The sequence below is a fragment of the Trichosurus vulpecula genome, chromosome 8 (assembly GCF_011100635.1).
Source record: "Trichosurus vulpecula isolate mTriVul1 chromosome 8, mTriVul1.pri, whole genome shotgun sequence".
Lineage (NCBI taxonomy): Eukaryota > Metazoa > Chordata > Mammalia > Diprotodontia > Phalangeridae > Trichosurus > Trichosurus vulpecula.
In genome coordinates this window covers 236,297,485-236,441,663 of record NC_050580.1, presented here as the reverse complement: position 1 = coordinate 236,441,663, position 144,179 = coordinate 236,297,485, and the positions used below count along the sequence as shown (strand labels likewise).

At 38.2% G+C, this 144,179-nt stretch overlaps 1 protein-coding gene across 1 annotated transcript; it reads right to left on the bottom strand.

Annotated features, from left to right (window-relative positions):
• Nucleotides 1-53,111: 53,111 nt before the first annotated feature.
• Nucleotides 53,112-98,105, bottom strand: LOC118829885 (neurexin-3-like). Its single transcript, XM_036736723.1, has 8 exons — nt 98,048-98,105; nt 97,785-97,904; nt 83,766-84,147; nt 81,528-81,718; nt 80,903-81,076; nt 76,796-76,822; nt 59,773-59,892; nt 53,112-53,272 (listed from the first exon to the last, which is right to left on the bottom strand). The coding sequence occupies exons 1-8, from the start codon at nt 98,103-98,105 to the stop codon at nt 53,112-53,114; spliced, it is 1,233 nt and encodes a 410-aa protein (XP_036592618.1).
• Between the last annotated feature and the right edge of the window lie 46,074 nt (nt 98,106-144,179).

Below are 144,179 nucleotides of genomic sequence, written 5' to 3'. Positions count from 1 at the left end.
TTTTTCAATAGATGTCTCCATAATGATCCTTTCTCTAGTATCTCTCTAAAATATATAAATGTGGATACATGTACGTAAACATACAGATACACACATAAATGGGTCCCTTTCCTACTAGCTTCAAACATCTCCAAGTCTAGCTTAAAAAAACCTTCATTAAGACCTACCACCTACTCAAGTTATCATCCTATGTGTCTCCTCCCTTTCTCAGCTGAACTTCTAGAAAAAGCTATCTACACTCATTGCTTCCCCTCCCCTCTCCTCTCCTTAACTCTTCAATCTTTTGCCATCTGGTTTTCAACCTCATCACTCAACTGAAAGTGGTCTATTTAAGGCAACAATCTCTCAGCTGCCAAATTTAACAGTCTTGATAGATAAGGGTGGAGCCAAGATGGTAGTTTAAAGGCTGAACTGCCCCAATGTTCCCCTCCAAACAACTTTAAAGTAACTCTTCAAATTGAATTTTGGAGTAGCAAAGCCAACAAAAGGTCAGAGAAAGACATTTTTCCAGCTTAAGACAACTTAGAAGGTTAGCAGGAGAGGTCTATGACATCAGAGTGGGAGCCAGCCCTGTGCAGAGCAGAAGCATCAGCAGTGGGCCTTGGAAGCAGCCATGATGGTGGCCACAGCAACAGCAGTAGCTTCAGGAGCTCTCAGCCCAGAGACGGTAGGGGGAATGTACAACTGGTCAGAAAGAGATTAAAGGGAACCTTTTGCTGGCATTGGGTTCAACTGGCACTGATTGGCAGCTCTATTGTCCATATGAAGTTCTGAATCATAGTTCCAGGCTGAAGAGGGGTGCTTCTGGTTGGTTGCAAAAGAGCAAAGGACCCTGGACACAGTTCCAAAGAGGAGAGAAGTGCTTGCACTTGTGGTTGCAAGAGAATAGGGCCAAGATTATGTTGGGATGTTTCTCCAAAGAAAATGAAGGGGTGAGAAAGAGGGATGCACTGGGAGAAGGGAGAAGGGGAAAGGAGTAGAATGGGGAAAATTTTCCACATAAAAGGGGCATACAAGGAAAATCTTTTATAGTGGAGGGGAAAATGAGGGGGGTTGACAGGAAATGCTTGAACCTTACTCTCATTGGAATTGACTCAGAAAAGGAAGATATATATATATATATATATATATATATATATATATATATATATATATATATATATATATATATATATGTCTGTATCCCAAAGAGATCAAAGAAAAGGAAAAGGACCTATATGAACATTTTTTTTCTTTTTTTGTGGTGGCAAATAATTAGAAATCAGGGGAATGCTCATCAGTTGGGGAATGGCTGAAGAAGTTGTGGTATATAATTGTGATGGAGTACCATTTATGGGGGGTGTTCAGGAAAAAAATGGTAAGACCTATATGAACTGATGCAAAGTTAAATGAGAAGGACTGGGAGATCATTGTGCATGTAACAGCAATGTCGTAATGATGATCAACTGTGAAAGACTGAACTACTCTGATCAATACAATGATCTGACATAATTACAAAGGACTCATGCTGAAAAAAAAATGCTATCTCCAGACAGGGAATTACTGATGAACTCCAAATGCAAATTAAAATATAGTTTTCTCTTTCTTTTTTTTGCCTTTTGGTGACATGACTAATTTAAAAATATGTTTTGCATAATTTCACCTGTATAATTAATTGATATCATTTTGTTTGCCTTCTCAGTGGGTAGGGGAGGGGCTTGAGGGAGAGAATTTGGAAATCAAAATTTAAAAAGAGAAGAATGCTAATAAATAAATAAATAATATTTTAAAATAAAACAAATTTAATGGTCTTTTTCCAGTTCTACCTTATGCCTTCTCTCTATTCTAACAAGGCAGACTAGCTAAAGCAGCAAGACACCCTGAGGGAGATACAGGGGAGACACTGCATATGCCTAGCAAGTCAAATTACCCACCACCATAATCATCATCTCCCCTCAGACCAGGATGGGAACAACCAAGAACCTTGAACTCGAGAGGCTTAATAATGATATGTTTTAACAATCCGGCTAGCAGCTTCTGTGGGGCCCAGAAAGCTGCCGGCATGCCGGGAAAGCACAGGTTCTTTTTATCTGCTTAACCAAGGAAAGCACAGTGAAGGGGTTGACCAGCTTACTTTAATCCAGCATTCAGTTAGTACAGGGGAGCCTACAGACAACATTCATTTAGTTCAGGGGAAAAAGCCAGCACCCTGAACTTCAGAACAAATACAAACAAATCACAAATATCAAAAGACAGACCCAATACAATTCATTGTTACCAACATCTAGGTTCAGCCCAAGGGATGGCCCTGAGTCACGCTCACCACTGCTCTCTCTGCTGCTCCAACCAAAAAGGGATCTTCAAGCTGTCATCTCCCCTCTTATAGAGTTTTTGACATCATCAAGCAATGCCTGAATGACCAGGGCCAATTGGTTCTTGAGTTGGCCCCTTCCCCTAGGACCCTGGGAGGTTCACATCCATGCAGACCAGGTCAACACCCAACAGAGGCGGACCCAAACCCACGTGGTCCAAAAGCCTCTGCTGTCCCAGACATGTAAACTAGGCCCTCCCTGGAGTTAGCCCTAACAGGGTCCCAGCACCCAGCAAGACTCAATGAGATAAACTGAGTCACTCAAAGAAAACAAAGGACATTCTGCTCACATAGTAATACCCCCACATCCCCACCCCCACCTCCCCAGTCACTAGACCTGCTTTCAGCCCAGCTCACAAAGCCATCATTAAGGGGGAAAAGCATCATGGAGAGGGTCCCACCTCATTACCACTAGCAACAACTGCTGGTCAACTGCCATAAAAAAGCAGATAGGCAAAAGAGTCCTGGGAATGGCAGTATTCCCCATCTCCTCAGGCTACCAATCCTGCTTCTAGTCCAGATACGATAGCTGTCATCTGGGGGAGCAACTTCTGTAGAAAATGGACCACATATTCCCAGCTGTCAACCAACTGTCATACACAGTGCAGGCAATTCACCCTAGCTAACCCTACAAGTCACCCTGAGGGCTAGAGACAGGAAGCAGTAGCACGTGCCAGGGGATTCAAACTAGCATCTTGACCACTATCTCCCCTTGGATCCCGATGGTGACAGCTCAGGACCATGAACCCAAAAGCTCTAGAAATAAAACTATTAAATAATGACCTTAAAGAACAGGTATTAATATCTGTTAGTCATTAAACCCTAAGGACCATGGGACATTTCTGACTTGCAGCTGAAACCTTCCATGTGTTTGTCTCTCTTATTAGAATGTGAGCTCCTTGAGAGCAGAGACTGTCTTATTTTTCTATTTGTAATCACTGGCACCTAGTGCAGTGCTTTGTACAAATGAAGCGTTGAACAAAAAGCTTTATTTATTCATTCATTATTCACATAGACATCATTCCAGTTCAGGTATCACCTATTGCTTAGACTTTATCAGTAGTCAAATTTGGTCTTCCTGAACCAAATATCTCCCTACTCTAATACATCCTATACCAGTTGTCAAGATTAATTTTCCTTAAGCACAGTTCTTATAATGTCATCCCCTAGCTCGATGAATTCCATTGGCTCCTGCATTAGGGATCCTTGAAGATCTTGGCCTTTGTTTCCTTTGATTAATTCAGTGTCTTTGATTGAGTCTTACTAGGGCCCGAAGCTCCCATGGTCCTAAGGGGAGGTGCTAACTCCAGAGCCAATAGTAAGAGTTTAAGTTCTGGTGACATTTGATGATGGCTAAAGAGTGCATAAAAATGGAAGACAGAGCTATTTGCTTAAGGCTTTCACTCCTAGAGATGCGGGACTCTGGGCAGCTGCTCTAAGGGCCTTCCGGCTGAACTCAGATGTTGATGGTTTTCTTGGTAACTATGAATTGTATTTGATCTGTTTGTAATTTGTTTGTATTTGCTCTGAAGTTCAGGGTGCTGGCTTTTTCCCCTGAACTAAGCAAATGATATTTGTATACTGGATTAACATAAGACTGTTAACCCCTTAACGTTGCTTTGCTTAGTAAAGCAGATCAAAAGAACCTGGGCTTGCAGCATTCTGTGAGCTGGTTGTTGTTGGTTTTACACCCCCACAGCAGCTGCTAGCCAGATTGTTACAACAGCTTCCTATTATCTTTAGGTTCAACTCCTCCATTTGGCTTCATAACCTGACCTCAAGTTAGATAAGTTCCAGCCTCATTATACAATACTCCCTTTCCTGTACTACATAGCACAACCTAATTGGTTTTCTCCTTGTTACTCACACATGGCACTCTGTCTCCCATATCTCTGCCTTTAAGTTAGCCAGTCCATGCCTAGAATACACTCCTTAACTCTACCTCATAAAATCCCTCTCTTCCTTCAAGACATCTCTCAGGCTCTACCTTCTAACATCATCAGAATCACCTGATACCTTAACTGTTAGTCCCCTCCCTCTCAAACTGCCTTGTATTTTTTTGCATTTATTACAAATATGCTTATACATGTACATTGTTTCTCCAAAAGAATATAAGCTCCTTGAGAGTAAGGATTGTTTCATATTTATTTTTAGTTTTATCTCCAAGGCTTAGCGCACAGTAGGTGCTTAATAAATGCTTGTTTTTTTTTTTCATTGATTCTATAATGAATACCTCTCAGAACTAAGGCATGCCAGCCAAGATCTGTCCTCAATTAATCCTCAGGTGCTGAATGAACACCACAGGCAAATCATTCCCTCATTTTGTCTATTATGACAAAAATAGGTTTCTTTGACATAGAAGAAAGGTATAAAATATAAGCAACCAGGGCTTACTAAAGCATTTGGACTTTCCTTGATGAAGGACACTCAGGGGACATAGAGAGCATGGGAACTATCCACAAATTCCAATCACCTGAATAGAAAGACAGTCAGGAAAATCTGCATACCATTCGAACCAAACACAGTATTTAAGAGGATGATATGGACGATGATGCAGAAATTGGCCCGTTAGCTTTGATCTGAAGGTAGCCAAATCTAAGATCTGTTCATCTTAAATGAATGCTAGGCCCCAAAAGAAAACAAGCACCACCACATTGAGGCAACTTAGATTTGTTTCTTGTAATTAAAATGAAATAATCCTTCTAATTTGTCTTTGGCTCAGTGACCTAAAAAACCAAGAGCTCTGCTTTAACACACAAATACAGAAATCTTGCTCTCTGCTATGTTATTAAGTTTTATGCCTCCTAAATATACCAGTAGAGGATAAACTGTTTATCTGTTCTCTGTCTTTTCATTACCCGTTTTTATGCCTCTAGGTCTCTGTTTGTTAGACTCTGGGGGTAGAGGGAGAAAGACTATTCTCCACAGTTTTTCCCAGATAAACACCCTATAAATTACAAGTAATATTTACCGGCCTCCGTGGAGTTTTGCTGCATCAGAAGTAGTGGGCACGTGCCTATACTTCCACATAACAGTATATGGTATTAATAATTCTATGGATTTACAAATGTGTATGCACACACTTCCATACACTGTTTTAATTAACTTGTCCAGCATTTAGAATTCTGGCCGTCTATGAAGTCGGAAGGATCATTAAACCCAATCATATTTTCAGCCTAGCCTGATATTTCACTAGAGCCATTCAAATCAATTTACCCAACAGAGACATTTGTCCCTGGCCTGTCACCACAGCCCATGCCCAGCGTCCTACACTTCTTTATCTTTTGGCAGGGCCATCATAAGCGAGCGACACAGAGGGTGATGTATGAGAACTCAAATAAGTTATAAATCCTGCAGCCCTTCATCTCCCGTCAGGCGGGCTGAATTTACGCCTACCGGCCTTGGCAACAGGCTCTCAGCTCAGCTCTGGGAAAGTCAACTTAAAATGACACTCTCTAAAGAGTGAGATTCTTTTCTTAAGTTGGCAGTAGGGAATGGGCAGGCAGAAAGGCACTAGGGAGAAAAGGCAGAAAGCAAGAAATGCCTGAAAAAAAAAAACCCTGCATTTTCTATTTCACCCCCTACAGACGATAGACCACCAAGCTGATTTGAATCAGGCAAAATATGCTCTATCTCCACTCTCCTCCCTTCACCAACTTCATCCATTTTTTTAGTGATTATGACCCAATGAGCTCTCAGGCTTCCTTTCCATCCTAAGACAGGGCAATGGGGTGAAAGAATTTATTTTTCTTCTATTGGATACTATGCAGAAAGCACCATGATTGGTTTAAGGAAAAGAGGTGAATAAGTAACTTAAATTCCCTCTAACAAAGTGAAAAATGGAAAAGCACTGAATTTGATATATAAAGGGTTATCGCCCCTTCTTCTCTGCACCCCCAGCAACTGTTTTTTAGTGAAAGGGGAGGAGGCAGCAGAGAAAAACAGTAAGAATCTATAAAATAGATGTTCACTGAAGTTCAGAAAGTTGACTTCAACTGAAACTTCTCTGCATTTTTTTCATATGAAAATCACTTGAGACCATGATTTTACATAAAATCTATGACTCCATGTTCATTTCCTGGCTACGGCTAGTTATAGAATGAGGTGGTGGATAGAAAGTCATTCTATCCCTAATTAATTTCTTGGCAGCAAGAAACTCTGAAATAAAATAATATCTCTACCAAGTCAATATAATCAAATCTAATCTCACTTTGATGATGAGAAATTAGGAGTTTGAAGTGAGTTTGTGTTGTTAGAAATTAGGAGGAGGACTGGCAGGTGTGAGGATGGAGGTAATACAGAGAAGTCTGAACTATTTAAAATTTAACCTCAAACCCAAGGTCTGCATCACAGTAGTGGTTATTCTGTGATATAGAGGATAGTACGTGGCTTCACAATTTCTATTGAAATCAACCCCGATGCCCCCACCTAGTGCTTTCTTTCCCTTCCACTTCCATTCATTTAGATCATCAACAATGCCATAAAAACAGCAATCTCTCCTTCTCCATACACATCTCATTATCCATCCTCCTTAGTATACATCTTGAGTAATGCAATTTACTTCAATGTCACCAAGAGAGACTCATTCCTTTGGGACCGCCATTACCATAAACCACAATCTGCTGCCAATTTATATGTCCTTAACCGCCCCTTGTTTTAACTTCTTTTAAAAAAATGATGACAATGTGAGTTTAGTCCCAGTCCAAATTAAATCCAAGCTTTTCCTTGCTTGTTTTCCTTCTCTTTCCCCACCTGAAGGCAAAGGGGTAAAGGGAAGGCCTGTTTTGATTACATGGTCCCTCTGACCTTCCCTCTGACCAACAAAGCCACTGAAAAGAAGGGGGGTTGGGGTGAGAGAAAGCTGTAAAGTATCTGGTGTCCCGCCTTCTTGTGCTTCGTTAACATATTTCCCAGGAAGTAACATGTTCTAAGTAAGATTCTGAGAAAGTTGAAGCTAACTCCTCACTATGTGGGAGATCTCTGTATACTTGAAGACTTTGCTACAATAATTAAAGGAGTTATTATACTGAATACTGTTTAACAAATGTACACCTTATCCTAACATCTGAGTATAACAACAATTGTCTTCCTTTTTTATTCTAAATCACCATGAAAGGAACCATTTCATAGTAGATAGGGAATGCACTTTGGAACTGAGAAAAATCCCAGTTTCAAATCTCATATCAGATACACACCGGCCTTCTGACTCTGGGTCAGTCACTTTAACCTCTTGGCGCTCTAGGCTGCCCAACAATGACACATGTGGCCCACAGAACTCCCACGAAATGAAAATGTAATTGGGACATATTTAACAAAATAAATTAATAAAAATAAATATATAAACATGTGCTTTTCTAAGTCAATATGCTGCTCCATATAGTTTGGTGACCTTGACACCACTGCTCCTGTAAGTTGCACCAACGATACCACTGCAGTGGTACCGCCTGTACTGATAAGCATTCCCTTATTCAGGAATACCATATATGAATTAAATCACAGGTACTATCCTTATCCTTATCAAAGCACCTTTACATTACAAAGTAAATGAAGTTGCATGTCAGCAACAAGTCAGAACTATGTTCACATTGTGAAAACAGTATAATACCTAAGGAAAAAATAAAAGGATGTATTGAAGATAATCGACATAGAGAATTACTTTTTACAAGCTTCCCAAATTTTGGTAACTAATGACATTATTTACTATTTGCTCAATTGTTTCATTCTTTATTCTTTTTTCTCTGCCACAGAGATTGACCCGTGCATTGAAAAGGACTCATTAAAAATGGCTACCGTGCAAGTGACCCCCAGTATAATTAAGAAGATAGCAAAAGAATGCCTTGTTCTCCTTGATGAATTCAACTTACCTGGCCCAGATATACTACATACTCAGGTACTGAAAGAACATGTTGAAGTACTACCATGTGGTGATACAGCAGATAGACTGCTGTATTTGAAGTCAGGAAGAAATCAGTAAAAACCTTTCTTTACATATTTGCTAGCTATGTGACCTTGAGTAAATTACTTGACCTCTCTTGGTCTCAGTTTTCTCACTTGTAAAATTCTGCTTCATTGGATTCTTATGAGGATCAAACAAAATCACATGTGTAAAGTATTTTGCAATCCACAAAGCATTATAGAAATGTCAGGGGTTATTATTATGTGATCGTGAAGCCTCCTATCAATGTTCATCTGACTTGCAGCTGATGCCTTGTTTTTATGTTGTCTCTCATGTTAGAATGTGAGTTCCTTGAGAGTAGGAACTGTCTTGCTTTTTCTAATTGTATCACCAGAGCTTAGCCCAGTGCTTTGCACATAGTAAATGTTTAATAAATGCTTTATTCGTTCATTTGATGAGAAGCAAATGTCCTGATTTTTCAAATAAAGAAGGAAAGAAGAGAAAAGGGAAGAGACTCTATAAACTATAGGCTACTTAGCTTGACATCAGTGCCTGGGAGAGAAGCAAATGTTCTCATTTTCCAAAAATGAAAAGAAAGGGAAAAAAAGAGAATCTGTAAACTATAGACTGCTTGGCTGGACTTCAATTCCCAGGAAAACTCTAGAATGAGTCACTAAAGATATGGTTAGTGAGCATTTAGAAAAGGAAGCAGTGACTACAAAGGATAGGTTAAGCTGGACTAATCTTACCTCTTTTTTGAACAATGTTACTAAACTTTTATATCAAAGAAGTATTACAAATAATAGTGCGCCTAGGTTTTAGCAAATCATTTGACAAAATATTTCATACTGTTCTTGTAGAAAATATGGAGATATGTGGGTGAGAGGATAATACAATTAAATGGATTCAGAACTGGTAGAATGGCTGGTAGTGGTTTAATGTCAACTTGGCAGGAAGCTCCATTGGAGTGCCCCAAACTGCTGAGCTTAGTCCTCTGTTGTCCAACATTTTATCAGTGATGTGAATATAGATGACAAGATGACATGACTGAAATTTGCAGATGATACAGAGCATGGAGGGGTATCTAACATGCTAAATGATAAGAATCTGGATCCAAAAAGAACTTGAATGGTCAGGACACAGGGGCTGAATCTAATGTAGCGACATTCAGTAGGGACAAATGTAAAGTATTACACTGGGGGTATAAAAAGTCAACTTCACAAGTATAAGATGGAGGGAGGGAGGCATCATTCCATAGCAATTTGCCTAAAATGGATATGAGAGTTTGAGTGGACTGCAACCTCAAAATAAGTCAGGAGCATGATGTGGTGAAAAAATAGAATGCAATCTTGGGCTACATTACGAGAGGCATATATACGTATATATGTGTGTATGAATATATGTATGTGTATATATGTGTGTATGCATGAAAAACATATACACGTGTATATATGTCACTATAAGGGAGTGATGGTATCTCTATATGCTACCCTGGTCAGACTTAATCTGAAGTACAGTATTAGGTTTTGGGTTCCACATTTTGAAGGTGTCAAGATATTTGGAGACACCCTGTTTTCCAGAGCAAAGGCCCAGCAAGCAAGCTGTGTCCCGAGCTTGGCATAATAACAAGCCTTTGTGATTACTCTCTGGATGATCCCAGCCCCAGCAAAATACCAGAATCATTTCACACCAGCATCAGGTGGTCTCTGAGCTTGGCCATCACATGTTCTGGTCATGAAGAATCAAGAATCAAACTTGTCTTAATGTTGCTGTTACCTCTCATTGTCAGGGCTACAGCTCACTGCACAGTCATTGGTATAAGTATTACGATCTCCCCACATTGCCTTGGCCCCCCATTAGGGGTGGGGATCCAGCACAAGGGTCTTTGTTTGCAAGCCATTTCCATGCTTTGAAATTAAACTGTTTGATTCCTGACTCTCCTGCCTGCTTTGTTCGACTCTTTCCACCCACGAATTAGAGACCGGTTCCAGTCTGGTTGACAAAGGAGATTGAGAAGTAGAAAGACTAGGCCCACCTGGAGTACCCTACACCTCTGCCTTCTCTTCATCCCATTTGGACCCTATCCAGAGCAGACTATGGGAAACCCCACCACCACTAGGGTACCACTTGAATGAAAAGGAAGTCATCAATTCTATTTCTTCTATGGAGATGGATGATTATAAGGCCACGGCATCTGCCCTGTAACTTCCTCCTAAGGTCCTCCATATCCTACCATCCACCTTACCTCTATATGCTCTCCAGACCCCCAAGCATCCCATCAGACCTACTCATAGACCTACTAGGAGCAAAGCTCCTGTGAACTTCTGGGACTTGACATGAGCCCTGTACCCTTAGGACTTCAGGGCTTTTCAGTCTATCCTGAAGCTAAGCTTTCTTTTATTTGCTGCTCCCTCAATTAGAATGTGAGCTCCTTGAGAGCAGGCACTGTCTTGATTTTCCTATTTATATCTCTACTAATTTGGACAATGTTTTTTTGGTATACCAACTTTTTTCCATTATTCATTCATAAGCTAGACAGTTATTCCAGGAAGGTAACCCAGGATGTGCTATGGGTCTCAGGACAGTGCCACGTGAAAACTGCTTGAAGCAAAAGAGAATGCTTATTTTTAGGGGGGGAGGGGGAAGAGGAGAAGAGGGGGAGGAAACTTAAGAGTGACAAGATAGTAATGTTCAAGTATCCAACGGGCTGTCATGTGAAAGAAAACTTGGATTTGGTCTTTTTGGTGCCAGAAAACAGAAGCAGGAACGAGTAAAAGTTGCACAAGCAAATATAAGGTTGATGTCAGGAAAAAATCTTCCTAATAGAGCTGGCCAGGAGGGTATGGGTCCCCCTTTATTCTAGGGCTACATTCAGGTGATAAATGGTGACTTGTCAGGTATGGTAAGTCTGAATTCCTTTTATGGATGGGTTACACTAGATGGCCACTGAGCTCCAAAATTCTGTGGTTCTGCAATTCATCCAATTACCTAAGGACTATACTGTGATCCAAATAGTGCCTGTATTGGTACTTTATGTTCATTTTGAACTACAAGAGAAGTCCTCCCTCCAGAGGAACAGACCCAAATGGCAAAGGAGCAAGGTGAACCAAATGTGATACAACGGATAAAAGGCAGTGAGAGCTAAGGCACTCATCACTAACCATCAGAGAGAGCGAAGCACAACTATTGTCTTATTCAGTAAAAGTGCACCTTGATGAACCATTTTCCTGCTTTATATTTCCTCTGTATATGAATATAATAAAAAACCTTTTAGAACATGAAAGGACTTTAAAAATCTAGTTTTCTAATTCACATATATGACTTGTTTCTCAAAAACGATGGGAACGTAGCACAATTACTGGTTTAAGTACACTGAGCTCCTCAGATGAAGGCTCCTATGGGCACAAAGTAACTTTTTTTGAGAAAAAAATCAGTTATTTCTATAAATAACCATGGGCAGGCAATGGACAGAAATAGGACCTGTTCTTTTCACATGAATAGTTGTCAAAGGAGAATACCAGATCCGTTTTCATGAAAAGGCCAAATATGGCATGTTTTATATCATGAAAAGAATATGTTAAAAGCCTCCTGAAAAAGAAAAACGCAATGAGACTAGAGAGAAAACTTATTTTAAAAAGAACAATGCTCATTCGTAATTATTTAATATTCTTGTTTGTCATTAACCACTACAGGCAAATCAAGCTATGACTTTAAACAATTTCCCATCTCAACTTTGTTAACTTTGTTGACATTTTTCACTTTTAACAAATCAAAACAAAAATAACTTATCTTTTCCAGTTTTCAGGTATGTTAATGATGACACATATGAATTTTTAGTGCTTTGAAGATGAATTAGATTTGTAAAAAGATAGGTCCCTTTTATTTAAAATAAATATAAAAACCAAAACAAAGGGCTTAAATTTAAGATCATAGAATTTAGAGCAAGAAGAGATCTTAGAAATCATCCAGTCCAAATCACATTCTTAGAATGAAGAAACCAATACTCAGAGAGATAAAGTGATTTACCTAAGGTCACACAGCTAATAAGTAGCAAAAATTCAATATTAAATTCAAATGTTAGTTCACATTTCTTTTTCAGCTTTACAATAAGCCAAACTGTTCTCCTTTTCTTGACAATCTTCCACCCTAGGTTGCTATGTTCAGAACATTCCTTGAATCCTTTCCACTTCTTTGGCCACAAGGTGATGTAGAGGGGAAGAGTAGAAGACTTGGAGTCAGGAAAACCTGAATTCAAATCCTTGCTTTATATACTTAATAGTAGTGGGCCATGAGTAAGTCACAACCTCTGTGACCTTTGGTTTCTTCGTCTGTAAAATTGAGATAATAATAGCATCTATCTCCCAGAGTTGTTTGTAAGAATTACATGAGATGATATGTGTAAATTGGTTTATATGTCATACATCTTAAGATGCTATAATGCTAGCTATTACTACTACTACTACTACTACTACTACTACTACTACTACTACAGCTGATATAGTATTTAAAAAGTTCCCCCCAAAAGGTAAGTACATACACAGAGCAGAAGTCATCATATAGATGCTACTTTACCTCAGCACTACAAAGGCACCTTCAGAGGTCTTTCAAATTCATCACTTAACTTGGCATCTAATTTTTAACCTTTCAAATATTTGATCATGTCTGATTTTGTTGTGTCCATTTCAGAAGATGCTCACTGTAGGACATTATCAGTAGCAAGAATATAGTTTTATAAGATCAATGGCTAATCAACCAATGAGCCAATACTTCAGATCATTTGTGTGTATGGGCCTGTCATTAACAAAACCTGTGCTATTTAGAAGACATAGTTTGACTAAATGGAATTCTTAACATAAGTTCCAAGAAGCTTCAAGTTCTCCTGGGCCTAAGTAAATTTAGGACAAAATAAATCTTTCAGCTCAAAACAGCAAGTAACAAAATCACTTAACCTAGAATTAACTCTTTTTTAATGAAGTGTTCTGGAGGTATTAACACGAGCCAGGGTATTAAAGAACTCCAACCTGGAGAGCAAATTAATCTTCACATAGCAAAGCTTTATAATGCCATTCTCCTGCCTTAAATTCCTTATTTGTTTCCTTACTGACTTTCAAATAAAGTTAGCACTCCTTTTCATGGCATTCAGGGCTTTCCATGATCTAGCCCCAAATTTATTTTGTGTAAGGTTATATAAGTCCCTATCTACCTACATCTTACCATTCCCTATCCCTATACTATGTGCTGGATAAAGGAACCTCATGGTCCCCAAGAAGCCTTTCCTGGTCCCCCTCAATGCCAGTACCTTCCCTCTGGCATTACCTTCTTTATGTGTTGTTGCCTGCATTAGATTTGGAATTTCTTGAGGGCAGGAACTATTTTTGTCTTTAAGAAAATCTTCAGCATTTAGCACAGTTCTTGGCATACAGTAGGCACTTAATAAATACACGACAACTTGATTTGACTCATGGACTTGGATATAATACATATTTACTCAACTTTGCCCACCTCTTCTTGCTATTCCACCTTTCCCATTTCTGGCCATCAAATATCCTAGCCATCCTTAAACACCTGGAATAAATGCCAATTTTTCCAAATTTTTTTTTACAAATCCCTTAAAACTAAAGAGATTTTCTTTTTCATTTTAATTTCTGTAGAACTATGTTGGCTCTCATTACTTTCCCAGTCTAATCTCTATTAGAACTGTCAGTCTATTTAATTTCACCTATTATTTTATAACATATTTATGCTAGTTTATAAAGTCCTTCAAGCGAGGGGTTATTTTTCATTTTTATGATGAACAAAATAGAATTTTTATTCTATAAACACGGTAACTAGCACATAGTAGGTCCTTAACATATGAGTTACTTGGTATCCCTGACCTTTATTTCAGTGTAGAAAAGAAGGTAAGGGATGAGTCCCTAATTCTGACTTCTACTTCTAAACTCCCAATTCATAAGATTTCCTAATAAATATTGTATAGATTCCAAATTCAGCATTGGAGCTATGACAAAACAAAAGTATTCAAAATATTTGTCAAAAACCAAAGTGGTTTTAAAAAAATTTAAAAAAGAAAATTAAAAAAAGAAAAAAAAATGTAAAAAACCAAAGTGGTCTTTAGATTGGATTTATGGGGGCATGAACTCTGTCAGCTTGTTGTAGGGGAAAAGCAGGGGACTAGGAATCAGGAGGCATTGGTTCTAACTCTGTCTAGTTCTGCTATGACTAGAGGCAGGTCTTTTTACCTTTCTAGATCTCAGTATACTTATTGATACTAATATGGCTACTGGAAATTATGTGGCAATCAGCTGTACTTTGCCTCTAATCAAGATCTCTACAACTCCTCAGACCAAAATTCTAAATAGACATCAATCCCCTAGAATGTGCTGTCTCCCCCAATTGTATGTAAGTTTCTTGAGGGCAGGGATGGTCCCGGGTTTGTATTTGTATCTCTAGTGCCCAATGCTAATAAAAAATAACAAATAATTAATAAATGCTTCACTCATCTGGTAAAATGATTGGGTTGTAGTAGATGACATTTAAGGACCCCTTGGGCTCTAAAATGCCTCCTTGTTGATATTTCACTATCCTTTGGCATAAAAAAGAACTATTCTTTTGAGCATGATTGGGCACATCTAATAGAACATGAGTGTCAAATATATGGCCTAAGGAACTTCCTTCATGGTAGAAGGTTGACTGAAAGAATTCTAACAAAGACAGACAATTGATTTCCAAAAGGAACAATAAACAGAGAAAGACTGTCACAACTAGAAGTGTCAAGACCATGTAATCTATAAAAAGGTAGAGGAGGTAAGGGGTAAATAGGTATTACTCAAAAAGAAGAGCCTGAAACTGAAATACCACCTTTAATAAGAAGATAATTAACAGAATAAAGTTAAGTAGTGATTCAAATGTGTTTAGATGAGACACTGGGAGGGGGAGGAAGAGAGAGGCAGAAGAAAGAAGGAAAGGGAGAAGAGGAGTAGAAAGAGAAGATTGAGAGAAACAGAAGGAAAAAAGGAAGAGGAAAAAAAGAGGAAAAAAGGAACAAGAGCAGCAAAAACAAGAAGAAAGAACAAGAATAAGATGGCGCTGTGGAGATGGCGCTGTGGAGAGCAAAAACAATGGTTAAAACATAAAGCAAAACATTAATAGAGACACTAATAAAAGTACTATCACAGATGCATAAAAAGAAAGTGATTTACACTCTAAAAGATGCTCAGAAGACACAGAAAGACAAAAAAAGCAAGACAAAAATGTAGGAAAAATTAAAGTGAGACACAAAGTGAAACACAGACAAGAGATAAATACCTATATGGTCAGAAAGATAGCGAGGTGATGCAGGGAATCAGGAAAACTTGAATTCAAACCCAACCTCAGACTGTATGACCCAGGGTAAGTCATTTAACTTCTGTCTGCCTCTGGTTCCTCAGATGTAAAGCACTTAGAGTGATGTTCTGGGGCCAAATCACTTAAATTCTCAGCCTCAGTTTCCTGGTCTATAAAATGGAGGTAACAGTACCCACTCAACAGGGATGTTGGAAAGGTCAAATATTATAGATCATGCCATCTCAAAGGACAAGTGTAAAGTGTTTTGCAAGTCTGAAAGTGCTCCCCTAGCTCCTCCCCTGCCTTCTTTCTAGAAGACTAAGAGGCTTCTATAAATTTCCCACCCTGGAGCAAATTTCCTGCTTGGCTTATCTGAAGCTTCAGCTTTGTCTTTGAAAACATCTTCTAAGCCATTTCCTTTTGTGTGTCTATGCACCAAAAGTCACATGTCACATGATCCAGACACAGAGTTGTAGGAGGTCTAAGGAAATGAGTAGAAATTATACATTTCCTTATGCTCTGACTCTGCTTATAAAAAATAGTAATCTGGTCTATTAATAATTATTCAAGGAGATAATCCTTCTGGCCTATCAGCAAATTGAAACTTTAAATTCCTTATAGTACAGAAAAACATGTTCACGTAGTAACACTCTTTTTTGGTTATCATAGTAAGGAAACCAAGAAAGATAAGCTTTATGGGTAGTGAGCAAGAGCTACATGGGAACAACATTAAGAATTGTACCATTATCATCTCCCCTCTGAAGTTTCCTCCCAGCAAAAAGTCCAAGTATGGAGTACTAGAATGTCTGGCTGAAGTCAATTAGGTTTGCATAACTTATGTGGTTATAGAGCTACAGAGAAAGAGACAGAGAGAGAGAGACAGAGATGGACAGAGAGAAACAGACAGACAGAGACAGACACAGAGAGAGAGAGAGACAGAGACAGAGACGGAGACACAGAGAGGAAATCAGTCAAGGCTCTGTGGGGCTAACGAATAGGGCTGCAATAATTTTTTGCTCCTATGTAACTTTCCATGTGTACTTTTAGATTTTCTGAAGTGTATCTGTACTTCTGGGAGTCTTTGGTACCAGATTCTGTTACTGAGTTGCCTGAAATCTTAGGCACAGAGAACATGGAAGAATTTGATGGTGATGAATCAGTGATAACTTAGTTCTTGAGAATACCATCACTTGTTCTCTCAGGCATACCTGTGTCAGGACACAGGGCCTTGATGGTCAGTGGTCACTAATTTTAGACTTCTCCTTTCTAGTTTCATTTTTTCTTGTTTTCAAGAGGAAGGAAGCTCTAACATTTGTAATAATCTCCCTGAGGGTAAGGATCTAGTCTTATTTCCTTTAGCACCTACATAAAAGTGAAAGTCTGACCATATCACTTTCCTCTCCAATGTCTCCCTGTTACCTCTAGGATCAAATATAAAATGCTTTCTTTAGCTACCTTTTCAGTCCTCTTATGGTTATTTCCCCTTCACAGCTTCTAGGATCCGCTGAGACTGGCCTTGCTGTTCCTCACAGAAAACTCCACCTCCCAACTCTGTGATATTGCACTGTCTGTCCACCATGCCCAAAATGCTCTTCTCTCTTCTTGCCTCCTACTTTTGGCTTCCTTGTTTCCTTCAAAAGTCTCAGTTCAAATTGTGCTTTCTGCACTCCTACCTCTCCTTGTCCCCCTCATTGTTAGTGTCTTCCCCCTGAGATTGCCTCCAATTTGTCCTATATGTATCTTGTATGTACTTGGTTATTTGCATGCTGTCTTCCCCATTAGAACATGTGTTCCTCAAGCACAGTGACAGATTTTGCCTTTCTTTGTAACTCTGGAGTAATCACTTAACAAATGCTTGTTGACTGGTGGACTGACAGATTATACATCCCAAAATGGAAACTCCCAGGAATATTAAAGCCAAATTCAAGAGTTCCCAGGTCAAGGAGAAAATATTGTAAGCAGACAGAAAGACACAATTCAAGTATCATGGAACCACAGTCAAGATGATGCAAGATTTAGCAGCTTCTACATTAAAGGATCGGAGCGCTTAGGATATGATATTCAGAAGAGCAAAGGAGTTAGGATAACAACCAAGAATCACCTAGCCAGCAAAACTGAATATAATCCTTTAGGGGGGAAATGGATATTCAATGAAATAGGAGACTTTTAAGTATTCTTGATGAAAAGACCAGAGCTGAATAGAAAATTTGGCCTTCAAATAAAAGACTTAAGGGAATTATATAAAGCATAAAAAGTAAACAAGAAACTGTTTACCTTCCTATATGGGAAAATGATACTTGTAACTCATAAGAACTTTCACATTATTAGTGCAGTTAGAATTAGTATATATAGACAGAAGGCACAGGTGTGAGTTGACTATGAAGGGGTGACATCTAAAAAAATAAAATTAAGGGGTGAGAGAGGAATGAACTGGTAGAAAGGGAAAGGGAAAAGTAAAATGGGGCAAATTATCTTATATAAAAGAGGCAAGAAAAAGCTTTTATAGCAGAGTGGAAGATGGGGGAGGTGGAGGGAGTGAGTAAACCTTACACTCATTGGAACTGGCTCAAAGAAGGAATAACTTACACACTCAATTGGGTATAAAAATTTATCTTACTCTACAGGAAAGTAGGAGGAGAAGGGGATAAGAGGAATGGGGTGATAGAAAGCAGGTAATATTGGGGGAGGCAAGAGTCAGAAGCAAAATACTTTTGAGGGGAGACAGGGTGAAAGGAGAAAGAGAATAAACAGAGGAGGAAGCAGGATGGAGAGAAAGACAGTTAACAATCACGGCTGTGAAAAAAATTTGAAGCAAATTTATCTGATAAAAGTCTCATTTCTCAAACAAAGAAAACTGAGTAAATTTATAAAAATAAGAGCCACTCCCCGACTGATAAATGATTAAAAGATAGAAACAGTTTCCAAATGAGTAATCAAAGCTATCTGTAGCCAAATGAAAAAATGCTCTAAATCACTACTGATTGGAGAAATGCAAATTGAAATAATTCTGAGGTACTACCTCATACCTATTAGATTGGCTAACAGGACAGAAAAGGAAAATGACAGATGTTGGAGGCAATTTGAGAAAAATGAAACATTAATGCATTGTTGGTGGAGTTGTGAACTAATTCAACCATTCTGTAGAGCAATTTGGAACTATGCTCAAAGGGCTATAAAACCATGCATACCTTTTGACCTAGCAGTATCACTACTAAGTCTGTATCCAAAAAGAGATAAAAAGCAAAAAAGGAAAAGGACCTATAAGTACAAAAATATTTTTAACAACTCTTTTCTGTTGGCAAAGAATCAGAAATTGAGGAGATACCCATCAACTGGTGAATGGCTGAACAAATTGTGGTATGTGATCCTAACGGAATATTATTGTGCTATAAAAATGATGAGCAGGATGCTCTCAGAAAAACCTGGAAAGACTCACAGATGCTGGTGCAAAGTGGCATGTACTGTGTACAAAGTAACAGTAACCGTGAATGACTTAGCTATTCTCAGCAATACAATGATCCAAGACAACTCTGATTGACTTATGAAAAATCCTATCCATCCCCAGAGAAAGAAATGATGGTGTTTAAACACAAATTGAAGCATACTTTTTTTACTTTCTTTATTTTTCTTGAGGTTTTCTTTTTTGGTTCATGTTTTCTTTCACAACATGACTAATATGGAAATATGTTTTGCATGACTACACATGTACACCTATATTGATTGTCTGCCTTCTCAATGAGGGGGTTTGGGGAAGGAGAAAGGGAGACAATTTGGAGTTCAAAGTTTTAAAAACTTACATTAAAATTGCTTTTACATGTAACTGGGGGAAAATAAAATACTAAATAAAAAATAATAATAATAATATTAGTAATAAATAGTATTATTCTCACACAATTCCTTATGTGGGGATGCCCTCCACAGACGTAGATTATGACCTGTGATTTTCGTAGAGACGTTTTAGGAAGTGCCTGAGAAGCATAGGTGGTAAATGATTTGCCCAGAGCCTAGAAACTAGTAGATGTCAGAAGTGGAATTTGAACTCAGATATTCTAGAGTCCATTCCCCACTCTGCAAAACATACTCCTCATGGTGATATCACTTATTATTTCCATCAGTGTTCTTGCTAAACCCTGAAAATGAATGCGAAGCGGCCAGTAAAGATACAAATGCTTTGTGACCTTTTGCCTGAAAATATATTTCTTTCTTGAACTGAAAAAAGGTTGGTGTCTGGGTTACCAATGTCTCCACAAATTACCTCCAAAAAAAGCACAGTTGGACTAATTGCTACTCTGAATTTCTATTGTTTCTAATGAGCCATTTTCATTCCTATATCATTTTCTCTTAGGAATATACCAGTTTTGCTAAGCATCGCTCCATGCATATTCCTTGCGCTTTTTCTCCTAGGGGGTGATTAGTGTATTACAAAATAAAAGCCGCCCTTGGGACAGCCTGGGGGAGCAGGAGGAAGGAGGGGAAGAAAAAAGGCTAAGGAGAAGAAAAGCTACAAAAGAGTTGATTTCAAACACCTACTAAATATGCTGTAAATGGATTCGTGAATACGGGTTGAACAGCCCTTCTTTCATTCTCTTCTCCCTATGACCATCCCCCCATAGTTTTTGGCACCCCTTCCCCAAACATCTCTGCCAAGCATGACTATCCTCCACTATCAAAACCTGGAAATCATTAAAGCCAGCAACATGTGCTCTCTCTCATCTGTCATTTCCCAAACACTAGTCATTTATACTGCAGTAAACAGTACATTAGCTACCCGACAGTTCCTAATCTGTCATCCTTTTTGTTAGATCCACTCTATCTACTCAACAGATGAGGCTGCTTGAATAGACTTCTCCTCTGCTAATGAAGTGCCACCCCAGTAACCTTGCTCCCAGTTTGTTGTCAGGCATGAGGGTGGGACCTGTTGCAAAAGCCCAAACCGGGTTACATCTAATCTTCCCAGCAGGATATACCCCCTTGGCAATCATCCATATTTGACTGTCAAAAATATTGACTGAAAGGCTTTAGCTCATTAGCCCCAAGATAAAGAAGTTTCCTGTTTGTCCATGTGCTAGTATTGCTAGCTGCACAATCAAGACCCTGATGTGACATGCAGAAATCCTGGAGAAATTCTGCCTAGACCATGAGGAGGACTAGGGGTGATGTGCAATCTGTATTCTTGGTCTTCGGGAGCCACGGCACTGACCTGAAATCGAGGAGATGAGGTTCTAGTTTTATTTCTACCACTCACTCCTAAGGCTGCTTCCTCATTTGCAAAATGAGGAGGGAAAGACTAAATCATTGCAAAATTTCCTTCCCACTCAAAATTAATATGATCTTTATGCTCTAATTTCTTGGCAAGATGGTTAATCAGGATTCCAATCTATAGGAGAGAATGGGTATTATTGAATGTTGGATTTGGAGTCAGGAAGACATGTATTCAAATCCAGTCACAGATATTTACTGGCAGTGTGAACCTAAGAAAGTCATGAAATCACTCTGAACCTCAATTTCTTCACCTATAAAGTGAGGAGGAGATTCTTAGAAACAACTGAAAAGCAGTGTAATGTAATAGAGAGCTGGCCTCACTGTCAGGAACAGGTAAGCTTGATTCCTCCTTTTGATGTCCTATCTGTGTGACCTTGAGCGAGTCAGGTGCTCTACTGGTGCTCCAGGCAATTTGCAAAGACCATAATTTGCAGAACAGATACCAGCATAAACAGGGAGTTCCCTTTATCGATGAAAACACCAAAATAAAAATATAGTAACACTATGAAAATAAAAATAAAAAGCGTTGTTGGGAGGATCAAATGAGGAGATGTAAAATACATTGCAAAACTTAAAGCGCTACATATGTCATCTACAGGGTTTTAAAAAATATATTATTCACTAGAAACCTAAGCCCAATTTTTTTTCTCTGAACCATGATCATATACCATGGAAGTGACGGTTAACTGCTATGACATGGCAGGTACCTTCAGTTCATACAAACCCATTCTGCCATTCGAACCAGCAGCTAGAAACCAAAGACTATTCATTCTAGATCCAATTCTCTGTCCCTGAGCCATCCCGTCCCCCAGCTGTTCCCTTTTCTGTTTTGTTTTGTTTCATAAAGACAGACATTTAACTTCCCGTCATCTTCAGCTCCTAATTGCAACAACCAGATGGAATTGCTGGGTGAATCCGAGACGATTTCATTCCCTGACATTGATGGAGAGGGTCCATCTTCTCACAAGAGATTCCTGATTGAATCACTTGGTTACTATTCATCTCAACATCTGGAAGGATTTTACTATTCCCTTTAATTTAAATGAAAAAAAATCCACTTTTTTAAATTGTTACAACATTCCCCTAACGCATTATACTTTAAAAACAATGACCCACAGTTTCATTTTGGTTTTTTGTTTGTTTGTTGAAATCAAGAATTTTTTTTTAAATCCAACAAAGGGAAAATCCATTCTGATTTTGTTCAGGTAGGCTCCCAGTACCCCAAGTGGCAAGTGAGGTGACAAGTGGAAAGGTTATGACAGCTGGAAATCTAGAGGAAACACAACTACTAGAAAACCATAGCTTTTCTTATGGTTTTCCTGACATCTACCAATTGGATGGCTATTTAACATTATGTTCCAGAAAAAAATGCTGCTTTTCAGGTATAGGATTTCCTTCTATAATATGTGTTGGTGGTATGGTACCTCAGATGGTCTTACAAATTGATGTTGCTTCTTTTTAAAGACCAAGTTCAAGAAGACTTGGGCTCCTATACCTCTGTACCCATGGCTCAACATGGTCACAAGAAATTGTAGTGTGGGTTTTCTATTAGCTAGTGACATTTCACGTCATGTTTCTGGAAACTACTCCATTGTATAGCTAGAACTTTGGGGCACCGAAAGCACAGCTTTCAGGAAGGTACCCTGTCTACTTGATTACAAAACAAATAGCCTTCTAACCCTCTTGCCAAGGAGAGATTAGTTAGATGCTATTTTCACCTCCAGAGAGGAGACAAAAGGAGGGATGTAGCTGACAGAAAGTCTATCTTTTGCCTTGAGTCTAACCTGCCCTTCGTGCTTGACTTACCAGGGTGAGCCACAAGGGAAAATCATTTGTAAAAAGAAATATAGTATTATATGAATATAAAGTCTTACTAATTAAGCTTCACCTTGCTCTGATTGATCTTTAGGACATAACAATAAAAGTTAGCATTTACCTAGCTCTTTAAGGTTTGTAAAGAGTTTTACAAACATCTCATTTTCTCTGAGTTAGGTACTACTATTATCCCCATTTTACAAGTGAAGAAATTGAGTCAAAAAGAGGTTAAATGACTTGCACAAGGTCACACAGCTAGTAAGTATATGAGGCTGGACTTGAATGACAGTCTTCTTGACTCCAGGTCCAGAGCTCTAACCATTGTACCACCTAGATGGCATATTGACATTATATTCATGTTATCATATTTATATCATGTTTAAAAGGTTTGGCTGAAGTATTATTTGTAGATATAGTATATCTGTATTAAGAACTTTAGGACCTAGTTCAATCAAGCAAACATTTGATAAGCCATATTTTCCATAATATATTCTGGTAAGATGCTAGGAATACAAAGACTTAAAAAAATCAAAAACCAAAACCGTCCTTCAGAGAAGCACAAGATCAGCAGGGCCTAGAGGTATGAAAGAAGATTTTAAGTAGAATATGGAACTTGAATTGATTCTCAAAGGTTGAATCTGGATAGACAAGAGAGGAAAGTAGTTCAGAGGGAGGGGAAGTAATGGAAACTTCTATCCAACTGCTTCTTCTGACCTCACTTCCTACTCCCCCAAAACACTACTAGACTGAGATCATGCAGGAAATCAGGGTAAGCCTAGAAGGACCAACAATGTGAAACAGCAGCACACTAAATGGAATCTCAGGTCTGCTTAACCCTAAAAACTTATCCATTAGTTATTTCTGGCTGTTTTCCACCCTGTCTACCTTCCTCTACAACAAATAGATTTCTTCCATCTCATCTTCCACTATTCTACTCTTCAAATCCTGTCACACAAACTCACCACTCTAGACATAAACACTATCTTGTTGCTTGTCTCTTACCTCTGTATTTTCACTGAAAATTTTGCTCTTACCATTCTTCCCACCTAAAAATGATGGAAATTAAATAAGTATTTATTAAATAGTTACCATGAACAAGGCATTGTTTTAGGCTCTGAGGTACCAAGATAACCACATAAGTTATGCAAACCTAATCAACTCTGTCTCTCTGTGTCTGTCTCTCTCTGTCTGCTGTCTGTTTCTCTGTCTCTGTCTGCACTCTGTCTCTGTCTCTGTCTCTCTGTGTCTCGCTGTCTCTGCCTGTCTCTGTCTGTCTCTGTCTCTCTCTCTCTCTCTCTCTCTCTCTCTCTCTCTCTCTCTCTCTCTTTCTCTCTCTCTCTCTCTAACTCTGTTTGTCTTTGTTTCCGTTTCTCCCCCTCGTATCCCTTTCCCTCTTTTCCTCTCTCCTCTCCTTGCTTTTTACTTTTAGCCACTTATAAAAAACTTGAACATGATGTTCCATATGAAGAAAAGAAAAAGGAAAACAAAACTCTTCCCTTTGCCCTGCCACACCCTTTAATGTATCATTTTATCTCACTAAATTTTTTCATTGCCAAACTTCTAGAAGGCATACGTTTTACTCTCTCTCTTTTATCTTGCCTTCTCTAATCTCTCTCCTTTGACTCATACCACCTCCACTTGTTTGAAATAGACTTTGGCCTTCCTTCTCCCCACTTTCAGATATTGAGACTTTTAATAACCTAAATATGGAAGGAATATTGGCTTATGTCAACGGGGTGGTAAAAGGAACAGAGAGGTGAATCCAAGAGATATTTCAGAGAAAGAACTGGAAAACAAAAGTGAATGGTAAGACCCAGGAACTGAATGGATATGAGGAATAAAGTGGGAGGAGTTAAAAATGACTACAAACTTTGCATGACTAGAAATAACCAAACCATCTTGACAGAAAAAAGATTATGTCTACTTTTAGACAGGGACTTAGCTTCAGCTATTTTCAGGGGATGCTTTAGTGGTATTCATCATTAAGTTTACACTGACTCTGAAGTAGCATTGCACACATAAAGTGCAGAGAGTGCTAGACTGGAGTGAGGAGGAACTGGGCTTGGATCCTGCCCCATATCAGAGAAAATCACTTGACCTTTCTGGTTCTCAAGTTTCCTCATCTAGAAAATGAGGAATTTAGACCTAATAACTTCGAAGGTTCCTTCCAGCTCTAAATCTATGATCCCGTGACTCTAGGATAGGAATCACTTGTGGGTCAAGCCTTGGAAAGTATCCTTGATACATGTCTATAGTGTAGTTGAGAGATTTTGCAACCAGCCTCTATAGACACCACCACCTAACACTCCCAAGGTACCAGAAACTACCCTGACATCAGAGGAAGAAGAAGAAGAAAAAGAAAGAACAAGAAGAAAGAGAAGAAGGACAAGAAGAAAGAAGAGTAGGAGAATGGAAGGGGAAGAGGGGAGGGAGGAGAGGAATGTGAAAGAGAAAGAGGAGGGGGAGGAGGAGGGGAGTAGAAAAGGAAAACAAAAGGGAAGAGGAAGGAGAATAAGAAAGGCAAAAAGCAGTAAAAGCAAAAGAATGACTTCTACTTAATGACTTGTGATTGTGTGAATTGGGGGAGGGTAGTTTTCTGGAGGTCACACTAGCCCACATATAAATGCATACCCTTTATTGGTTTCTGATTTGCCGTTGCACCCCAAAGATCATAGGGCCTTTCTATCTGGCTTCCAATTTAATCCTCTTACAAAAGCTATATAACCCAAGTTCCTTGAGACAGTAGAGGCTGTCTTGCTTTTCTTTTTCTATCCCTAGGCCTTAGCAGAGTTCTTTGCACATGGTAAGCACTTAACAAGGTTTTTATTCATTCATTCATTCATTCATTAATTCATTCATTCATGCCATTCCCTTAAGATGTGAAAGATAACACTAAACTTCTGTAGAATAAGGACACCATTAACCTTGGAAGAGTTTCCCTAAACAAAGGAAAAGGGCTAAACGACTTGGAGAGGAGAGTAGTTGTAGACATGTAGCCAGGCTGATTACAGCACCAACGTCCTTAAACCTTAAAAGTTAACATTTTTGTTTTGTTTTGTTTTTTAAACAGCAGCAAAACACAGTAACAGTCTCACTCAAAGAGGACCAAAGACTCCTGCCTTTTAAATAACATTTCCAAAACTGTTTCAATTCCTAACCAATCCTTCTCTTGAACTAGCATAAGCTCAGGATGACCTCACACTAGCAATCAAAGAAATACTGACAATGTCACTGCTCAGGTCTTTCCCTATCTATTACCCAGAGCACTAGCTATGCCAAGTTTGCCTCTCTCCATTAACCAGAGAACATAGTAGCAGAGATGACTTTAACCACATGCCAGACTGAATTACTCCCCAATGGATTCTTGGCAATTGGACCCTTTCCCTCCTTCTTTCCAAATGGACTTAATGTAGTTGACACTTGTTCAAAAGGCCTCTACCCCCTGCTCTATAATAAATGACCAATTACCTAATCTGAGGTAATACAGGGCCCTATCAAGGCTAATGAAGACATGGTGGCCGAAATTCTGTTTGCAATGCAGAGTCCCATTAGGGAAGATTAATCACCTTTTAACTCACACTTCTGCATTCTGGCTCCAAGCAGTAGGAAAGTGGAGAGAAGCATCTATCACATTATCTAGGAGGCACAAAATACTGTTCTGACCAATCGATCAAGAAAGTCCCTCACCAGGAGCATCAGGGGATGGTCCAAAACAAAATCAGAGTTGGCTTTCCAGTATAGGAAGACATTATAAAGTCCGAGATTGGGAAAAGGAATGAAGGATTGTCAAGTGGTTACAAAACCTTGACAATATGAAATTAGAAATCTTTATCCTGAAAAAAGAGAAGTACCTTTGACCTTCATAACATCTGGATTATGCCACTACCCCACAGTTTAAAGTTACTGTTAAGCAGCTATTTGTAGTGAGGGTTCACTTAAAGTATCTACCTAGGAATCTAGGCATGGTTATAGGAACATGGAATCTACATAAAAGGAACTGTATGGATTACATTATTCATACTATTTTAAGAACCCTGAAAAGCATGAATTTATATCAAACTATTCAAATAAATTTGCATCTATATTTCAAGAAGCCATAAATCTAAGTAGGCAAAAAAATGATAATTTAAATCAAAGTTATGAAAAGTCTATTCACCATCCTAATAAAAGAGCAATTCTTAGCTTTTTTTATTTTTATATGCTTCTATCATGAGTTCTTTTGACAATCTGGTGGAACCTATGGATCCCTTCTCAGAATAATGTTTTTTTTTAATTGAAGAACATCCTTAATTTTAGTTAGAGGGTAGTGAAAATAAAGATATACATAGATAATTTTACATTCAAGTTCACTGTCCTGCTTAGTTGTATCTGAGGATTAAGAATCCCAGCGATACAATTATAGATTTATGGCTAGGGGGAATTTTAGCAATCATCTAGTCTAAAGCTAAACTGGGTGATTGGAAGGGTGGCAATACCCTCAACAGCAATGGGGAAGTTTGGAAGATGAGTAGATTTAAGGAGAAAGACAATGTAAAGTCTGCAATTGAAGACCATGATTTATGACCATTCAGCCTATGCAATGAGTCACAGTCCCTAATTTGGAGAACAATGATCTAGTATAATCCTCTCATTTTACTGATGAGTCCACTGAAGCAAAGGGATGTATAGAGACCTGTCTAATATCACACAGGTAGTAAACCTAAGAAGTGGCATTAGAACCCAGGTCCTCTGACTACAGTAACATGCTATATAGCCTTGTACCATGCTGCCCTTCTATACCGCTCATTATCCTTAGCTTAACCACTTCAGGAGTTATACCATGAAGAAAAAGGCCCTACTCTGTGCCTTGGCTAGGGGACAAAACAGGCTAATGAACTGCTCTGGTAATCCTTCATTCAAAAGTGTGTGTGTGTGTGTGTGTGTGTGTGTGTAGTGGAATGCACATATCATGTGGGGAGAGGAAATTGGAAATTTTACAAACTACCTAAGGGGGCAATATAACCAAGTTATCACAGCAAATTAAGCATCTCCCTCTAGAGGAATTAATCTCCGCCAGCATAGCTTGGCCTCTTCATATGGTCTACCACTATAATATTTAACTTCAGTACTGAAAATAAGGACAGCAGGAATGCTGAAAAAGTTAGGTCTCTGCAGGGCACAATCCATCAACCTGACATGATAATCTTCCAACTTTAATCTCAAAAACACTCTTCCTCACAAGAGGCACAGTAGCACTCTAAAAAGGAGTCATCCTTGAGATCTATGGAAGAGGGCTTTGTTTTGGAATAGGAGACCTCACAACTATAACTCAGATATAACAAGTGTCACGTATTCATTCAGAAATTGGAACACATGCTGCTAAGGAAAAGTGATACTCCCATATCCAGGCTGTCAGAGCTTCAAGAATTGGGAGAAATTTAGAGCTGGAAGAAAAGGGGGTATAATCACAAGGAATCAATCACTAAGGATGGTCAAGATGGAGGGAAGACCAGGTACAAGAAGTAGTGACAAAGTATAGTTACTCAGTGATAGTACAGTTAAATGGCTTTGGAATTCATTGAACAACTTCACCTGAAACAAAGTGACTAATAGATCAATGTCAGCTTAGACAGAGGTTTTTGGTAGAATGCCCTAATGTTATGTCTTCAGTCCTAATCTGTTCAACAGTTTAATCACTGCCTTGGACAAAAGCATAGATCACATGCTAATCAAAATTGCATATGACATGAAGTTGGGAAGGAAAGCTAATGAACTGGCTAACAGAAGTAAACTCCAAAAAGATCTCAACATGCTGGGACAATGAATCGACTCTAATTAGCAATATAATAAATGGTCATATCGATGCATTATTGGTTGAGTTGTGAACTGTTCCAAACTTTCTGGGAAAAAAAATTGGAATTATGTAAAGAAAATGACTTAAAGTTAGAGATCCTTGATCTAAGGATTCCATTGCTGGGCATATACTCTAAGGAGGTGAATGACGATATTAAACATAAAATATTTATAGCAATACTTTTGTGATAGCAAAGAATTGGAAACAAAAATGTTTATTGATTGGAATAGCTAAAGAAATTGTGCTATGTGGATTATGGCTGTGCTGTTAGAAAAAATGGAGATGATAAACAGAAAAGCATGGAAACGCTGACATGAACCAATGCAAATTCAAGTAGAATCAAGAAAATAACATACACAATGAGTATTATAATCACAACAATTAGACATAACAATGTAATTATACTAATCACAACAAAACGATCTAAATTGAATGTTGAGGAATTATAATGACCAAACTCGGCTCCAAAGAAGAGCCATGAACCATGAGATGACAGCATGTGAACACTGCATGTACCATCAGAATTTCTTGATATGTTGATTGGTTTTGCTGAACTTTAAATTCCTTATTATAAGGAATGACTTTGTGGGAGATAGTGGTGGTAGGGACACAACAGCAAATGTAGTTGGTGCAATAACAAGGACATTATTAATTTTTGTAAAGAAAAAATAAACAAAGCAAGAAGAGATAAGAAACTGAATTAGGATGGTCATAGTAGAAGTGGAAAGAAGGATGAATACGACAAGACACAGTATGTGCTGACCAGCAACTGGCTTCTACTCCACACAGATGAACATTTCTGTCAGAGATGAAGGACCTGCCCATTAGTAGTAGTGGTTGTGAGGAACCAAGGAAGACATAATGTCATGGTTGAATTAGAATTGTAGACCAAAGATCATGTGTGAATTCAACCTAGTCCAGAGTGTTTTTTTCCACTCTGAGTTCAAGTATTAGTCCTATTTCTAGACTAAAATGATATATTTCTCAGGGATGCCATGGTAACTAGACTGTACCTTACTTCCAAAATAATCAGTTTCCTCATCTGTTAAGTGAGAGTTGGACAAAATGACCTAGAAGGTCCCTTTTAGATCTGTTTATGATACAGAACCAGTTGAGTGGGATTTGGGAGGAAAAATATATGCAGCCCTTGTCACGGCCCCCTCCAAAATGACTGCCTCCTTTGTCTGCATACAATGCCAGCTATGAATAAGAGCCACCATGCTTTGAAAATCTTTACTTTCAATTTAAAAGACAAAAGTTTTCTTAGTGACACTACCCTATCATTCATCTTTCCCAAAACTCCTCAACATCAAATCATTTGCCAATTTCTGTCAATTCTTCTTCTATTATGTAGTGTCTGTTCTGAAATCAAAACCAAATTCTATCTGTCACTGCTCCTGGAAAGAGTTCTTTCTGACTCAAAATCCAGTGCTCTATACACTGTGCCATCTAGCTGCCTGGAAGTAGAGTGCTTAGCATATACTAGGCACATAATTTTGGTTGAATTTAATTGAACTGAGTGGGATAAATTGGAATTTTAGAGGTAAATGTTTATGTATACAATTAATGTCAACATGGGAGGAAGTTTTTTTTAATCTTTAAAAAGTTAGCTTATTATTTATAAGTCATCTTTTTAAGCATAGGATGACTGTACTTCTTTTTTTATGTAAATTTACTTTTTTCCCAATTAACAAGTATTTGTTTTCTCTCCTTCCTACTCACCTGGCACCAAATGAAAAGCCAAGAATAAAACCATAGGAGACAGCTGTAATTATAATGCTAGAAAGAGGAAGAGGAATGATTAAAAGAAACCAAGAAGGGTTGGTCAGAGAGGTAGAATAAGACCCATGAAGCAGAACCAAGGGAGGAAATGGTATTCAGAAGGATGGTGGTCAACAATGGCAAATGATGCAGAAAGGCAAAAGCAAATGAGGCCTAAGGAGAAGTCATTGGTTTTAACAATTAGGAGGCCATTAGTGACAGTTTCACGAGAATAGTAGAAAGGAGGTCAGATTATAAGAAGTTAAGAATAAGCTTGAATTTAAGCAAGAGTCTAAGGCTACCCTCAAAGCCATAGCTATGAGATCCAATTAAGAGATGAATTGACTTATTCCATGAATTCGGGTCAAATCCTGAATTCTGATAAAAAAAATCTGACCCACCTCTACGTCAAATTATACCAAGTGATAAACATTTAATATAAAAGTCCTTTTTTTTCATTTAATGTCAAAATATCCAGTAAAGATATAAGTCCTTCTTCTTTCAGTTTCTCCTATTTTTTCTGTCCTTATTAATAAAAAAACGGAAAAGCAAAACCCTGCTAACAAATATGAATAGTAAAAAAAAATTACAGTATTTCCCATGTCTAAAACTATTTCTCATCCTTTAGGTAGTAGTAACCTATTATTCTATTATTTCACTTATATAGAGAAGCTCCTTGTGATAAAACTCCTATATCAGTGTACTTTGGCCTCTTCGCTGAAATACGTAATCTTAGAGAGTTACCTAAAGCACTGAAAGTTTAAGTGACTTACTTGGGTGAAACAGCTAGGTTAAAGGCAGAGGATTTATTTAACCTTCAGGAAACCTGCCTAGGTTTTCTTTTCTTTTCTTTTCTTTTTTCTTTTCTTTCTTTTCTTCTCTCTCTCTCTCTCTCTCTCTCTCTCCTCTCTCTCTCTCTCTCTCTCCTTTTCTGGTAGGGAAGGTGAAAATATCAAATATACATGTATATGATGTATATGTACACATACACACACACACACACACACACACACACATACCCCTCTCATGTTCCAGCCTCTTGTGGATTGTGGTCGTCAGACTCTGACCACATTTCTCAGTGAATATCATTCTTTCCTCTATGTTGCCCAAGGAAGTTGGGGGATTTGGGTCTTAAGGATTGATAGGAGAGCAACCAGAATCAGAGTCGTCCCTCTTTTCCCTACCTGGGAGTCCCATGTGTCCCTTTCCTTAATCTCAGTTCTTCCCTCCCTTAACATTTCCTCTGCAGCTGCGGTGTTCATAACTGGAGGGTAACCTCTAATGTACTGCTGGGATATGGTAGTGAAGGACCCAAATGAAGACATGTGATAAGGATGGAGAGGGGGTGATGATGATGATGATGAGGAGGAGGAGGAGGAGGAGGATTTATTTGGCACTTGAGGTTTACAAAGCGCTTTACATATATTATCTCATTTGTTACTCACAACAACCCCACAACACAGGTGCTATTATTATCCTCATTTTAGAGTAGAAGAAACTGAAACTAACAGGTTAAGTGACTTGCCCAAGATCACGCAGCTGGCAAACTGAGAGTGAGAGATGTTAAAGGACTTCTATTCACACAAATAGCACCTTGGGAGTGGTAGAATTGGGGTTAGATTCTCAGTATTTATATTCATTGGCCTTCACTGACCATCAATTTTAAATGTCTCTTCTTTTAAAGTTTTTTCCCATTTCACAAACTGGATATTTTAGCTTAGAATTCATGGATTGCTGAAGGAAGGGGCCTGAGAAATGAAAATTTGAGGGGGAAAGGAACTGTTAAAACAAGGGAAAACAGATGTGAAGCAAGGGTGAGGGGAAATATTTTACTTGGTGTGTAATAATTTAAAGATTCAATCCCCAGTGAATAGAATACCTTCTGTTCTCCTAGGGCCACCTGCTGTTTCACTGGGAGCTACATCAGTTGGCAGATGCTGCACTCTGCAGGCCTCTTGTGATCATCCCACAAGGGGAGAAGGAGAAGACTAAAGAGAAAGAGACTGAAGAGGGATTTAGAAAGCAAGAAGAGACATTTGCCTTGCAAAATCATAACTGGCAAGATCAACCCTTAAGACTGCAGAGATGATCTTCTTTCTGTCTCTACCTGGAATCAACTATCAATAAATCAAAGAGAGAAGGATTTATTAAGTACTTTCCCTGTGCTAACCCCCAGGGATTCAAAGAAAAAAGCAAACACAGTGCCTGCCTTCGTGGATCTTAGATTCTAGTGGATAAGATATTATGTACATAGTCATACACAAGATACACGCAATGTAGATAAAACGTCCCTTCAGGCTCTATCAGTTTGGTGGCACTGGGAAGGAATGCCTATAGAAGTCTGTACTTGACCTGAATCCTGAAGGAAGCCAGGGATCTGTGAAGAAAATGGGCATTCAAAGCAACCAGGACAACCAGTGCAAGGACACAGAGGTGAGAGGGTGAGGCTCTTACAATGAAAGCTAATAGAAAGAGAATGTTACTTTTTCAGGTAATTAGTCTTTATAGCACATGCCATGATAGAAGCGAGTTTTTACCTTGGAGAGTACATATCATATGATAATGTTTATATATGTAGGTATACATGTGGGTCAGAGCTGAGGATCAACATAAATTAAGAACTAAGATGTGAGATTCTATAACTACTAAAGAGTCATTTCTAAAGCAAAATGGAAATAGGATTAATGTAGTCACCCACTTAGGATTTAACAGTAAATTTTATGATTTCAGGGGCAGAGAGTTGATGGAGAGTGGACCTGGGAATCAGGAAGGCCTGGGTTCTAGTCCTGCCTTTGACGCATACTAGCTGTTTGATCCTTCCCAAGTCACTGAAACTCTTAGTGCTTTAGGCGAATCTCTAAGACCAGTAGCTGCACAGCAGCAGGTACCAATTTGTTATCGATTGAGGGATTATTTCACTTAGAATTCTTGCTACCCATGAAATTGCTACCCATGAAGTCACAGGTGTGGTACTAAGGTGAAACGAATAGAACCCAGAGAACACTGCATACAGTAACAGCAACATTGTTTTAAGAACAGCTTTGAGTGACTAAGACATTTTGACTATTACGAACACCCAAATTAACCACAAAGAACCTATGAAAGAAGACACTATCTGCATTTATCTGATAACTAGAAGTATGTATAGAATGCTTTTATTTGCATATATATATTTATGTCTAATGATAGCCATCTCTAGGGTGTGGAGGGGAGCAAAGAAAAAGGAAGAAAAAAGAAAGTTACATGATAACTTTATTATATGTTTACTTTATTATATACTTAAAAGCACAAGTTGTACATAATAGCTTTGCAGTTTCATGTACGATCATCTTTATTTCTATTCTACTATGTTATAGAAATACTTGTTTCATTTTTAAGTCCAGAATAAAATAAATAAAATTTTGATGAACAGATAAAGAAAAAAGTGAAAGAGAATCTCCTGAGTAGGAATTTATTTATGATTTCAAGCAAAAAAAAGTTACTTTGGAAGAAACTATTTTTTTAGAGAAATGCCCACAGAAAAGTAAAGTGGGTTGTTATTATTATTTTATATTTATTATATGCCAACATTGTTACTAGTAGGAGCTGTGATAAATTGGGCATGGGCTAATCTACTTTGACCACCGCCACTTCACGAAATTGATATAAATGGAAAGAAAAAAAAACTACCACTAATAAGAAACAAAATTCCATATGGCTAAAACCTAAAGAGTTAGTTTTGGCAAATGGCCACTACATTCATGAAATAAATGATTTTTGTTATTTCTTTTCCCTACCCCCAATACCTTCTAGCACATAATATCTACCTCACAACATTTGGCACTTAATTCATATTATACAGCCTCTAAAGTTCTAATGCCTGACTTAGAAGTGACACATCTAAGCAAATACCTCCCTCCTCAAACCCTTGCCAATGAGGTCATAGAAACAATTGTGGAAAAACTTGGAGATTATAGAGAATCATTTGGGTCAGAAAGGCAGAAGCTGGAAAACAGAATTTAAGGGAGCTCATCCCAGACCAGACCTAGGTCTGCCTAGGGGAGGGGAAGGGAATTGACAAAAAACCATTCCCTTTACCCATTCCCTAATTTTTTTGTCACTTTAGATTGTTATACTCTTGAAATTCTAAAATTAGGGATTCTCTTGGCTTAAAAAGCAGTCAGTTTTAAAAATGCAAATACATCTGGGATAATTAGGGAATTATTTTAACACTTAATGTTATATGAATATAAATTAGTTAAATCAGATTGCTTTCCTCCTGGACATGTGGGGGGAAGGGGAACATCTCATTCCAGCTTATTTAATCTGTCTGGCTAAGGTAAATAAAGTCAGCAATATTGTGAGTGTGGGTGTTTAGATAAACCAGAGTAGAGAAGAGGAGGCGGTTATTAATGAATCGTGATACCCACTAGGACCAGGTCAGGTCTGGGTGGGATGCTTACAGCCTCTTGAGGAAATAATGGTTGAGTGCTCCATGGAATAGATTTTGTGGTCTTTTCAGTGTATATGTTCCCAACAACTGTCTACTCTTGTCTACGTTCTCCCATTGACTCTCTCCCAAGGATCCTCCGTAAGGTCCTTTTCTAGGCCTTTTTATATGTCATGGGTACCAGTGTAGCACTAAAGCTGTCTTATTAACTGTAACTCTCGGTACACGATCAGCCACCCCCTCTTTTGATAATACATTTCCTCAGTGATTACCCTCATTATACTTCTTGTTCGTAGACCTCAATGGGAAAACACTCTGCTGAAGCTTACTTGTAACCATCATGCTTTTCTCTATTGCTTTTTGAGTCCTCCAAAACTTTTATTCTTTGGAGACTGGGGTGTGGCAACATTTACAAGCATCTAGTTTGCTAGGAGACTCTAAAAAGATGAGATTTTTTTGCAGGGGAGCCGCTTGGGCTCATTAAAGGCCTTGTCCAATTTCTGAAATGCAATCCAGCCAGCCCATTCTTTTCCTCCTATTCAATTTTACTGTGTCTCTGCAGTGTCTATCCCAGATATATTTATTGATGTATTAAGCCAATGCCTGGGCATTAAGAGGGTGAAAAAAGGAAGGTCAGAAAATATTAAAAATAAAACCTCTATCTTCAACTTTAGTTATGTAAAAATATTTTCCTGAATGTGGCTCTATCCTGGAAAGAGATGACTTACTTCATTCTTCTTCATCCTATCAATCCTAGAAATACGGGTACCTATTTCTATGGAAAAAACATGTTTCAAGTTCTAAATAATGGACTTAAAAATTAATTTCTGGAATATATCCCTGTCTCTAAGTCAAAGTCACCTACATTGGCATAATCTCTGCAACTAAATTGTAAGCTCCTTGAAGCTAAGCGGCAGGGCTTTTACTCTTTTGGCATTCTGTATAACTCCTGATAGCACTGAACAAATAGGAAATGCTCAGCAAATATTTGTTGATTTCATTTTCTTGATGAAATAAGACCAATGCCTTGATTTCCATCCCCCTTTATTCCTATTTTTTCAATGTCAATTCATTTTAAATCCAATGGACTCTTGGCACCCTTTTCCTCTTTCCTTTCTATTTCTATTAATATTAAATACTGGAGAACTGAAAGCAATATTGTTTCCCCAAGTGTGCTCAACATTTTTGGCTTTAGGTATAGATTACAAACAACAAGAAAACTCTCTGGACAGAAGTTACAGCTGTTCAATGTTAACTATGAGTTGCAGTCACATGGCGCTCTAAGGAGAAAGAGTACTGCACAAACAATAGGCTAAAAGGATAATTGAACTAGTTTCAAATTATGATTTTTTTTTCCCAACGGGAATGAATAAATATGTTAGAATTTATTTTATCAGGGAAGGATTAGTAATTGCAAATAGGAAGAGGTCCTTTTGCCATATTGATAGAAGCTACGATGGGGTAGCTCCATAGTGAACTAAACCGATTTTTGTAATTGTCTTAATCTTTTTGATGTATGTATGACCTGTCCAAGGACAGTACCGAGAAAGTAGGGGGAGGGAGCAAGCAAAAAAATTTTAGGTACTTTCAACTCTGGGTTTCAACACCTATAGTCTGAAGTTGACCTATGAGACCAAAGCACCACCTAGTGGGTAACGACAGGAAATAACGTAGCCCTATTGATTTAGCAAACAGCTGCTTCCTCCCAACTCTGCAGTCTTTCTGTCTGGTGGGTTTACAAATGTCTCACAAAATAAATGCCCAAACAAGTTAACTGCAGACATGCAAAGAAAGAACAAACAACAACTCCTTTTATTATCTCCTAAGCCTAATAACACAAACACTTGAGGCCTCTACGTAAATAGAGATGGGTGGGTTGAAAACCATCTGGAGAAAATATTCCTTGCCAAGTACCCTCTTATAGCAGTAAATTCTCATTGGCTGAGATTTCTGGCCGTCTATACTTCACGTTCTATGGATTCCAACTAATTCCCTTTGGAAAGGTCGGTAATATCACAAGTCAGCTTCCTTGTAGACTAACTCTTACTTCTTTCTTTAACACAGTGTTATTCCATGAAGGCAGATTTCCTCTAAGGTAGATCATCTCTCCCTGTTGACTATTTAATTACAGAATCTCAGAGCTGGAAAAATACCTTAGAGATGCCTTAGCAGAATATATACTTTTTAAAAATATATATTTGTTTATTTTATTTCTAATTTATGGAATAAAACAAGCACTTCCATAACATAGCATAATATAACAAAAATAATATATTTATTAGCAAAAAAATATATATACTTAAGTAGATATCTCTTCAACATCCCTGACAATTGCTCATCTGTCCAGCATTTGGAGACCCCCCAGTGATGGAAAGCATACTACCTCCTGAGCAGCCCACTTTCCTTCTGGACAGTTCTGATTTATACAGTGGATGTTTTTCTTACCAAAAGTCAAACCTTGCCTCTCCTCAACTTCAAATCACTGCCCCTAGTTCTGTCTGGCCAAGCTAAACACTTCTAAACCTTCTTCCACATGTGGACACTTCATATACTTCATATGTATGACAATCAGAATGTTTTAAGGATGAGAAATCAGATTTCAAAGATTTTCTTTCAGATTTCATTATATTTAAGGGAGTGACTGTCACTCTCACCTGTTACAGAGAACATCACCTCAAGAAGACTACATGTCCTATTCAGAAAGTTCTATTGATCTGAGTCAGAAATAGATGTCAGGTCAATATTCTCAAATTCATAGTCAATGAATTAAGAAAAATAGTCTTTCTTTCTTACTGTATCTTACAGATGACTCTAAGCAAATCATAAAACATACCAAAAATGAAGATAAGAATGAATTATTTTAGTAGAGAAGTGGATCCCACCTAGAAGAGGTATAGGAAGGCCTATCAGTCTTCCAGATTAACCCTAAGTGAAACGTAGAATTTGATATCAGCGATGGTGCTGAAGGCCTATAATTCTGCTGTCTCTTTTCATATTATTCATCACTGAGGACAGTTTAATAAACTTCTATGTAAGTTATCAGCAGAGCCCCAAGGAATTTGCCTGTTTGAAGCGGAGTCAGGAGGGATTTGTTCCCCAGATGCTTACAAAAATTTAATAGCATATAACTATCCTGCAATCCATGTGTGTGTGTGTGTGTGTGTGTGTGTGTGTGTGTGTGTGCATTAGTTTATATAGTTTTCTACCAATGGCAGCCTTCATTTAACTCCAAGGCAAAACAGAGAGGATAAACCATGAGCATTTATAACAAAGAGACAGATGGCTGAACCAGTCACCTGTCTGCAGAAATTGTTCAGAAGAGGGGGAGGGAGGAAGGGAGTAAGCAACAGAGACTGAAAAAGAAAAGACATACACACTCTGCTTATAAGATTAATTTCAACCACAGCAGCAAGAATGGGGGAAAGGACAGGATTTCACAAATATCCCCATCAGAGATAGATGACACGAAATACTCCCATTTGATAATGATGGATGATCCTTGTTCTGTATTCTGTAATATGAGTAACCAGCCACCCCTACAAGGCACCTCCAAAAGCACCTCTAGAGAAAGGAAGGGTCTCTCTTGCCCAGATGTGACAAGTGGATTTAATCATGCGTGTAAGTAAAAAGTCACTGCAGTTTAGGACTGTTTCATTCAAATACCTATGTACCAGTTGTAAATGGCCTTTACTTGATCCTTAGAAACTAGACTGTCCTTTATAGAACAAGATTTCTAAACATTTCCTGGGAAAAACACTTCTATTTATGAATTTATTTTCCTGGGGAAGTCAGTTATTCCTGGAGTATTGTTTTCCCAGGATTTAATTACCCCTACTTAAAATCGTATTTCCATAATATATCTATATATACACACATATGATATGTGTATATATACATATATATGTGTGTGTGTGTGTGTGTGTGTGTATGTATGTGTGTGTGTGTGTATGAAGGGATGGTATATGAGAGTATGGGTGTGGTGTGCATATTGCCACATCTCCTATTAGAGCTCAGGTAATACAAACTCAGACAAGTGAAAAGACTGAGAGATAGAATTTCTGAGTAATTAATAATCAATTTATTAATTAGGTTAGCAGATAATCAATAAATTGATGGTCAGTGGTCTTCCTTGGTAAACAAAGACAAAGAGGATAGAGATCATCAAATGTTTAAATACCTTTGGAAAAGTGGGTGCTCCTGACAGGTGGAGATCAACCTTGATTGCTGAACAATCAATGAGAGGGTGGAGATATTAATGAGGAGGTGAGCTAAAAGTCTTCAGCAACTTAAGGCTGAAAACGTGACTTGATCATGAAACTCATCCACCTCCAGCAATCTGGACATAGGAATCCATCTTTACCCAGACCACTCTGGTTAGTTTTCTCCTTCATAAGTTGGGTCACCCTAAATTCTAATGGAGGATCTACAAGGGCATAGACTTACTTCCTGAGGGCAAGAATTCACCTAGATTAGACTCTGTTTGTAAGGTCTTCTAGTTGGGTGAGGTCCCACCTAAGATTGCAGAGTTGTACCCAGAGGATTTGAGTAATCTTATCTATCAGTAATGTCCTTCTGAGACTGACTGACTACCTACAAGGGCTGGTCCCTGAATGAGGAAATAAAGGGAAAAGACTTAAATTCTAATTTAATAATTGGTTATTAATATAACAGAAAATAATAATTTATCTCAATACCCAGGTGAGAGTGATTGCCAGTCTCACCACTATACACCCATTATACTGTTCCAGATCTTAATTAACAAACAAATAACCTTCCTCAGAAATTTACTACCAAGTATGAAACCAAAATTTGATATATATTCAATGGTAAATAAGGACAGAAATAAGTTTACTTACTCTGATTCATAAAAAGGGTTTTTTGGGTTTTTTTTATTTTTAAGTTTTTTAGTATCAAAGGTATGAATATGAATTTTTGTGTCAAAGAACAGGATAAAGAAAAAAAAAGCATGATTCCCCAGAGTAACCATCTGGATTCATTAGAAGACAAAAGGAAGATTATAGTAGCCTGAAACTGAATGTTGAGGGATGATTCACTGAACAGTCTCTACCATATCTAATTAATCGAGGCTTGCGTGAGAAATTGCCAGGACTCACTGTGGTCATCTGAACCAAATATAATTCTGGAATTTGTTCTGTCCCCTCATCAATTATTTTTTAGGGGGGAGGGAGAAAGCAAGGGAGATGTACTTACTGACAAGCTCAGAAGAATTTGAAGGTTTGTGTTTTAAAAAGGATACGAAATTGTTTTTCAAAACTTTAAAAAATATCAGATGGTTTACTATAGTTGTATATGAATAAAATTACTATCCCCAGAGCCAGAAGAAGGATAGATTAATGCACCCATTCTCAACCCATAATATACTTATTTAATGCGATGAAATAAGAAATTGATTTCCAAACATCAGAGATGAGACAGAGTTTCACAGAACAGGAAGCAATGGATGGGTTATGATATGCCTTGCTGAAAAGAATATTCCCGCCGAAGAAATTACAGATCTGAATATGTGAGTATCATGCATGAGAGAACACAGACAGGAGTGGGATAGCAAGACAAAGCATAGATGCATTTCAATCTTGATCCATGGCTGGAATACCTGGAGGGGTAACCAGCACAAAACATCCCCAAGAGAAGCAACATAAAATGTACCCTTAAACCAACTTTGTAATTTGGAATGTCATCATAATACAAAAAACTAAATGAGGCAGGTTCAACCGAAGAGGAAAGAAGACACTGAGACACAAGGTCCCATCAGGAAATACCCTGAGACACTGTCTATCTTGTGGACAATGTACAGACACTACTGGAGAGGTTATCCCCAGAGGTAAGGAGGGTTAATGAAGATTTAGAAAGTTATGAAAAATTGGCTAAAACCAAAGTGTAGGAGCTTGTTGTTTAGTTTTCTACGATAATTCTGCCAATTGACAGCTTCTTGTCTTCTAGCTATTAGAATGGTTGGTGTGCATAGAGGAAGATGTTAATTCACTCTTTTCCCGATGCTACCAAAGTAATAGATACTGGGATAAGGAGAAGCGATATAGACCAAAGGACTAGATGGAGGAGGCCTCTTTTTGTTGTTATATGGAAAAGTTCTCTCAATTTGAAACAGGCCAATCTTTTAAAAATGTTATTGAATTTCCAAAGTGAAACTAATGGCCATTATACCTAGAACAGAGCTTGGAATTCAGGTGTGATTTTGCTCCCAGACCTCAGAAAGAACTGAGGGGCAAGATATTTAGAAGCTAGCAAGGGAAAAGTAATTTTTATTTTTATTTTTGGCCAGCCAACCTTATGTGTGACTTGATTAGCAAGGAAGTAAAAAGAAATATACAGATTAATAGAAAATAAATAGAAGGATATAGGCAGGTAGGATGGAAATTCTTTGAGGGCTGGGATTGTTCTTTTACAGTACAATCCACATAGTAGATATTTGATATTAAGCTAGTATTTAAATAGCAATTTAAGGTTTGCCAAGTGCTTCACAAATGCTATCTTATTTAATCCTCACCACCCTTGGAGGTAGCTGCTATCATTATCCTCATTTCATAGATGAGAAAACTGAGGTCTAGAGGCCCAGGGAGAAACAGTAATAAGTGCCTGAGGCTAAAACTGAACTTAGGATTTCCTAACTCCAGATGCAGGGCTCTGTGCCCTGTGGCACCTAGCTGACTCTTATGTTCAGAAATACCTCTTGATTTAACTTGAATGAAATGATGTACATAGAACTTCTGTTAGTTCTTTCTTGTTCCCAGCCAGGCCTGCATCTGCAGTCTTCTCCCTGCTTAGTGGCACCTGGAGGTTTCCTTTAGCTTCTCTGCCAGGCTGTTGACCAGAATGAGCTATGACTTTTTCCTTCCTCTATCTCACTACTAAACTAGTGATCTATACACATCTTATTCTTTCTCTCTCCCCAACATCTTGATCCTGATCTCTCTTTTCCTTTCCTATCTTTTCCTATCATTCTTGTTTTGGGGCTTTGAAACTACCAGATCACATGTCATTTTTTTTTCAAAAACTCCGAATAGGATCTATATTTTAGTGCTCTGGGGCAAAGTTCTGGTCATTCCACCGTAGTGGAATGTATTCCACCCTAATATTCTGGGAATACTCACATTGAAGAGACCACAGATGCACTGATGTATTCAACTCAATTTGCAGTTAATTTTATAATGAATTTTGCAGAAATGGTTGTAGATACATGTTTAACTTTGTGAATAATTTGTTTCAAAATACAAAAGCCATTTTAATAGATTTACATGTTCATATTGAGTCTGAAATTTCCCCCAAAGTTCAGTGCTTGCTAGTCTTCATTTAATACTATGCTCTTTGTTGAATAAAGTTGCACCAGTTTTACTGAGATTCAACCTACCTCTATGCTCTATTGGCTACTCTCCTCTACAGTAGAACTCTACTGGGAGTTGCCAGTTATGAAAGGGAATTGAATTGGACCCCAAATCCTTTCCTGGCGGTAGTGTTTATAGAACTTATTACTTCATCAAATCCTGGAAACCTAAAACTAGGGTATACACTACGGAGCTTAAAACATGTAATTTTAAGGGACATAAAAGGAAGTGCTGTTTTCTCATAAGTATTGAACTTATGATTATAAACTCATGATTACATGATTATCATATGTATGCAAATAATTTAAATAGAGGACATTAAACTTCTAAACTTTACCATCCTCAGGAGATAAAAAGTTTAAAATTACGAATAGGTTCAAGAATGATAAACCTCCCCACCGAGGGCTATTTTATTAAGGGAATATGAGAATATTTGGGGATATCATCATCTCTAATGTTCAGAGGATAACATAATGGAAAACAGGCTCTTCCACAGTACATCCCTGATGTCACTGTGAAAGACAGAAGCCTGGGATAGATGTGCTTCTCTTGAAAGGAAAAGTAGGTTATCAGAAGGACTGGAAGATTAAGGAATAGGACATGGAAGTTGTTGCTAAGTGGGATTATTTTGAAATTCAGTCAAGAAAAAAAGGTAAAAAGAGTTACGGTATCATCTCAATGTAGACTATTATTGTCTTACAGAGAACAGATTAATGAAATACTTTCAAAATTTTCCAATCGATAACACAAAAAAAATCTATTGAGACATACTATATGAGATTTGTTCAGTGTAATCCATTCACACACATGCACACCCCAACCATTTTCACTATTCATTTCAACTGGTTAATGCTACTTTACTTTCTACTCTGCCTGTCTTCCAGTCCCAAACACATATCATCAAAAGAAAATGAGAAAATCCAGTATGTCATAATATTGTAAGTTATAACTTTGTTCTCCAGGTTCTTCTTCTGACTCTTCAGACTTCTCACCCTAGAATTTCCTCTATGCTTGTGGCCTTTTCTACCTGAAGCAACATTCTGCCATGCTCCTCACCCTGCAACATGCCTTGAGATCCCCTTCTCCCATTTGTGAGGTCGCCCAACCTAGAACCTCCTCTTGATGTGTTCCTCCTAACTCCTCCTCTTTTTTGATTAATAAACTAAATAAAAGGAAGTGAGATAAACAATTCTCAAGTGAGACCCTTTATATATTATGGTAGAAGGAATATCCACCATAGTCCCCTGCCATGTGAACTAGGCTAGGTCTTTTCCTTTAAAGGTACTAAAACTACCTTAGGAACTTAATTGGTTCAGGAGACTAAAGGCTCCTCCCTGATGCTTGACCTTTGGACCACGATGAACAACTCAGAGGCAGCGGAACTGCGTTGAACTGAATCAAGGCTGCATTCCCACTGCATGTCCTTGTAGAATATCCTTCCCCTGTTTCGGTGAAGTAAATCTCTCATGGATGGACTAGGAGCATGTCCTTTCTGTCCAATGTCAAACCCAAACGGGGGACTGAACTGCAACACATATAAACTTACCTTGCCTAAAATAGCTGATCCTTTTCTCTTTATGCAAAATACTATTCCACATAACACTTCTCTGGAATCATATGTACAAAGTATTCTCAGAATGCTCAGCTTACAAGAAAATGAAAATGTCTTTCAGGAGACCACCACCTTTTCTGAAACATATCCAGTAGTCAGACATCATCCATCCATCTGTATGATCTGCTTCACAGGTACCAAGTAGCTCCCTGTGATTTGCCCCCTTGGGGCTGATTATCTAAATAACTGTGGTTAAGATTTTTGTCTAATCCCCCAGTGTTCAACAGCTGGACCTATTATATAAGACTCCTGGGCATGTGATGCTACAGAGTCTCAGATCCACATTCCACTAAACTCCACTGGAGATCCATATGCAGTCACCTTCTAAATGACAGGCAATAATTAGCGTATTAGACAGCTCTGGTAATGAATGAGAAGAATCTTCCCCACGGTGCCCTGTTTCTCTCTGCCTATGTTTTTCCTCTGTTGAGTGTGACATTTCAAAAAAGGGTCAAAAGGGTGACTATGTGCTTCATTCCATCTGGCTTCATGCTAAAGAAACAAACAAACAAGGATCACTGGGACAAGAGGTTGTCTGGTTCTGCCCTAACATTCTCATATTCATAATGATTCTGGGGCTGATTATGAAATGAAGCTCTGTAAATAGACTTCTGTGATAGTTAAATAAGATTATTTTACTATCTTGCACCTGCTTTGAAAAGAAAATGAAAAATTTCATTAATTTAAGACCAGTTAGCCTGTTTTTAGGTAGCAATGGCATGTGGGAATTTTGAGGAGACTAAAAAATTGTTTGTGTGGGCTTTAGACTTTGCACGTGACAAACGAAGGAAATCCCCCAGCATTTAGTCTGCTAAATTCAAACCACATCCAAAGTATGTCATTTAAGCCTGAATATAGTTAATTCAACTTTGGACATTCAGAATATGAGACACCAATGAGACTTGCCCTATAGACAACTAGAAACACCAGACTAGAGCACAGCTCTAGAAGAATAGGGACCTCATCTCCATGGACCTCATCTTTTCCCTTTCCACTGCTTTTCTAAGGTGGTTTCTCAACCCATCATCGTTTTCATTTTTTTTAAATTTCAAATTTAACCAAAGTCTCCAAAAAAGAGAAAGAAATAAAAGGAAAAAAAAGAAAATTTCCATATACAAATTAGAAAAGAAACATGAATCTCTATTATATAGTTTACTTAAAAATATGTAATAATTCAACATGTTACTTTCAAAGCTTTCCTGCTTATCTATGCTTTCTTCTGAACCTTCTACTGTACTCTTATACTAATTAAAAATATATTAATGACCCTCTTTTCCTTGTTTTCCTAACCCTAATGCTAGTTTTCCTTTCTCTTCCAAATTATCTCCCCAAAGGAAAAAAAAATCTTTGTAACAAGTAAGCATAGTCGAGCAAAGTAAATTCACACATTTGTCACATTTGTGCATTTCCTTCAACATATGGAGAAAATAACCAATAGTTCAGACTTCAGGTTGGTAGCAGTGCTACACTACTATCAGGAGATCACATAGTTCATTATCAGATTTTAGATGAAGGATGTGGGTTCAAATTCTAGTCCGACCACTTGCTACCTGTGTGATCTTGGACAAATCACATTAACTTCTCTGGTCCTCTGAGAGAATGAGACCAAACAATCCCTGAGGTTCTTTCTAGCTTAAATCTATGACCCTAAATTTCTTAATATTCCATTAATCAAAAAGGAATGCTGTCCACATTCATATTTTTGCTTCCCCTCTAGTTCCTTGCCTTCATCAGTATGAATGAAAAATCAGTAACCAAAATACTCCACAAGTGGGATTATATCTATATCCAGGTATCACTAAGGAAAAGAAATAAGCCAAAAGCAAACTGTTACCCCACACTGGGAAATAGCTCTAAGATTTGGCAATAGCTGGGTTTACTGTTCATTACTTTTATACAAATGGAAAATGCACTGAATTAATGCAAACTGAAGTTAAATAAGTTAAATGTATACAACGCATATATGTTCATTGTGGGTATTGAAAGATAGAAACTAACAATATGAAAAACAAATATTTTCCCTTGGAAAAACTGCTTTTCTCCATCCCCACTGAATTTGTATTTCTGCTAGACTTTTTATTCTAAGTCCTGTGACAAAAGACAGGTGTATATGAATACATGTGACTGATTGCCAGTCCCATTTTGAATGGCCTTTTCTCTGTGCCAGGCCATGTATATAAGTTGAATTAGGTTTTCTCTTCAGTTCCAGTGCGAGGCAACCATATGGGAACTGGTGGCAGGAGAAAAATGAGAGATCATATTCTTTTAAAAAACACAAAAATGGCTCTTCCCTGCCAATACTCTTCTTCAGAGAAGAAAAATCAGCCAGACTTAGGACCCAGAAGCACAGGGGATACCTCCTGCCAACTGACTTCCAATGCAGCTAAATGTTTGATCTGTGGCCCAGGCAGGCATGTCAACCTTATGATTACAGGACATACCTGTTTGCCAATTGATTACCTGCAATGAAATCAAACCTCTAAAGCTCTATGAAAACCTGGAACAAATGTGCTGGGAGGCAAAATTAGTTTTAAGGCAACTTTAAAAGTGGCTGTACAAATGAATAAAGAATGTAATAGATAGGATGCTGGACATAAAGTCAAAAAGACTTGAGTTCAAATTCTACCTTAGACACTTATTAGTTCTATGACCCTGGCAAATCACTTACACTCTCTGAGCCTCAGTTTCTTCCTCTGCAAAATGAGGATAATAAACAATAATCACCTCACTGGGTTGTTGTAAAGATCAAATGAGATAATATATTTAAACACTTCGCAAAACATCAGGCGCTATATAAATGATGGCTGTTATTATTTTTAAGAAATTTATTTTAGACTCAATGTTATTTTTAATAATAATAAAAGAAACTAAAACACATACTATTCTCTTTACCTGGAATGCACTTTGATCTCAATTTTGTGTCTAATTTTATCTGCCTGTCAGTATATAATTCAAATCCCATCTCCTCTATGAAGTTCACCCTAATCCCACCATCTATATTCTCTTTTTAAAAAAAATTTTGGAGGGGGGAAGGCAGGGCAATTGTGGTTAAGTGACTTGCCCAAGATCACACAGTTAGTAAGTGTGTCAAGTGTCTGAGGCTGGATTTGAACTCAGGTCCTCAAGGGCCAACTGCTCTACTCACTATGCCACCTAGCTGCCCCTCTTATCCCACCATCTTTCCCTCCTCTGAATTCCCATAGATATGTATACCTTTCCTATGGGACTTAGCACATTCTTCCCATTATAGTTAGTTCATATCATAAGATCATAGAAGTTGACCTGGAAGGAAAATCAGAGGTCATCTGTTGGTTCAACCCTCACACTTGTGTATATCTATCAGTTTCTTTACCAGGCCATAAGATCTTTGAGAACAGTGATCCTGCTTTATTCATCCTTGTATTCCTCCTCAGTGTCCCTCAAACAATGCTTTGCTTGGAGTAGGTGTTCAATAAATGTTTGTTGAATAAGTGAAACAAAATTTTACCATGATGGTTATAAAAATGTCTTGCCAAACTCTGGTTCTCCATTTAATTTGATTCCACTGAATATGTAGTACTCTTCATAGGGAGCGAGATCAAAACCAAATGCTGTCATTTCCTATTCACCCTCCTGAGAATAATTCTGGAGAGAAAGTGAGTTTCATTGAATAGCCTTTTAAAGTCAAACGAAAGGAAAATCTGACCCAAAGTGTGGGAATTTCGTGGTATTTACATATTTTATATTTCTCAGAATCTACAGCATCAAAGGTTTTCCATTTCCTCAAGAAAACCCGTAGAAATGCTTTTCTTCTCTACTTCATTATGCTTATTAGTTTTAGTGAAATCTCATCACATGAAGTAAGCCTCTACATCTTCGTGTATGAGCATGACATAGAGAAAAGAGACCGGAAAGTTTAGTAAAGTGGTTATTTTCCATCATAACTTAAGTGAGCAAACAACCAAAACAACCCACTTAAAAATCAGTAGGTATGTGGATGCCGCCTTCTACACAGATGATTCTTGTCAAGAATGTGCAAGAGAAAGAGACAAACAATGACCATAAAATTTCCAATTTCACTTAGAGAGGAAAGAAAGCATCCCTTGGCCACATGTCTCCTCATTATACGTGCCACAAGGGAAAATGCTCACTTCCTTGTCGAGAAGATGACTGGCTTAGGGGGAAATTCCAGGGCTCTCACAATGGAATTCTGGGAGCTAGTGATAGGGCTCACACATCCCAAATGCAAAGCCTACTTCAGAAGCTGTGTTAATTTAGGACTCTGATGTAGAACCTCTAAAAATTTCTGTGAGAGGCATTGAATTTTTCTTGAGATCTATACCATCCCTTATAAGTATAGTTCCCAGCCATTTCGAGGGAACATGTAGCCCAAGCTAACTCACACTTGGCACATGCCCAGAAAGATAAATTAACATAAGTCCAATCTTGAAGGGGAAAATAAGTCAAGAAAGGTCACTTGAAGCTCAAATATTCAAGCTTCACAGGAACGTAGCAGAGATAATTCTATTCATTTTACTTTGTTGATAATTATGGTTTCACAAGCTAAATTGTATACATATGCAGAAGGCATTTTTTTTTAAATTGCCAGCTGGAGGAGCCACTTCCTTCTCTCCTAAAGACTAGTTCACCAAATCAATCATGCATAGCTTCTGGGGCTCACAACAGGTCAATCTTACCTTAACCTCACAATATATAACATTGATTCATTCTATTCAAATGTTAGCTCTAGTTGCTGTATATAACATTGTCAGATTTTTTAATTCTCTTGGAAGATAAAGAATTAGCCATGGAATTACAGTCCCTAGATTTATCCTAAATTCACCCAATCCCAGTGAGAAGTCTGGCTTGTTGGATGATTTAGGCTTCCAAATTCAACCCAACCCTGCCTCTTATTCTGCCAAGGAACAAATTGGCTTCAGACTCATATTCCAAGGGTACAAGTAGGAAATTAAAGATAATGTTAAAGATTATAAAATGAAAACTGTAATAAAAAAAGCAATAGGAATAAAATATTGCCCAAGGGTTCAGTGAGTTTTAATGGCTATAGGATGGTGACTCATTTTGACGGAAGCATTTCACAATTGGCAGCAATATTTTAAACCATAAGCCACACAAATATGGCATATTGCCCTTACTCCAAAGCAGTCAATATGGTTAAAGTTCTAATATACTCAGAGATCCACAAGAGATCCTTGGGCTAAGATTGCCCAAACTCTATAACCATGTTATTTAATCCATACAATATTTGCATAAGGGAAATATTATACTAAGAAGAAAAAACACATGAGGAGAAGAAATGAACTACCCAATGCTGAATAGGGAGATAGTGTCAGAATCAAAATTCAGAAGGTTTTGACATGAAGACCGTAAAGGACAAGTTAACAATTAACTACCCTAATGGCTAGCAGTAAACAGGGCACCTCATATATTTTGTCATCTTTTCCTCCACCCCCTTAATTTTCACTTTAGGGGTTCAGAAATTACGCAATAGGGTGATAAGGGTTAAAGTAACATGAAGAAAAATGGGGGAGTGTAGCTACACTATTGTGGTAAAGTGAGTGGAAAGTAATGCATATGAATCAGGAAGACCTGGATTTGAATCCCACTTGTGATATTTACTAGTGGGATGAACGTGGGAAAGTCACATTATATCTATGAGCCTCAATTTTCTCATCTATAAAGTAAAAAGAATGATGCTTGTGGTACCTACCTTAGAAGGGTATTGAGAAGAACAAATGGGACAATGTGTGCAAAGCCTTCTGTAATCCTAAGAAGTGCTCTATAAATGTCAGCTACTATGATTATTAATAACCCTATTTTCCAGGCCAAGATAAAACAGTTCATGCATTCTTTGCCTTTGGGTATGAAAGTCTTTATAGGAAATGATCAAGGCTACATTGAAGAAAGCAAAGAAACATATGACTAACACATGACTAGCAAAGCATATGCAAAAATTGTTTCTTGCACTCCAATAATCTCAGTAGGTTATTAACATCACTATCAATAAGTAATGAGCCAGGCACGTTAGAAACAAATGGTCATAATTAAACATGAGCAATAAAGATCTTCAAGTAAATCAAGCTAGAGATAGATAAAAATGAAACTCAGGAGGTCACAAATTCCAGCAACCCATAATAAACCAAGACAAGCATAGGGTCCTTAGGAAAAGTAACTGACTATTCATCTGAAAACACAGTTCCAAGTGTTATCACAAGTTTCTAGTCACAAACACCTCCCTCTCTCATGGGAGCTGCCCCTTTGGAAAACAAATTACAAACAGACTTTCAATCTTATTGGATGCTTTCTTTGTAGTGAATAGGGTGAAAAAAATAAATGATTTTGATGATAATGATAGCTCAAAGTTGCTGCCTGTGTGACTTTGTGTAGGATACCTCCTTGCTCTGGACTTCAGTTTCCTAATTTTCAAAATGGAAGGAATGCAGTACAGGAAAGGGATTAGATGCCACCTAAGCATGCTTGCAATTATAGATCTTGTAATTTTATATGGCATTTTAAAAAAGCACTTTAAATATATTTTCTCATTTGGTGAAATCATGAAACTCTAGTAACTGACTTAAGTAGAATTAACAAAACAATGAATCAATTAGAAAGTGTTTAGTCAAACTTCTGAGTATTTGTTTTGATGACTCAGAAAACTAATCCAACATTCCATTACGAGCATGAGCGTTATAACAATTTAAATACTGGTGATATTACATTACATTTACTTGTGTTGTATGCAAATACATGGGAGAAGGGTTTAAACAGTTCATATATTCAGGGAAATAGAGTGCTAAACTTGAAAAGTAGTTGAATGAAGGTCAAGGGAGGGAAAAACAGAAGTGATTTTGTGATTGGAGTGTTCTCTAAACCACTTGGACAGAAAAAGAAAGCAGATGAGGTGTTTTGTAAATAAATATATGTCATGGGGACATGATATAGAAGTAATGAGAGGCTTTACTTATCCAGACATCTACTGGAGCTCTTTCCCACCCCACCCCCCAAATACAGAGCAGCTAAAAACTTCTAAACCTGCCTTAGTAATAATTTTATCCTTTAAAAGGCAGAGAATAGAGAGTAATTGGTTGTTAGGGTTTAATGATGGGAACCATGGGGGAAGTGGACATTCTATCACAGAGTGTGGGACAATAGAGAGGAAATCTGAGCATATCCTGACATACACCCTAGATTTTAGGAGAGCAGAATTCAAAGGGTTCAAAGGAAGGATATTAGGATAACTGATAGTAGGGTGCCATAAACCAAAATGTGTCAGGGGACATCTACCCTGCAGGGATGGGAGATACTCATTTCCACAAAGGAGAACAACTACAATGAAGAGAAAGATTGGGATTTGTTTGGAGACCAATGTGGATATACAGGGAATTTACCGATCGATTTAGGTTAGAAAAAAGAAATGTACAGAGTATAGAAATCAGTCTAGGTACCAGAAGATGAGTATCAACATGTCACAGTTATGTAAAAATCTTATGAGCAATGTTAAAACGTCGAGTGAGTTTATACTCCGAAGGAAAGCTAAGAATGAGAGAAAGGCTTTGTGTGTTTGTTGTTTAGCTACATTTGGGAGAAAAGGGATCAGACCTTTGCTTCGCATATGGGATGATAACTGACAACTGGAACAAGGCAGAGCTACTCACAGAAAAAGTGACCTTTATACTGGAAGTGACAGAGCAGAAATGACTAACAGGGAGTTGATAATTAAGATAATTAAGGAGATAGTATGAAAATTAGCTGCCCTTGATGAATTCAAGTCACCTGGATCACATGAACTACCTCTTTGGGTCCTGAAAGAATTGGCAGATGTGACTACTAAGCCCCTTTAAGTGATATTTGAAAGATCATGGGAGAACTGTCACAGCATTGGAAAAGAGTAAATGTCCAAATTTTCAAAAAAGGAAAGAGAACAGAGTCTGAAAACCATAGGGCAGTGAAGTTGATTTCAATTCCTTAGAAAATTCTAGATATATCATTAAAGAGATGGATGGCCACATTTAGCTAGTAGACAAAAATATACATGTATGCTCATCAAATTTACAGATGAGGTAAGGATAATAAGGAAGCTAACACAGTAGATGACGTAATCAGAATCCAAAAGGATCTCGATAAGCTAGAATATTGGACTAAGTCTAACATGAGGGAATTCAATCATCATAAATACTTCCTTTTATGCATTGTCACCCCTCATAAGACTCCTCAAGGGTAGGGGCTGTCTTTTACCTTTCTTTGTGACTTCAGCACTTAGCACAGTGACTGGCACATAGTGGAACCTTAGTAAGTATTTATTGACTAAATGTGGACTTACACTTGGCTATAAAAATATCAGCTTGCTAAGTATAAAACAGGTAAGGCATAGATAGACATTAGTTGGTCTGAAGAAAAAGATCTCAGAGTTTTAGGGAAATAGAAACTGAAGATGAGTTAGCAGTATAATTTTATAGCTGAAAAAGCCAACAAAGGCAGTGATCCTTGAAGCATAAGAGTTCTACTCTCAAGGAGCTTACATTCTAAAGTAAAACAGCAAATGGCTATATGTAGCCCCTGTCCCAAAGCCCTTTGTTAAGGGACTCTCTCTTTATTGATGGAGTGGAAGGTCCTCCCCTATGTGTGGGTGGGGCAGAGTTGGTAGACTCTCCAAGCCAGTCTTCTTGGAGTACAATCTGCTTCCAGCTTGGATAAAGAGAAGATGGAAGAAGCCAACCCCACTTCAGATTGCTGAGGGATTAGATTCTGGGAAGACATGAGCTGATAGTCTTCATCACATCCCTATCCCCAGCCATCTACTTTAGAGGCTTTGGGGTCTTTCCCTTTGGGTGAGATTAAGGGTGCTGTTTCTTGGTTGAACAGAATTATCTTGTTCCCAATGGGAGAGTTCCCTCATGCTGTATTGTCTGGAATATATTTTCCTAGGTATACCTCTTCTGATTTCTGTTTTGCTCTGGTTTGGATAAATGACTTCCTTGCTATTCACTATGTTCATTGTGGAATTGGTATTGAGTGGGAAGGGAATCAAGTCTTAGATAGTTTGGGGTACTCATTCCCCCCAAAATGACAAAGTGACATCTAAATGGAATGATCATTTCCCCTTTCTTGTTGCTCAGTTAATTTTCACTTGTGTCCGACTCTTCATGACCCCATTTGGGGTTTTCTTGGCAAAGATACTGGAGTGGTTTACCATGTCCTCCTCCAGCCTATTTTAAAGATAAGGAACAAGGTAAACAAGGTTAAGTGACTTGCCCAGGGTCACAGAACGAGTAAGTGTCTGAAGCCAGATTTGAACTCAGGAAAACGAGTCTTCTGACTTCAGGCCTGGCACTCTATCCACTGTGCTACCTCATATCCCCTCATATCCCCTTAGATGAACAATATTTAAGAGAGCAGACAGATATAATTGTAGTCTGTTACCCCTCTTCCCTTTGAGAAGAACAGAGTGATGGCCTCTGCCCACAACCTCCTATTTTCCTTCCTGGCAGGTATGAAATCCTCCTTTGGATAAGGGTGGAGGAAGAAGAGCTTCCAGATGTCTCTTCTGCCTCTCTTCAAGCCACTCACAAGGAGAGTATCCTCTCCGACAAAAGTAGAGTTTCACCATCCATGTGGGGCCAACTTCCATTCCTGTCATTACACACATAAACATAAGCAAAATGAAGATAAAGAGTATAAATACAAGGTAGCCTGGGGGCAAAGGACTTAGAAGTTGTTGGGCCAACAGAGGTGACGAGCAAAGGTTTTACACAGAAAGAAATGCTCAAGGGATGCCACCAAAAATCCGAATTCTATGAGATGGAGGTAAGAAGTGGTTGTATTACAGGCACAGCATACAGCCATTTCGAAGGCACAGAAAGAAGGGAGGAATACTCAGTTGTGTATCTTACCCCACAGGAAAGAAGAGGGAGGAAGAAAAAAAAAATAAAAGGGGGGGGATGACGGAGGGGAGGGCAGATGGGGGTGAAGGTAATCAAAAACAAACACTTTGGAAAGGGGACAGGGTCAAGGGAGAAAATTCAATAAAGCAGGATGGGTTGGGAAGGAGCAAAATGTAGTTAGTCTTTCACAACATGAGTGTTATGGAAGGGTTATACATAATGATACACGTGTGACCTAGGTTGAATTGCTCGACTTCTTAGGGAGGGTGGGTGGGAAGGGAAGAGGGGAGAGAATTTGGAACTCAAAGTTTTAAAATCAGATGTTCAAAAACAAACAAAAAAAAGTTTTTGCATGCAATTAAAAATAAGATACACAGGCAATGGGGCGTAGAAATTTATCTTGCCCTACAAGAAAGGAAGGGAAAAGGAGATGAGAGGGGAGGGGGGTAATAGAGGGGAGGGCTGACTGGGGAACAGGGCAACCAGAATATACGCCATCTTGGAGTGGGGGGGGAGGGTAGAAATGGGGAGAAAATTTGTAATTCAAACTATTGTGAAAATCAATGCTGAAAACTAAATATGTCAAATAAATAAATTTAAATTAAAATGAAAAAAAAAAAGAAAGAAGGGAGGAATGTCCTTTTTTTTGAGTAATAGAGAGGTCAGTTTGACTAAATCACAGAATAGGGTTGGTATTATCCAATGACGCAGGGAAAGTATGTTGGGATCAGGTTGTGTGGGGCTTTAATTCTGAACCGAAGAGTGTATATTTTACCCTAGAAGCCACAGGGAGCCACTAGAGTTCATTGAGGAGGAGAATGATATGGGATGATTTGTAGTCACAGAAAAGCAATTAAGCCACTCTGTGGAGGATGAACTAAAGGGAAGAGATGTAGAAATGTGTGTGGCTACATGTGTATAAGAAGTGATATTCAAGTATAGACATGCCGTACTTCGTGATTTACAAATGCTAACATGAGTTTCTCTTATTTTTCCTGAAGCCTGAATGGGGAATGTGGTTTTAACAGTTATGATCAATACTACACCCAACATCAAAAAAAAATAAATAAACCTACACAATAAATAAAAAGGCAAAAGACTGATCGATAACCAACAGAGTGGCTTAACAGCCACTCCAGCAAAAGTGTTTGAAAAGGTGCTTCACACTCCACGGTCTGCTCTAACCACAGCTGTTCATTATTGATCTGTTTCAAGCAAAGAACATCTATTATTACCACACCAGTGTCAGCCTGGCAATTTCTCAAACAAGTAGCCTGACCTGAATCGCCGGCCAGGAAACTACCACAAGACGGCAGCTTAAAAGAGGTCTAAGGACCTGGATAACATTGTTTCTTCCCAACCCAAAAAAAAAAAGAAAACAAGGTGACAAAAACTTGATCTGCATTGTGGGTCTAATAAGCCACAAGCCAATCCACATGGTGAAAATTCTTAAGTGGACAGAGACCACAGGTAAGCCCATAGTAACGCACTCTGAATCACAAGACAAAGGTTGCCAAAGGTGACCTAAAAGGTGACAACATTGTCAAGTCCTGCTTAAAGCTACCACTTTTTAAAAAAATGGTGCTTAAAAATGACAAAGTACTCTGGGTGTGCAGAGCACAGCAGAGGCCTAAGAGCACAGGGAGGGAGAAAATTATAAGCAAAGTGCATGGCACGGCTATGCAAACCTTGAGTCAGGTACCCGACTTGCCTGATGACATAATGGCTTCCCATAATTTTGTCACAGGAGGACAAAGGAGAGAGTTCATTACTAACAGGTTTAAAATGCAAATGAAATGGGGAGATCAAGGTTTTTCAAAGAAGGGATGAGATTTAGGATAACACCAAATACAAGATCTAAAGGATATCGAGTCATTGGGCAACCCCGGGAAAATGGATGTGTGCCAATAGGTTAATTACCAGTTCAAATTCCAACCCCTCTGTGACGTATTAGAAATGTGGTAGATGCATGAAGGTAAATGATTTGACCAGGGTCACACTTAGTAAGGGGCAGAGATGGGATATGAGGAAGAAGAGAGTAAAAATAAGAATTTGCATGGTACCAACCAAGGCCTTGACATAAGGATTTATATAGTACCAACCAGGTCCTGTGCTAAACATTTTTACAAATATTATCTCATTTGAGCCTCATAACAATCCTGAGAGGTAGGTACTGTTACTGCCCTCATTTTACAGTTGCGTAAACTGAGGTTATATGACTTGCCCAGGGTCACACGGTTAGGAAGTGTCTGTGGCAGGACTTGAACTCAGTTGCTAGTACTCTATCCACCGTGCCACCAGTTGTGTCTACATATGTAGATATTTCGTACTTGTCTTTTTACTTAAGTGGTATTTCTTCATCCAATCTTTTTAGCAGTATCCTTGAAAGCACGGTAATCACTCACTGAGATTAAGTAAAATACTAGATGGGAACTTTGCATTCCAAGGTATATGAATTCATAAAGTATTTTCCTTTGTTCTGCCTTACCGCAAACACCCAACCGATGCATGATTCATTTTGTATCTTTCTTCACTTTGTCCAGAAACTGAGTCATTTTCTGCTCTTAAAATGTACTCACAGTTACACTGAATCATATTGTTACATCAATTCAAAGAAAATTATAAAATGAAAAGTAAATCTCTTTTCATACGTAACAAGAAGAGATTACTGGATGTATTTTGGTAAGGGACACTATCTGGCCATACTTCAAAAACCTTCAAGAGAAACATAATTCAGTTCATTGGCGAGAAAAAGAAGACCCCAAACAATATCATGAATGATTTCACCCAACGCCCTAAGAAAGAGTTGCTGCTTTTTAAGATGATGATCACCTGACAAAATAGTCCAGAAGAAACAAGGTTATTTCCTCCTCCCACAGATTATTTAGTTTTTAAAAATATTAAAGAAAGTACTTGTAGAAATTCAGAACTGTTTCTCTTGAATTTTATTCACCCTAATTGAGGATACAGTCATCGTCCTAAAGTACTCAATGTTGGAGAAATTGCCTATTAGTTCAAATGCTCTACATTTATCCCTTTTGGCACACAGTTCAGAAGGCCTCCAGGTTGAAAGTCTCACAAGACATACCTATGCAACCCCTTTCTAAGCCTCAAATAACTTCTATCCTACCTATATTCAGGAAAAATCACTAACTGCCATTGGAGCTTTGCTGTCATTCTAGTCAACAGAGAAAACAATAGTAACAATTGATTATTCCCTAATGTCCCTTGCTTTTCCTTTCTTCCCCTTCTCCCACTTCTTTTTCCACTTCCTTTCTTTCTGCACTCATTTTCTTTCTCTTCCTAATGCTCTTGGTCATACTGAAGGCTACAAGAGTTTGGCAAATCCTAATTCAGGCTAAGCTACCAAAGGTTTATTGAGAATGAGCATGTAAATGTCACAGCAGGCAGAAGATTCAATATCCTGTTACATATTCTGCACATTTGTATGTGTGGCACCAGCAAATTACAACTCTTAATGAGCCAAATAGCTATAGAAAATAATAGTCTGTGAACTATGCCCATAAGGAAATGGAATTGATTTTCTAGCGAGGCTTAAAAACTGGATGGAAGGCAATTCCAAAACAGGAGTTAAAAATACATCTTGAGCAATAGCAACGTTAGTGGAGTAAGTGGAAAGCCTGCCAAGACAAACACTGAAGGATAACACTTATCTGGATGTAGAAGTTCCAATGCGTTTGATGAAAAAGCAACTCTCTTACTTTCCAGTCATGACTTACATATCTAAATAATATGTGTGCATTACAGCATACCATTAAAGCACATCTGTTTGAGATTCTACTCTTAGCTTGTCCTGCCTGTTGGTTTTTTTTAAAGGTCACACACCACTCTTCCTTGAGGAGGTTAGGCCAACAAACAAGCAAATTCTAACACTAATGATAGATAACAGGCTGTTGGAGCTCCAGGAAAACCAACATGGTGGTGCACAATCATTTCCAAAGAAGAAGCAAAACTCAATGTCCTTGAACCTGGGTATCATAAGGAAATTTCTGTGTAATGAGAAGTAAATACCAGTCACACAATCCAATTTTCTCCCTACCATCAGCTTCACTTTTTCATCGTGCGTTGGTGAATTCGTCCAGGTCGGGTCATGCTGTAGCTAGCCATAAGGCTCATGGTTACTAACACAATCTGCTCTTAGCAACAGTGGAAATAAATCCAAGGAAACAGAAAATGACCAAAGGACATTCTTAGGCAAACAATGAATGCCTGGCACCGGGAAAAGTTATCATTGTTAACAGAGAGGCATTTTTAGATGAATAAAAGTTCACTTACCTTTTAAAGATCAGTTTTCACAGAACGATCTCCTTGCCATCGCTGGAATAACTTACCTTTCTGTTTCTTCCATATTCCATACATACATATGCATATATATATGTACATATACACATACATACTTATGCATATACACCAATACACTAATACTTAACTATTAAGAAAAGCACACCTGTGTGAAAATGTATGCTTCTAATGTTTGGGAAAATACTGTTAGCTTTGAGTCCAACAAAAGCACCGAGAATTGTAGTGGGGAGAAAAGAGTAAGCAGAGAGCTACCCTCAAATTCAAGGGGGCTTTTTTAACCTCCAGAATCAAAGTTTGAAGCAACCTTCATGTCACATGAGAGGGAATGAAGACTTCTGATACCTGTGAGCCTTAGTAAAATGGTTACCAGCATCAGTAGGCGATCTTATAAAAGTGGTAGACAGCAAATCCTGTGCATTATGGCCATAGAACAGCAAGTTTCTTTTCAGCCTAACACGTTTCAAGGTCTTTTTCTCTGTACTTCCCACTTCATCAATTGTTTCTCCTTACTATATCAGGAGAGACTGAGAGGAAGAACAGAGAAAGGAAGCAGAGAAAAATTGGGCAAAGAAGTTCAGAAGAACTGAAAATCTCACATGATAAAATAATGAAGTAATAAGACACCAGGCAGAGATAAACAGGTATATAATTAATGCCTGGAGGTTTTCTGAATAAAGCACTGGATTACTTTAGATGCTCTGGCCTTTGTTAATATAGCACACGCATTTATAAATAAACCTGAGAAGTGATATAATTTATCCTGGATATAAAGAGAACCCATGGACTTTGAAATCAGATGGTAACTAATGCCCAGCAGGTATAGTTTGGTCTTTTCTTCCAAATTCTCCCTGGTAATGGTTAGAAATTTTAAGAAGTAATCTTCCTTAACTAGAGTGGTACAGGCAAGGAAGATGACCTATGGACCTAGATTGTACTAATGGGACTATACAATATGTATATATATATATATAAAGTGTTCCAAAAATCTTAGCACAGATTCCTTTTAATATCTTTCTTTTTTCTTCCTTTCTTTCTTTTTTCTATTATGTCGATCTATAACTTACATAGATGATAGACATCAATATAGATAAGGATATGTGAAGATATGGTTCTATATCTTCATATATCTTTCTATATCTATATTTCTATGTCTATATCTATCTATCCATTGTTTTTGTTTATAACCATTTCTACCATAATGGCACCTTTCTAGGTTAACTGATGTTGGTTTAGAGTACTAAATTTATCAACAGAAGGAAGATAATTTAAATAGGAATCTCTAATGTGAAACAAGATTACTGACTCTATCCTTTGGTACAAACTATATAGATAATGAGCATTTTCACTTCCTATATACATGTGGCTACACAAATTTATACATAAAATAATATATGCTGCTCTCTCTGAACAAAGGAGGAAAGACAACTAAAGACTTCGTCATTCGGTGAAGCCATGGGATTTTTGGATCTCTTGTCCTTCCTAGAAAATGGGGACATCCCTTAGTCTTTCTCAGCAATGAAACATTCTAAGAAGAAGTTATCTAGACTGTTTAGTTTTATGGAAAGTCAAACACCATTTTAAAAATGTCCTGTAAGGAATAAGATACTACCTTTTGGGGGCAAAAATCGTTATTCTATGATAATGAAAATCACATTAAAAAACAACATTGATGTAAGCAAGAAGGAGGGATGACAAACACAATTTAATTATATTAATTTCTTTAATGGAAAAAACCTACCCTAGTATTTTCAGTGAAGGAGCGATCTCTTTACTTTCCAAGGATATATCGAATGAAGAATTTGAAGAGAAACTCATATTGCTTTAAGTGAAGAGAATGTAATCACCTTCATGATGCTTTTTCTCTTAAGCCTTCTCCCAGACTCCTATCCCTCCCCAAGTTCCTAAGCATGAAAGCATTTTACTCACGGTCATTGCATTGATTCCCAGAGTAGGAGGTCATGGAACAGTCACAAGTGAAGCCTTCCCATTGCTGCATGCAGACACCTTGGTTGGCACATGAATCTTCCTGGCAGGTGGTGCTTGGTCCTGGTGATGGAGACGAGAAAAGGAGAGGGAGAGAAAGGCAAGGGGGACAAAGAAGGAAGGTAAGGAACTATAAAGATCCAAGAACGAGAGTATGCAAATTCACTATTTTCATGCCAAAAGACAACCCAATCAAGGAACAGCACAACCACCCAAAATTTCCATTCTTGGTCATGCAACAAGAATTCAGGGTCAACAAGAGACAACAAAGACACACGCAGCTACAAAACGTTAACAGTGACACACAAAATGGAAAGGAGGTAATTAAACATTTTCATTGAGGCAGGCTTTGCAAAAAAGCTTCATCTCTACCATTCAACTAGACAGGCAGACTATCTTATACTGCTTTGTGCTCTTTCCAGGCTTTTCAGGTAAAGATTTCTACTTTAATCATACAAAGGTAGAAGAAATACACTTCACAAGTCCTTTTGTATTCCGAGAGTGGGGAAGTTCCTGAAGACTGCAATAGAAAATTAAGTGGATGGTGCCGTTTTCTCCATGAAGCCCTCCCGGATTCCTGCCTACTTCCCTCCACCCCTCAGGTGGAACCATTCTTTTCCTCCTCAAGTCTTCCTAGATCACTTTTTTCCAAAACTCTCCTCCGACCCACTTACAAGCTCATATGACATTTGTCTTTACATTAGTTGTACCTCACCAATAGACTGTAAATTACTGGAAGGCAACTTGATAGGCAGTGTAGTGGCCAGAGCACTGGACCTGGTGTTAAGAAGATCCAAGTTCCTTCTCTACTTACTAGCTTCATAACCCTGGGCAGACCATTTTAACCTCTGTTTAACTCAGTTTCTTCATCTGTAAAATGGGGATAGTAACAGTATCTACCTACCAGGGTTTTTGTGAGAATAAAATATTTTTAAGTGCTTTGCAAACCTTAAAGTGCTATATAAATAATAGCAATTATTATTCATGTTATTATTATTATTGTTATTATTATTAATGGAATCACTTTTTTTTTCATCTCCATATCTCCAGAAGAATCTTAAATATGTGAAACTAATAAATGCATGTTGAAATGACTTGAATAATGGCTTCTTAGAGCCTAGTAGAGGAAAATATGGGAGGAATCCATATTCCTTCCTATGTTAAAGCAGCCTGTATTTAGGCCAAACTTTAGATTACTTTTAACCACTGTGTCTCCCCAACCCCATCCCCAAGATTTGGGGAAAAAAAATAATGTCCCTTTGAGGATACTTCTGTTTAAAAAAAACAATTAAGACTCAGGTTGATGAAGAAAACCCCTCAGGCCAAATTTACTTTCCCAAAGTGGTTTGGGGGAGCAGGGTGGAGGTACTTTTTTCTTCCACAAATTAAAGTCGAGATAGAATCCTCATTCATTTAGGAAAGTTGATTAGTGTCAAGAAGGAATTTGTCCATTGGCTGGTCTAAATGCTAGTCCATGTTTCCAAAAGTATTTGCAAGGCAGAAACAAATTACAAAATTTCTGTGTGTACATTAACACTGAGTTCTACGTATATGGGGACATGATACATTTCCGAAGACAGCATCATACCCACAAGCATTACTGCTTCTGTGCTACCATCATTTTTTTTTGCCAAATGGGGAGATCAGTATTACAGACTATCCCTCATAAGTCAAAATTATTAAGATATGGAGTGAGAAAGCTCAAGATAATTAAAACAATGGGAAAATAGATTAGCCTCTGGGTTGCTCCAGCTCTCCTTGGCAATTACACGCATCCTTGTAGGGGTGAGAAAAGGAAAATGGTTATGTCCCAATGAGTCCTAAACTTGAATGTTGCATGATACAAATTGTATTAACAATGGCAAATCAGGACAGCTTCTTTTAAAGGATAAAATCTTCTGAGAAGTACACAGGGCTCTCTGACCAAACAGCTCACCCCAAACAATGGAACGGTAATTTGATTTCATAAAAGAAGCAGAAACACATGGCCTACTTTTCCTTGATATCTAAAGGAAAACAAAATAATTCTTCATGTTTTTGGTTGATGTTAAATTGTAGATTCTTTCTCTTTACTTTGCCTAACCAGAATGGTAATAGCAGACACATACCGTCCTTTTCACTACCAAGTGCTTTACATATATGATTTCTTCCCATCTACATAACATCTCTTTAAAGTAGGGGCTACAGGAATTATTGTTCCCCTTTTATAGATGGTAAACCTGAGGCTCAAATGGTTAAGTATAGCGACTTGCTTATGCTCACGCAAGTCCATCCTTTCAATTTCATCTTTAGTGCAATCTCTTCTAGGACATCTATAGATATGATCCCTCTCTTAATTGTCCATAGAACTTATTTTTAGCAGTATATATTGTTGGTGCCTGAATATATGCAAATAAACAATTTATAAAATATTTTAAATACTGAATTCTTTCATTTTCTCTATCTAGTTGTTTTGTATGCACATATCTTATCTCTCACCATAGATTGTAAGAACCTTGAGGAAAAGAACCATCTTACATATCTATATATCCTCATCTACAGCTATATCTCTGATACCTTTTAGATTCCTTACAGCACTTAGTGGAATACTACAAATATCATAAAATATTTTAAATCGAATCCAATGGGATCCAACCCTGAATTTGCTGAAGATGTTATTTCTAAAGTCTCAGCAGGGGGAGATCAGGGTGGGAAAGGAGAAAGGGGTCAAGGGGAGGAAGGGGCCTGCAGATAAATGAACTTTATCTCTGTCAAAGGCACATGAATTTAACAACAGGCTACTTAAAAAACCCACAATGTGCCTTTAATACACCAAATGAGAGGCTAGTTACACACAGAGTCTCAAAGCCCTCAGAGGTAGCATGCTGTTATAAAGGAGAACGCAATTATTTAGAGGAAGAAAGAACAACCACCGTATACATGGTTTAAACAAGGGGTCAATTCCCCATCAGAGATAGCATGGCATACTTGTTAGCATGCTTGCCTTGGATTCAGGAAGTCTTGGGTTCAAAGCCTGCCCCTGTTGCTTACTAGGTCAATCACAGTGTAGGCCCATCATGTAGCAACATGATTCCCAGAATAAAACAGCTCCCAAATGCATCTATCTCTACCCCTTCCCTTTTCTACCTCACTTTCTTGTTCTAACACCAAAACTTCTTTTCTGAATACTCAAAGGAAAGGTAGGTTGCTGCATATCATCTATATCCATCTTGATTTCACCATATTTCTTCAACTGATTCAACAATGATTTGATTCATATAAATATATGATCCATTTACAATACATGTTAGCTGTTTACTCAATAGATATTTCTTCTCATTTATTACTGTGTGAGATCTGAATAGGTAGATGTGTGAGCATAAGGGGACCAAACGGCATGTCAGAGAAAAATGATATTTTAATATCTTTGCACATTACCCTGCAATAGTCCCAGGGGGAAAATAGGATGTACCTACCTCTATGTCTTACAACATACAATGAGTATGTAGAAACCATAGAATGAATAGGAATGAGTATTTATTGAGGGACGGTGTCATAATAGAAGGACCATTAGTCTATAAAACAGGACATCTGGGTTCTAATCCCAGCCCTGTCACTGACTAGCTCTTTAAACTTGGGCAAATACATCAATCTCTCAGGCTTTAGCTTCTTCATCTATAAAAGAAAGGCCTTGACTAGAATCAAGCGTTCTTAACCTGGGGTCCCTCAACTTGTTTATTTTTAATATTTTGAATTATTCAATGTAATCAGTTTTTTCATAATTTTATATATTTTATTGTATGCATTTATGAACATTATTCTGAAGCCATAGGCCTCACCAGATGACCAAAGGATTTCATGACACCCAAAAAACTTAAGAAGTCTTGGCCTAAATGATATACTCCCCATAAACCTGTATATAATATACATTTGAATACAATAATAATGTATAGACTGAACCAGATACAATGTTAAAGCGAGCACTTGCAATATACCAATAAATCCATGATTTCATTGGTATGGATACTCCTCCTCCTGGTAGGTCACTCCTCCACATCTTCTTATGTTGTACCTATGTCTTCCCATAAATCTTCTATAGGACACTATTCAGCATGCTGGTGGCCATTCTCTGATTCTTTAATATTTTATGGACCCACAAATAATAGCACTTAGGCTTGCCATTCATTTTCCTTCCCTCTTCTTACTGATTGCCTCACCTTTTTCCAGGCATTATGGATAATGTCTATTATATCACTTCTCAAATATGTCCCTGTTGGTATTATGCTGCAGCCTCCTCTCTCTTCATTGACTTTTTGGTTATTTTTGATTGATTCATTCTCTCTCTCTCTTTCTCTCTCTCTCTCTGTCTCCTTCTCTCTCCTTTCTCTCTCCTCCTCTCTCTTCCTTCCTTCCTCTCTTCTCTTTACTAATACAACTTGTCACCTATTCTATAATTTATAATCTAGGAAGTTGCCTGGGGGCACTGAAAGCTTAAGTGAATTGCTAGGGATTATATGATCATTATGTGTAAGAGGCAGGAACTGAACCCAGATCCTCTCGACTTTGAGGTCAGACTTCTATCCACTGTGCCTTGCTTCCTTTCATATAGCTCAGGCCCTATCTTTATTCATATCTACATAATAATAATGATAATTAACATTTCTATAGTGCCTATTGTGTGCTAGGCCCTTTACAGATATTGTCTCATGTGAGCCTCAAAACATTCTATGAGGTAGGTGTTGTTACTATCTCCATTTTACAGTTGAAGCAACTGAGGCAAACAGAAGTTAACTGACTTGCCCAAGGTCACACAGTTAGGAAGCATCTGAGGCTAAATTTGAACTCAGGTCTATCTGACTACAGGCCTGTTGCTCTATCCACTGCACTGTGTAGCTGATAGAAAGAACACCTGTCTCTATCTATATCTCCATCTCTATCTCCGTCTGTATCTTATAGTGATGGGACTGATTGAACAGGCTGCCTATCGAACTGTACTTTACAATCTGGGCAATATGCATCTTTCATCCAATACGTTTTGGAAGGCTAAGTGAATCTCTGTCTAATGACTATGATTATCATTGAAGAAATCATATAATTTAATGGAATTTGATGTAATCAGCACATTGTCAAAAGAAGTATGTAAAAAACTTTACTGTGTTCAGGAGATACCTCTTCTCTTTGGACTGAGCGAAGAATTATCTACTATGACACATAGAAACACCTTAAGGTGAGCATGTGTCTTCCTGTTTAATGACTCATTTGATAGTGTATTCAGCAGATTGTTCAATAACGTTATCTCTGATTATATCCATCAAAGACTCATATGATTTTAGCATAGATCTAGAAAAATACATTGTTTTAGCAGAGGTTTAAGGCTATATTTTATTCTGATGAGTTAAATATTTTTGTAAATTAATAAATACAAGTGGATATTAAATTCTCTGCACCTCTCAGTTAGTATTCTGCTGTAATAATCATATATTAAAAACTGTCTGTAGCTTTCTTATTTTCATCAAGGATGCCCTAGCTTCAACTCTACACTATTTTCACAAAGATTGTATAGACACTAGATAATATTTCTGATGTCTCCTTGGTGATTTTTAAGTCTATAATTATTATCATTTTTTGGAATCTCCACTTATCTGAGATGTATTGAAAACTGATCCCCAAATGCCTTTGAAATTAAATCAATTCCAAGTTAAAAGGCAACATTTATTAAGTACATACTGTGTATATTTTACTAACCTTCAGGATGCATATCTTTTATACTTATCTTTCAGGACCACTGCATAAAAAAAGAAAATGTCTTAACTGAAACAATATATCTGTTTATATTGTTGGGGAATAATTTTCACTTTTAGCTGCTCTGTGTATATATTTAAGCCTGATTACTCCGATTTGGAAGTTTCCCAGAGACTCATAAATTCAGAGTGGGAATTATACTCACAAATCTGTGGAAAAGAACACATTGTCTTCAGAAGTTTCAAGTATTTTTACATCACTGTTAGTATTTTTAGGTCTCAATGATTTTTAATTGTAATTTATATCCTATCTTATTTCTTATGTTTCTGATACACTGAGGAGTATAGTTTATATAACACAAGTAAACGAGAGTAGTTGGCAATAATTTGTTGAATTTCTTTCAAAGATCTTTGGCCAAATACTAAGATTTTAAATTGACCTTTGTAATTCACTTCATCTTGACTTACTTCTCTATAAAATGAACAGATTGAACTGACTGTTTCCTAAAGTCCATCTCTAATCCTAAAATGATATAAATTTCCTTACATGATAAGCATATTTGATAACCAAGTTGTAACATCCAAATGTCATGGTTCAGATATTATTAAGATGAAGCAAGATAGGCATATAAAATTTAGTAGATTCTATTTCACATATATTTGTTGTTCTCCTTAAAATTTAATCTATAAATGTTCTCAGCATGATCTGGCTTATGTAGTTTTCATGCCAAGTTCTCAGTGGGCTAATTTTCATTTTAACTAATTTTTATTGCTTTGTGAGACTACATTGTTAATAATCTTCCACCCACTCTGTATAATGTTTTGCCAATGAATTTGTACTCTAAACCGTCACTCCTTTGGATGCCATCTCTCTCTCTCTCTCTCTCTCTCTCTCTCTCTCTCTCTCTCTCTCTCTCTCTCTCTCTTTCTCTGGCAAGGAGATCAAGTTTTCTTCACTGATATAGTACCTGGGTTCATTTAGCCTCCTAGTTGTGGCAACTGTTTTGCACGGGTTAAACTTTACAAAGACATGATGAAAGTTTGAATCATAGTCTTTACTTTTGTCCATTTTCAGTCAGGGTAAAAAGCTGATTTATTCCGTTATCATTTGATTCTACCAAGTTACAGTCGATTTCTTATAACTATGTACTATGGTTTTTGTTGTTGTTGTTTAAGTCATTTTTCAGTTGTGTCTGACTCTCCATGACCCCACTTGAGGTTTTCATGGCAGAGATATTGGAGTGGTTTCCATTTCCTTCTCCAGCCCATTCCACAAATGAGTAACTGAGGCAAACAGAATTAAGTGACTTGCCTAGGTCACATAGCTAGTAAATATCTGAGGACACATTTGAACTCACAAAATTGAGTCTTCCTGAAATGAGGACCAGTGCTGTGTCCACGGAACCACCCAACTGTATTGCTTTTATCTTAATCTTTTTAAAGTCTAATTTGGTGATGATTTTAACCTTTGCACTAACCAGTCAATAGCCTTATTACACTGATGTAAAAAAATTTATATTTAGTGATTTTTTTTTGCTACTTACCACATCTATCTGTGAATCACAAAATTCAAGAGTTGGAAGGGACCTCCAAGATCATATAGTCCAACCAATTTTTGGTTCTAGCAAGCTTCATTCTTATCTCAAAGAAAATATTCATTATGTGCATTCATGATGATTCTGAACAATTTTAAACATTTTTGTTTCTTGCATTTCTTTATTTAGAACTCAATTTCCAAATACAATTTCCCTGCTTCTCTATGCCCACCTTTGTATTGAAGACACAAAGTATAAGCATATGTTCATAGTAGGTATAGTCTACCTACACAACCAAAATTAGTATAACTGCTCAGGCAGTGCCTTTGCATTTAATTTGGAAAGCATGTATGGTATGCCCTGTGTCCACAGCACAAGAACAAGAACACATTTTATTATGTTTACTATTTTTCTTTTGTCCTTCCAAATATCAGGATACTAGAATCAATCAGAAAAGTGCCTCTACTCTTACCACTGAGAATGGACCGAGTTTCCCTAGGGTAATAAATCCTTTCTGAGTAGTCACTCCTCATCCCTGTCCTATCACCCCTTCTGCCAAAGGGCAGCCTTTTTCTACATTTGGACAAACAGCAAAGTACATTTAATTAATACAAATGCCTTATTCGGATTTGGAGAAGCTCACTTATGCTCTGAAATTTCCCTATTTCTAGCTGGTTGCTGCTCACTAAGGGGCAACATTCTCTGACTGACCTCCCCAGGATCATATACATAGTTAACTCCTCTCAGGATGTGAGTAGACAATTGTAACCTTGAGGAAGAACAGGAAGCCTAAGCGGCTTATTCCCAATAATACGTGGTCCATTTGAGCAGAAATGTTTTCATCCCTCATATTCAGTCCAAAAAGGAAGAGAGATGTCTATGACTGAAATTCATGATATTAACGATTCTATGATATGATTCTATGAGTTGCTGAGAGATCTGATTTTAAATAGCACCCAGTGTCAATGAAATCAAGTTTATGCCTCTCATCCCTCTGGAGGTCAGGTAGCTCTGAATATCTATCAGAAAAATAACCTACTTCACAGCCAGGAGACATTCAATCCTGACTTGCCTTCTTGATTAGGCACCTCCTTGATTACAAAGAGGGCTGAGGGTGAGAGTGAGCATGGATGACCAGAGAGGAAAACCAACTCAAGGTCTGCCATTACTGTAGTCTTTATAGTGATAATACCTGGAATTTCTATAAATGATTTGCTATTCGCAAAATACTTTACATACATTAATAATAGCCAGCATTCATAAGGTGCTCTGAGATTTTCAAAGCTTTTCAAAGATGTTATCTCACTTGATGCAATTCTGTGAAGTAGCTGCTATTATCCGTTTTATGGATATTGGAAACTGAGGTTGAGAGGTTAAGTGACTTGCTGAGGATTACATATCTCTATGCCTCTGAGGCAGGATTTGAACACAGGTTTCCCTGAATCCATATCTGGCATTCATTTCTCCCGTATGACCTAACTGTCATTTGATCCTCAAAATAACTCTCTGAAGAATAAGTAGTTAAAAGCTTATTGTATCCATTTTAATAATAGCTAGCATGTGCATAGTGCTTTATCATTTGCAGAATGCTTTGCAAATATTAATCTCATTTAACCTTCACAGCAACCCCATGATGGAGGTGGTGTTGCCGTTGTTATTTTCATTTTACAAATGAGGAAACTGAGTCATAAGAAGGGTAAGTGACTTGCCCAAGATCATTCAGATGATAAGTATCTGAGGCTGGATTTGAATTCAGGTTACCCTGATTCCAGATCTAGCATTCTACACATTATACCACCAGATACTTCTGCATAAGAAAGATTCTAAGGCTTTAGAGTTAAGCGATTTGTGCATCTCACAACTGGTATCAGTGGAAAGATTCTAATTTAAGTCTCTACAAACTCAAAATCCAGCAAGCCTGAAAACCTGAAAGAAAAAAAAAAAACAGTGGCTTTTACTCTTGTACTAGGGAAGGAGAGAGAACAAGTCCTGGAAAGGCTGGTCAATGAAGGCAGGGCTTCATCTTCTGACTCCCGTTACTGTTTCTGTTCCGTTAGACAGCATCATTTCATGTAATTTCTAATAATCTGGACACGATAAATCTTATGACTACTACAAAATTCCTATAACCTTGGTGGGATAACAGATATTTTTTCATTGCTTGTCCTATTAAATTACTCTGCGGCTGTGAGCTGTTACTGTACATCCTTGAGGGCCATGAAAGTTTATTGAGTCAGCTCCCCTTCACTGATATAGAGAAACATGACATTGATGACAGTGAGACTTTGTTATGAACTTTAGAGTCTTTGAAGTGGGAAAGGGCTGGCAAAACTAGTTTGGCATACTGGGAACTCAGGGTCAGTGACTATTTTCATTTTTGATGATATCTACAGGGGCCTTTGGGTAGATGATGTCACCAAGCCAAGCAAGCCTTAAATGTCCCTATTTGTAAGGTGGCACTAATTAATATCTGCCACTTCCCTTCATTGGACATTATTAAGAATTAGGTGTTTCTAAAATATTTTGAATGTTTTTTTTCCCCAGGTTGGCAGGCTGAATACAAAACAACAGGACAATGGTTGTTTGCTGTGCTTTATCACCGTATTTTGACCATTCAAGAAAATAGACAGCTGTCACACTAAGAAGGCACATTGTTTACAGTTTGTAATGCTACATAAAGAACTCTTCTGATTTCGTGCTGTGCAATTTTCTCCCCATGACAGCAGAAATTTAGAGCTGAAAAGGACCCTGGAGATCACAAAATCTAACTTGCTCTTTTCAAAGATGAGGAAACTGAGGCCAGAAGATCAAGTAATTTGTCCTAGGTCATGCAAGTAGTAAGTGGCACAACCAAAATTTGAACCCAACTCCTCTAACTCCAAAGCTAGCACTCAAAACTACACTAGTGTGCTTTTCACTCTTGGTTAGGGCCCAAACCTTTCTGGCCATAACTTTTGAATTGTCTTTTGGAGAGGGTGTGAGTGTGTACACTTAAACCTGTCCCTTTATATATAAAAGCAACATTAATTTAAAAAAAAAAGCATTCTGGAAGTAAGAGAATCCTTCAGTATCAGTCAGAACAATCTGTTCAATTTCCACTGCTAAAAGGCATGAATTAAGGATTTGAAGTTTGAGAGTTAAAAACAGCTCCTTTCAATACTACTATTTCCAGATATTTACGATAGCCTGTGGCTACTGAGGCTTCTGGGCTCATTCAGCATGGAAAACATTTCACTTTTGTTATTCTCTGTCCACACTTTCCACTTTTGTTGGAGAAGTCTACATTTGCATATATGAGGGAAGATCAGATCCTTGTAGCCTGCAGAATTTCTATCCATTTACATTTTATACTTGCTTTTTGACTAATTTACCTTCCCAGGCACTTCCCTGATTTGGCTTAAATCTTCTCAGTTTATGAGGGAAAATTACTTAAAGACTTATGACTAGACTGGGCTGACCATAGAGTCTGAAATACCTTAAATTGCTCTTTCTTTCTGCCTCTCACTGAAACCTAGTTCCTTCCTGACGACACAGGCTCCCTGGCCTCCTTTAACTCATTCCCCAACTCACTGGTCATCGTGGGAGAGTTGGAATATTCCTTGTTCCCCACTGCCACTTCCAGGTTCTCTCACTACCAGCATCACTTACTACAGAATCAAAATCCTGCTAGCTGTTGATTAGCCACCTCCAGGACCCCCCTCTTCTTTTGTCAATGAGTTCAGTGTCTGTTCAAAGGCTTTCTCTCTTCAGTTCCTGCTCTCATACTAGAAGACTTCAACATACATATTGGTATTCCTTCCAATAGACTAAATTCCTAGTTCCTTAACTTTCTTATATCCCATGACCTGTAGCCACATATAGAGATGGTAATATCCTGGGATCTTGCCATCCCCCACAAATGTGACATTTCCATGTTCATGAACTCTGAAGTTCCCTTATCTGGTCAAAATTCATTGTATTCTCCCTCTCCCTCTGCCTCTCTCTTGAAACCTCAAACCCTATTCTTCATCCGCACTTGTGAGCACTCTAACCTCTAAGTTCTGGATCTTTCTGTTCTTTCCCAAGACATCATCTCTGCTCTAGCTATATTCACCTGACCCCTTTGGAAAACCAGTTCAACTCTACACTGTCATATTCTCTTGAATGCTATGTCCTCAATAATGTATTGCTGCTCTTGCCCTGCCAAACCTTCGCCTTGGATCACCCCCATCATCTGCTGCCTCTTACACGTGTGCTATTAAATGAACCTGTAGAAAATCATAAAACCGAGCTCAATGGGTCTACTACAAATTTATGTTATATAACACCAACTGGAGTCTAACTGCTTCAAGGAAATCCTTTTAAATCGCTAATTAACTCCCCATACAGCACACTCCATCTCCTGACTCTAGGCCATTCCCACTGGGTGTTCCCTTATGCCTGGAATACTCACCTGCTCCTGGCCTCCTTAGATTCCTTCAAGTCCCAGCTAAAATCCCATCTTTTACCAGAAGTTCTTCCCAACCCCTCTTCATTCTAGAAACTTCTCTCTGTTGATTATTTTCAACTTATCCTGTATATAAGCTTGTTGGTACATAGCAATTTACTCCTTGTCTCCCTCCTCCCATCAGACTATGAACTCCTTGAGAGTAGGGACTGTTTTCACTTTTCTTCATCTTCCCAGAACTTAACACAATTTCTGGCACATAGTAGGTACTTAATAAATATTTATTGACTGAATGACATATAGAATCAATTTTGAAAATATCTCTGTTTTCTCTGGCTCCTTTGATCAAACTTCTCCCCACCCCCATCATGCACTGGGAAGAAAAAAAAAATTATATGGGAGAGCACAGGAGGAAAAATTAGAGTGGTATTTAAGAAACCTCTTCTCTTTACCCCGACTAAGTTGGATGGCAAGTGATCAAGAAAGATAATTTTAATCCTCTGAGGCAAAATAGGCAGCCGACTTATGCTATCACTGCATTAAAGGCAATCTCTTATGTTAGTGTAATTAGAGAGGTAAAAGAAAGGCAAGCAAAACAGGCATCCATGTATTGGTATTTAACCACTTCTCTCTTCGCATGCTCAGAGATGGGCTCTTAAGAGTTAATATTACTGAAGGAGCATTAAATTGAGTTTTCATTCTCCTTTTGCCCAGAACCAACATAATTGTGAGCCAGGATGGCAGAGGCCCCAAACACACAGAAATTGTCTCAGATGCCAAGATGAATCAGCAGTAGAGGCAATTAAACAGAATCATCAATTTTTAGAATTGGAAAGGACCTCAGAGGACATCTAGCCCAACACATACCTGAACAAAAATCATTTCTAGAACCTATTCAGAAACTGGACCTCTAACCTCTGCCTTAAGGTCTCCAGGGATGGAGAAACCCACTATCCCCCAAGGCAAGCAATTTCATGTTGGGAGAGCTCTAATTGTAGGGAATTTTTCTCTTAGTTTAAATCTAAATTCTCTTCCTTTCAACTCCTTCCCATTCTTCCAAGTTCTACCTGGTAGGGACAAGTAAGTCTAATCTCACTTCTGTTATGGCTCTTCAAGTAAAGGAAGATGGTTGTTGTGTTCCTCCCTCCCCCAACTCTTCTCTTCTTCAAGATAAACATGCTCAAAGGCTCAACCTTCTCTAAATAGCTTGCCTTAGATGAAAATCTGCTAGGTGTCATCTAGAGTACAATGAGAAAAAAAGTATTTAAAAATTCCCACCTGTAGGACAGTTCATTGACTCTCTGGCCTTCTTTCTTATCATTGAATCTGAGTGATATAAGTTAAGAAACAAGTGTCTGAAACTATACTCAAGTTACATTGCTACTGAGAAAGAAACACAGACTACTTTAGATGCTTAAAGTTGGATTTGCAACCAATCGGGAGGCTAGGCCTTTGGAGCTGACCACCTGTATTTTTGCAACTCGTCTAACAGGGAAACAAAAACGAAATGACTTTATTTCTCTCAATTTTAGAGAAGAAGCAGCAAGGACTACAATAGGTATCTCAATACAAATCTAGCCTATCTTATTGTCTCCAATAACGTCAAACTTTTAAGGAAACTACCTTCATCATTTATATGGTTTCAAGCCAGAGGTTCAGGCACAGCCCACCTGCAAATATGGCTTCAGTTTATAGAGTTTAAGGAAACATATTGGGAAGAAGTGTGGGGGAAAACACCAAATTCCTCACACCCCAGATAACAATATAGGATTAAAGGAAGAATGGCATGAGTAGAAAAGGCCCAAAATTCTGCATGTAATTAGGTACCCTTGGATACCTAAATTCAACCCATCAGTTGATTTTCAAGCAACATCTAGATTCTAGGTGTCCTCAATGCTTCGTCAAGGCTTTTTCAAATTACATTATAGGACATTTCTAAAAATTAATGCAAACACAGTGCAAAGGAAAACTGGGAGCTGGTAATTGTAAGAGAGAATGGAGAAACAAATTTAAGTGAAGATATCTTGATTCAATATCCAGAATAAAAGGGAAGAATTATTATTCATATCTCGAACTTTATGGTCCTCCCAAATAAGCAATTGAATTCACTGATCTAGCTCTAGACTGAATCCCATGAAATATAACCTCATTTTAAAGATCTTCTTTTTCTTGTGTTTAGACTCCTGGGTAAACATACACACTCTCTCTCTCTCTCTCTCTCTCTCTCTCTCTCTCTCTCTCTCTCCCTTTCTGTTTCCCCCTCTCTCCTCTGTCTTTGTCTCTCCTCCTCTTTCTCTCTGTCTCTGTCTCTCACTGTCTCTCTGTATCTCTCTTACACATGTTTATTTGTCACCAATCATGTAAAGGGTTCAGTGCTAGGTATATAAACACATGCAAAAAAAGTAATAATCTCTGACTTAAGGAATATAATTTCCTTCCAGAAATATAACTGCCAATTCTGGGCCAGGTCAAAAACCACAAAATGTGCTGAGGACAAACAGCACACACAAAAAAGTGCAAGTCTTTTTTTTAACAGACAAATTTGGTTGGGGGGAATTTGGGGGAGGATGAATGAATAATGTGTGCCAAGCATTGGGTTATCTGGGAAGCTAGAGGTTAATACCTGTTGTCACACACTAGTTGTTAGAAACAATGCAAAAGAAGGTCTGAAAGGACAGATGGCAAGGCTCAGAAGTCTTAAACCTGAGGCAGAGCAGTGGATGGCAAGGAAAACAAGATCCCTGGCATATAAGAACCCATGGCTGGGAAGAGCCTGTGACCCCACCCAGTGAGTGGGAGATAGAGAGCCCAGGACAGAATTGCTAGGAAGGCTAATGCTTGGGGAGGGAATAGGATGAGGATAGGCTAAGAAGGATCTCTTTTGGTTGGGTGGGTAGCATAGCCATCCGATAGCTTCCTCTTCTAGTTAATTACCCTCACTAACTTGGGGCTGACCACAGCTATTCTTGTCTGCTGAAGGAAAACAAATACTGTCAGTGCTTTGTGAATTTCAGTGTCCTGGGACAGACTGTTTAGGGCTTTGTCCTCTTCATATGGAAAGCAAGAGACCTTTAGACATCTTAAAATTTACAGGAAATAGAGGGTAAATTACTTGTGAGTGGGCCTGTAGGAGTTGCTATTCTTGCTAAGACAACAGAATTGAAGATTTGAGGTGAGAAATATACCTCTTCCCTAGTCGGACAAACAACAGACACCCCCTACTGTATCTCCGTTCATTGCAGTAGACGTCTCCCACTTAACTCGAGCAACTATCTTGTTTGGATGAACACTCCTTTCTTCAAATAATGAAGTTGACAAAATTATCTTCCTTTGTACTTTTAACTGTCATGCTTCAGAAATCAAAGTCCAAAATGGTGTTAAATAAAGAGCGAGCTTATCCTTTGCTTTCCTCCAGAAAAATCTCTATTTCTAGAAGAATATTCTACCCCTTAAGACAAAGCAATGATTCAGAGAAAAACGAGGACAGTCAGTCCTGAGTACATTAGTAAGTCTGCTGGTTTGTCCAGGTAAATTATTTCAGTACCTATAGTTCACTTTTATTTTATTTAGCCATTGAGGATGACCTCTTATCTTTTAAGACGAGAGACACATGATAAATTAGAATGGTTTCTAGGTAAATGTGAAAGAGAGATCAACAGAGGAAGAGAGGGAGAGAGAAACAGAGAGAAATAAAGAGAAAGACAGAGACAGAGAGAGATAGGGAAAGAAAGAAAGAAGAAGAGAAGAGAAATGGAAAGAAAGAGAGAGAGCTAGAGAGACAGAGGCAGAAAATACCCAAATATACGTGTGCTTTATTTCATAATCAGTTACTTTAACTGTGCCACAGGTGTGGATAAAGACATTGATGTATGACTAATGGTCCTTTCCACAGTGTCAGTAATACAATAACTAAAGGCATTTGCTATCTCCAATGCTCTTTCCCTGAGCCAGGAAAAGAGAATGATAACAAAGAAAGAATATAGTCAGTTTTTGCTCTAACCACAGTCAGCTGAGTGGCTTATAAATGTGAAAGAGGGTTGATCTAAATGTGACAGGAAACCAGAAGACTAGCTGATGGCTGCAATTCTTTAATTGAGGACCACATTAAAAAAAAAGATGATAGCTTGAAGAAGAGTTCAACTGAAAGGATGATGTTTTAATCAATTTGTATCTCATGCTCAGAAAAAAAAAATCCCAACATGGCCACCTTTCTGCACGCATCCTGTGTTTTACTTTTCTAAGTACGAAGGAGAGCAAGGAATTCGGAAGCATCTAAGTTGATTTCCTAACATAAATGATATAATTATTTTGCTATATATAGTAAATTCCATCATAAATCACTTCCAGAAGCTAAGGATCCTATTATACTTACTTTATACATATTTATATTTATATGTATACGTGTTTAGTTTCCTTCTGTAGAAAATAAGTTCCTTAGGCTATGGATTGAGAATCACAGAGATAACTTGCAACAGTTAAACAGTAAAAAGAAAAAAAAACTTTCAACAAAGACATGAGTGTTCTAAGTCAGAGACATAAGTACCAGTACGTAAGTAACCATTTCTGGAAGGTGTCATTTTGAATGGTATGGTGAAGCAGTTTCTGCCACAGATGTTTTCTGACATCTAACATGCAGACATGATATTCAGGATAAATTCAATAACTTTATTTCCCAATAGCACTATTACTTGATACCTCAAAACAGGGAACAAAAGTGCTCAACTAAAAATACCTCCAATGGGAGAGAGAAATCACTAAATGCATTTTTGTAGCATTCATATCCCCCAGAATACTTTTTGAAAGTCTCTCAAAAGAATTAAGAGAATACGACATTCTCTTTCAAAGGTCCATATATTCAAATGGTCTACCTGAGTAAATGCCCTCTGTGAGGCAATAGATAATAAAAGCCCAAGGCACCTTCTTTTCCAGTAAGGGCTGGTTTTCATCTATAGGGTGGCAGCCAGATGAAGAGCAGTTAAACATTTCCAGAAGTTGACCCATTTACTTAAAGATAGTGACTATATAGGATGCTGTCAAACCTCTTTTGTCACCAAAATACTGCTTCCCTCCATTCCCTTGAGGCCACCCTTGAGGCCATTGTGTTTTATTCTTAATCTTCTGCTTCTTGCCTTCCTTTCTGGAAAGCAAACTGCTCACACACCTCCACCCACCACAGTTCCTGTTGACCAAGAGGTGTGACTGCATGGAAGCCTCAAAAGATACTAAGGAATTATACAGGGTATCTTTCAGTCCAAAGTTATAATGGGAACAAGAACCTTCTCTACCTTGCAGGTCAGCTTTGGTCAACGCAACTTTGTTAGCAAAAGAACAGAAAAAAAGCGAAAACAATAACCAGAGGTTAGTAAAAGGCAGATTAAACCAGGGTAACATTACAGAAAAAGAAAAGCAATCCGCATGACAAACATAACCAGGTCATACAATTAATAAGCACACAAGTAGTACACAGATGGATCAAAGACAGCATGGACTGATGAACTCAAAGACAAAGAGATGGATTGGGGGTTTGGTAAGAGCCAAGATGGTAACCAAGGCAGCCAAGTGAGAGCAGTGCAAAACCAAACCCAGCAAAGCATAAGCAATGGGCAACAATTTCACATTGACAAAGTCAACTCCAAAATAGAAAATCAAGAGCAAATGGTTTTCGAGGAATCTGGCTAAGCAAAGAGAAATAAGAAAAGAAGAATTTCATGGCAGGACAGGGTGAGAGATGTATAGGGGACTCAAAGGGCACAAAAATTCTGAACACTGAAAAGTTAAACATGAAGCATCCATTTAAGGGACTCTCCTTGGCCCCTTCCACAAGTGATACCAAAGAAGGTTGTATTCAAATCACAAGCTTATTCAATCATTGACACAAAGGGATTTGGGGACACTAAACAGATCTATCTTGTCTTTAGGGTTGTTTTAAACATGAACAAGATCACTGCTACAAAACTTCAAACCCATAGCCACAAACCATTGCCTCTTTATTTTATTTCATTTAGGCCTGAGAATTACCACATCAACTTCCCCTAACCCACCCCCCCTACCCCCACCCCCACCATCTATGAGCCAATGCTTACATATTATTATTTAAAGAATTTTTATCTGCTACTGTGGGAAAACATTTATGGTTCACTCAGTTCTTGGTCTTTCTAGTAGAACTACAAGGGAGCCTATAATCCCTCAGGAAAATAGTCATTAGAGATATAAAATAAAAATCCAACTTCAGTGATTAAGGCAGAGGTGTTTCTGGAGAAGACATGTGGTTGATGCCATCTAGCCACTCCAATTTAAGAGAGTTATATACCAAAGAAAGCTTGATTTTGGGGATTTTTTTTACAAGACATCGTGCTTTACATTTAGATTCTCTGATCTTCTTCAGTGAATCAGAGACAGCGAGGGGAAAATAGTTCTTTTTATTATGAATAGAAGAGTCAACAATCCCATTAAGGTCATAGGATCATAAATCAGGTTCCAAAGAGTTAGAAGGTGCCTCAGAGGCCAGCTGGTCCAACAACCTCATTTTACAAATGACGAAAGTGAGGTCTTTTCTAATGTCATTAAACGTGACAGGAGGCATTAACAATGGCTGTGATAAGAGTATTTAACCTATTTTAGTCCATTTGCCCTATAGATGTGAGAGTAAAATTCATTCACTTTCAACTCATTATTATGAGGAGAAACAGGGTTTATCTACAAGCAACAAAATCTTCTCCCCATTCCTTCTCTTAAAAGAAATGTGAACCATTTCCTATAGTTCCCATCAAATTATTTTGCAAGTTATATAATTTGATGACAATAATCCTTCTTTTTAGATTATCATGTTTGTGTGTGTGTGTGTGTGTGTGTGTGTGTGCGTGTGTACATGCACGTGCATTGTAAGGGTCAAAGGGTGGCTTTCCTTCCTTCTCGTATAATAGTTCTATTTCACGACTTCATGGAAACACCTGGGAACTCTTACTGGGGCTTGTTCAAAATGGTACATAGTTCCAAAGACTTCAATTTATGGCTCAATTCACTGTTCCTGGCCACTTAAGCTAATTACCCTAGTCATTTATGTATAATAAACAAGGACCTTCTTCCCTTAGACCTCATCTTCCACTTCAACCCACCTAGTGAGGAGGTTATAATGCTTAACATGTAGCCATCCTAATTATCTCCATGGCAATAGAGTGCAGTGTTATTAGACCCACAGGGCTTGTCATGGAGTTGATCAATCAAGTCATCATATAGGGCTTTGAGCAATCATCCATGCTCAAAAGGAAGGTCAGAACCCACTATAATTAATTTCATGAATCACACCAAACTTCATGCCAAATTGCATGGTAGGATTCAGGAAGAGTCCTTCCTATTAATACAAATAATTTCATTCTTCTCAGAGTTCTTAATTATGTTGTATATTAAAAAATACTCTATGTGGTACCCAATTACCTTTAAGATAACAACTTTTAAAAATTACCTACATAAAAGTTTTTGTTTAGAATTCATGTAAAATTTAAAAACACTCAAATAGGAAATTAAGGTTTTATTTCTTTGTATTCAGCCTATATGTTTTAATATTCTAATTATTTTTAAACTATTGCGTTTGTGTGGCTCCTAATCAGAAATGCCAATGGTGATGATTTGTATTTTATAGTGACATACACTTTAGTAATAATTTGAAACCTATTATATTCTTTGATTCAATTAACTGTTTTACACCAGCATCATTGTAACTAGTTATCATTGGAAATCCAGTCTTGTTTATATGAATCAACACTTCAGGTCAGACACTGAATTCTAAACTCTGGCTCTCTCAAGATCATAGGCAGAATTCACAATAAAGTTATTCTGTTTGAGTTGAAAAAGGTATAAAAGGAGCCCCAAAGAAGAACATTTTTCAGAATAAAGGCTGAAATTTAAATGACAGAGGGATATTAAGCAATGGCAAAAAGTACTTATGTTATAATCCTCTCCACTTTGTCCACACCATCTCTCTGCCATAAATAGTTTATCAACAAAATATCGAAAAGGGGGTAAAAAGACAGAATGGCATGAAAGGATGCTTTAACTTTTTATTTGAAGAATAGAGGAAACTGACTCTTAAGAGATAGGAAATGGTTCTACAACCACAAACCAGATTGGGTGGACGGGAAGCCTTTTAGGGTGTGCTTGATGGACACAAGTGAGCATCCAGTGAACATAAAGGGGGGATGGGAATGGAACTGAGTACTAAGGAGGAAATGGAACAGTACATTTTAACAAGGTAAGTTAACAGGGCCCACAAGAAAATATTGCTAGCACAAATAAGGCAACATGAGGCTAAACCATTCTAAACGAAGAAATTCTAAGATATTCATAATTGATGGAGACTCATTCACTTTGTCTTGCAGCCTATGTGAAAAAATTTGCTTGCCATCAGAGATCCAGAGTGTAAAGAAATCTGTTTGAACAGTGTTTCTAAAACTGTTCTGAGGAAACCTAGGGAATCTATGAAATAGTCCAAGGGATTCCAATAGAAAAAAAAGTTGTAGTGGAATATAAGCACACACAGAAAGATGCTGCTTTTCTGTACCTATCAGTTTTGTAAAATTTATGAGTTCAGTCAATGCAGAAAAAACACCAGAGATTGACCAGCATTAATCATATGGCCAAAAATGGTGTCTTATTAGTCTAGAGTTTACCTTTGAACATTTCTAGCAATGTATGACATGAAATCATTGGATTGTCTGTCTGGAAAGAGTCTGGGTCCTCCTGAAGTTTGACTCAAAGCTAAGGGATAGTTTTGCCCTTCTAAATAAAAGGCTTAAGAACCAGTTATTACTCTAAGAATTAAAAGTGTTCAACATTGCCCTCTGCTGGTGAAAATCATACTATTACTGACAATTGGACATCCTTCAGAAAGGCTACAAGATTGATCATTTTTGAGAAACAGAAGCAAAAGTTCTTTCTTTGCTGTCCATGAAGGTATACGTGAAGCTTCCTTGCAATGCGACTACAGCTGATAAGTCACTGGCTTGTAGCATTTGGATTGGCCCCTCCCACTTCCTGATTTGTATTGAATAATTCATTGTCATTATAAAGTTTCTGTCCTTCCATAAGTCATTCTTTAATTGAAGGTAGAAGTAATGGGTACTGTGATGTTGATGCCAGGGAAAGTCCTTTGTAGGCAAGTATTCAGTGCCATAGAAGACATCTGCTCATTGCACCTTTATGAGATCTTTGGCATGTCATAGATAAACCCAACCATTGGCATGAATATATTGATGATGATGATGAGACTTGGGAGGTTAAAAAAAAGTGAAAGAGAGGATGAGGTGCAGGGGGGAAGGGACAGAAGAAGGAGGCATTGGCAGAGGCAGCGGGTAGGCTGATGCTTGGGACCAGAGTGCAACTAAAAGAGAGGGTACCTTCACATCCACGCTCGATCTGGCCACTCCTATGAAGAGCATCGTTGATCAGATCTGGCAGGCGCCCATTCAAGTCCACAGAGGCTAGGCAGCCTTGGAAGCCATCTCGTGAGGCCACAAGCTTTGGGAGGTTGCTGTACATGCCTTGGGCAAGGCCAGCCATGTAGAGGTCCCCTGAAAAAAAAGTTGGTACGGGGGAGATGAGGGACATGAATCCAAGTGTCTAACCTTTGAACTTTGAACTAATATAGTTTAAAATAGTTGGAGAAAAAAGTGTTTCAAGAAAATATGTACTTATTGTACATGCTTATGCCTGTTAAAATCTCTAAATTCTGAGTCATATAATTTCTTTTGCTGAAAGTAACCAGTCCAACAATTTACATTGATAGGGGCTGAAGGATTTACAGAACACATATTCTCACACAGCTACAAATATGTAAGCAACTTTTGAGGTATGGCCAAATAGAGAAAAGAAAGAATTGAATTTTGGAGTGTTAATTCAACATAGTTGCATCACTCTCAATTTGGTAAATTTATCTCACTTCTATACAGCTGTCCTTCGAAAATGGGTAAAATAAAAAAAAACACACAAGCTAGGAAGGCCAACCTTTCTTAAAGAATTTACCTTTCAGATCCAGATTTTTGGCACCGTTGATAACCTGAGTGACCACCTTGGTATCCACCTTTAGACTGTGAGTATTACTGTTGTCCCGGGTGATGACAACGTTATGCCATTGGTTATCATTCAACGGTCGGTCACTATTGCCTTTGATGACATTGGGACCATTTCCAAGGTCAAACACATAGTGTATATAGCTGTGAAGGGCATAAAAATGACTTGATGAAATGCTGGTGGTCAGAGAAATTTTGTATATGTAAATATATACAGATAAATATGCACATGCATATCATAGTAAAAATGACCAAAATAATAATTCCATATAAAATAGATTATACATATAGATAGTCACATACATATCTACAAGTTATTTCTTAACTTTCTATTGTGGGATCACTAATACACTATATAAGGTACCAAGCAACATTCCCCATCCCCAGAAAAAGGTCTTTCATTAACTTGTTCTGCAAATCAAGGATCTTATGTGATTCCTATTGACACAGTACTCACTTTTAGTCTTTCATTTCTAAAATACTTGACAGTCACCAAGAGCACTATAGTTCAAGGTATTATGGTATATAGATGACGCAGTAAATAGAATGCTAGACTTGAAGTCGGGAAGATCTGAGTTCAATTCTTGCCCTAAAGACTGACTGGCTGAGAGTACCTAGGCAAGTCACTTTAATCTTTGTCTACTGCATTTTTCTTATCTGTCAAATGGGGATAAAAATATCACCCAGCCCTGTGGGTGTTTGTGAGGCTTAAATAGCGTAGGTGAAGTGCTTTGTAAACCTTAGAGTTATATAAATGCTAGCTTTTATTACTATTATCATTATTATTTTACAAGTCTAAGAATTAAAGCACAGATTTATTTCATGATCTGCCATGTCAAAGAATTCATCACTAAGCAGACAGCCTAATGATGATTGATTTCTCTTTATTAGTCAGGACTTTATTTTCGTTGCCAGGACTATATTTGAAGTCTTACTAGCATGAAAGAAATTGATAGAACTTGTGCTCTACTGGTGGAGTCCTCTAGACCATAGAGTCACCTCCCCATCATGCTGGATACCAAAGTTGGATTTTAGGAGGGCATTGACTTGGGATTTCAAATCCTTGCTTTTCACTGCTTCCATGTTCCCTTGTACGGACTCTAAATGATTCCTAATAACTATCAAGGCAGGCAGTCCCCAACTTACTGATACTTATATTCCCCAAAGTGTGTTGGTTGAAACTGAGAATGCATTTTATCCATAGAAAGAATACTATATATACATGACAGGTTCCCAAGCTAACTTTATATAACTATATAAGGTACCAAGCATATTCCCTATCCCTATGTATTCTACAATATATTTAGCATAGAAAAATATCATGGAACCCAACTATATTTCTGGGCCAAGGTGTTCTGGGTCTCAACATGAGATACCTCTACCCAACCTTGAGGTGGAATGGGTGATTCACTCTTCCCTACTCTATTAATGTGATGAGAAAGTAAAATGGAACCCTACTGTCCCAACTCCAAATCATTGTTAGCCTCAAATAAGATTATAGCACGACAGGATTAGGGGTGGAGAAGTTGGGGAAAAAAGACCCCAAGTTCTTGCAGCAGGAGCACTAGGGATAAGACCGTATCCAACTCTAAATACTCCTAGAACATTTCTCAGCACTGGGTTTATTCCATGGTGACCCATCCCCTTGTTTTTCTTCTCATGTCCCAAGGCTTGGCCTGACTATTTCCCTAGTCACTGCCAAGTGTTGACGTTTCTGTCTATGTCTGAGATAGTTATTCAGAAGTGATTGTTCATATGTTAAAAAACTAAGTTGACACAGATTAGATTTTACTTCTTCCCTCATTTATCTGTGCATTTGACATATTTGAAAAGAGGAATGCAAAAGTACACTTTTAAATGTGGTTTATAGGGAAGTACTGAGTTTTTGCCTGTATTAAGTCAATGGTAAACTTGGGAAATATACGTATGGATTTTCCCTGTCTTCCCAAGCCCAAATAATATCCTAATCACCCTAGAAAAGTAATCACAGATTTCATGAGGGCAAATAATGTTTTATTTTTTTCCTCTGCATCCTCAGTTTGTAGCAGTGTCTGGCACATAGTTGGTACTTACTAGATTAATTGACTAATAAAAAGAGACAGATGAAATTAATTAGAAAAGTAGATATTTTTAATACCCATTTTGGTTCAATGCTTTCTACTTAAAGTATGAAACATGGTCAACCACTTACCCTTTGACTAGTTCAACTGCAATAAAATCATTGCCATCCCCACTGTTGAAGAGGATGAAGCCATCAGCTGAGGTGGTCTTAAACTGGAAGAAAAGGTGCATGGAGGTGTAGGCCTGGAGTGTGGCCAGACTCAGGTAGCTGCTCTTGGTCTTGAAGGTAACAGGGTCAGCGATTATATTTCTCAAGCCAAAACGGGCCTTTAGCTCACAGTAGTCAATGTCACCATTCTTGCACAAGTCAATGTAGAGGAGTCCATTAAACATGAGGCTCTGCAGGTGGCCAATGAAACTTGAGGGGATAACTGAGATGTAGCGTTTCTCTGTCATGATGCCCGTTTCAATATTGTGGAACTCTAAACGCGTATGGTCACCCACCATTGTACCTGCATGAATAATTATAGGGTACGAAAAAAGAAGAAAGATGTAATCCTTTAGCATGGGGCCAAATTGAGATTTGCCAGGGTTAATTTGTTTCTATTTATAACATAAGGAGAAGTAGTCAATTTACCTGAAAAAGATAAAACACCAAATCCACTAACCAGCAATATAACCCACATAGGAAATGATCAGGGCAGCTGGGTGACACAGTTGATAGAGCATCAGACATGGATTCAGGAAGACTCATCTTCCTGAGTCCTAATCTGGCCTCAGACACTTCATAGTTGTATGACCCTGCAGAAGTTATTTAATCCTATTTGCCTCAGTTTCCTCATCTGGAAAATGAGTTGGAGAAGGAAATGGCAAACCATTCCATTATCTTTGCCGAGAATACCCCAAATGGAGTCATAAAGAGTCAGATACAACTGAAAAAAAACCAACAAAAACAACTCAACAGCAATGAAAAGGAGTGATCTCATTCCTAGTGATCTCACTTCCTAGTCCTCTCATTCTTGAAATATGTTGACAAACAAATGTTTCAAATACCTAACAGTAGAAAAAGAAATATAAGGTCAGGGCTAACTTGAAAATCAAGATGATTATTAATGTGTCCTGCCTCTGTAAAACAATGTTAAGTTTTTCTACTATAAATTATATAATAGCAGTCTTTGGTCATCTTCAACTTAGCAAAATTTCAAGGGTACTTTATACCTCTAGTATTCTATACTCTGTAGTCCTTTGAAAGAGGAATAAATTTTATCTGGAAACAGAAATCTGATGCAGGTACTGTGGGGTTCTTGCTCTATGGCAGAATGCATAGTAACACATAGGACTGTAACAACAAAGTCAAGGTAGAATATTTGAGAGTGAGACTTATCTCTCACACATTTTAAATAAGTAATTCTCTAATCTAATATACCATGTTTTAATAGCATGGAAATCAATGCTAGAAATTCACTAAAATAATTTTCCCAGAACTTGACATTTACTTAAACCTTTTTGTTTTCCTTTTGGCACCTGAACTCAGATTATTACTCATAAGCATTTTGTAAATTTTAAAGTGATACATATGTGTGATTTATCATCACTGAGCAAAAACAAAGAAAAAGAAACAAAAAGCCCAAAACCTAGTTCATATTTTACAAGTTTTTGAGGGGTTGTTTGGATGTATAATGGTAAATAATATTGGTAACTTAAAGGGTAACTACAGTAATAAAGCAATGAGGTTGGTGAACTTCCTTAAAGCTACGAAACAATTAAAAAACTGCATAAATCTTCTAATAGTGGATATCTAAGAATAAAGCAACCAAATATAATTTCTTGATATTCAGGCATTTCTTATTTGAGAATTGCAATGGAATAGTGAAAAAATTCTTGATTTCAGCCTAAAGCTTTGAGCTTGAATGTCTGACCTCTGACACTAACTTTGTGATTTTATTTGACCTCTCCTAGCCTAATCCACAAAATGGGAATAATGATATTCACATATCCTGCTTCATGGGTTTACCGGGTGAAGCAAACCTGTGTAAACATCAAAGAACTACAGGATTGCCCATGATGATGATGGTGGTGATGGTGGTGGTGGCGGTGGTGGTGATGGTGATGATGGCGGTGATGGTGGTGGTGATGGTAGTGGTGGTGATGGTGATGGTGGTGGTGGTGATGGTGATGGTGGTAGTGGTGGTGGTGATGGTGATGGTGATAGTGTGGTGGTGGTGTTGGTGATGGTGGTGGTGGTGATGGTGATGGTGGTGGTAGTGGTGATGGTGGTGGTGGTGGTGGTAGTGGTGGTGATGGTGGTGGTGGTGGTGGTGATGATGATATGACAGGCATCAGGAGGTAAAAGAGAAAGAGCTAGTCTTGGAGCCCAGAAGACCCATAGTGAAGTGAGGTCTCACTTTTGACACATACTCCTCATGTAAAGCTAGCCAAATCATTTAACTTCTCTAAGGCTGTAAGTTGCTGTGGAGTTGCATTGGAATATGGAGTTTGCTCACCTGGGAATTCAGTGTACCAATGAAATTACAGGTCTAGTTCCTCATCTATTATTATTATATTTTAGGTATAATCTAGAGTCTTTGCATACTGTTTCTAGACCCCTTGTAGGAACAAGATCACTTGGTGGTCAAAGAAGAGTGGATGAAGAGGAAAAAGATAAGGAATCAATCTGAAGAACATGAAAGAATTGTGAAAAAGAGGATATGAAGAGTGTGGAGACAAGATAGAGAGATTATTAGATTATTCAATTTGTTTAGATTATATGTTCAGTTTGACAAATCCATAACTATCCAAATGACTGGGACCCAAAGTGTAGCCATTAATGGGGTGATATCAACGCTGAAAGAGATCTCTAGAAAAAGGCCTCAGTCTGTGCTTGACCCTGGACTTCTTAAAAGTCCAATCAATGACTTGGAGGAAGACACAAAAGAAATAATAAATTTGCAAATGACATTAGAGTCAAAATCTGAAAGAATGTTGACAAATTAGCACATTGGGCTGAATCTGAAAATAAGTTTAACATGGATAAATGTAGAGTCTTGTGTTTGAGTTGAAAATCAACTTCCAATATTGAAGATGGGGTAGGTATGATAAGAGAACAGTATGTCTGATAAGATCACGTGGTGTGATGTTAGCTGACTATAAATTCAATATAAGTCCACAGTATCACATGAAAGTCAGAAACCCTAATGTAATCTTGGGCTTTGTTAAGAGGGCAATCTCCAGGACGAAGAAGGTAACCATACCTTCATACTCAGCCCTTGTGTATCACTATTTTGCTATATCTGGAATAGTGTGTCCATTGCTACGAGTGCCTCATTTTAGGAATAGCATTGATGAAGTGGAGAGTGTTCAGAGGAGGCTGACCAAACTGGAGAAAGACCTCAAGACCATGTCATATGAGGACTAGTTGATGGAACTGGGGATGTATAATCTAAACAAGAGGAGACATGACAGTTGTCTTAAAGCATGCAAAGGTTCTTAATTTGGAGGAGGGCTTAGATTTGGATATCTTGCTTGGCAGTATAGGAGAAAACTGGTGGAAAAAAATTGGGGATTTGGAATTGTAACTCTTCACATGTGAGCATGTTGCGATCTTTAATAGTTAAATGACCTTACCTAAAAGATGCTTATTTAATACATTGATGTCATCCTGAAAAGGGATTGTCTCTGGTGGAGGGACCCAGAGTTCTGTCCTAAGCCAATTCAGCATTGTCATTAGTGACTTAGATAAAGGCATAGATGACATCCTCTCAAATTTTCAGATGATATTAAGCAATAAGTACAGTAAGATGACAGCATTTGGACTTTAAAAATTCCGGGAATCTAAATCCAGGAAAAGTGAGTTGAAATTAGAATGAAATTTAGTAAATCTAAATGTAATTGTACAGGTGTGCATTTGGGTGCAAAAATAAACTATACAAGTATAGCATGCTGGGGCAGGGGCAGGGACAAAGGAGATGGGGCTGGAAAGTAATTAACATTCCAGGATCCTCAGGGTTCTAGTGAACTACAAGCTCACCATGAGTTAACAACAATACGATACGGCAGCCAAAAGAGCTAATGTAATCTCACTTTGTGTTACTAGAGTATGTGGTTCAAAATCGGGGAGCTTATAGTAAGGGTACATTTAAATGACTTTGTTTAGTCCTGAGTACCATATTTATTGAGGGTTAGAACATGTACAGAGAAGAGACAAAGAGCAGGGAGGTAGAAATCATGCTGCTGAATAAACTAGGGCTATTTAGCTTGGACAATATAAGACTTATAAAGGGCATCGTATTTTTCAAGCATGTAAAGGGTCTTTATATTAAACAGGAAATAAACTTTACTTACCCAAAGAGTTAAGTAATGATAATAATGGTTAGCATTTATGTAGTAGTTAAGGCTTACAGAATATTCTATAAATATTACCTCATTTGATTTTCACAAGAACTCTGGGAGGTAGGTGCTATTATTTCCTCCATTTTACAGATGAGAAAACTGTGGCAGAGGCTAAGTGACTTGTTCAAAGTCACATTCCCAGTAAGTGTCTAAGACCAGGCTCTAACTTGGGCTTCCCTGACACCAGGTCTAGTTCTCTATCAACTGAGCCACCTAGCTGCATCATAACATGAGGTAAAAACTTTATAACAAATACAGCTCTATCCAAGTAGTGTGGACTGTCTTCAGAGTTTATGAGCCCCTTGTCAGTCAAAGTCTTTAGGCAGAGGTTGAATGATAGCTTGTTGGGGACATTGTAGAAAGGATTAATGATTTATGTAGTGTTGGACAAGATGAACTCTGAGGTCCCCTCCAACTCAAAGCTTGGATGATGCTTTGATCTACGGGACGTTGGAAGTCTTAAAGGCTGGGGGTTGGGGAAATGTAGTTCTATAAAGAAAAACCTTTCATAAGATTTGCAGGTTTGAAATTAAAGGAAACATAGATCTCACACACAAAGTTATGGTTAATAATATATGTCAGCTTACTAATATTTTCCATGCTTTATCCCACTGCCCTTTGGATTACAGTATTTGTGATTTTAAATCATCTGAGATCATAGTGTTCTATGATTTACAGCTATATAACATCACTGGGAAAATTCTGGGGTTAAAGAGACAGAGAAAAAATAAACCAGAAAACACTGAGGTAGGGAGAGGAGCTATAGTCCATGTGGACTGAAGTATTTAAATAAACAATAAATGAATTAATTAATTTTAAAAATATTTTGTGTCTGCTATGTGCTAGGCAGTGGGCTATATGGAGGGGATACAATCTAAACACAAAAGAGATCTAGTCCCCAGCTTCAAGGGATTGCTGTTTAATAGCAAAACTCAGTGGAAGGAAGAAAGTCCCAATGATGGTGATGATGCTGAGTAGTTAAAATTGAAGATTCTGTTCAAGAAACCAATGATATCCTCAGTCTGGTTACCAGTCTGAGGGTTATAGGCAGATGAAAGGTGCTTGTTAGTATCATCATTATGATATGCAATTAGATATTATTATTGTAACTAATAATCATTCTATTTAGAAGGGGATAACATTTTTCTAAAATGAGAGAGAATGATTTGCTCAAACATTATTTTGTTCAGGAGCCCACGTATGTAGAAAACAACTTGAGAATACCCTTGTTGTTGCAGTAGGACTGGTGGGGGCTCTGACAAACAAACACACACACACATACACACACACACACACTTACGTGTGTGTGTGCGTGCATGATGTGTGCTACTTTCATTAGCATGTCAACATATTGTTAAAATGATGGTATCGCAGCCTTCATATTAAAGTCCATCAAGCATGTCACAAAGAGCTGAAGGCAACTGTGTGGTTTCAAGAGTTATGCTTAATCTGGGTGCTATCCCATACATGACTTTGTACTAGCCTACCTCTGTGTGGAGCCATGTCCAACTAAGGCAGGGGTTCTTAATCTTTTTTGTGTGTCATGGTATGTCAGAGGCAGCTGTTGGCATAGCAGACAGTACACTACATCTGAATGCCCTAGAGTGAGGAAGACTTGAGTTTAAATCTTACCTCAGACACTCACTAGTTATGTGACCCCAGACAAATAATAAACTTTATCTGCCTATTTGCTCAACTGTAAAATGGGAATGATAATACCATCTAACTTATAGGATCAAATGACATAATATTTGTAAAAAATGCTTAATAGAGTGCCTGGAACATTGAAGGAGAATACTTATTCTCCCTTCTCTCCATCTTCATGGTTCCCTTTGGCAATCTGATGAAGGCTGTGGACTCCTCAGAATAATGTTTTTTAAATATTGCATGCACAAAATTAAAAAAAATATAGTATAACAAAAGAAATCAATTATATTGAAATAAAGATGTAATTTTTTAAACCATCCAAATTTACAGAATCCCTAAAATCTATCCACAGACTCTTTGAGTGTCTGTGGACCTTGGATTAAGAATCTCTGATCCAAAGTGTACTGAATGTATGGCCTTAAAAAATGGGATGCTGGGATTTGCCAGGGTGTTAGGAAAAGAGGCAAGATTTAGACCCAGGAAAACATAAGTAGAAGACCTTTAATCTGAGATAGAGAATCTTTTGAATTGTAGTCTGGTAGTATAGAATTTGGGCTTGCAGTTAGGGGTTTTGTTCTATGTGATCATGGGAAAATCACTTCAACTTCCTAAACGATGGTTTTTTCATCTGCAAATGTGACAAATTCTTGTACTGTCCATCTTGTAGCATTATTACAAGTTTTTTTTGTAGACAATAAGCACTATAATTGGGCAACTTATGATTGAAGAAAGAACGTAAGGCAATTTGAAGTAGTGGAGAGAGCACTGGGTTTGGGGCCAGGAAAATCTGAGTTCACCTCACACCTGTGACATATTATCTGAGTGACCTCAAGTAAGTCATTTCACCTATTGGTGACACAAACTTTTCAAGAGTATAAGCTGTATTGGTAGAGGGGATTTCCTCACTAGGAATACCCTGCACTAATGAAATCAGATGCCCACACTTCCCCAATCTCAGAGATAGACAGAAAAAAATAGAGAGATGGAAATAGTATGTATATGCATATTAAGAAAGCCTATTCCAGATACACACATATCTACTTCTCCATATCTATCTATCTATCTATCTATCTACCTACCTATCTACCTACCTATCTTATCTAATTATCTATAAACTCCTTTTTTCATAACATCCTGGCAACTCATGATATCTTATTTTTTAAGGTCTAATATCAAGGTATTTACTCTCTAAAAAATGTCAGTATATCTCAAATGCAGACTTAATGACAAAGAGTTTGTTTTCATAGACCCCTGAATATTGTTCAGCTGGATTGAGATGTTTAGAGAACTAGGAAGAGGGGAAAGGCAAATCTGGAACCAGAGCAAGAAAGGTTTATCCATACTAGATTTGATAAATTACAATACATGATGAATAAGTGTTATGGTTCTCAGCCTCTAGTGATGGGAGTAGATATAAAATTGGCGTATTATTTTCTTGAACATCTCCTTAGTCTCCAGTGATCAGAAAAAGGTAATACTTGAATAATTCCATTAAATTAAAGCTTAAAGAGGTGAATTGTTGGTAGTATCCTACAGAAACCAAGAAAGCAATGAAGGTCTTTGTTGCTGGTTGCAATTCTGCCCACTACGTCCATGAACCTAAGTGGTTATCTTTAAATTCTCACAGGTAGATGGAGTACTCTAGGAATTCAATCTCATGCTGGATTGGAATAGATACTTTTCCAGTTTGGGTCTAGTTTGGCAAACAGGTGGTATTGCCATTTAAACTAGGTGACTGTATTGAGGAACAGTTAAAGTATTCATGAAGCAAGCAAATGGGAGGCATCAGTCAAAGATGTCAAAAGGACGGTAAACCCTATCTCAAATTTGTCTTGGAAATTCTCAAAGGCTCAGTATTTCTAGCCTGTAAATTCAAAGACAAAAACAAGAATCTCTGCCCTCAGGAAGTTTATATTCTATTTGAGGAAAACAATATGTAACTATATAAGTAAATATTTAATTAAAATGTATCACCAACATTAGCACAAAGTAATTTGGTAGGAGGCAGCCCTAGCAACTGGGGGAAGAGGGAAAGTCTTTATGAAGGAGGTTAGATGGTCAAGATAATGGTGTTACCATAAGATCATTGGGGGAGGGTAGCGTGGATTCTGTCAATCAATACATCTAGAAGGTCCCTACATTTTCAAGGGAGTTCAGAATTGCTTCTTTTGCCTTCCAGGCCCCATTAACACAATGGTGTCAATAGGCAGTGGCATTAGTAGGAAATGAAAAACTAACTCCCATTAATTCCAGGTTACAGTTAGATCATACCTCTTCCATCATCAGATCCTAAAGCACCACCATGCAAAGTATGCATTGGGAGACGGATGTGACTAGAAGGGACTGGAGCTGATGTCAGGAAAGGACAACGAAGATTTAATTGCACATCAACCTTTGCCGGAAGAGTACAGAGATTTGCTTTCAGAATCACCTATTTCTTTAAATTACTCAAATATTCTCACTCTAGGAGCTGTGGAACAGAGTATGGCTATACTACCATTATGATACAACAGCAGAGGTGGGGATCCATTCCATAAGTATGATGACAATTTAGTCAGTCACTGAGGCAGCTGTTTTCCAATGCTTCTCTGGTGCCAGTAATTGAAAATAATCCTACACAAGATAGAATCAGGGGCCTAACTGATGATGCTGGTGATTTGGCACTGGCCAGTCTTGCTCAGTTTCAGAAAAGCATTAAGGTAGAATATGTATGCTGTGTTATGGGGGCATAGAACCAGGAGCTCATACATTAAAAGTAATATTTGGTTATTCTTACTAATAAATTGATGCAATGTCCTCAGGTTTCCTTCCATATGATTCAGTAGATGGGTCATTTATTTTCTAATCTAGATGAGCAGAAACCCCTTACTTCAGATCCATTTATCCCATCAGCCCATGGGGACTGGGAACAAGTCAGGGGTAGAATCCAGACTTCTTGGGTCTCAGCAGGAATGGGCCTGTGGTGACATGTTACCTCCATAGCTGCCAACACAGCACAGGCATGAGCAATGTCAATCTGAAATCTTTCCCTGTCCTCACTACTAAGGGTAGTAATAAGCAAGGGAGGCAATGCTTGACCAATATCAAGTGACGAAAATTGTTTTTTTTTTCTTTTTTGGCTTCTATAAGCTCTACCAATCCTAATGCACCGTACTAACAATAGTCTATTCTACTGTCCTTTGCAAAATTCCTGGGAACTAACTGGAAATCCCTTGAAATCAGGACCTTCCATTGCTAGAAGAAATTAGTAAATAAGGCAATAAACCATTTCTTAATAACCTGGGAAGAGTGTGTGTTAGAGATGGAATGGGACGGGGGATGTGAAAAGCAGAGGGAGGCAAATTTAAATTTCCTAAATTTATTACTCATGTTAATAAATTAATTTTAAAAATCCTCATCTTTGTTAAAAAAGAAACAGACCATCTCTCATAAGCAAAATTGTATATTATTTTTAATTTCCTAGACCTCCTTAATGTTCACACTTGGATTCTTCCCTCAATAACAAAGTAGGGGGTAAGATCTGAATAGGCTAAAGATGAAAGAGCTTCATTAACTTCAAACACCAAATTACTCCATGACTTCAGCATTGTATGGTTTAGCAGTGATTTTTAATTATTAGGGATAACCAAATGCCTAATTTATAATTACCTTTATTTCCATGTTTCTATAAAGAATAGTGAGGGAGGGACTGTGCGTTACTGTGGATGCTGGAAGTCTGCAACTGCTTATTTAAAAGTATGTTTTTCAGCATGTAGATCTTCCTACACAAAGACAATGCCACATTTTTGGAGAAAAGCATTAGGATGAGACTGCCACCTAGTGGCTAACTTTTTAAAAATAGCTTCACTGAACAATGGAATGAGCAGATATAGACTGTTAAAACCATTTTCTTCCCTGTGGTTTTTCAAAAATGACTTCACAATTACCTAAATGACAGATTCATGACTGAATATGTACTGTGAATTTTCAGTTACTTTACCTTGTCCCCTAATTCTTTCTAAAGATTATGTCTTCATCAACAAATTCAAGGAAAAAAAGATTTTTTAACTCTTATAGTATTATTTCTATGTAACTAGAGACATATGCATGAGATAAACTTACTCTTTTAGATGGTGATTCTGAGAATAAGTATGGGGGCTCAGTGAAGAGGGGCAGATGAGCCCAAGATTTGGTTTTATTTTGGGGTGGAGGAAGGAGAAAGCAAGTACAATAAAAGCGAAATGGTAAATTGAGGTTGACAGTTGGGTAGAAATAGGTAGTCCAGTGGGAATTTTGAATGGAAGAAGACTGGGTCATCTAGACACACCTAGTGCCCTCTCTGCTTGTCACTGGGTTTATTCAAACCTGTTGGGAGGTGGGTGTGGCTAGGAGGGACTAGAGCTTATATTAGGAAAGGCCAAGGAAGGTTTAATTCCACATCTATCCTTGCCCAAAGAGTACAGAGATTTGCTTTCAGAATTATCTATTTCTTTAAATTACTCAGAATTCCTGATTTTTTAATATAAAATTATGACTGGTCATAGCTGCTGACATATGCATATTTGTAATTATAGACAGTAGATCCACAATGGAAGGAACCAATGAAGAGGCTTTTGGCACATGAACTGTTTACAGGCTTAACCCCAAAACACTAAATAGGGTTCTGCCACTCACACAGAGACTCTGAGCTATAATCATGTGAGAATTTTATGGGTTTGATTTTTATTAACTCTTATAAGTACCTAAAAAAGCAAAAGACACTAACCGTACGACTTAGGACCACACTTATCGTAGGCCATGCAAGAGTTATGGATAAAAAGACTTAAGTTTTATCAGTAGGCTTGATAAAAGCAAAATGCTTTCCTCAGAGACAAGTAGCCTCAGGCTGGGTTAATTCCCTCACTATTTCTTTGCTTCAGAAACTAATTTGTCCCTGGTGAAGAACATGCCTTGTAAAGAAGAGGAATACCTTTGGGGCTGACTAAGAGATGATTTGGAGAAAACCCTAGATTCCAGAAGTAGGGCTCATGAGGAACATTCCTTCCTTTCTTTTTTAAATCTATAAACCCTGCCAGATAGTTCCACTTGATGTTACATCTATTTGGATCTGAAGTGGTCTATTTTTTGCCCCAAACTACAACCGAATTTACCCAAGAACTCCCCTCCCCAATAGAATGAAAGCTGTTTGAGGGCAGAGACTGTTCCATTACTGTCTTTGTAATCCAGGGACTTGTTCATAGAACACCAAAACTGGACCTATGATTTCACTGGCATTGGAATTTTTTTAAAAATCATATCAATTAAATTTAATTTAATTTTAAAATTAAATTAAAATTTAAAAAATATCCTACCAATGCAGTCACCTTCTCTGCAACTTAAGGAGTTACCTGGAACATGGAGAGGTGAGGTGATTTGCTTAGAGTTTCATGGCAGTATGTATCAATGGTATGTATTGCTCGCTCTGAGCAATCTACTACTCTCATGCCAATTCTCCTGTTTGTTAAGTTTATTGAATGCCATGCAAAATAAGAAAAGTCCATTTTATGTACAACCTCTCCTTATCTCCTAGAACTTCACATACATCTAGGCACATTCTCTGAAACTGACTCCTCTCTCTGGAGTTCCAGACTCTAAAAGTACAGAAGTACATATCTGCATGCACAAATAAAGATTTTCTCAATCTTATCGCTGTAAAGGACCTCAGAAAACAATATGTTAATCAAGAAGAAGCATTTAAATAACTATTATGTGCTGATCCCTCTGCTAGGGACGGGGGATACAAAAACAAAAATGAAAGCCCCTGTCCTCTGAGACAATGCATGCTTATATAGGTACGTGCAAAATACAAGATAATTTTGAGGGAAAGTCACGAGCAGTTGGCAGATCACGAAAGGGTTCATGTAAAACTGATGGTACTAGAACTTATCCTTGAAGGAAACAAAAGATGTGAAGAGACTGAAGTGAGGAGGTAATGCTATGGGATACAGCCAGACCTAAGGTCCTGGAGATAGAGTGCATGTATGAGAAACAGTAAAAAGGCCATTTCAATTAGGCTATAGTGTATGTGAAAGGTAGTGATCTATAATAAGGCTGAAAAGATTGGCTGAAGAAAGACTGTGAAGGGCTTTAAATGCCAAGCAAAAGAGTTAGTAGTTGATCCTAGAAGTGATAGGGAGTCAGCAAAGTTTATTCAGTACAGAAATAAGGAAAATCATTTTGACAGCTTTTGTGGATAGACTAAGAGAGGAGAGACCATATATATAGGTAAATTAATTAGGAGGCTATTCCTAAGCCTAACCACATATGTATGTATGGTATGTATGTACATATGTATGTGTATATACACAAATATATGTATTGTGCGTATATACATATATAATATGTAATATAGTTTCTATATGTGTATATATGTATGTATGTGTGTATATCTATATCTGCATCTATATCTATATCCATATCTATATCTATCTACTATATCTACATCTATATAAAATAGTCCAGGAGAAAGGTGAGGAGGGCATGAACTAGGGTGGTATATCTATGTGAGTGGAAAGAAGGAGACATTACAAAACATGTTGTAGAGGTATTTGGTAACTGATGAGTGAGAGTGAGGAGTTCAGGATGACACCAAAGTTGCAAAGCTGGGTGAATGGAAAGATGGCAGCACCTTTAAGAGAAATAAGCAAGTTTGGAACTGGAGTTATTTGGAAGAGGAAAAAGACATAGTTCTGTTTTGGACCTGTTGAATTTTAAATCCCCAGGAGATATCCAGTTTGACTAGTCTATTAGCAATGTAAGACTAGAGACTAAGGATGGAAATCACTGGTTCTGTCTGTTCTTCTTTTACTTATGAGGAAACAGAGGCTCAGAGGGCTCAGATAGTCTCACATTGAGTTAGTGGCAGAACTAGAACTATAGCCCAGGTTCCTGAATCTTAGTTTACTATTTTTTCCCCACTCCATTACATTTCATTTCTGTTCCATGTTTTCCTGATAAAGGTCTCTTTATCCTTGATTTGTTTTTTTTTCCCTTATAATCTAAGAACTGCACTCTCCAAAGCATATGCCTGTAGTTCCAAGATAGTGTATGATCTAGAACATAATTCAATATCACTGCTAGAGATCATTAGTGAGAGATGGGAATTATTATAAATATCAATTGGAAGAATGCAGGATGTCATTCAAAAGTGCTTTCCTATCTAACCCAAGAATGCCCATTCTCCGAAGCTCAGTTCGAACAACTCCTTTTAACTTTGGGCAAGTAATTTAACCTCCCAGGGCCATAGTTTCTTTATTTACAAAATGAGAGGAGCTGAATTAGATAGCTTCTTGAGGCCCTATCAGCTCTAAATGTGTGATTCATGGTGATGCAGACATCACTGATTTCTTGGACTGTGCTGGGAGTGCAGTAAGGACACACTCACTGGGAATCCTGGAAGTCGTCATCTTCACAGTCCTAGAAGAGACTGGGTCTAGGGTGACCTTTGAGGTGGGTAGTAGACTTCTGGAAGCAAGGAACTGATCTCTACCATGGTAATGAAGACTACAACTCCCAGGATTCCCACTGAGTATTCAGACCCTTACCCTACCCACAGGGTAGTTGGAGACCCAGTTAAATAAAAATCAGTCTGAGTCTGTCCAAACGCCATGTCACACTATGATTCTTTTCTATAAGCCTTTTTCAAGCACTGTAGCACATATCTATCACTCCCTCTGTATTCTACTGACATTCATAATCTATAACACACTTTTACCCTTATAAACAGTGTGATATTTTTCACTATTTGTTTTGTTGTGTTAATTGTATTGCCCTCACAATACTGGGCATTCTTTGAGAGGAGAAAATATACATTATATTTCTTTCACCTCCCTCATAGCACCTAATAGTGCTGGGTGTAAAGCAGGTTCTTATTAGATGCTTCATGACCGATTGGAGTTTTGAAATAAGTTCATACTATGTTCAAGAAAGTTGGCTAGTAATTGTGGCTAGAGTCAAAAGAAAAGAGTCCTTTCCCTCAAGGAGCTCACATGCCACTGGGCCAATCAAAGTTAATTAAGCCAGGAAAAAGATCGCTGAAAGACAAAAAAAATTAAGGGCAGAAAGAGTGAAAGAAATGCACAAAAATTGGACTCACCCTCAGCCACGTCATCATCCACGGTAAGCTTAAGGCTTTTTCCTCTCCTCACCACCCGTACAGTGTGCCATTCATTGTCGTTGAGTTTCTGTCCAGCGTAAAGGGTCTCAGGTCCTTTGCCTAAGGATAGTGGTAATTGCCAAAGTTAGTACCAATTTCATAGACAAGTGGTCTTCAAAATAGAATAATCAAAGCCACACTGATGTATAAGACCCATTCCAAAAATATGAAAATTGATCCTGATTATGCCCATCCAGTTTTACCTCTCAGGAAACCCGAGGTAGTAAAGAGCCAAGGTCTGTCTTTGCTTATGGGAGCCATTATTCTTAATCCAATGACAGAGCATCCCAGTGGCAGGACAAGGAAATGGTGTTAAATGCAAACAATTAAGGAGTGAGACCTCCCTGGGAATAAGATTCAACTTTAACTAGGGTTTTCAAATTATAAAGGAGGATATCCAATCTCCTCAGGGAGCAAGAAATTTATCCAAAGTCGCTACGAATCATTCCCATCCTTAAAGTATTACACACCAGCTTGGCTTTGCCTGGAGGGGCAAGGGGGAATTCATCTTTCATACAAAAAGAAAACTTCAGCATCACATTGTTTATTCTGATTTTTTCATTAACAGAGAGTTCCCACAGAAGTCCCCAAATAGGGCTTGTTGGTACTCCACGAACTGCCCTTGTCTACAATGCTCCTGAAGGGATTGTGAGTGGCCTCAAATGTTTCCCATTCTTCTCTGTCTTCCAGAAAGTTTGCAAAATCTACAAATTTAAAACCACTTCTACTTCAACAATATGAACTGAAGTTAAAAAACACTGGGTGCTTCCCCTGTTCAAATAGACTGTGCTGGACACACAGAGACGAAAATGGTATATCCCCTGTTCTTGAAGTGTTTACATTTTACTTGGGATATAAAACATAACTCAGATTAATAAATATAAAGTAATTTTAGGGAGGGGAGAACACCAACAAATGTAGGGAATTAGGAAAGGACTCCCAAAAGAGGTGACACCTGAGACCATCCCTCTAAAATAAGTCATTTAACATCAAGGAAATGAAGATCATATCAATAAACTCTATCTCCAGACAACTGTATGCCTTTCAAGTTCCAGAATTACTTACTCAAGGGAATGCAGTCTTTAGTAATCAAAGTTGGTTAAAGATTTTTATTGCTAACATTTGGGGTTATTCAGATTTGAGAGGAGCAATTGTTGTGTTTCTCCTTCTTTCCCAAAGAGGACCATGACATCAGGGAGATGATGACATGACTTGCAGTTGACTTTGATTTGAGTGTGGGAAGGCTATGCAAGGTCGCCAGCCTACTTTCTCCTCCAGAGCCATCTGGGTCTAGTGACCAGATATTCATCAGGATGACTGGAGATGGCTCAGGATGCAATGGGAGACCCTGGCCCTTTTAGGCTACGGTCTTTTCAGGTTCTCATTTTGACTGAGGTAATACATAGAATATAATAAAAGTATAAAAAAGATGTAAATAAATACTAGTTGAGCAAAGGAAGCCAAGGCATTTTTATTTGTGGGATCAGTGAAGCTTTCTTGGTGAAGATAGAATTTTTGCTGGGTCTTGTGGCATTGGTAAGATTTCAAAATACTGAACTGGAAGGAGGGTATTCCAGATATAAAGGTTTGAGGAAATTAAAAAATTGGTAAGTTGAGAGAAAGAGCAGTCTAGTTTTGCTAGATTGTATAATATTTACAAGATAAAATTGTAAAGGGGAAGAGGTGTCATGGATCTGAGATTAGACTCTATTAGAAGAGGGGGAAGGACTCTGATACTATATCGAAGAAGCACACCTTTGAAGAATAAAAGGACTCAGGGCAGCTAGGTGGTGCAGTGAGTAGAGCACAGGCCCTGGAGTCAGGAGGACCTGAGTTCAAATGTGACCTCAGACACTTGACACACTTACTTGCTGTGTGACCTTAGCAACCCCAATTGCCCTACCTTCCCCATTCCAAAAAAAAAGAATAGAAGGACTCACTATGAACCAAAGAAGTATTAATGAATCTGTGTTCTGATTCATTGGACAGTAAAAGGGGATCTTGAGGAAAGAGGGCTGTTAAACACGTTTCTTCCCTAAGAAGCTCCAGAGGATTCTGAGAAAAGGAACTGGGAACCAGTCTATGAAGAAGTTGTGCAAATTCATTGAGAGTAGCGATGGAATCGTTACAGGTAAGAAGAGTCTAAAGAATAAAAACCTGCTCCTTCAGGGATTATTCGGAATAAGTAAACCAATTGACACTTTAGAACCAAAGAACCAGTGCAAAGGATAAGATAAGCAACCGAAGATCCAGAACAATGTTGGTTTTTTGTGGAGAGTACATAGAAGTGTTGTACCTCAAAGAAAGATACTGAATCAATACTGTTTTTGAATGGTGAACATAACTACTGACCTGTGGATTTCACTGTCCCTAGATAATCACTTAGAAAAGATTCTAGAAAATTCTGGAGCATAATGAGACCCCTTTAGCTTTCAAGCATCTGAAACTTCTCAGATGAACACTCGTCAAATGTCAATTCACAACTACAGTGCTGAGTGTAATTCTCCATGTTTTCAAACATCACTGATATGGGTCAAGGAACCATAGACCCTCAGAATTGTAAGGGATGTCAGAGGTCATCCTTGTCATCAGTTTAAAACCTGAATAAGAGTTCTGCCTCCTTCAGCACACCCAACAAGTGGTTATCCAGCATCCACTTGAATTTTTGTCTATCTCTGTGAAAATCTTATGTAGACTTAGATGTTACTCAGCCACCTTCTCCTTAAGGTTGGAATGTTGAATAAAAGAATAAAATGCCTCTATCGTCAGCATTAAAAATAAAGATAATTGTACTCATGTTTCCATCTACACAATTTTATTTCTGCATAGCCCCTATTGGTGAATGGAACAGAAGTTGAGGTTGGAGAAAATTTTTCACTTGAAAACTAGGCAAATTTTTAAAATGGAAAAAATTAGCAAATTACAGCTCAAATTGGGAAGCTAGGTGGCTCAGTAGGTAGAGTGCCAGGCCTTGAGTTAGGTAGGCTCATCTTTGCGAGTTCAAATATGGCCTCAGACATTTACTAGCTGTGTGACCCTGGGCAAGTCACTTAACCCTGTTTGTCTTAGTTTCCTCATCCAGGAAAGTAAGCTGGAGAAGGAAATGGCAAATTACTCCAGTATTTTTGCCAAAAAAAAAAAAAACAAAGAAAACAAAACCCAAATGGGGTCAGGAAGAGTTGGACATGACTGAAAAATGAGTGAACAATACAGCTCACACTGAGGGTCTTTAAAACAGCTTCCCTCCTCTCCTTAAAACAGGAATTTTCTGAATGAAAATAATCCCTCCAAAACCCCTACAAAACAGTTCTCTATGCTAAGTGAGATGGCAAGCTCTAAATCAGATCCCCTGGGAATTAGGTGAAGTTATTTAGGGATGGAAATCGGACCTGTGATTTCACTGATGATTCTGGTGAGGAAACTTATTTTGCTATCTTAGGTTAGCACCTCCTCCACAATTTATATTCTTAGCTGGCTGTAGTAGCTGTGTCAAACTTGTTGTCCATGGCCACTTGCTCCAGAGTGTAGGCCAGAAGCAAATTAAAATACAATTCAGAAATGTTTAACAAAATAAATAAAAATATGACATAGGTAATATTCATTTGTGGTTTTCTAAGTCATTATGCAGCCTTTGGGGATTTGTTTCTATTTTAGTTTGACATTGACTATGTTAAAGAATTGAAAAGCTATGCAACTTGCCCAGGGTCATAGAGCTGGTATGGATCAGAAGTGGGAGACCTTAGACCTAAGCCTTCCTGACTTCAAGGCTACCTCTCTACCCACTACCCTATACTGACTCTACCTAAAACAGAGCAAATGGAACCCAAATGAAGGGTATGTATAGAGATATAAAGTAGCTAATAATTCTCAGAAAACATTTGAATAATCAGTACATAATAAAACCCTTAATATTTATTATAACTATCCTTTTGTGTGGATATATGTGTGTACATTTGTTTGTATGTATATATTGATCTATTCAATTTAGAGATTTTACAAGTGGATGTTCCCTGCATTCATAATTGATTTGTTCCTGCTGGTAATTCGTTTCTCATGTCAAAGGTGCTGTCAGATATCACAGCTACCTTTTGCAGCCACTAAATGGGTTGTCACTAGTAGACTGGGGCCCACTTCAGGTGAATATTATGCTGCAGGAGCAGATGGTCTTTGAAGATACAAGTCAGTCTCAGCCTCCATGTGTGGGCATGTGTAAATGTGTGTGTGTGTGTGTGTGTGTGTGTGTGTGTGTGTGTGTGTGTGTGTGTGTGAAGTGGTACCTTCAATTCTTGCAGTAAATGTCTCAATAATAAAGAAGCAAAGAGAAATATGGGTAATATAAGCTGAGCCAGAAAAAATACTGGGAAATTTATTTGAACATTTTCTGCAAGGTGGCATCTTTTTTTGGGGGTGGAGGGGAAGGGCAATTGTTTTTGTATATTTAATCTGTGTAAGAAGAGACAAGGTAAAAAATGAAATGACCAGAAAAAATGAGACACAGAATTATGATATTGTTACATCACTGTGATATTATTCGCATAGATATTCAAATAAATGTTACTGAATTACTGGATATTGGACAAGTTTGTTATTTGTAAAGCTACTGATGTTTTGTGGATATTTCTGTCTTCATACGAATACATAAATGCACATTTCATTCAGATGGACATAAGGATCAGGTTCAACGCCAAATAGCTTTTACAAATGTCAAATATTTATTTTGATGAGACTAAAACACCAATTGGAGTGTGTGTGTGTGTGTGTGTGTGTGTGTGTGTGTGTGTGTGTGATCTCAAAAGTATTAGTGCAGATTTAAGTTTATTAGCTTTAAAATGAACTAAAACTTTTGGGACGAGAGAGAGAGAGAGAGGGAGAGAGAGAGATAAATAGATAGAAAGCTAGTTATATATTGCCCTCAAATACATTTCAAGCTCTGGTCACCATTTTTTATACTGACGAAGTCTGTCCTCACATTTTTTGAAAAGAATTTTCTGAAAAATATGATTTTTCACATTACCTCCTTGGCTACAGATCTTTAGAGAAGGATTTATATTGTATGTTATTAGTGAACTATGAAGCAATATATCCTCATAGGATCATCATGGAATCACATATTTTGAGCTGAAAACAATCATATAGGCTGTAGAGTCTAATCTCCTTATTTTATAGATGAGGAACAAAGTCAAGAGAGTTTAAGTGACTTTCTCAGGGTCACACAACTAACAAGTATCTAAGATAGTCATCTTGATTCCAAGTCTAACACCCTATCCTTGATAGTCTCTTCAAATATCACCACAGGAAAAGAAGAAAATGTTCTCTAATGATGTTTTTTCTTTTTAATAAACTAGATTATCCAGAAGCAGTGGGTAAAAAACATTTACTCTATCCAAATACAAGGTCAACTAGCCCTAATGGAAAAAATTTTACAGGACATTCTCATAGAAAAGAATATAATGATGAATAATATCACAATTCCTTCAGTTCTGAGATTATTCAAAATAAAATAGTAGTTGGTCACTTTTAGAATGAAGGAACAACCAAAAGGTTTAAAGAAAATTGCCAGCAATTGAAGAACCAGATCTGGGAACAAGAGAAATTGATTTGAAATCAATAGGTCATCCGCTCCTGAAAGCCAAAGAGAAGTACTGGTTATAGTGCAAGAAACCTGACGTTTTAGCATTAATCCATCTGAATATATATGTAGAAACTTCTGAGGAGTCTCAAAGATGATCCCAGTGAAAAAGCATCAGCAAAGAATTTTAAAAATGCTCCTTGTAAGTGATATTTGTCACCTAGGCCTCTAGAAGTTGAAAAAGAATGAATAATTTTAGGTGGACACTCAAAATATCCCCATGTCAATATTTTTATATTTATTTCTTTGTGTTAATGTATAACTTTATTAATTTATTTTTGGATGAGATATGTGATTTCATTGATAGAGAGAACAATGAGGAAATACTTCCAACAAATACAGACTGGCAACCGCTCTGTTAACTTATGCTCTTAGAGTTTTCTAGGATATGACTGGGCTGTGAGTTGCCCAGGGTTATACAGTTAATACGTGTAAGAGGCAGGATGACTTCAATCCAGGTCTTCCTGGCATTAGCTCTCTCTCTCCTAAACTATAATGCCTCTCATATATGCCTACACATGTCTGTGTGTATAGTTTAATGGGAGACTGGCCGAGAGCCTCATTCTCAGAGCATGCACAGCAGGCGCTGTCTGCTGCCAAACCCTTTGGGGAAGCTTGGTGAACCTGCTTATAGAAGTATGGGATCCAGTGTAAAGGAAGGGTCCTACTCTCTAATTCAGAGCAGGTGTAGGTATGCTATGTTTGTTTTCAGCTGCTGAGCTGGAACTGAATCCTACAAAAAGCAGTAAATGGTCAAAATGCAGTCTCTCTTTCCTGGTAGTGAAAGAAGCAGCAATATTTGATGTAAGTGTTTGGGTGGAATGAAGAGCCGTATATTTATAGAAAGAAGATGAAAGGGGAAAGCAATATACAATTAGATGACTACTGTGTGGAGATTTCAAGTATCACTCCTCCTTCTAGCTGTTAAAATCTTAGTAACAAATATTGATAAAAATGTGTTTCCCCTAAGTTTCCCTTCACCACCTTAGCTTGACCCAAATCCAGAATTTACTTGAGACATCTCAATCTTGTTCATCTGGTAGTAATTCTCTTTTTATGAGCAGAAAAAGCAAAGGAGCAGAAAAAGATGACACTGTAACCCCTAAAGACTCTACAATCCTCTAGCAAGAGTCATGACATAGGATTCTAGTAGAACAGACCTCCTATAGTCCTTGGGATACTTCTTGAACAGAAAATCCTCTTCTCCTCTTGCCATAGAGCAAATGACTTCATTTTAGCAAATTCCCTTTGCCATCTTGCTTATAATATGAAAAGCTTTTTAAAAAATTATCTAGGCCAAGATGGCGGCTGAAAAGCAGGGACTAGCATGAGCTCCCCGCCAGGTCCCTCCAAAAACCTATAATAAATGGCTCTGAACCAATTCTAGAACGGCAGAACCCACAAAAGAGAAGAGGGAAGCAGGGCTCCAGCCCAGGACAGCCTGGATGGTCTCTGGGTGAGGTCTATCCCGCATGGAGCTGGTAGAGGAGTGGAGCGGAGCAGAGCCCAACATGGGCAGCGCGGACCAACCAGACCAGGAGCCGCTCAGAGTGTGCCCTAGCGCCCTGAATCAGTGAGCTGCAGCAGTTACCAGACTTCTCAACCCACAAACACCAAAGACAACAGAGAAGGTTAGTGGGAAAAGCTGTGGGAGTGGAAGGAGTTTGAGGTTCGGCTACCGCCCCAGGGGCAGCGGAGGTGGGGCAGCTACAGAACTACAGCTGCAGTTGCTTGTGGACCCAGGCCCATCTGGTGGGAGGAATTAAGTGGCGGATGAGAGCAGGAGTGCACAGCCTGCTGAAGATCTAAGTCCAATCCGGGTTGTGGGTTCTTGGGGAAGGAGGAGTGCTGGTGTGGCAGAGCTGGCGCATCCCCCCAAGCTTGGAACATAGAACTCTTTAGTCCACAAGCAGTCATATCCCGCTGGAAAACTCAAGGGTCAAGTTAGTTGGTTGGGAATATGGCCAGGCAGTGAAAACGCACCCAGATTCAGTCTCAGACGTTGGAATCTTACTTTGGTGACAAAGAAGACCAAAACATACAGCCAGAAGAAGTCAACAAAGTCAAAGAGCCTACAAGAAAAGCCTCCAAGAAAAACATGAACTGGTCCCAGACCATGGAAGAGCTCAAAAAGGATTTGGAAAAGCAAGTTAGAGAAGTAGAGGAAAAATTGAGAAGAGAAATGAGAAGGATGTGAGAAAACCATGAAAAACAAGTCAATGACTTGCTAACGGAGACCCAAAAAATGCTGAAAAATACACTGAAGAAAACAACACCTTAAAAAATAGATTAACTCAAATGGCAAAAGAGCTCCAAAAAGCCAATTAGGAGAAGAATGCACTGAAAGGCAGAATTAGCCAAATGGAAAAGGAGCTCCAAAAGACCACTGAAGAAAATACTAGCTTAAAAATTAGATTGGAGCAAGTGGAAGCTAGTGACTTAATGAGAAAGCAAGATATTATAAAACAGAAACAAAGGAATGAAAAAATGGAAGACAATATAAAACATCTCATTGGAAAAACCACTGACCTGGAAAATAGATCCAGGAGAGATCATTTAAAAATTATTGGACTACCTGAAAGCCATGATCAAAAAAAGAGCCTAGATATCATCTTTCAAGAAATCATCAAGGAGAACTGCCCTGATATTCTAGAGCCACAGGGCAAAATAGAAACTGAAAGAATCCACTGATCACCTCCTCAAATAGATCCCAAAAAGAAATATCCTAGGAATATTGATGCCAAATTCCAGAGCTCCCAGATCAAGGAGAAAATACTGCAAGCAGCCAGAAAGAAACAATTTGAGTATTGTGGAAACATAGTCAAAATAACCCAAGATCTAGCAGCTTCTACATTAAGAGATTGAAGGGCTTGGAATACGATATTCCGGAGGTCAATGGAGCTAGGATTAAAACCAAGAATCACCTACCCAGCAAAACTGAGTATCATTCTCCAAGGCAAAATATGGATTTTCAATAAAATAGAGGACTTTCAAGCTTTCTCAGTGAAAAGACCAGAGCTGAATAGAAAATTTGACTTTCAAACACAAGAATCAAGAGAAGCATGAAAAAGTAATCAAGAAAAAGAAATTGCAAGGGACTTACTAAAGTTGAACTGTTTTGTTTACATTCCTTCATGGAAAGATTCATGTATGATTCATGAGACCTCAGTATTAGGGTAGCTGAAGGGAATATTCATACATATATATATGTTTATGTATATATATGTATATGTGAGTGTGTATGTATGTATACATGTATGTGTATATACAGAGAGAGAGAGAGAGAGAGAGAGAGGGCACAGGGTGAGCTGAAGATGAAGAGAAGATATCTAAAAGAAACAAAATCAAATTAAGGAATGAGAGAGGAATATATTGAGAGAGGGAGAAAGGGAGAGATAGAATGGGATAAATTATCTCTCATAAAAGTGGCAAGAAAAAGCACTTCTGTAGGAAGGGAAGACAAGTCAGGTGAGGGGGAATGAGTGAATCTTGCTCTCATCAGATTTGACCTGAGGAGAGAATACCATGCATACTCAATCAGGTAACTTACCCCACAGAAAAAAAGGAGGAAGAAGAAGAAAAAAAAGGGGGGGGGATGATAGAAGGGAGGGCAGATGGGGGTGGAGGTAATTAAAAATAAACACTTTGGAAAGGGGACAGGATCAAGGGAGAAAATTCAATAAAAGGGGATAGGTTAGGAAGGAGCAAAATATAGTGAGTCTTTCACAACATGAGTATTGTGGAAGGGTTATACATAATGATACACATGTGGCCTATGTTGAATTGCTTGACTTCTTAGGGAGGGTGGGTGGGAAGGGAAGAGGGGAGAGAATTTGGAACTCAAAGATTTAAAAATAGATGTTCAAAAACAAAAAAAAAAGTTTTTGCATGGAACTAGAAAATAAGATACACAGGCAACAGAGCGTAGAAATTTATCTTGCCCTACAAGAAAGGAAAGGAAAAGGGGATGGGAGGGGAGTGTGGTGACAGAAGGGAGGGGTGCCTGGGGAACAGGGCAACCAGAATATAGGCCATCTTGGAGTGGGGGGGGAGGGTAGAAATGGGGAGAAAATTTGTAATTCAAACTCTTGTGAAAATCAATGCTGAAAACTAAATATATTAAATTTTTAAAAATGTGAAAAAAAGACTACCCATTATGGCGAATCTTTAATAAACTTTGTCTTTTTCTTTGGCAAAAAAAAATATCTAGGCAAGGGTTAGGGATTGAGAAGCACAGTCTTGTGGGGATGGATGGAAATAACTTGATTTTTCCTGATTGTTACATGGTTATACCTTGGCCAGTAAATTTTCCTTAGAGGCCAACACTAAGAATTATATCAAGACAAAAACTTAAGACCCCTTCAAGCACAAGGCTTTTTTGATCATCTTCCATCTATTTCAAGTTTTGACAAAGAAAAAAAATCTAAGAATGCAGTTTTAAATTATCTGTTTCAAAATTGAGTGAGAATGTTTTCATTTCCTCCCTCCCCCATGATGGTTTTCTTTTCAAGTTTTCATTTTTAACCTTTCAAACATTTCCCTTGGATCAGGCCACTCACATTAAAGAGGTGTATTGTCTCTTTCAGGAGCATTGTAACCAACAAAACCATAGACAACCCAAGAAATACAGAAATATGTCAATTTGTTTCCATGACCAGGCTAAACCTACTAAACCAGATGGTTTTGCTCATATACAGGAAATAGAAAATCCCTTCCATTTACCACCAACCTGCTCTCTGAAAGGGAAATGAGTGATCTTTAGTAAGTCCTTTTTTGGATACCGGTACCATGACCATTTCCCTAAGACTTACCTGAAGTCCCTTGCATTACTGATGTAAGAAAGGGAAAGTGATGATCATGGGCTCCTCAGGAAAAGTGTTTCAAACGAATTAAATATTAAATACGTGCAATCAAGAAAATCCTCCTCGTAAGGGAAAGTTTTCCATTTTTAGAATGGTGATAGAATATAGAGTAAATACATGCAGATACTGGCTGGGTTCTTCAGAGAACACTACTGAGATTAAAAAAAATAAAACAGCACTCACCTGAATATGTTTCACCATCTTGGACCACAGAATCTCAGATGTACCAACAAACGTTTAACCTATACCAGGGATTCTTAACCTTTTTGATGTCACTGATTCAGGACCCCCTTTTAGAGTAATGTTTTGTTGCTTACATTCATAATTGAAGGAAATGCTAAATTTGAATTAGAGGTTACTGAAATTAGAAAGATATTTTCCCCCAACCAAATTCTCAGACCCCCTGAAATCTATCCATGGATCCATTAGAGAGCCTAGGACTCAAGGTTAAGAACCCCTTATCTACATCAATATGCTATTTTTTCACTATTCCCAGTTAGGAGGTAAAGATAGGCAGTAAATAAGAGAAAGGAAGGTTATGGAACTAAAGAGGAACTAGGATGATACTAGGAAGGGTTGGATACAACAAAATTTCTATTTAAAGTCATATTCAGTCATGATTTTCCATACCTGGCAGCCCTATTAGCAAAGCAAAGACTCTTGTTTTTCTAAAACAACCACTTTCACTGGAATATTAATAAAGAACTTGGTAATTTTCCTACTAGTTTCTATAAAACTTCTAAAAATGCATAACCTAATTCCAAGTTGGGTTCTGAACTTCAGAGAAGAAGGGCCCCATTCACAGCAATGCGTTTGAGGCAAAAATAACTCTTAAAGTGAGTCTCTAACTAAGGAACAACTTCATACTTCAGAGAGGGATATTACCCAGCTATTCAGCATGACTTAGGTGGCTAAGGATATGCCACCTGGAGGATGAACAATAGAACTGCAGACAATCCAAGCGGAGAAGACACAAAGCCATGTTTTATCACTAAAAGCACCACAGATAAAAATGACTTCTTTCAAATAATCAAATAAATTAATAGTCTAGTGGCCTATTTGTTATGCTTATACCTTCTTGTTTTTCATATTCCATTCCTTTTCTTTCATAATGCTTATGGGATACTCTCACAACCCACTGACAGCATTCGACAGGTTATATTGCTGTTGTTAGTCAATTAGCATTTATTAAATACCTTCTAGATGCCAGGCACTGTGCCAAGGATTGAGGATACAAAGGAAGGCAGCAAAAACCAGGCACTCATAGTCTAATGGAGGAGATGATATGCGAATAACTATGTACAGAAAAAAGATGTATACGTGATAAACAAGGGGTAATCTCAGAGAAAAGACAGAAGATTAAGGAGGTCTAGGAAAGGCTTCTTGTAGAAAGTGGGATTTTAGCTGATATTTGAAAGAAGGCAGGTGAGCCAAGAGGTAGGGAATTCAAGGCATGAGGGACAGCCAGTGAAAACATTAGGGATAAGGAGATGGTGTATTGTGTGAGAAGAATAGTAAGGGCCTCAGGATTACTGGGTCCCATAGTACACGGAGGGGATTAAGGTGTAACAGGAATGGAAAGGTCAAAGAGGGACCAGATTATGAAGTGCTTTGAAAGCCAAACAAAATTTTACTGGAAAGATCATGGATATCTAACAGGAGATCCTTTAATTCACTCTCCCTACCTTAAATTCATATGTACATACAAACTTAGAGGTAATAGAGAGCCACTAGGGTATATTAACAGGGCATCTATTTCTCATAAGCTTGGGTATTTATTTTTGCCATTTCTTATATAGAAATACAAAATTATTGCCATGGTTGCTAGCTCTGGCTACTCCCCAGAACTGAAAAGATATTCAAAGCTCGCTTCAGGCTTCCTTGATGAAGCACAGAGTTAATGAGTACCTTGGATCCACCACTGTTCTCTGATGATAAATGCAGTGGGGTTTGTTATGGTCTGTTTTTGTATGCTTCCTTTTTCTTTCTTCCTTTTCTCTTTCTGTCTTTCTTCCTTCCTTTCTTTCTTACTGGGATAATATGGACTATATTATGCCTTAGTTAGACTCATCAAGGTATTTCTTAGGACAAGGGTACCCCTAAGGCTAGGTAACATGAGTAACACTTTCACTGTTACCCAAAATGTGGTCACTGGCAAAATCAAATGAACTTTCTCTGAGTTGTTGGGAGCAGACATCGATGTTGAAATAAAATAATTTGGGGGCAGGCCTCCCTTAAGGGGCCATACTACAAATGATTCTTGAGGTAGTTAAGTGGGTATGACAGAACAAGATGTGGACTTGGAGTCAGGAAGATCTAAGTTCAAATTTTGTCTTATGTGGCCCTGGGCCAGTTACTTAACTAGTCTTAGCCTTTTTTTCTTCACCACTAAAATGAAGACGATAATAACACTTAACCTCTCAGGGTTTTTGTGAGGATCAAATGGGAAGATATTTGTAAAATGTTTATTATCCTTAAAGTGCTATATAACTGTTAGCTGTTATTATCAAGGAAGAAGAATATTCTCTCCCACAATAACTGTTAGGCTGGCACCTCAGCAGTCAATCAATTATTCAACAAGCATTTAGTTAACACCTATTATATACCAGGTACTATGATAAGTATTAGTACCTACCTAGGCATCATTTCACCAGACTGCGGAATCCAATCAATCAATAAGTATTTATGAAGCACATACTATGTGATTTGCAAAAGGAGGCAAAAGACAATCTCTGCCCTGAAGCAACTTAAAATCCAATTGGGGAAACAAATGAAAACATACATACATATATATACATATATGCGCGCATGCACACACACACACACACGCACACACACACACACACAGCAAGTTATATCCAGGATAAATAGCAAATAATTAAGAGAGGGAAAGCACTGGAATGAAAAGGGGTTGGGGAAGGCTCCCTCCTGTAAAGGGTGAGATTTGAGTTCCCAGTGGTAAAATGAAATGACCAAACTAGAAGAGCACAGATTTAGAGCCAGAAGGAACATAAGGGCCATGAAGTTTAAACCTCTCATTTTAAGGATGAAGAAACTGAGGCTCAGAGAGGTGCCTCGTTGTGAAGTTTGGAGTCAGTCAAAGGGCTGCACTTGAGGACCTAGAGGGCCACACGTGGCCTTGAGGCCACAGGTTCCCCACACCTGGATTAAGGGAATTGTCCAAGATCACACAGGCAGCAAAGAGGCAGAGCTAGAAATGGAACCCAGGAACTTCAAGACTAAGCGAAACACTTTTCCACTGAACCAAACAGAATGAAAAACTATTGGTAAAACATGTCTCCTTCCTCTCAACAGAAAGAGGGTGAAGAACCAGGTGGAGTCAAGAAAACCTGAGGTCAAATCCTGACTCAGATATGATTTGTATATAAAATGGGGATGATGATAGCACTTAACTGTTAAGTTGAAGATGCAATGAAGAGAAAGGAAAAGGAATAAGCATTTATTTAGTGCTTACTGTATGCCAGGCACTGTGCTAAGAACTATATAGATTGGATCCTCACAGCATCCTATTGCAAGGTAGGTGCAGTTATTATCTCCATTGTATAGGGCAGTATACAATAGGAGAGGAAAGTTATATATAGGAAAGTATAGGAGAGGAAACGTAGGCCAATAGAGGTTAAGTGACTTGCCCTGGGTCACCCAGCTAGTAAGTGTCTGAGGCCAGATTTAAGCTTAGGTCTCCTGACTCGAATCCCAACTGGACCACCAGGTGAAGCGTTTGATAAACCTTAAACTGTTACATAAATGTTAGTTATTATTATTATGGGATTCTTTTTGCTTAAATATTCTTTCTTAGAAAGGAAGATTCTATGAGGATTAGGTGTGAGTGGGATGGAGTGTTGTTGAGATGTGACGGATCTTTAGAAAATATTAATAAAGTGTTTTTTTTAAATAACTTGTTCTCTCTCCTATTTTACAAAGCACTTAACAATCCTGTTAAGGATGGAGGAGAAGTTTCATTATCCAACATTTATAGTTGAAGAAGCTGGGGCTCAGAGAGATTAGGTCACCTGTTCATAGTCACGTATCTCACAAGTGTTAACAACTAATTTTTTTCCCTTCACAAAATCTTAGGGTTTTCCAATGATAAACATTGAATTCTGCCAAGTCTAGCAGCACTTGTGTTAGTCAGAATGATAGGATAATAGAGGTTTTAGTCAATTATTTTTATTTTGTTTTGGTTGAGGGAGGTATGGCTTAGGGAGGTGGGGGGTCTTGTTTAAACCTTTGTTCATAAATATATGCATAATCATATAATTTTCCTCTACATCATAATTTTCATAAACAAACAAAGCAGCTAGGATTCCTAGTGTGTGGCCTTGGGCAAGTCACTTAACCTCTTTTAGGCTTTTCCTTAACTGTAAGATGGGGATAACAATAACACCCATCTCCCAGGGTTCTTAGAAGGACGAAGAGAGACATATGTAAAGCACTTTGGGGCATCTAGATGGTGCAGCAGATAGAGAACCAGGCCTGGAATTAAGAAGACCTGAATTCAAGTCCAACCTCAGACACTAGCTGTATGATCCTGGGCAAGTCACTTAACCCTGTTTGCCTCAGTTTCCTCATCTGTAAAATCAGCTGGAGAAGGAAATGACAAATCATTCTAGTATCCTTGCCAAGAAAACCCCAGACGGGGTCATGAAGAATCAGACTTTGACTTGAAAACAACTGAACAAAAAAAGCATTTTGCAAACCTTAAAGCATTATATAAATGGTCACTATTACTATTAAGGAGTCATTTTGAAAGAGATGTTTAACATAAACACAAAAAGTTCCCAACTGGGACTTTTGTCTGAAATTGGCCCAATGCTTTGCACATCCGTTTCTGGAGATAGAGCTTTAAGAAAAGGGTCAACATTGATGTATCTTGGGTTACCTGGGTAGTCGTAACTGAAGGAAAGAACAGTAGAGTGATCCCTGAAGTTCTCTCCACCAGCCCCAGCGTTCTACGAAATGACTAGGCTCTTCCATGAAGGGGGTCATATTTCAGAACTGAAGTGATACTTCAAAAAACAACTAAAATTAAGGTTTAAAAAGTTCCAATAAGAAGAGCCAAGTGAAATTAGCAGTGCTAGCTGCATCCTTCTGTTTACACTATGTGGGGCATTTCTCTCAGCACGGAATACTAAATCTGAGATAAGGACGAGAAAGGATAGCATTTGCAGCTACTCTCCCTGGGATGATAATTACAACGTCTATCAGCTTATTGTGCTTCCCAGTATAAGCTGATCACCCACTGGGGTCAGAAGACAGTTCCCCACATTGGATAATCCTGCACACTTCTGTGGATTCGATTATCCTCTTAACATCTGGCTTGTGCTGTTGGTGGAGCCAAGAGAATGGATTAGCTGAAACGTTGCTTTCTTCTAGCCCTTGCTGGCCTAGATGATAATCCTTCTCTTTCCTGAAATATCACTCACTTGTACATTTGGAAATATAAACTCTTCATTGCCTTCATATCATTATAAATATGTTTGCAAATATTGTTGACTTGGCTCATCCTGCTTTGATGCTTTGAGGTAGCCAGGTGGTGCAGAAGATAGAGTGGAGAGCCTAGAGTCAGGAAGATCTGAATATACACTTACTAGCTGTGACCCTGGGTCACTTAACCTCTACATGTCTCAGTTTCCTCATCTGTAAACCAGAGATAATCATAGCACCTACGTCCTAGGGTTGTTGTGAGGATCAAATGAGATAATATTTTTAAAGTACTCAGTTCAGTGCCAGGCATATATCAGGTGTTTAATAAATGCATGTTGCCTTCCTTCCCTCTTTCCTTTCCAAGATCTTTGACTTTATCAATATGGATGCTGCCTCAACCATTGATGATCACAACCCCACCATACCTTCTCATCCTATGACATTCCTGTTCTTGGTTTTCCAAACCCATTATCATGAACAAATATCTTGTATAAAAAAAGAGTATTTTCTCTGGAGTCAGAGTACTTCAGTTCAAGACCCACCTCTGGGGATTACTACCTCGGTGACCTTGGCCAAGTCATTTAGTCTCCTTGGGTCTTAGTTTCCTCAAATATAAAATGAGGAGGTTGGACTAGATGTTCACTGGGGACCTTTCCACTTCTCCATCTATGAGCCTATGAAAGAAGTAGATTTCAATTGCTCTGAAAGGAGGTTTAAATTCAAGCAAGCATGACCTACACAATGACTAGAATGTCAAAAATGTCTGATTTCCACATCTGACCTTCACATTTGCCCTTTGATGATACTTGATATAGCAATCTCATTTACCTCTAGCCTGTTGAATTACAATGTTGTTGATCTTCATGCCTCATTCATTATTCTTGGACTATCACACAGAAGAAAAAAAATTTTCTCCCATGGAACTGATGAAATCTCCATAATGTCCCCAGTCCCAATAACCCAAAGATTAATTACCTTTCCCCACATTCAAGCTTTCTCCCATTCATACTCAACCTCAACTCTATATGTCCAGTATGCTATCAGGGGCCAATGATCTATGCCAATAAATTATTTGAGATGTACACAGTCAAGTTAAAAGGCAGCTTAAATTAAAGAGTGTTTCTTTCTTTGAGGCAGATATAGAAAACATTTGAAAACTTTTAAAATTAATAGGCAGTGTGAAATTAAACTTTTCTACCTTTCTCAAGTCTTAACCCAATTACTTTTACCTCATAATATTAGCAGATAAATATACTTCCTATTTTAATGAAATGATAATGAACATCTAGTGTGAGCTCCTTTTACTTGACTGCTTTCCACCTTAAACATGTACATATACATATATGTTTCTGGAGGAGTTAGTGTAATCAAATAAGCAAGTCAAAGGGGCCTTAGAACTTATCCAGCTCAACCCCATAAGCAATACATTAATACTTTCCACCATATCACAAACAAATGGTTATCCAGTCAGTGATTGAATACCTCCAGTAATGACGAACTCACTGCCCAAGAAGCAGCCCACTTTTAAACAGCCCTAAAGAGATATATAGTACTTCCCTAATGAATAGAAATCTACCCTCCTGTAGCTTCCATTCATTGCTCCTAGTTTTGTGCTTTAGAGCTAAAAAAGATCTAATTTCTCTTTCATGTGACATGCCACAACCTGAAGGCAACTATCATATACTCCTTCTAGAGATTTCAGAGGATGCTAGCTAGGTCTTCTCTGACACGACTTCCTCACTAGCTTTCTACAGAGGTTCTTCAAAGTAGTAACTCGTAAAGAAAATGTAGTACAATGCACAGAGCACCGGATTTCTAATTTCACATCTTGGGTTTGAATGCTGGCTGTGCTCCTTTTTATTAGGTGGCCTTAGACAAAGACAATTCCCTTCTGTGAGTCACAGTTTGCTCATTTATAAAATGACGTGATTTAATTAGATATATTCTCTAAGGTGCCTTCCAATTCCAAACACTAGGAAACCTATAAAATACATTCAAAGTCTTAAATTTTCTGCTAATTCCTCCCCCCAACACCATCCCCCATGAAATGCTTTCTCTATCCTCGACTCTTCTCTTCCCCCTCTCAAGTTCTTCTCCATGCCTCAAACTCATCTTTCCCTACATCCTCCTTCCTTGCTTTTGTACAGATGCCTTGTAGCCATCCAGTTATCACTAGTGAGATTCTCTTCTCCCAGTTTAGTCACTAAGGGATCAATAGAGTGAGTCCATTCCTCCTCTCTAAAATTCTATCTATTGTCACATTTCCGAGCTATCATCCTTTTGTGCTTATTTCTTTACTTGCCATTTCGCTAGGTCATCTGAAATAATCTTTAAAAATTCAGTTCCACTCAACAAACATTTATTGCCTGCTGACTACCTGTAAAGTAATTTGGTAGGCTCTGGGGATAAAAAAGCAAAAGTAGTCCCTACATTTAAATAAATGACAAACCAGTCCAATATCTTTGCCAAGAAAACTCTACGGACACTATAGTCCATGGACCACAAAGGGTCAGACATGCCTGAATGACTGAACAACAAAAAGAAATATTTAAGGAAGTTACATCCCAATATGTTAGTCCATACTCCAATAAGTACATTTCCTACAATGTCGAGACTGGGGCTCCCTAATACAAGACCTCTCTCAAGCTAAGGCTCTTTTCTTTATGGTCCACACAGGAGCATTTGTCCGAGTCCATGGCCATATCTTCTGATTTAGTTGAGGGGACATGATGGCATGATAAACTTGACCCATGACTTCACTAATTTTAGCAGCATCTAGGTAGTGAAGCGGATAGAGCACTGAGCTTTACATCAGGGAGACTTAAGTTCAGATCCAGCCTCAGACTCTTTGCCTCAATTTTCTTATCTGTAAAATGGGGATAATAACAGCACCTACCTGTCAGAGTTGTTGTGAGGACCAAATGAGACAATAATTGTAAAGTACACAGCACAGTGCCTGGAGCATAGGAAGCACTGTATACATGTTAGCTATTTATTATTAATATCATTCCAGTGTTGGGGTTTTGAGCATTAGAATCTGTTATAAACAGATTTCTCCTGTTTGAGGAAAATAGGGAAGTGAGACAGCCCTTTAATATTCTCCATACCTTGCCTTCTGCTCTGATACTGATGTCACATTTTGCCCTCTCCTGCCTTTGTTTTCTTTCTTGCCTAAATTTTGCTGCTCAGAAATTCTAATATTGAACCCATCTAGCTTTCTGTTTTATGCTTACCTAAACAGAGATTCAGACCCTGCTACCCCTCCCCAAGTGAGACTGACCCTCCCCAACTCTGGTGATTCCTATCATCCCTGACCCATCTTTCCCCAGGAAGTCCATCAGCCACCACCAAATAAGATAGCATTCATCTGCAATGACAGAAGAGTGACCTTAGCCAGTAAATTCAAACGCTGATCTTAGGCTGAATTTGAGACATAGCTCATCTCCATGCAGCAACCATGTTTTGATACGACCTGTTTACGATTCTAGATCACAGATCACAGACACCCAGGAAAAACACATGTACATGTCGTACCACCCATCCCTGTTTCTGATCACCTCCCAACCAAGGTACATACAGAAAGAGAAAGAAAGAGGGATAATACCCAGGAGCCCTAGACAGTTGTGACCATACCACTACGATGCTCCTTTGAGTCTGCCCTGCACTCTACGCCCCCTCACAGAGCTGGGTCTGAAATTCATTATGTAGAGGCCAGGTGAAGGTAAGTCCCTTGGTGCTGTTCTCCCATTCTTCCCAAGTTTAAATGCTATACCAGTTTCATGCAGAAAGACACACGATTCATCACTAGCTTTCTACCCATCTGCATTTCTGCAGATGGACTAACAGGAAGATGATGCTGAAGAATTAAAATATAGAAAGCCATGAGATCATAGGATCATGGATTTAAAACTGAGAGGGACATTAGAGGATATCTCCTCCAACCCCTTTATTTTCACAATAAGGAAAGTCTGGCCCAGAGACCTTAAATAATTTTCTCAAGGTCACACAAATACCAAGTGATAGAATGGGGAGAATGGGGTTCTATGACCTGAAGTTCAGTGTTTTGTTTTGTTTTTTTTCTGCTATGCCATGGTGTCTCATCTGATCATCTGTCTCATCAAAATGTGCATGGAAATACAGTGTGAGAAGTACCAAACTTGAAGTCAGAAAACTTGAGTTCAAATCTCAGCTGTACCACTTAATATCTGTGTGACCTTGGAATAGTCACTGAATCTTTTTAGATTCATTTTCTTCTCTGTACAATGAAAGAGGTTAGACTCAATGACCTCTAAAATACCTCCCATCTCTTTCAAGATGTATGACCTATTTCCCTACCTCCTGGTAAAAGTTTCTCTATTCCTATCAGTACCTATCGACGGAAGGCCCTCAATGCCTGTTGCTGTTTTTCTTTTTTTTCCCTTCAATGAAGAGGACATAAAGAGATTTATATGTACATAAAATGGACATAAAAGGGCACTGAGTGAGTTTAACATAATGGTGCTTTGATATGTAGCCTTCATCTACCAAACTTCCTTGGAGACTGGGTGGCCTTGAATTTGTGGTGGTGATAATATGAGATGACACTTACACAGTGACTTAACATTTGCAAAGTACTTTATAACATTACTTTAGCTGATCCTCTCAAAGTCCTGTGAGGGAGGTGTGACAACTATTATGATGTTACTATTAGCAGCTAGTTGGCACAGTGCATGGAGCATTGGACTTAGAGTCAGGAAAACCTAGTTCAAATCTTACTAGACACTTTGTAGATGCATGACCTTGGACAAGTCACTTAATCTCTCTGTCTCAGTTTTCCCAGTCTGTAAAATGAAATGGGGATGATAGTAGCGCCTCCCTCACAGGGTTGTTGTGAGGATCCAATGAGAATTGCCTGGAGCATAGAGAGGTGAAGTGTCACAAAGCCCACAAGCTTAAGAGGTAGGAGTAGAATTCAAGTCTTCCTGGTTATGAGTCCAGATTTCTATCCCAAGCTAGGGGTGGGGAACCTTCGGCCTCAAGACCACACATGGCCTTCAAAGTCATTGGGTGCAGCTTTTGACTGAGTCCAATCCCCTTAATAAAAGGATTTGTTCTGTGGAGTTTGGACTCAGTGAAAGCGCCAGGCTTGAGGACCTAGAGGGCACATGGGGCCTCAAGGCCGCAGGTTCCCCCCGCCCCCGCCACACGACATCTCAGTTTTGCTAAAAGAAGGATTTTTATAAAGCTTGTGTATAGGGAAGTCATGTGGTCCAGTGGAAAGAGCATTGGACTGAAGATCAGGAGAAACCAACATTTGACTCCTACTTCTCTGAGCTTCAGTTTCTTAATTTATAAAATGAATATAAATAACAGTTGTCATGTAGTGCTTGCTTCACAGGATTCTTGTAAGACTTTCATTGAAGATAATGTATGTGAAGCATCCTCCCCCCCCATAAAAGTTTTTAAAAATGTTCTTTTTTTCTACCAGAACTATAATTTCATTTATAGAAGGCGCTCCTAAGGAAGAAATTCTCCCTTGTTGTTCTGAAATATATAGATGTAGGGAGTCACCTAAGGTGCCAAGAGGTTAAGTGACATACTTAGGGTCACACAACATGTAGGTGTCAGAGATGGGACCCAGGCTCAGGTTTTCTTAACTCTAAGGCCAGTTCTCGCTCCTCTGTGCCATGTTTCTTTTCATGTAAATGTAAAAATCTACTATTGGAAATCGATGATTTCATATTAAAGTATCTCTGGAAGTCAGGGTCATACAGAAAAAGCCGATTTTACAACTTGTCAGGTGGGCTGACTGGATCAAAGAGAGCATATCGAGCCTGCTTTCCAGAATGATTACACAGCTATACCACCTTTCAGCATAGCCGGCATGCCACCCAGAAGCAGACCTCAGCACACCGTACATTAAATGGGAGAAGAAACAGTTTGAGCTACAGGGCATATTCTAAGTAATAAAAGTCGTCTCTGTTTGGGGACTTAATTCCATAACAGCTGAGATTTATTTTAAATACTTTGCAATTCATATCATGGGCATTCCAATAGCAAAGATTAAAGATAATTGCATCTTCTCTGACACCAGCTGGAATAATCTTTACATCATCAGTTTCATGCTTCAGGACATTGGAGAAGGAATAGTCCTTTAAACAATCAGGCACTGCTGGAATGTTGCTAAGGGAATTTACCTTGGAGATAAACAAGTCTATTGTTGGGTCATTTCTATTCCAGGCAAGAGATCTTTGGAGGAATCCCAGAAAGCTCTTCCCTAAAGGAGACATTTTTCAGATCATGAGCTTCAGGATTTTTTAAGGAGATTATGTGTTTCTATAACAGCTAGCTCAACCCCAGGGCAGCCTGTGAAGACAGTGTCATTCATGTTGCCATAGCATTTGGAAGATGTCTCAAAGGTTACAGATGGGAGGGTATAATTTTCTCTTTCTCCTACATATTTCTATAACAATTTTCTGCTTTCCCTTATTGCTTTGATCTGACTCCAGCCTACCTTCCCAGTCAATTCACACTACTACCCTTCACCCACTCTACATGTATTCAAAATTGGCCTATTTGCTATTTCTTGAACCTAAAGTTCCCTCTCCCATTTTTTTGCACAGGCCGTTCTTTCATGCTGTGAATGCACACTATCCTTCCCCTCCCCCACTTCTGAGTGTCCTTATCTTCTTTAATGCTCAATTCAGTTACCACCTACTCTGTGAAACCTTTCTTGATCCCTCTTGTTATCGCTGTTCTCTTCCTCCTCAAATTAGCTTGTATCTACTAATTTGTTTGCAATGGCATGTCCTAGGAAAATGAAAGCTACTTGAGAGAAAGATCTGTTTTTCTGTTATGTCTCACACGGTACTAATACATAGCAGGTCCTTAATAAGTATGTAATGAATTGAATTTTCTAATTCTTCCCCTATGTACATTCACTCAACCAGAGGCTCACTATGGTTTTTGACTGCTAAGTGTTCTGGTGGATGGAGCGCTCTCTGGCACTCTCTTCTTCATCACTGTTTGTTTCCACCTCCCCTCCTTGTCCTTTGCATCCCCAACTCTCCTCTGTCCCACTGCTACCACCATAACTCCCTTGAACTACCTTCTCTAATACTCCCAAATTCATCTATCACCAACTTTTTTGCCCAAGGAGAAAATAAATCCTAGTTAGGACTCAAGGCATCCAGTGACAAGACAGTTTACAGCAGGATTATCATCTCTCCCACTAGTATTAGTGAATTCTTGGTGAGACACATAGGGCAGAAATATACAATTGAAAAGCCCTAGGAAATGGGCCAGTGATTTCATTGGTGTACGGAAATTCTGGTTGGAGAAACTCCTTCTATTGATGTAGGTCATTTGTTTCTCTACAGCAGAGAGTCTACAGCATTACCTAGAGCACTGAAAAGTTAAGTAGCATACCCAGGATCACAGCCAGCATCTGTCAAAGGTGAGTTGAACTCAGGTCTCCCTGGCTCCAAGTCCAGAGGTATCCGTCACATTAGTTATCTCTTCTACATTGAGAGGGTTAGGGGAGCCTCCTTCCCCCATGATCTTGAAAATCCAAGTAAAATTTTTGGCCCTCCTTTTGTATCAGAGAAGTTTGATTTTATTTTCTTTTTCTTTTACAGTACCTTATTGTAAAATTTGGATTTTTGGTCATAAGCTATATTATACAATAATAAATATATATTTTATGCATTTCTGAGTTTCTAAACTTTTTCTGGGTTGTCTCTTGGCCTTCACGTGTCATCTGGGACTTCCGCAAAATTCTCATTTAATTTCTCATGCCAACCCATAACATAAATAAAAACCGAGATGGGGAAAATCTCAACGTGGAAGAGATAACTGTATGCTGTTTATCATGTAAGCATGTAAATGGAAAAACAACGGTAGCAACAAATACAACCCCTTGTAATTATAATAACCAGGCTGGATCCCAAAAAAGTGTGGAGAAAGTTGACCTCTCTCCATTCTTCGTAAGACTTTGGAAGTGTATTTAGAGGTTAGATTGTTTTGCTAATTTTTGTTATAAAGAATGTTTTTCTGGACAATGAATAGAGGGAGGGATATATTCAGAAATCAATATGAGGTCAAAATGAACTTAGCAATAAAAATAAGATATATGTATATGTTTCAAATACACAAAAGGAAAGGCTAACGGATTGGTGAATTTTCTTTCAAATACTTAAACGTAGATCTCTTTAAAATACCTGGTGAGGTCATTGAATTGTGTAGCATAATTTTTCATACATGAACCTATTTTTATCAACATTTTCTTCTCTCCCACATACGTCAGTGAAACTCCTAAACAAGTGATGAATAACCTAGAAGTGTGATCACAGAGGTCACACTTCTAGAGAAACTCTGCCATTTCCCCAGTGAGCAATATCTTAGATTTTATTACAGTCTTGTACCAGAAACCATTAAACCCTGTTGTTGCCTCAAAGACACAGTGGATGCTACAAGTCGAGGAGACATCTGTTGCACTTTGAGAAACACAGATGGACAGAGGTGGAAGAAAACGATTCAATGTTTCAAACACACTGGCTTTCTCGTCTTTAAACAAGGCCCTTCTGTCCCTACATCCAAGCATCTGTTGTACACTGGGGTGTTTCTTACAGCAAAAGTCATCATGGAGAGGGTTTCAAAGTTTCTGCCTCTGGTGGCTCCTTCTCTGGGTAAGAGAGGAAGACACTTTAAAAACTCTTGTAATTCAGATTTAAAAGCAGCTGCTCCTCTTAATAAATCACAGGATTTATTTAGGATCTCAGGGCTACAACAGAGTACAACTAGTACCGAAAAGGAATCTGCTTTCTAAGATCCCTGACAAATAGTCAATTAGCCTTCATTTGAAGACATATATTGTATTTGGGGGGCATGAAGGGAATGGGAGAGTAGGAGGCTCTTCTGGATCAAATGAGGTAATATTTTTAAAAGCACTTAGCACAGAGCATGGTGCATAGTAGGTGTTATATAAATCCTTCTTCCCTTCACGTTGTAGATGGCTCTAAATATTAGGAAAATTGTGCTTTTAATTTTTGGTTGTTGTCGTATGTTTGGTTTTGATTTTGTTCCCCCCCCAATTATATGAAGCCTAAATCTGTCTCTCTACAACTTCCACCCATTGCGCCTTATAATTTCCTCTATGGTCAAGCAGAACCTTCTTTTATGGGATACCCCTTCACATACTTGCTGGCATCTCTCACATCCCCATCTTGTCTATTCTATCCATACTAGCAGAATGTAAATTCCTGGGTGTCATTGACTATTTTCTTTTTCTTTGGTCTCTGTATTCACAGTGCCAAGCCCAGGGCATGGCACATAGTAGGTGCTTAATAAAGGCTTATTAAATTGAATTGAATTAAGATGCCACGGTCTGCCCCTTCACTGTTTTGCTCAAACTCTTCTGACATCACTTTAGCCATTCAGCATCGCTCCTCCACTAAGGTGCCAAGAACCAAACAGAAACATCCAGATGAGTCTGAGCAAGGCAGAGAACAGAACAATTTCCTTAGTGCACAGTCAGGCTAGTAGCCATTTGTTTGCTCTAAGAGTGACTCATGCCTTTGGGGAAATAGACTGATTTCCGGACCGCAAAGAAACATTGAGGAATTGTCTTTTGAGCTTAAAAATCCATGATAGCATTTGTAAGCCTAAAAGAAAATACCCGAATAGAAAGATAAGTCAGGATAAAAGCAGGTGAATTTAGCAGTTCATCCCTCTTGTGGAAGCCTGAAATCGCATCGTTAGTAGTGCTGTTTTTAACTTGTCCTCTTCCGCCCTCTTGTGTTCTCTTCTGAAATAGCACTTGATTCATTTCTGTACAAGAGGCTGAACAGCAAGTCCTTTTCCCCCCAAATTACTGTGGATGACTACAACACCCGAGTGACAAATTACACCCATATTTCCTTAATTTATTTTGGATCTTTGAAAGAGACAGGTAACAGAAAAGCTTTAGACAATACTAGATGTGATTCTTTGCTCAAGTTTCTGTCAAGATCCCAGACTAATGCCCCACTAACGCCCACCCACAGCCCCGCAGCCCCGAGAGATCAATAAGACATCAAGTTCTATCTCATTGACAAAGTCTCCTCTGAACCACGTTCTTGGAAATTATCTCTTTCTCCCTCTGGGAATTTCTCAGAGAACACTGTGGTGAACTGAATTCAGTCTAGCCTAGTAGATCATATATACTGGATTGGTTCAAATTCTGCTTTTGCTGTTCATTTACTGTGTGACTTTGGGTGAGTCATTTAACCACTCTCAGCCTCAGTTTCCTCATTTGTTAGATGAGCGGGTTGGACTCCATGACCTTAAATCCCTTCCAGGTCTAAGTATTTGATCCTATGCTCCCTTTTATGCCCATCACCTAATTAGAATTATACTCTCTTACCTACATGGTTTGTCTTCTCAACTAGAGAGACTTAGTTACCTGAGTACTGCATAGTACTATATAGATTACATCTGATTTCGTCTTTCTGTAGAATCATAGACTCAGAGCTGCAAAAGACCATAGAGGTTACTGAATCTAGTCCCTTTATTTTATAGATGAGGAGGCTCAGAAAGATTGCATGATTTGCTCGGAGAGCCAGACAGATTATATTGAGATACATAGATGGTAGAACATTCATTAAATAAGTACCTACTATGTGCCAAGAAGGCAGCTGGGTGATATAGTAGATAGAGTGCCAGGCCTAGAGTTAGGAAGACTCCTCTTCCTGAGTTCCAATCTGGCCTCAGACACTTACTAGCCATGTGATCCTGGGCAAGTCATTTAACCCTGTTTGCCTCTGTTTTCTCATCTGTAAAATGAACTGGAGAAGGAAATGGCAACCCACCCCAGTGTCTTTGCCAAGAGAACCCCAAATGGGGTCACAAAGAGTCAGACACAACTCAAAACAACTGAATAAGAATAAAAACAACACAATGTGCCAAATGCTATGCTAAGCATTGGTGATACAAATACAAGGAAATAAACAATCTCTCAAGGACCTTACATTCTAATGGAGCTTTAAGTGGGAGCCAGAAAGCGGAATGTAGTGAAAATGGTGCCCATGTGGGATAAAGGTGGCTGGAGACTGAATAAAGAAATGCAGAGTGAGTCTCCTGGAAGATAAAGGATCCCTCCTGAAATTAAAAGGAGCCACGGATCAGCAAAATGGGGACAGAAGGCAAAGCTTTTTTCTGGGGTGGGAAGGTTGTGTCTGAAAGTGAAGAAGTTTGAATTTAAATACAAGTCTCCTTCTCCAGCTCTATCTACCACACCAGAGGACACATGCACCCACACCACTCCTAAGTACTGCCGAACCACATTAAAATATAATTGGGAAGTAGTTAATAAAAAATAAAAATAAAATATAACGTAGATAATGTGAGTATATGATTTTCTAAGTCAATATACGGCTTGCAGGGATCCATTTTTGTTTGAGTTTGACACCGTCGAACTATACCATAGTACATCTAGTATACTGTATTCCACATAGTGGGTGCTTAATTGATAGGTATTTATTGGTTAGCTTGAATTGAAAGACCCCCTAGGACTCTGGAGGGAGAGGTGGGAGGCGGGACAAAGATAGCATCTACAAGAGCCCCACAGTGGCTTGGACCCTTCACTGCCAGAATATACTGTTCCTGCAGAGGTAAGGGTTGCCTAGAAACCCTGAGCCCCTGCTAAAAGGTCACTTTTCGTAAGAAACCTGTCAGCACAAATCAGCCTTCTGGGATTGAGCCACAGTGTGGTCACCCACCTCATTCTGGGCCCTGCCTTTCCACCACTTCACCTTATGGATTTTGCATTTACTTATTCCTCCTGTCATCTAGCCTTGGTCCCTGGCTGACCTCCTGCTTCTGCCTCAGCCTGCTTGTTCCAAGGAAGAGGCTAAACTTCCTTCTTCATCCCATTCCAGCTCCCAGTTCATCCTTTTCCTGACCTGAGCTCCTATCTCTTTGCATACTGTCTAAGCAGATTCTGGCTCTAATTAGTCATGTGCGACACCTGCCTCGTGGGCCTACACCTCAGCTGAGTTCCCACAGAATCATAATTAATAAACCTTTTGGCTTGACCCACCCACAGCTCAGATTAGAAACTCCTGGAACTCATCCCAGTCAGACCTGGCTGAACCTCTCCCACCCTCAGCAGTTTCTATTCCAGTTAGCATTTTGAAAAGCATAAGGCTGACTTATGAGAGAGCACATTTCTATTATGTAGGTGTATACAGGATCTCCTCAGTCTAACCTGAAAAAATGGAAACTTCTCAAGGGCAGGGTTTATTTTGTTTATATCTTTGTATCCCCAGTACGTATTATACCTGTTATACAGTAGGCACTTAATATATGCTGGTTGGGGGCAACTAGGTGGCACAGTGAGCACAGCAACAGCCCTGGAGTCAGGAAGACCTGAGTTCAAATCCAGCCTCAGACACTTGACACATGTACTAGCTGTGTGACCTTGGGCAAGTCCCCAATTGCCCTACCAAAAAAAGAAAAAAAACATGCTGATTGACGGCTAGCCTCTTCACTTATGCAGATAGCAAATGCTCTGCATCTTTTCATTCACTGAGATTCTTATCTGTGGTTTTCCATGTATTTTATGGACCATCTACCCAATATACTGGCTATACTATTTGACTCTTGTACTAACATAAGGGTTCCAGGAGAGCAGGAAGATCATGCCCCTCTTCTCTTTTCTTTTTATTGCATGATAGACCCACCTCCTTTTCTGGTTATATAGCTCCTTGATGGTATTTTTAATGCCAGTTCTTGTACACAAATGGTTGTTTATAACATGCTGCAGCCTCCACACCTCCATCTGTATTTCTGTCCTTTGGATCTCCTGTACTCGTGAGTTTTTTATGATCATGATCTCCCATGATTCATAGGCATAGAGCACCACCAGGAGAACACTGATGTTAAATCATTCAAAGCACCATGGATAAAGCACTGTGCCTAAGTCAGGAAAACCTGAATTCAAATCCTACTGTTTATGCTTACTAGCTGTGTGACCCTAGGCAGGTCACTTTACCTCTGTTTGCCTCAGTTTCCTCATCTGGAAAACGGAGATCATAACAGCACCAACCTCCCAGAGTTGTTGTGAAGATAAAATTAGGTAATATTTGTGAAGTGATTTGCAAATCTTAAAAGTGCTATATAAATTCTAGGTATAGTTACAATTTCCTTTGTGGGGTCAAGCAAATGTCTAAAAACTGATGGACTGTGTTCTATGTTTCTTTCATAGTCTGAATGAATGAACATACACTTATTTATTCACTCCTCTCCTACCTCCCAACTCTCCGGACTTTCAGCCTTAGATACCTTCTCAACCTAGAAGATCTCTCTGACCCAGTAACCCTGTCCTTCCATTAGTGGATACCTCCTAGAAACTCCATTCTGAGCAAATACCCAGACTGGCCATCCTCTACTCCTTTCCGGACTCTCTAGATTTTGGCATTATACCCCTGCGGAGGTTATGTCACCTCCACCTTTTCAAGTGCCTTTTATGTGTTGTCATTAATCATTAGAATGTAGTAATAGCAAGCACCCTGCACATCCAGGATGGCCTGCTAGCACAGGTTCTTTGATCTGCTTTTCTTAAAGGAAAGCAAATTTGAAGGGGTCAGCAATCTTACTTTAATTTCTTTCACTAGTTTAGGGGAAAGGTCAGCAACCTAAACGTGGGGAAAATACAAGCAGAGAAATTAGCACAAAGATAGACAGACAGGACTCCAACTGTCTGAACAAGGTAATACATCCACCTTCACATACCACCAGATTGGGGGAACACAGATATATCTGAGTCATTGGGGGTCTCTGAACAAACAGACACTCAGAGTCCCATACAGGGAATGAAAAGGTCCTTCTCATAAGTGAACCCCCAAAGCAAAATACCAATCTCAGAATACATATACACTTCTCAGAGCCAGAAGGCATCACAACCCTCGTGACTCAGCCTAATTAGTTTGGTACCAAAATGTGTGAAAGCCTTTCTACAAGCAAGCCTCTCCTTAAGCAAGCTTCTCCCTTAAGCAAATTCCTCCCCAATGGGCTCTATGTGACTCAGGATGTATCACAGCTGGGCCGCAGTTAGAAGCAGCAAGACATCCATGATTGAACACATGTAGTCACATCGGCCTATTAATGGAGGGGGAAGATTTTCATATTACATTAACATTACCAATGTAAACGTCTTCAGGGCAGGAGCTGTTTTTTTGCTTTTTTCCACATTTATATTCCCATCACTTAGCATAGAGCCTGGAACACAGTAAGCACTCCCTAAATGCTTGTCGACTTGATTTATTAAGTGACTACCATGTGCCAGGCACTGTGCTAGGTGCTGGTGATAAAAATACAAAAGCAAGACAGTTTCTAACTCAAAAGATCTTCAACTTCAGTGAGGAATCTGTTGTTGTTCAGTCGTTTTGGTTATATCTGACTCTTTGTCATTCCTTTCAGGGTTTTCTTGGCAAAGATATTGGAGTAATTTGCCATTTCCTTCTACAGCTCATTTTATAGACGAGGAGCAAACAGGGTTAAGTGACTTGCGCAGGGTCACACAGCTAGTAAATGTTTGAGGACAGATGTGAACTCAGGAAAATAGTCTTCCTGACTCCAGGCCTGGCACTCTATCCACTGCACCATCTACCTGCCCATTTCCCTGATATATTATTCAAATTCAACTCTATATCCTAATTAAGTTAATCTCAGTATGATCATAGTCTTAGTGAACTTTGAGGTCATCTATTCCAACCCTTCCATTTTATCAATGAGGAAACTGAGTGTCAGAGAGGTTATCAGTTAGTCACCAGGCACTGTGATATATGCTCTGAGGATACAAAAGAAAGTTAAAAATAATTCTTGCCCTCAGACAGCTCACATTCTGGTGAGGGAGAAAACATGTAAATAATTAGGTCCATATGAGATAAATCACATGCCTGTGGTCACGGAAGTGGCTAGTAGCAGTACAAGGATAATAATGGCATCTATCTCACAGGATTATTGAACACCGGATTGCATATCTCTGAATGCAATGCCCTATCTTCTCCATGATGCTGCCTACCATTAAGGCCTTCGTCCACCTTAGTTATACCATGGTATTCTTTTGTAGAACTCCCATTTTTTTGCTATTCCCAAATAGCTATAACCTCTAGTTAGATTAGTTTAAATTCTTTGTCTGATATTTTAACAACATCGCTGCTAAATCTCTTCCTTCCATGTGTTACTTACCACTCCTATGCCAATGAAATGCAAAAGTTTGACCATTGACTGCAAATTGATATACCAGCTAGCTCCACGATGCTTGTCTTTTTCTGATTTCCATACTCTCCCTCCCAGCCAATATGGCTTCCTTTTGGCTTCCCGTATATGTGAGCAGTATTCCCTCCCTAGGTTCCAATATTGTTTAAGAGGTTCCACACACAGGAGATAGCTTCTTCCCTAACGTGTTAAAGCCAGGTATTCTTAACTTTCAGTCAATGGATCCTGCCATGGAGAGATTTCACGGGTTCATGAACTTGGATGGAAAAAGTACATCTTTATCTCAATATAATTGGTTTTCTTTGTAATATAAGTATTTAATTTCATGCAATTAGAAATATTATTCTTACATGTTCCTGGGTACCAGATTGTCAGAGAGGTCCAAGACACAAAGAAAGTTAAGAATCTACTATTCTTTAGATATCTCTCCTTGATTACTTTTTCATTCGTCCCCAAAGCAAACTTAAAAGTCATAGAATTTTCTTATACGTATTAATTATGATCATTCACTTTATTCAATCACAGTAGAGAAAGGACTAGCCTAGGAATGAGGAAGACCTGGGTTTAAATTTAGTTTCTAACACATACTAGCTGTGCGGCCATTGACAAAGGACTTAATCACTCAGTTCCTCCAGGCAAAAGTAGGACCACAACAATTTGACTATTTGAATTTGGCAGAGACACTTTCCAGTAGAAGAGATCCTATCCTTACACTGATGAAATTAAAGGTTTGGAAACTTTCCTTCCCTGTGCCACCCCACCCACCAATTCTATCACCAGCTCCTTTAAAGCAGAGACTGCATTTAGTCTCTAGTGTAACGTTTTTCTCTATGTGGAAACTCAAATACTTATTAAATATTTTTTTGTACAGCCATCCCCTAAAGGAATCGTTCTACTTCCATACCAAAGTCTAATAACTGTCTTACATTCACTTTTAAAGAAAATCAATTTCACAATATCTTCAAATACTATGATAAAGCTGATGAATGAGAATTTTCGTAATCCTCTTAAAATTAGAAAACATAAAGCAAAGGATAGAAAGTGATTGGATGGTAGAGAGAGGAGTCATAATCCATCTATGGCATGACAGTACCCTCTCATTGCCCAGTGGATTTTGGTTTTAGAAAAAAGTTCATTTTCTTTTTTCAATAACTGACCATCAGATTGCTCACCTCCTTTCTCTTTACATTTCAATGTTTATGAAATAGTACAGTTCTATTTATTTTTCATAAGAAAAGGGAAATAAAGACATATTGACATTCTCTTCAATTCAATCAAGCATATTTATAAAGTGTTTATAGTGTTCCAGAAACTGTGCTAGGTATTGGGACAAAAATGAATCATTCCCTGCCTTCCCAGAGCTTATGTGCTGTTGGGGATCAGGGGAGAATACTGCATAGAAACATATAAGTAAATTCAAGATGTAATAAGGTGGATTCTGTTGTTGCTGTTCAGTCCTTTTCAGTCGTGTCTGACTCTTTGTGACCCCATTTGGGGGTTTTCTTAGGTTTCCTTCTCCCTCTCATTTTATAGATGAAAAACCTGGGACGAACAGGGTTAAATGACTTGCCCAGGATCATACAAATGGTAAATGGCTAAGGGTGGATTTGAACTCAGGTCTTCCTGACTTCAGGTCTGTCACTTCATCCACTGTGTGGTGGTGCATATTAGCTGTTCTAATATGAGGGAGAACACTAATTATGGGTGGTATCAGAAAGGGTTTCTCATAGGAGATGGCCTCTGAAGCTGAGCTTTGAAAGAAGATGCAAATTGAAAGAGGTGATGGGGAGGAAGGGTGTCCCTCATTTCAGTAGGGGACAGCTTGTGCAAAGAGAGGGAGGAGATGAAATGTATAGTTTGTGGAACAGAAAATGGAGAAAGGGGAGTAATACGAAGTATCTGCAAAGGTTTTAGGGGAGAAACAAAATGGGGAGGGTTTGAATGTCAAACGGGAGTTCAATTTTACCTTAGAGGGAATGTGGAGTCAGTGAAGACATTTGAACAGAGAAATGACACGGCCTGTGTCTGGAGAAGAGCCATGTGGCGGCTGTGTGGAGAAGAGATCGCGGAAGGGAGAGACTCGCGGCATGGGGACCAGTTAGGAGGCCATTGCAATAATCCAAGCGAGAGGAGATCAGAGTCTGAACGATAGCAGTGATCATGTGATAGATGTGAGTATGAAAGATGTCAGGGAAATAGAATCAACGCTAGTGAGCAACTGATTAAACATGAAGGTGGGGGGAGAGAGAAGAGAAAGGATGGGAAGAGAAGGGACAAGCATTCGTCATGTTCCTCCTACGTGCCACTTTACAAATACCTTATTTGCTTCTCTCAATAATCCTGTGAGGCGGATGCCTTTGTTATTCCCATTTTACAGGTAAGGAAACTGAGGCAAACTCAGGTTAAGTGACTTGCCCAGGGTCACATGGCTAGCAATGATAATAATTAATAATTAATCTTTATATAGTGCTTACCATGTGCCAGGCACTGTGCTAAGCTCTTTACAAATATTGTCTAATTTAGTCCTCTCAATAATCCTGTGAGGTAGATGCCATTAATACCCCCATTTTACAGATAAGAAAACTGAGGCAAATTGAGGTTAGGTGACTTGCTCAGGGTCACATGGCTAGCAATGATTAATAATAATAATAACTAACCTTTATATAGAACTTACTATGTGCCAGGCATTGTACTAAGCTCTTTACAAACATTATCTCATTTGCTTCTCTCAACAACCCTGCGATACAGATGCTATTATTATCCTCATTTCATATTTGGCAGATGGAGGTTAAGTGACTCGCCCAAGATCGCTTTGCTTGCAATTGCCTGAGGCTCAATTTATGCACAGGTCTTCCTGACTCCAGGCCCGGTGCTCAATTCATCATCACACCTCCCTGCCTCTGAACCACTGCTGATGGCTCCAAGGCAATGAGCCTGAGAGGGACTAGAAGAATGAGTAGCAATGATATCCATTATCTATTGGCAGGGACAGAATGAATTGAATAAAGTTCTCTGGGTATTTCCAGATATATCCTATTGATGATAATGTTAGAAATCACATTCATACATCACATTAAGATATACAAAAAGTAGGGGGCGGAGCCAAGATGGCCCCATGAAGGCAGCGTCTTACCAGAGCTCTCTCACAAGGTCTGTCAGATACCTATAAAAAAGTGAATTTGAGCAGATTTGAGAGAGTCAGAAACCGCCAGCAGTCTGCGTGGGGCAAATTTCCGAGCCAGGAGAGTCTAAAAGGCCGAAGGCACAAATCTGTAGGCTCGGAGAGTGCTCAGCTGTGGAGCTGCTCCAGATCAAAGCAGAAACGGCTGGCAGGGAAATCCACATGGGAGACAGGCTGGGAGAAAGCTGGGTGCCCGAAACAGGAGAAATTGGAGTATGATATTCCGAAGGGCAAAGGAGCTGGGACTACAACCAAGGATCAACTACCCAGCAAAACTAAGCATAATTTTTCAGGCAAGGTGATGGACATTCAATGAAATAAGGGAATTCCAGACCTTCCTGATGAAAAGGCCAGAACTCAATGGAAAATTTGATCTCCAAATACAAAACTCGAGAGACAGAAAAAGGTAACCAGGGGGGGAAACCCCCACAAACCTTATTAACCAATAAGGGCAGGTTGTCTGCATCTTTATGTGAGATTATATCATCATATGTATGTTTTATATATATACATATATATGTCAGTCTTGAGAATGGTACAGCTATTATGACAATTGAAAGGAATACACATAGATTGTGAATGCCTGTATAAATTAACTGATGTAAAGATAAAAAAACATAAGTGAGAGATGTAAAGGGAGGGATATGAGAGAAGAGGTAAGGAGGTAGTAGAAAAGGATAAATTACACCAAAGGAAGAGGCACAAAAACATATTATAATAGAGGGAAAGAAGGGAGGGAGAAGAGCAGTATTTGAGCTTCACTGTCATCTGATCTGGTTCAAGAAGGGAATAACATACCCTGATAAGTTTAGAAATCTAACTTGACCTACGGGAAGTAGGAGGGGAAGGGGGGAAAAAAGGGAGGGGGTGGTCAGAAGGGAGGGGAGAAGTAGCAAGTGGGTAACGATAAGATAAGGGAGGGGAATAAAGAGGGAGGGTAAACTGAGGAAGGCAGCAGTCAAACGCAAAATTTTGTTGAGGAGGGGAAGGGGAAAGGGAGAAATAAAAGCATAAACAGGGGAAATAGGATGGAGAAAAAGACACAGATAGAAATCATATCTCTGAACATGAAGGGAATGAACTCTCTCATAAAACAGAAGCAGATAGCAGAATGGATTAAAAACCATAACCCTACAATATGCTGTTTACAAGAAACACATTTGAAACAGGGGGATACACACAGGATAAAGGTAAAAGGCTGGAGTAAAATATATTGCACGTCAGCTAAAGTAAAAAAAGCAGGTGTAGCAATCCTAATTTCAGACAAAGCAAAAGTAAAGATAAATTTAATTAAAAGAGATACGGAAGGACATTATATCCTGCTAAAAGGCACCATAAACAATGAAGCAATATCATTGTTTAACATATATGCAGCCTAGTGGTATGACATACAGATTCTTAGAGGAGAGGTTAAGGGAGTTACAGGAAGAAATAGACAGCAAAACTATAATATTGGGAGACCTCAACCTCTCCCTTTCTGAACTTGATAAATCTAACCTCAAAATAAATAAGAAAAAAGTTAAGGAGGTAAACAGAATTTTAGAAAAGGCAGATATGATGGACCTCTGGAGAAAACTGAATGGGGATAAAAAGGAATATACTTTCTTCTCAAAAGTACATGGCACATACTCAAAAGTTGATCATGTACTAGGGCATAAAAACCTCACAATCCAGAGCAGAAAGGCAGAAGTAGTCAAAGCATCCTTTTCAGATCATGATGCAATAAGAATGATTTGTAATAAAGAACCATGGAAAAATAAGCTAAAAACTAATTGGAAACTAAATAATCTAATTCTAAAGAATGAGTGGGCCAAAGAACAAATCAGAGAAATGATTAATAACTTCATTCAAGAGAATGACAATAATGAAATAACATACCAAAACCTATGGGATGCAGCAAAAGCAGTTCTTAGGGGAAGTCTTATATCCCTAAATGCTTACATGAATAAAATAGGGAAAAAGGAGATCAACGATCTGGGCATACAGCTGAAAAAGCTAGAAAAAGAGCAAATTGAAAATCCCCAATTAAATACCAAATTAGAAATTCTGAAAATCAAAGGAGAGATTAATAAAATTGAAATCAAGAAAACTATTGAATTAATAAATAAAACAAAGAGCTGGTTTTACGAAAAAACCAATAAAATTGATAAATCTTTGGTCAATTTAATTAAAAAAAAGAAAGAAGAAAATCAAATTACCAGTATCAAAAATGAAAAGGGTGAGTTCACCTCTAATGAAGATGAAATCAAAACAATAATTAGGAATTATTTTGCCCAATTGTATGCCCATAAACTTAACAACCTTAGAGATATGGATAAACATCTACAAAAACATACACTGCCCAGGTTAACAGAAAAGGAAGTAAAATTTCTAAATAACCCCATCTCAGAAAAAGAAATTGAGCATGCCATCAATGAACTCCCTAGGAAAAAATCTCCAGGGCCAGATGATTTTACATGTGAATTCTATCAAACATTTAAAGAACAACTAATTCCAATACTTTGTAGACTATTTGGGAAAATAGGTGAAGAAGGAGTCCTACCAAATTCTTTTTATGACACAAATATGGTACTAATACCCAAACCAGGTAGAGTCAAAACAGAGAAAGAAAATTATAGACCAATTTCTCTAATGAATATTGATACAAAAGTTTTAAATAAAATATTAGCAAAAAGATTGCAGTAACTCATCACGAGAATAATACACTGTGACCAGGTAGGATTTATTCCAGGAATGCAAGGCTGGTTCAATATTAGGAAAACTATTAGCATAATTGACCATATCAACAACAAAACTAGCAGAAACCATATGATAATCTCAATAGATGCAGAAAAAGCCTTTGATAAAATACAACACCCATTCCTATTAAAATCACTAGAAAGGATAGGCATAAATGGAGCCTTCCTTAAAATTATAAATAGCATCTACCTAAAACCATCAAGAAGCATTATTTGTAATGGGGATAAGCTAGATGCATTCCCAATAAGATCAGGGGTGAAACAAGGATGCCCATTATCACCCCTACTATTCAATTTGGTACTAGAAACTTAGCTGTAGCAATAAGAGAAGAAAAAGAAATTGAAGGAATTAGAATAGGCAAAGAAGAAACTAAATTATCACTTTTTGCAGATGATATGATGATTTATTTAGAGAATCCTAGAGAATCCAGTAAAAAACTACTTGAAATAATAAACAACTTTAGCAAAGTTGCAGGATATAAAATAAACCCACATAAATTCTCAGCATTCCTATACATTACTGACAATGCCCAACAGCAAGAGATAGAAAGAGAAATTCCATTCAAAGTTACTGTAGACACTATAAAATATTTGGGAGTCTATTTGCCAAGACAAACCCAGGGCCTATATGAACATAACTATGAAACACTTTTCATGCGAATAAAGTCAGTTCTGAATAAATGGAAAAATATCAGTTGCTCATGGTTAGGCCGAGCTAATATAATAAAAATGTCAATTTTACCTAAATTAATCTATCTATTCAGTGCCATACCAACTGAACTACCAAAAAATTATTTTACTGAGCTGGACAAAATTATAACAAAATTCTTCTGGAAAAACAAGAGGTCTAGAATATCTAGGGTATTAATGAAAAGAAATGCTAGAGAAGGTGGCCTAGCCATACCAGATATTAAACTGTACTACAGAGCAGCAGTCATCAAAACTACCTGGTACTGGCTAAGAAACAGAGGTGTGGATCAATGGAATAGGATAGGAATAAAAGATGGAGAAGTCAACAACTATAGCAATCTACTCTTTGATAAATCCAAAGAGGCCAGCTTCTGGGCTAATAATTCACTATTTCACAAAAACTGTTGTTGGGAAAATTGGAAAATGGTAGGGCAGAAACTGGGCATAGACTAATTTCTTATACCATATACCAAAATAAGATCAAAATGGGTTCATTATTTAGAAATAAAGGCTGATACTATAAGCAATTTGGGAGAGCAAGGAATAGTTTACTTATCAGATTTATGGAAAAGAAAAGAATTCATGACCCAACAAGAGATAGAGAGCATTACAAAATGCAAAATGGATAATTCTGATTATGTTAAATTGAAATGTTTTTGTACAAAAAAAGCCAATGCAACAAAAATTAGGAGGGAAGCAGAAAATTGGGAGAAAAACTTTACAACTAGTATCTCTGATAAAGGCCTCATTTCTCAAATATACAGGGAACTGAGCCAAATATATAGGAATACAAGCCATTCTCCAATTGAGAAATGGTCAAAGGATATGAACAGGCAGTTTTCAGAGGAAGAAATTAAAGCTATCTATAGGCATATGAAAAAATGCTCTGGATCACTACTGATTGGAGAAATGCAAATCAAAACAACTCTTAGATACCACATCTCTCCTGTCAGATTGGCTAAAATAACAAAACAGGAAAATGATAAATGCTGGAGAGGATGTGGGAAAATTGGAACATTGTTACATTGCTGGTGGAGTTGTGAGATGATCCAGCCATTTTGGAGAGTAATTTGGAACTACGCTCAAAGGGCCACAGCAATGCCCTTTGACCCAGCAATACCACTTCTAGGGTTGTATCCCAAAGAATCACAGAAGCGGAAAAAGGACCCATATGTGCAAAAATATCTATAGCGGATCTTTTTGTGGTAGCTAAGAATTGGAAATCAAAGGGATGCCCATCAATTGGGGAATGGCTGAACAAGCTGTGGTACATGAATGTAATGGAATACTATTGTGCCATAAGAAATGGGGATGATACGGACTTCATAACAACCTGGAAAAACCTACACGGCATAATGCTGAGTGAGTGGAGCAGAGCCAGGAGAACACTGTACACAACCACAGATATATGGATTCTGTGAGGACCAACCCTGACAGACTTCGCTCTTCTCAGCAATACAAGGTGCAGGCACAACTCCAAAGGACTCACGATGGAGAATGCTATCTACATCCAGTGAAAGAACTATGAAGTTTGAATGCAGGTTGAGGCACATTTCATGCTTGCCTTTTTCTCTTCTCTTTTGTTTTTGTTTTTGGGTTTTTTTTGGTTCTGTTTCTTCTTTCTCATGATTCATTCCATTGGTCATAATTCTTCTCTGCAACTTGACTAGTGTATAAATTAATTCAATGCAAAGTTATTCGTGGTAGTTATATGAGATTCCGTGCCGTCTTGGGGAGGGAGGGGGGAGGGAGGGGAGAAAATCTGGAACTCAAAATTATGTAGAATCGTCTATTGTAAACTAAAAATAAAAATAAATATTAAAAATTTAAAAAAAAGATTTACAAAAGTTTTTTTTTTCCCCTCTCAAAATAACCCTTTGAGTTAGGGAGTTACAAAGACCTAACTTTGAATCCTGCTCCAAGACACCGGGCAAATCGTTGAACTTCTCTCTGCCTCAGTTTCCTCATCTATAACATGGAAATAATATACCTTCTTCCTCACAGGGTTATTATAAGGATAAAATGAAATCATATTTGCAAAGTAGTTTGCAAACTGTGCTAGATAATGTTAATAAGGTTAGCTATTATTATTTTACAGGTGAGGAAAATGAGGCATAGGAGTTAAATGTACAATGTGTAGATGGCTTCTTTTGGCTCTAAGATTCTATGGCTAAATAAGACAAACTATAATGACAATATAAACCTCTAAACCTAAATGTTCCACCAATATCTAAGTATTATTCCTAGAAGAAATTAAGCCATCATAAGAATTTGGAGTGTCTTTAAATAAATGAGTCCTCTTAATTATATATAATATACATATATGTATATACACATATGTGCATGTATACTTATATAACATATATATGTGCACATACATACACAAACATACACATATACACTAGAAGAAATTTTTCTAATGAAGTTTTCCAACCTTATATGACATAGTTCAACAGTGAATCTTTGTAGCTATTCCTGGAGAATTACTTAAAGTTTGTATTTGTTTGTTTTTCATTAAATAAGCTGGAGCCGCAGAGAAGAAAAGTTTGCGCAAAATAACTAGTTGGGAGTGGGGACTCTGGTGGTCAAGATGATTTTCCCCTTCCAATATTGATTACTTTGCACAGACGTTGACCTTTTAGCAGATGGCAAAGCAAAGCTTCCAAGCTGGAGAAGCGGTTCTTCCGAAATCCAAAGTAGATTGATCTAGTGTTATAATCAAGTTGAGTTCCTTAGCTCTCAGCAGCAGGAGGCACAGTTTTGCATTTCTGTAGCATCTTTGCCTCTGAAGAACACCAAGCACAATATACAAAGGTATTCAGCATAGTAAATGGAGAAAATTTGATATCCTTTGATATTTGTTTTCATTTATTTATTTAACAAAATGAGAGAAGTGAATGGAATGAGTATTTATACAGTACTCATTATGTGCTAGGCCCTTGCCAGGTGCCTTAAAATAAGAATATATCTATAAGAATAAACATTGGGGCAGTTAGGTGGCACAGCGAGTGGAGCGATGGCCCTGGAGTCAGGACCTGAGTTCAAAACCAGCCTCAGACCCTTGACACACTTAATAGGTGTGTGACCTTGGGCAAGTCACTTAACCCCAATTGCCCTGCCCTCCCCCTTCCAAAAAACATCTATTATATGACTAGTGTGTAGGACAAACAACAACAAACATGAAGAGACAAAGCAAAAAGACCATGAAGAATATAACTGCAGTTTATATGCCAAAATCTATTAAACAGGATGGAGAGATAGAGGATAAGAAGAACTTGACAAGATCCTTCAAGCAAAGCAACTTGTATCTTGATACATGGTGAATGAACTCAATGCAAAGGTCAAAAATGTTTGGAAGTTCTTGTAAATTATTCAGAAATATCACACCTGTATGTCATGAATAATTTCTTTACATGGCTAAGTGGCACAGTGGAAAAGATGTTGACCTTGAACATGGGAAGACCTGAGTTCAAATCCTACAGCAGATACTAAATGTGTAATCCTGGGCATATCATTTAACCTCTCACAGCCTCAGTTTCCTTATCTGGAGAATGGCAAAAAATAGTACCTCCTTTGCACGATCGATGTGGGGATCAGTTGAGATTTTACATATATATACACACACATGTGTGTGTGTACATATAACTTTGCTAACCTTAAAGTACTATATAAATGCTAACTGTTATTATTATTTAAGAAGAAATTGGAAGGTACCGGGCATAGTGATAGAGGGAAGAGGCAGAGGAGGAGGAGGAAATTAGATATTTGAAGAGATAAAATATTGAACTTGAATGTTATTATTATCTAGAGAAATTGTACTGATATAAAATAACCACCATGAAGAAGACAAAAAGAATAGAATCTATCTCAGCCAACAAACACTTAGCCTCTTTTTCAAGTAAACAGACATGGAAAGTTTAGGCAGTAATTAATTTAAAAAAAAATTGGGGGATTTTTGTAGACTGAGTCAACCATCTTATAAGTAAGTCAAAAAAGTGAATAAGATCTTATGACACATAAAGGATATCAGGGTACAATTCTGGTCCATGTCTCTCTGTCGGCTTCCTTGTTCAGATAACATTTGGAGTTTTATGCTGAGTTCTGAGTATCACGTTTGAGGAGGGGCATGAATATAGAGGAAAGCATTAAAAGGAAGCCAGCAAAAATGGAGAAGTCTCAAGATCATGGCATTTGAGCAAAGATATTTATTCTGGAGATGAGAAGACTTAGTAAGAGCATACGATAGCCATCTTCAAGTATGTGAATGGCCTTCATGTGGAAAGGCCATCATGTGGAAAGGGGATTAGTTTTGTTCCAATTGATCCCAATGGGCAGAACTTGGAGTGATGAGCAAGTTGCACAGATTTAGTATAAAGAGAAGCTTACTAACAATTGCTTGTGTAAGAAGTGAAATGGACTGCTCTGATAAGTAGTGAGTTCCTCATCTGGTCTTCAAACAGTGACTGATGAACACTTTTTTTGCATTTTGGAGGGAATCATTTTTGAAGTATTGGTTGGTTTAGAGAGGCTCTGAGGTCCTAACCAACTCTGAAAATGTATGATTCTTTGATAACAGCAACTGGCAACACTCATATAGAAGAAAAGCTCATTTGTAAAATATAAGAGAAAAGTAATGGAATGTATTTAGAAGTGTCACCTCAAAAAACAGATAATGGAAAGAAAAACAGGTCTGTGGAAACGTTGGCACAATACCCACCTATTCCAAATCAACCCAATCCTATATAGAGATGAAACTAGAAGTAAGATATCAAATAGATTCAAAATGAAATTGATTTACCAGCATTTTTATGATGAGCTTTTTAAATCGTCATCAATAACAGTGAAAATGGGTACAACGGAATGTTAACACCAAAGTACCTGATGTGCTATGCATGTAGAAACAGAAATAACACTTAAGAAAATGAAGTCAGCAAAAGGTATGAACTTGATGGATACACCCAGAAGAAATCTATCATGGATGTGACACAAATAAAGACAAACAAAAACAACAACTCAGAGATCAATTTCCAAAGTATCTCAAAGAAGAGAAAATTCTAGAAAAAAAAGCTCAAGGACAATAATAATATAGAACACTATTAGTTTATTTTTTGTTGTTGATTGGGGGAAAACATGTGACTTTGAACAAAATACAGTCTTAATATGTTAAGATGATACAAAATGTCTTGATAGATGTAATCAGTGTTTTTCATTGAATTCTCTGATTGTCAATATCTTTTGCTTAAAAGAGAGAGAGAGAGTGTGTGTGTGTGTGTGTGTGTGTGTGTGTGTGTGTATTGTATATATCTCCTCAATGATATCAGCAGCCACTTAAAACAAATCCGCATAGAAGTCCACATAAGAAGTGGACAAAAAACACATATTGTCCAGATTATGGCATGCAGTTAGATAGGTACTCCAGCAGTTTGTGCATCAGTGGTAGCTACACCTTAGACAGGTGCTGCAGAAAGACAATGGCACAGGTCTAGAACTGAAAGGGAGGAGAAGGGTCAGGATGACATTTAAGAAATGGTGTGACATTTTCAGTGTTCTCAGATTGTTTCCTATGAAAAAAGAAGCCCAATTTTCAAAACCAATATTTTCCCAATGATGCTACATGGTGATGAGTCATAAATCTCAGACAGAAAATAGTATGTGCCCTAAAGAGCATTACATGATACATGGTTGATAAAAGTAGATTGCAGCATCTTACTAATAATGACCTATATGCTAGAAGCTGCATAAAAGAAATCAGTAGGGTCAAATATGACTAGAAAAAGAGGAGGGTCAACCATGAAACAAGAGACTGATGGCCCAATTGTCACACTGGGATCTGTGGCACATTAAAGCATCTAAAGGAAGGCTTTCAGTGCTTTAGGTAGAACCTCTAAGGAAAAGAATGAAATTGAACAAAATGAAAAGGCATAGATGGGTTGCATTCTGTACAATGAAGTACTGTTTTTCATTGGAGGTACAAAGAGGAAGAAGGGAGAGTTTTTACATAACTTTCATTTCCAAACACATCTCACTCCCCTCCCCAGCTAGTTAACCTTTGTTAACTAACTAAATAAATTAAGAAAAAAAGCAGTTAAGCAAAACAAATGAACACACTGAGTTGGACAGTATATGCAATATTTCACAATATATGCAATATTCCATACCCATAGTAGCCCACCTCTTCAAAAATAAGAGTTGCCCCCCTTTAATCCTATATGAATTTCCAGTGCTCTCCCAAAATAAATGCCTCCTGTGGGAAGTGTGGTGTTTTTATTACCCCCCCCCGATGATGATTCATCTTTTACCCAACTTTATGTATTTAGTACTTGTGTATTCAGTTCATGCTGTATTTTTTTTATTGTTTCCCCTTTAATTGGAACATTTAAGTGTCCTTTCTCTCTACCTAGAAGGTGAATTCTCAAAGGTCTAGGGCTATGTTTTCTATTTCTTTTAGTAATCTTCCTTAGGGGTCTAGTAGTTTGTGCACATGGGGAACACAATACATATTCTTGACAGTCTAAGCTCCCTTGGGTGCATCCCCTCCTGCTGGCAAATAGGTAGAGAAACACACTGCCCATTTTTATTGCCTTTCTGCTTTAAAACACTACTGAGCAATTGTTTTTCAACACACACACTTTCACAGCGGGTGGCAATATCATCTCAGTCTCTTAAGCTATTTCTACATTTGAAAAACAACCTAATAGATTAAGAAAGTTAAGTTTCCAGGTTTCAGGAGATGACCCTAAACCTGGCATTCTACTTAAATTAGCATACATAATTATAAATGCACTTTATAAATTAAAAATACTATAAATAGCTCCTTGTATGAGAGTTTGAGATAAGTACCTTTGCATAGAACATTATGCTCCAGGAATGGAAAAGGCCTATAATTAACTACAGGTTAAAGGACTATCTAGATTCACTTGGAAATTAGACTAAATTATGACTTAACTAATGAATAACTGTTAATGTCAAGAAAGTTAAAGACATCCAAAATGTCATCTCATAGAAAGTTTTACAGGTTGAAACCTTTCTCTTTTCATGTACTTATCTCTGAATAACCACATGGACCCTTGTGATGTCCAGCAAGCAACTTGGAGCCATTAAACATCACTAGAATCAACCTCCTGATGACTTGAGGGGAGAAGAGAGGAAGGAGGGAGTAACAAACGTAGTTTTTGTTCAAAGACTTTTTAGGTTGGTTGTTCCATCTCCTTTCCATCTGCAGCTCTGCTTGGAACTGTGACTCCACGGAATGTGATGTATTTCCCAGGACAAGCTGATCCCTTGAAATCTCATCATTGTACTCCTAACTCAGCTTTGGATACTCAATACCTTCCCAACTCCTCTGATTGGAGGGCTAAAGAGTAGATCATTAAACTCCTCTTAAAGTTGCTTTTATAGAGGGCTGGGACCTGGACTTTCCAAATAACTTTGCACTTTTTATCTACAGCTCTGCTTAGTTTCAATTCCACAGGACATGGCCAGGTACCCTCTGGTGTCCCCACCTAGCTTCTTTTTGTGTTTTGTCTTCCCCCATTAGATTGTAACTCAATGAGGTGTGTTGGTAATCGAAATGGGTTCCTTAGCACTTAGTTCAACAAGTACCCTTGAAGAGTTTGGCCTTTATTTCCTTTGATTAATTCAGCATCTTTGATTGAGTCTTACTAGGTGCTAAGTCCCAGGCCCAAACCCCATTAGGTGTAAAACCTTAGTGGGTGTGGATTGGCAATTAAGATGGGGCCCAAGGTGGGGCTAACTCCAGGGAGGGCCTAGTTTACATGTCTGGGAGAACAGAGGCTTTTAGACCATGTGGGTTTAAGTCCGCCTCTTTGTGACAATTCTAGGTCAAGTGGGTGAGTCGCATGTGTGACTCACCCCTGACACTGAAAAAGATATAAAACCCAGGGGTTGGCTGTCTGTTCCTTGGAGCTCTTTGCAGCAGCAGTGGTGGCACGTGACTCTGGGCCAGCCCTTGTTCTGAGCTCCCGGGCTGAACTTAGATGTTGGTAACTATGAATTGTATTGGGACTGTCAGTTGATATTTGTAATTTATTTGTATTTTATTCTGAAGTTCAGGGTGCTGACTTTTTCCCCTGAACTAAGTGAATGCTGTCTGTGTGCTGGATTAAAGTAAACTTGTCAACCCCTTTAACCTTGCTTTCCTTATTAAAGCAGATCAAAAGAACCTGTGCTTTCCCAGCGTGCTGGCAGCTTTCTGGGTGCTGGCTGTGGATGGATCTTACACCCCCACAGAAGCTGCTAGCTGGATTGTTGAAACATGAGGGCAGAGATTGTCTTTCTTTTTCTTATTTGTATGTCCAGCACTAAGTACAGTGCCTATCACATAGGTTCTTAATAAATATTTATTTTATTGAATGGTATGGTGTGTGGTATGGTATGGCATGGTATGGTATGGTATTATAAAAGAGACTTTTGTAGAAAGAACTTTAGTTATTCAAATGTTAGTCACTCAGTATATATTGAGTACTTAGCTGTTTCATAAAAGGTTTGAAGAAATTATTAGACAAAATTCCTTGACGTTGAGTTTATAATGCT

Bases quoted from the DNA above. Each gene is read 5' to 3' on its own strand.
- LOC118829885 (XM_036736723.1), bottom strand. From the start codon at position 98,105: ATGGCTCCCATAAGCAAAGACAGACCTTGGCTCTTTACTACCTCGGGT. The intron at 81,719-83,765 runs GTAAGTGGTTGA...TGCCCTTCACAG, and splicing joins GCAGTTGAACTAGTCAAAGG to CTATATACACTATGTGTTTG. The intron at 81,077-81,527 runs GTAAATTCTTTA...CTTTTTTTTCAG, and splicing joins CAAAAATCTGGATCTGAAAG to GGGACCTCTACATGGCTGGC.